This window comes from Festucalex cinctus, chromosome 1 (genome assembly GCF_051991245.1).
Source record: "Festucalex cinctus isolate MCC-2025b chromosome 1, RoL_Fcin_1.0, whole genome shotgun sequence".
NCBI lineage: Eukaryota > Metazoa > Chordata > Actinopteri > Syngnathiformes > Syngnathidae > Festucalex > Festucalex cinctus.
In genome coordinates this window covers 29,879,623-30,023,801 of record NC_135411.1, presented here as the reverse complement: position 1 = coordinate 30,023,801, position 144,179 = coordinate 29,879,623, and the positions used below count along the sequence as shown (strand labels likewise).

The 144,179-nt window shown below is 39.7% G+C and overlaps 5 protein-coding genes across 10 annotated transcripts; 2 read left to right on the top strand and 3 right to left on the bottom strand.

Moving 5' to 3' along the window:
* Positions 1-45,526: 45,526 nt before the first annotated feature.
* ccp110 (centriolar coiled-coil protein 110) lies at positions 45,527-57,279 on the bottom strand. 3 transcript variants are annotated; one of them, XM_077527217.1, is made up of 14 exons: positions 57,080-57,279; positions 56,495-56,646; positions 54,489-54,695; positions 51,721-52,813; positions 51,532-51,653; positions 51,154-51,298; positions 50,974-51,083; positions 50,772-50,888; positions 50,163-50,264; positions 49,949-50,065; positions 48,932-49,005; positions 48,738-48,806; positions 48,522-48,572; positions 45,527-47,518 (listed from the first exon to the last, which is right to left on the bottom strand). In XM_077527217.1, exons 2-14 carry the CDS (start codon positions 56,639-56,641, stop codon positions 47,434-47,436), a joined length of 2,439 nt encoding a protein of 812 aa, XP_077383343.1. In that variant the 5' UTR covers positions 56,642-56,646; positions 57,080-57,279; the 3' UTR covers positions 45,527-47,433. The 3 variants fall into 3 exon arrangements, 2 of the variants coding, with proteins under 2 accessions (XP_077383343.1, XP_077383229.1); XM_077527103.1 differs by having other exon boundaries at positions 48,522-48,574; positions 48,741-48,806; XR_013284325.1 differs by having other exon boundaries at positions 47,427-47,518; positions 48,522-48,574; positions 48,741-48,806; positions 49,949-50,055.
* A 3,923-nt stretch (positions 57,280-61,202) lies between these two features.
* LOC144022986 (uncharacterized) lies at positions 61,203-67,549 on the bottom strand. 2 transcript variants are annotated; one of them, XM_077528230.1, is made up of 8 exons: positions 67,346-67,549; positions 65,758-66,374; positions 65,558-65,686; positions 62,269-65,419; positions 62,161-62,196; positions 61,691-61,834; positions 61,498-61,616; positions 61,203-61,423 (listed from the first exon to the last, which is right to left on the bottom strand). In XM_077528230.1, the coding sequence occupies exons 2-4, from the start codon at positions 66,358-66,360 to the stop codon at positions 64,541-64,543; spliced, it is 1,611 nt and encodes a 536-aa protein (XP_077384356.1). In that variant the 5' UTR covers positions 66,361-66,374; positions 67,346-67,549; the 3' UTR covers positions 61,203-61,423; positions 61,498-61,616; positions 61,691-61,834; positions 62,161-62,196; positions 62,269-64,540. The 2 variants fall into 2 exon arrangements, with proteins under 2 accessions (XP_077384356.1, XP_077384346.1); XM_077528220.1 differs by lacking the exon at positions 67,346-67,549 and adding an exon at positions 67,085-67,307.
* On the top strand, positions 67,448-73,479 carry rnps1 (RNA binding protein S1, serine-rich domain). Of its 3 annotated transcripts, none has more exons than XM_077528265.1 (7): positions 67,448-67,573; positions 69,446-69,592; positions 70,356-70,514; positions 70,595-70,718; positions 71,700-71,853; positions 72,634-72,775; positions 73,148-73,479. In XM_077528265.1, coding segments are annotated over exons 1-7 (834 nt in total). In that variant the 5' UTR covers positions 67,448-67,571; the 3' UTR covers positions 73,254-73,479. The 3 variants fall into 3 exon arrangements, with proteins under 3 accessions (XP_077384391.1, XP_077384387.1, XP_077384382.1); XM_077528261.1 differs by having other exon boundaries at positions 70,353-70,514; XM_077528256.1 differs by having other exon boundaries at positions 70,329-70,514.
* A 785-nt stretch (positions 73,480-74,264) lies between these two features.
* On the top strand, positions 74,265-82,950 carry LOC144022998 (arf-GAP with dual PH domain-containing protein 1-like). Its single transcript, XM_077528243.1, has 11 exons — positions 74,265-74,517; positions 74,761-74,891; positions 75,061-75,152; positions 75,676-75,758; positions 77,425-77,537; positions 78,232-78,378; positions 78,829-78,912; positions 79,005-79,067; positions 79,135-79,206; positions 79,275-79,503; positions 80,859-82,950. The coding sequence occupies exons 1-11, from the start codon at positions 74,427-74,429 to the stop codon at positions 80,885-80,887; spliced, it is 1,134 nt and encodes a 377-aa protein (XP_077384369.1). The 5' UTR covers positions 74,265-74,426; the 3' UTR covers positions 80,888-82,950.
* Positions 82,485-119,348, bottom strand: LOC144023025 (ras-related protein Rab-26-like). The gene is made up of 9 exons (XM_077528278.1): positions 118,972-119,348; positions 117,250-117,360; positions 99,903-99,944; positions 96,151-96,217; positions 95,763-95,815; positions 85,165-85,230; positions 84,592-84,648; positions 83,401-83,477; positions 82,485-83,315 (listed from the first exon to the last, which is right to left on the bottom strand). The coding sequence occupies exons 1-9, from the start codon at positions 119,137-119,139 to the stop codon at positions 83,216-83,218; spliced, it is 741 nt and encodes a 246-aa protein (XP_077384404.1). The 5' UTR covers positions 119,140-119,348; the 3' UTR covers positions 82,485-83,215.
* Positions 119,349-144,179: the final 24,831 nt, after the last annotated feature.

The window sequence follows — 144,179 nt, the reverse complement described above, 5'->3', positions numbered from 1 at the left end:
AGGCGCTTCGTCCATTTTTGGCTTGCAAAGATGTTTTTTTCCTTTCTTTTTTTTTCCTACGAAGACGATGACATTCACATCTGTTGCAGTGATTGATCAACACAAAAGTTTGGTAGACATGCACAAGTTGGCGCCTTGTCCAATCAGCTCGAAATATTGCATGGAGTGTCTCGCCTTTCCCAAGCAAATCACAGTGGAGCAGTCCCAGACTGATATCGTGGAGAACTCCTTTGAGTGAATCACAATTATCAATCTGGCTATTGCCAGGTTAAAACACAACCAGTTAATGCATTGCGAGTATGATAAAAACAGCGCAAGTGAGAATCAAAATGCTGCGTGGCCTATGTAACATAATTAATTTGGTTTCAGGGTTTTTGCTGTGTACAAAATTCGGAGGTGGCCACCTCCACCTAATTTGCTCGCCACCTCCAGCCTGAGGAACTGATATTGCTCAATACAGCGCTCCAGCTGCATTGATTGAAATTGGAAGCAACATATTTTAACTGCACTTGCAGCGTTGCACCATTATGGAGGCGATATATCAACAGCAATGCACCGTAAAGACCCAAGGCAACAACCAAAGAAGAAACAGCCTTCTTTTTTATTTTATTTTTAACTTTATTGTACTGATCATCTGAAACACCTATGCTGGCTGACAGATACATGGAAAACAGGCTGGATAGGGGTACTGGAGGACCGCGATTGAGAACCACTGTGTTAGGCAATTCTATTGTGCGGGACTAGTGAATGAGTGTTAGTGGATAAGGCTGGACATTCAGACAATCTGAAGAGAGTAAAGGGCAGCCCGACAAGCTTTTTATTTTTATTTATTTTATTTTTATACCTTTCAGGAATTTTGTTTCTCTTTTTGTCATCTCGGTTCTAATATAACCAAGAATGTGAAATGCTAGTCCTATTGCCATTGTCCTCAAAACCAGGAAGTAACCTACGAGGAACTACCATGTAGCCTGCTAACAGACTATGATGTTAATGTTCTCTTTCTATTATTTGAGTCCTAGTTAAATTATTCTCCACACCCCAGAATCTAGAATAGTACAGCCCTGTGTCATTCTCCATACCCACAAAAAAGCCACCAAATACAGGACATTTCATTTTGATTTGGAACGGCTATTTTCATTCATCATTTTGGGCATTTCGAATTTTTGAGAAGTCTACAAAAACAAACTTGCTGCCGGAATTTCTTCCAGTTGCTACCAAATTTGAACCACATTTGTGTTCATCAAATTTTGATGACTTGCTATACAATACCAAACTCTACTCAGCTCGTAATTTGTTTCTCACATGAAGTCTACCATTTGTGTGTGAAGCAGACATTTTAGACTCTTTTGGTCATTTCCAGGGGTCCTTCAATGACAAAATTATTTGAGAGATTTTGTCCGATTGCTAACAAATTTGAACAGATGGGTGAGGCTAAATTTATGCTAATTTGTAGTTTTGTCTTTGTGCGTTGGCCTAACATGGCGTTGATACGGGAAGACTCACCACAGAAACTCGGAGCTTGATCAAACATGTTGTAAAATGTTCCGCTCATGATGCTCCATTTTCCTTCAAACTTTGCACACTCACATCACACCTCGCAACTTTTGATGAAGCACTACAAGGAAACCTTTGCCAGCCTTATCTCATTGCCTTATCAGTCCCCCTATTTGTACTCCCCCACACCCCCCATTTCCCCCTTCATACCTGACTGTGCTGTAATGATTATCTGTGGGTGCGTCTGAGCCCCGAGCCCGTCCCAGAGGCAGTAAAGGCCTGTTATTCTTTCCTCCCCGCTGTCTGGCATGTGTGGAGAATCGGGGAGAGATTTGGAGCCTGCGCCGCCTGTAATTTCAGCCCCGTTCCATCTGAGCCGGCTGGAGGGAGCGGGGAAGGTGAGTGTGCGATAAATGTTGGAATGGAGGGCTCGCGCAAACCTCCCCAAACACACACACACACTCCTCAAACTTTGTTCTGTGTTACACAGTGACTGACCACACCAAAGCCTAAATTCTGAACCCAGACTGAAAGCCCTCACAGTGTGGTTTGGATGAATAGTGATGAAATGGGTGCTGAACGGCTGCGGCTGCAGGTGTATTTATGACCCCTGTGTGTGTGCTTCTCATTAATGTAGCCGCAGTGCATGAACTAAGATAGCAATCACATGCCAGTCTTATACAATATTTCTGTCTCATTTCATTTCTTGTAAACACTTTGGCAAGCAGTCTGGGAGAAGTGGATCAGGCCTACGTTTTCATCATCGGTTAATATATTTTCAATAATCATTTTCTTTAATAATATAATATCCATCTCCCGACAAGGCTCACGGGCGTGCTAGAGTGTAACACTAAAATAACAAAATTACAATAATAAATGCCCTCCCTCCAAAAAAAGGGTGTAAATTGTGAAAAAGATGACCTTGACAAATACAGTATATTGGGAAAAATACAAACATATAAAAAATTTTAAAAAAAAACCATGAAAATATAATTTTAAAATCTTACCAAATGAATAAATAGCACGTGACTACTTTTATAACCTTGACAAATACAGTATATTGGAAAAATACAAACATGTAAAAAAAAAAAAAAATACATGAAACTATAATTTAAAAATCTTACTAAATGAATAAATATCACGTTACTACTTTTATTGCCGCTCTTCCATTGTTGATATGACCTACGCATTTCCTATTGGATTTAGGTCTGGGTTTCCTTTATCGCCAACTTGTCCCTTTCGCTGGGGTGTGTTCTGTCTCAAGGTACATTATGCACTGTACAGATATTGCTGTTGAATTTGTAGCACAGCGCATGGATGCCATTTGCACAAATTAGCCCCTCCAGCCATGTTGCCTCTTTGCGGTGTCAAAAAGATGACTATCAAAGCAAAAGTTCATGTAAAAACGCTTGGAGATGCCATCTGCGCTGGCAGCCAGCCCGCAAACGTGGATGCATGCACAAACCCAACATGTGGCCACTGGAGTTTAAACCATTAGTGCAGGTGTGAACGTGGAGAGAAATCTCAGATTCCGTCAGATCAAACAAGAAGGGCTGCTCCGAAAGAGGCCCGGCAAGGCACAGGTGTGTGCATGCATGTGCGTGCATGTGTGCGTGCATGTGTATGCAGGGCTCGGGGGTTGAGTTTAGCCTTTGGATGGCTTCCAGCGTCAGTCATCCACACTCAGCTAGCATGTGCATATACAGTAACGCATGCAGACTCATGCACGGCACTGGATTACAGCAAGGATAAGGATATTTGGATGAATATTACATCTTCTAGATGGGCGGCATGGTGGATGAGTGGTTAGCACGTCCGTCTCCCAGTTCTGAGGACTCAGGTTTGAGTCCAGGTGCCGGCCTTCCTGGGTGGAGTTTGCATGTTCTCCCCATGCCTGTGTGGATCTTCTCCGGGTACTCCGGTCTCCTCCCACATTCCAAAGACATGCATGGCAGGTTAATTGGGCACTCCGAATTGTCCCTAGGTGTGCCTTCGAAAAGACAAACAACTTCTAGCGGAAGGATCAGCTGGCTGCAGTGCGTTCTACAGGGCGCCGCGCAATGATACGAACGAACAGAAACGTAGTGGCTGGCGGTAATGGCGTCTGACTTTTTTCAGAAAAGGAGTATTGTGATCCAAATGTATCACTCTTTTGATCACAAATTGTTTTTAGAAGAAAAACGCTTTATTTCCGAGACCCCAGCCAGCTTGCTGGACTATTTTCCTCTCGTCCAACGCCGAACCAGAACGCGTGTCACAGAACGCTGTCGGGGGTAAGTCAGTGCTGATCGCACACACTGGAGGTGAGGATCAAATTGAGATTCATGTTAAAAAATCCGAACGATCCCTTTAAGACATGAGTTTCATTTGTTCCATCACCACACTCATAACTCAAAACACTCACATTACAAATCATTTCTCACCAGTGAAATGCCAGTTATTCATTCCCAATATTGTATAGTCAAATGAATGAGTTTCATAACTATTATTCGAAGTGACCCAGTAACTGAAGTGATATTTGTAATGTTTCACAGAGGATAAAGAATATATGCCTGTGACTACTGTTATATTGTCTGTCTGTCGGTTGTTTAAAGCATTAGCCTGCCTATTGTATATTTGCTGAGCATTTAAGGCCGCTTTATACTTGCGCTGAAGACGGCGGCGCGGATGTCACAGTGGAGTGACGTGCGTGTTTACCTTCATACTTGTGCGCAGGTCCCACGCTTTGTTTTGAAAATGTACTGCAGTTTCACTCCAAGTCGGGAGTGTCGCTACAAGCTGGTATTTGCTAGGACGCCACAGAGTGGAGATTCCTCTGCATATTATGGCCAATTCCGGAAGCCATTTTTTGTTTCCGGAATAAGGAAGGGGGGAAAAAAAGGGGGCTGGCTGCCATTTGTGTTTTTAGAATGCCGAATGCTTGTATCAACGTTTGAGAAATGATCAGACCAAGCGACGAGCTAGTAACAATTCTTTAATGCTAATTTGTAACGGTTACTGTCGGCCGCAACCACGCCAATTCCAAACAACACACTACTTGCTCAGCTTACAAACAAAAAGACTGTGTTGGCCTCGCGGAAACTAGCCGAGGAAAGCTGAGTGCATCATCACAGCAAGTGACTAAACAAACCAATCATGAGTGATGCTACGCCCAACCACCTACTGCGTACAAGAATTGGTGACGTATGCATGCGTAGCAGATGGTCTACATTGCTCATAGCAGCGCCAATCACATGAAACACGGCAACAGTTGACGCCCGAGCGAAGGCATGAGTATAAAGCAGGCTTTAGGCTTACAACTATAAAAAGTTGGCCATGATGCTGGTGCTTGAAGAGATACTTTTGGAGGTGTAAAAAAAGTTTGAGAATCACAGGCCTAGTGTGGATCAATAATGTACGTTTCAGAATTGCTGTAATGTATGCAAACTGAGCGACAACAAGCTCCAAGATGTTTGATATGCAGTCGAAACTGAAAGCAGTTGAGAAATGTCTTCTCGACACTTTGAAGTGAGTACGAGAAGTCTGCTCAAGCTGGAATGTGCTGTTGGCATGCTGCCTACAAACATCAAATACATTCGCTTTTTTTTTTTTTTTTTTTTTTTTTTAAAGATGATTAGCCTCTGCATCTTTGTCATCAACGCAACAAAAAAGCCCCAGCGGGTTCTCCGTAACACCTCGCTGATCCCTGCTCTGTTTAATTTTCCACTCTTAAGAAAAAAAAAAAAAGTTACATATGTACACACCGGGGGTATTGTATGGCAAAGCTGGATTTCACCCCATTTTATTTTTTATTTTTTTATTTTTTTATTTTTTTACAAATGCTGCCGTGGAATTAAAAAAAAAAAAAAAAAAGAGCAGCTGAAAGGTGCATTGTGAACGATATTCTTCTGGGAGTTTTGGTCTAATAACGTTCCTTGCTTGTGTGGTTTATTTCTTAACAAGGAAATCAAGGGAAATTAATCACAGGGCTGCGTAACCCTGTTGCACTGGAAAAACCTAACTTGTGGTCTCAATTTTTTTTTATTTTTTTTTTCCAGTTCAACACTCGTGTTTTGAAACCCCTCGTGGTCTCATGTGCACCGCTATGCAGACGCGTAAAAAACCCATCAGCCTCTACTTTTAGAGCGCTGCAAGATAGCAACAGGTATACTCACACAGGTCGATGTGTTCCCCAAAGAACTGAGGACTGGAGTTACCTAATCGCTGTGAATGGAGCTTTGTGAGGCTCCGCTTCAGGATTTTGTAGGGATTTTTTGGGGAGGCCGTTACAAACGTCATCATCGAATAGTTCACAAAATCCATGGTTCGGTTTTCATTTTTGTGCTCACGGTTTTCGGTTCAGTTCAGTATGCAGTTTGGCATATAGTGGCAGGCATAACAAAAAACTGCTCTTCAATTGGATGGCAAAAGGTAAAACCAACCTGTGTGTAGGCGTCTGGTGCCATTCATACAACAGACTAAGTAAGTCATGGTTTCCTGCAAATATATATCAACTTTGTGTTCAACTATACAAGCCTAGATTTCACACGCAAGCATGCATGAAAGGATGGAACGGAACGCAGACGGACCAAATTGAAACTAACTAACCGATCGGTTTTCAAAAACCATTCCATCTATACCCATCCATCCATCCATCCACTTTCTTGACCGCTTACTCCCCACAAGGGTCACGGGGGTGCTGTAGCCTATCCCAACTGGCTCGGGCAGTATGCAGGGTACACCCTGAACTGGTTGCCAGCCAATTGCAGGGCACACAGAGACAAACAAACAACCACACACACAAGCACACCTAGGGACAATTCAGAGCGGCCAATTAACCTGCCATGCATGTCTTTGGAATGTGGGAGGAGACCGGAGTACCCGGAGAAAACCCACGCGGGCATGGGGAGAACATGCAAACTCCACCCAGGAAGACCGGGATTCAATCATGTGTCCTCAGCACTGGGAGGCAGACGTGCTAACCAGTCATCCACTGTGCTGCCCGTATTTATATATATATATATATATATATTTATATATATATATATATATATATATATATATATATCGGTTAAGAACCACTGCTCTAGATGTTGAGGCATATATGGTAACCACTGGGTTACTGTGGTGAGGGCGCAGAGCTCCAATAGCTAAATTAACGAGTCGTGAAGGAACAAAGAAGCCGTATAATAAGTGATTTCCCTTTTGTGCGGCCGTGCTCTAAAACATGACGCCGCATCGGCCTCTCAACTTTTTGTTTATCATCGAGCCGTGACGTTTCCGGCCGGCCTGAGCCAGACGTGTCAGCCGTGGCCGCAGGCTCCACGGCCGGACAAGAGGCCTGCAATTATAGCTCACTTCAAAGACGGCCGTCAGTCAAAGACGGCATTCATGCATTTATTTTGGCAAACCCCCCTCCCCACTTGCCGCCTTCCCTTGCCTCATCACCTTTAGGCCCCCCTTTTTCCTCTTCTTCCTCCTTTCCCACCGGCTTGTTTAGATGAGCCATTAAAGAGAGAAACAAGTGCAAAGCGCGTTTAGCTTGGCTCCACTCTCTATTGACATAGCGCTCACCGAAATATCTGCCCCGCATAATTTTCCTCTCACCTAAATATGGATGCGGTGCGTGTCAGCGAAAGCGGGAGGGAACAGAAAGGCTTTTGAGACCCCCGGGCTGCTTGGGGTGCAGTATCATCAACATCATCATCGTGACCATCAAGGCACCAGAGGAAGGGGAAAAAAAAAGTTTCACCACAGGAGTGCAAGGTATTAGATGATCAATTAACATGGTCAAGCATTTAGTTTTGCCCCCATCCTCTCCTTCACAGCATCTCTCAGTTAACCACAAAGTTGGCCAACTTTAACTGTCAAAGACAAATTTAGGGTGTGTTTATTCGCTGTCCACTTCAATTTCTACCACTGAGTTAGGGGAGTGCAGTGTGTTTCATATTTCAATAATGCTAGGATACTTTCTAGTTTCTACTATTGTTTTGTGTGTCAAATTGTGGGAAAGTGAAGGGACGGATTGGCATTTATCTAAATGGACTGAAGCATCCATCCATCCATTTTCTCAACCGCTTTCTCCTCACAACTTGTCATTCAATTTGCATACGCAAAGAATGGGAATATCTGTCTATTCACACACATCACAAACATGCTTCAGTCCATCTGCAATTGGCTGGCAACCAGTTCAGGGTGTACCCCGCCTACTGCACGAGGCCGGCTGGGATAGGCTCCAGCACCCCCCGCGACCCTGGTGAGGAGAAAGTGGTTAAGAAAATGGCTGGATGGACTAAAACTAATAATAAGTAAATTGGGGAAAAACATTTAAGAACACAACTAATAAAAAGTAACAAACTGGCTCTGAAAACTAATTAAAATTGACTAAATAAAAAAACAAAAACAAAATAAAAACTAACTTTAATGAAAATTCCAAGACTACTTGTACTATTACTCTGGTGAACAAAACATTGCATATTTATCTGACTTGACAGAGAAGTATATTTACATCACGTGTAAGTGAGAGACCAGACAGGTTTCAGTTCATTATATCATTCACCAACTCCTGTTCTCGAGGGCACCTATCCCGCCTGTTTTGAATGTTTCCCTCCTCCAACACACTTGATTCAAATGATCAGGATCATTATCAGGCTTTTGCAGAGCTTGCTGATGAGCTGATAACATGAATCTGGTGTGTTGGAAGAGGGAAACATCCAAAACATGCTGGATAGGTGACCTCGAGGACCGGAGTTGGTGACCCCTGGTTTAACTGTATGTGAATGGACAGACAGGTGGTGGCTGTTACATTCTTGTACTTATACTTGGAATTCATAGAATATGACTTTGCATGTCTTCTTTTTCTTCCCATTTAAAATGTGCATCAGCGCCACCTGGTGGCCTGGTGTGGAACAATATCGACTATGACTCACTTAACAAATAAACTTTATGATCAGCTGACTCATTGGTTTCAGAAGGGAATGTTTATGTTCAATTCTTGTCCTACACAAGCTCCGCTTTGTGACAGTTATCGTTCCGCCGGTGTACAAGTGTCGCCAGGTGTGTATGACAAATGTGACAGAAGTGATTTAGCACTCTTTTAACGAGCCACAAGTTGGACCCAAGGGAGACATCGGGTGTCTGGACTGTTCCACTCGGAGCCCACAAACGGGGTAGCAACCGGGGGGAGCGTGGCCGGTTGTCGGGCCAGGTTTGCTCCGGTCTCCAGTATGACGAATGAGACATGTGAGCCAAATTGTAACACCAGCAGCGTGGTGGGTCCCCCAAATCATTCCGCCGCTGCAGCCCCCAGGATTAGGTTTCAGATTCTTTGGAGGGGTGATGAGGGGGTGTCGAATTTGCTTTAACAACTAAACTCATGAACATACCACTCAGGGATTGGCAACACACATACTCAAGCTAATAACAAACAGAGTTTATGAGCAAGTTTTTCAAAACATCAAAATGGTCGCGAGTGAGCCAAAATTTGAACCAAGAAGATCCAAACTGTGAAGCAGACAGGCTAAACATTTATTGTACATAATGTGCTGACTCATAACTTCAATCACAGGGCACAATAGACCGAGCCAAGATTCAAATCCTGAACGCCAGCACTGTGAGTCAGATATGCAAATCACTATTCTATTTTGTTTGTTTGTTTGTTTGTTTGTTTGTTTGTTTGCCCCGGCATCGGTGCTGGCTTCCTGGTTTTGTCACAGCTGCATATCACGCCCCAAACACAATGTCGCTCTGTAATCGGTCCGAACCACTGCGGTTCCGATCGTTGGAAATCAACAGGCTCGGTACAAGATGTATTCTCGGGAGTTTGTGAACTCACAAATACCGTGAGAATTCATCTTGCAAAGTTAGCTGATTCAATGATTGCAAGGAATCTTCCTTCCCAACAGACCAAAAACGATCGTTGGTCTCTTGCAGAAAATCAAACAGTAGGAGTGGCATAGCTCATTTGATAGTGTGGCAGTCTCCCAAGCTGAAGGTCGTGAGTTCGAACTTTAACCCTTAAGGTTTTCTTTCATTTTTTTTGTATTTTTTTTTTATTTTACTCTTTTCCTAGTGTAAATCTTAGTTTGCTCTAAAAGTGAGTCTATTTTCTATCTAAATAGAGTCCAAATTTACTCTGAGTCAATTTACTGTGTAAGCTAACGCCGCACATCAGTAAGTACAGTTACCTGAAAAATCATCTTAAGTACAGCATAATCTCGATTCAACAGTCCATTCATAACGCTACATCCGCCATTCACCAGTGCACCATAAAAAAACACAGAGACTGGTTATGCTGTCCAGATGGTGCTGCTCACTCATCATAGACAAACTGACGTTAGAGTCGACTAAAGGAGGCCCTAAGAGTCCGTTAATGTGGCAGCCATGTTGGGGCGACTTTCCTATCAAAACAATGTAAGATGTGTAATGTAAGATGTGGCGTTTTGATTTTCAAATTATTGACCAGCGTATTTAATGTGCTCTATGCCTTCAGGGGGTAATACAACCTACTCTAAAAACTAATTAAAGCTAACAAAATAAAAAAGACAGGAGTGAAAATGAAATAAAAACTAACTATAAGGAAAAATACAAAACTAATACAGTATATTTCTTTGCATCTCTTCCTGTTGCAGTTGTGCCTGGAGCCGTCATCGTCTTGCTATGTTCAAGGCTGGTATGCAGAGTGCGTGTATGACACACACACAAAATAGAAGTAGAAGAAACATGATGCGGCGCGGCAGACACCTAGGTGGTCCGCGGCTAGATGGAAGGGAGACGCGGGAGTGGACAGGGAGGACAGGAGTTATGTGGGAGGGAGACTGTCAGCTTGTCTGTGTCAACAATAAGGGAATAATTGGCCTCTCTGAGCCTAAGGAGAGGTGAGGGTTGGGGGGCTCGGATGCTCGGAGAGGGTGGGGCATGACACTGGTATTACATACAATTAGGCCAACAAGGGGGTCAAATGGGGAGGCAGGGAAGGGAGGTCCCAGCCTTGTCATTCAGGAAAGGAGGGATTGGCAGTGGAGGGGGTGTCCAGCGTGCCTCCGAGCAAGGCCCAAGCAGATCATAGGCTGCAGATTAAAGAGGATTAAAGAGTTGCTACTGGACATAAACTTAATGGAGGCGCTCATAACACAAGGCGCCATTGACTCGCTGAATAAATTTGCACCTGGACAGGTTGCTGCGCCTGTGGTCAGGTTCTGGATAGCATCACTGGTCAGACCCCCTCTCCTGAGACTACCCCCCACCCCCCTCTTTTGACCTCTCCCTAATGTGATAAACATTCCCAATCAATGGAGGAAACAAAGTGGAAGTGTGGCCTGGGATGTGAACGTGACCTGGCGGTGCACTTCAAACAACCCGCTGATTCTGTTTACACCCACACCGCACCTTGATCTTGTCATCTCAGGCACCCCCAATCCAAAAAAAGATACACTGGAAAAATGCAAGCACAATTATAAAAATGTACAGGTATAGTATTTTTGCACAAAGCTATACTGCATTACGAAGAAGCTTTCTAAAGAAAAAAAATCTTTATTGAAACTACATGCTTAGAAGTAAGGGTTCCAAATGGGTTCTTCATGACGGGCACAGGTTCTACCCACTGAGAAACCCTTTTTTGAAGAAAAAAAATCTTCAAGGGTTGTTTTGAGGCAAAGGGTTCCTCTAAGAACCATTTCGATACAGAGAACTCTTTTTGGAAGAAGGGGTTCTTCAAGGGCTGTTGAAAACATGGGTATTCGAAGATCCTTATAAAATATTCCAATGTTTAGCCGTGTTTCAGTATTCACTCAGAAATTTGAAAGAAATTTTACATGGAGAATATTGATTACATTTTACCAGTTTATTTAAATACAAAAAGTTACTCAAGTATTGAGGAACAAACTCATGACCTTCATCTTGAGAGACAAACACTGTACTACCTGAGCAATGCCACTCCGGTTTGCCACTAGGTTAAACTGCGTTGCTGGTGTGTCCAAGATGAGGTCAACGTACTTGTTGGTATGAGGATTAATGACACCAGCAATATACTAATACACAGCAGGAGCTGCATGGCTCAGATGGTACACTGGCTTTCCCTTTTTTTTTTTTTTTTTTTAATAAACTGGTACAATTTACTCAAAACTCTCTTTAAAAAAATTACTTGGAATTTCTGAGTTGAAAATAAGAAACTTTACTCAGTGCACTATATTGAGACTGAGTTAAGGGGCATTTGTCTGCAGAAGAACATTTTGGTGTCAAAATTTCCAAATTTGAAATTTGTGACGTACAGCACTTAACCTCATTAATCTGGAAACCTTGTGGGGTTGATGTGCTGACAAATAAATTAAATAAATACATACATACTCTGACTGCTCTCATTCGACCATGCATGGCTTTACTTTATTTTTTATTGACGGCTTCATCTGGTACAGTATGTATACCTTGTCGTCTTTTTTTTTTTTTTTTTGGTCCTCCCTTGCTATGCCACAATTGCTGGACATGATATGAATCCACCTGCTGAGGTCAGACTGGTGTACATGGCTTGCGCACGTCAAGCTGTCATGTTGCTGATTCCACCGGGACCTACAAAATAGCTTTTCCTTAGACAATTTGCCGTGCTTATCCATCATTGTTTGAAAATTTTTAAGTAATAAAAACAAGGATGAACATGAATAATTTTGATCTGTAGAATACAGAGTGGTTCTTAATAAAAACTCTTGTAAAAAAAACAAAACTCCTTGTGCAGGTTCTAGATAAAACTATCGAAACACAAAATGGTTCTCAGTATAACTTACTATGTTAGTTCTAGATGAAACCCTTGCAATATAAAAGGGTTCTTTGTGGAACTCGCTATGAAGGATCTCGATGAAACCCTTGCAATATAAAAGGGTTATCAGTGGAACTTTGTGTGAAGGGTCGAGATCAGTGGGGGCCATGTTCGGTCCTGGAGAGCTGCTATCCAGGCTGTTTTCCATGTCTCACTCCTTCAGCGCAGCCGCTCAGCTCATCCATCAGCAAGCTTTGCAGAAGCCTAATAACGATCCCGATCATGAATCAGGTGAGTTAGTGGAGAGAAAAATGGAAAACAGGCTGGACAGCGGCTCTCGAGGGTTGAACTTGTCCTCTCCTGGTGTAGATGAAACCCTTGAAATGCAAAAGGGTTCTCAGTGGAACTCCCTGTGTGATCTAGATAAAACCCTTAAAGGGTTTTTTGTTGAGCCTCTCATACGGGGTTCTGGGAGGAACCTATCACAGATGGTTCTGGGTATAACCCGTTATGTTCTCGGTAGGTGGAACCTTCATAAATGTTTCTAACAGGAAACAAACAAAAAAAAGAAAAAAAGAGTTATCCTATGAGGACAAGCTGGGGAACTTAAAAAGGTTCTAACAAGCACCTTTACTTCTAATAGTGTAATTTTGATGTTTTCAGGAGTCACGGAGAAAAAAATTAATAAAAAAAATTATACAGTACTATAAAACAGTTAAGAACTAAAAGAAAAAAACACATGGCACTATATAAAAATTTAAATGAATACAATAGAAATGATATATTTTATTAATTTGTAAATTTATGGACCAGATTTTTTTTTTTAATAATTAAATTGGAAGGGGGGGTTTGCTATAATATGTAATAGTATATACCATTTTAACATAATATTAATCACAGAATATTAAAATATTACAAAAGGTATAAATATTAGACAAAAAAAAAAAAAGATACAATTGACCTGCTTCATTTTTTGGACTGAAGATAAATAAACTTGAATGCCCTACTATATCTAGTTATTCTTTCTTTGGCTTTTCTTATTCCAAAAGAAGGCTTCAACTTTAGATGTTAAGGTGTTGTTGGCTGTTGTTTTTTAAAGTTTAAAAAATAATAATAATAATCCGATCTCCATTATTTCTTACAGGAGCAAAATCTCAAGACGTATGACGATGGACCTTGGAAGCTTCCACTGTACAAGAGTTCCAAAAGAAGATAGCCATGTAAGCCACCTTGTCGCCTCGGAGGAATTCACGACTGGATGTAACAAAATAGATGTCAAGGCCTTAAGCGTGCCCTTTCTCTTTGTTCCCCCAAAGCATGTATGGATCCAACAGCTCAGGGGCCACATACAGCCCATAATAACATTTGACGTGGCCCACCATGTAATCCTAAAAGCAAATACCCTTAGAGGAATTGATAAACGCCTCTCCAACCTGAAGAAACTGATGTGGCCCCTGATAGAAAAAGGCTGCCGTCAACATTTGGGTTTCTGGGGACGAGACGGAGTTGGGGCCCCTGAGGAGCGGGCAGGGCTGCCGCTGAGACGAAGAGGGGCTCGAGTTTTGTCAACGAGCATCAATCTCTCTTGTCTGTCAGCCCCTTTAAGTTCAAACCCCTGACCCTTGCCCCACCCTGCTGAACCTGCACCCCCACCACAACTAAATGAATCCGCAATTAACACATTTTGCCCCTTTCATCCTCTCTAATATGCTTTTTATTGCTTTTCTTGTAGCCTCGCCTGCATTCTCTCTTATCTCTGGCTCCTATCAGCCCCTCCCTCTCTTTCTTTCTATCTCTCTTGAAGGTACAAAGTGTCTTCATCCGTCTCTCTCATGGTGACTGATTGCTCTGTCAGCGAGCGACCTCTCTGAAATGAAGGATGGATTGGTCGTCGAACAAAGAGGCCCACTTGTTGCCCACCACATGCGTCGCACCAATCATGCTAAAAAGAGATCGGAGCCAGTCAGTCAGATGCACTCTATGGCTTACGTTTCGACATCCTGCATTCAAGCCAGGACAAATGAAGAATATCGGAGAATGTTGTCACATGTAGGACGCTCCCGCTTGGTGTCAATCTCTTTGCAGCCTCCCTCATTAGTTTGATTCTCATCTTTTTGGAGGGACGTCCTGTACAAGTTAATATTTTACCACACTGCCCAAAGCATAGACATACGATTGCTGTCATCTACATCTTGAAAGAAAACCTTACAGCTCTTTTAATTTTGCTCCGGAGCTGCCTGATAAGTTTTCTTCATGACAGACACACATCTTGCTAGCCTAAGCCATAACCTGCTTCTGGAGATTGTTGTCACATGTAGGACGTAACCACTGCTTGCCACCAAGTCCTGACACTCCTCTTTTGTTGCCTCTTTACATGACCAGTTTCCTCCTTGTATTTCCATCCATACAGGTTTTTAACAGTATTTTTACCATATAAACGTAACTTGTGTCATTTTTGTCAGGGAGGTCCAAACAGAAGGCAGGCAGGGGGGTAAATCGGGCACACTGGAGGGGGCATGCTGATGCACACCAGCTGGAGTGCTCTCCTTCAAGGTATTCCACTTTATCTTGTGTCCCCTCCCACTTCCTACCATCATCCTTCACTGTCCTTTGTCCGTCAGGACCGTCAGCATCCTGCGGCTTTCCGATTAAAAGGAATATCTCTTTTAGACCCCTCTCTCATCCCATCTCACTCCATCTTCATCTATCCTCTTTTTTTTTTTTTTTTTGTCTTCATAATCTGGTATGCATCACAACATCCTCAAATGTAGTCATAGTAGGCGGGACCTTTGGGATTTTACCACAGTGATGGGTCATGCATTTGGTACCTGGATTTACGCGACTTATTCCAACTATTTGTACAACTATTAGCATGTTGCAATAACAGAAAATCTCATTACTATACAGACAGGCAATGTAATAGTATGCAATTGTGCCACATTCATCATGTGGAGCAATTCAGAATCAATATTGATCTAATATTGACAAAAACATCAAATGTAGTTTTTCAAAAACCCATCATCTTCACCAGAGATGGTGATTTTTAAATGTAATGCATATGGATCACTTCATATGTGCTTTGCTAGTTTAAGTCAGGTGCAACAAGTGTTGCTCAATCCAACCAATCAAAAGATAGAAAAATGCGATGTCATCAAGGCCCAGAGCACCTGTGACAACTCGATTGCTTAAATAATTCAACTTACATTAGCAAGCACTACTGATTCTGGAGGTCTGGGCAGATTCGGCAACATATGGAGGCCGAAATCTGATTGGATGAATTAAGCAATGACGCCAAGAAGACAATAAAGACAATAGACTTTCCTCTTCTTTGCTCAGTTGACACCTGCGGAACCCAACTTTTTTGTGTCTTGATAATGTGCAGCTGACCTCAGCGTCACGGCGGCACTTAAGCAAAGACGCCAATCAGAAGCGGGGTTACGTCTCTGCAGAGATGCTTTGAAGTACCTACCCCCTACCCTCATGCAGGGCAAATCACTCAATCAACACCGGCGGCTTTGATGTGCCATCATTTAAAGGCCCATTGTGGCAATGGGGCCCATTCAACGGCACCTGGGCCATCGGGCACTGCTGGTTCATCAAAAACAAGAGCCAATGAATGTCAACAAGCGGCTGAAACGCACTTCTGTCAGAGCACAATGAAAACACTATGAGCCCTCGCTATAGCAAAAATTCCCGAACAATGGACAACCCGCTTCCTACACACAGCATGAACCCGAAGCGATGGGAAAAATGCTTGACTGCAACCGTGGGCAGGCAGTGGGCAAGACACGCTGGCACCGCAGCTTGGTTGTCGGCCATGTGAACGCGGCCTCAGACGCCAGCCGCCGTGTCCCCTGAGTGCCTCCTCACCTCTGTGTGGCTCCTGAAGGTGAGAGGAAAGGACACAACCTCCCTTCATCACCTCCGTGTGAGGATGGGATCAGTGCCCGCAGAGGCCGTGCCCGGCCAAGTCCGTCCTTTGCGGAGGAGCACCGCTAATCAGCCAGCTTCTGTATGTGATAAGAAACCGGGGACAGTTCAAGTGTAAAAAAAAAAATTACATTTTTGGAAAACAGAAGTAGTTTTCTAGGTTTAATGCGTACTAGCAAGAGTGGAAAACGTTTTTACAAGTAATGGCCTAGATACACCAATCGGACGTCGGCCAAATGTGATCGACGCCTACTCTGTGGCACATTGCGTAGAAAATGACGTAAATACACACCGCACTCACCCCGGCCATTATGTACCTTTAGCGCATGCGCAAGAAGTAATTCCCCTCCATACCATCGGCGGCAGCAGTCATTATTCCTAAAGGCAACCGGAAACCTCTTTATGGGGACGAGATATAAAAACATAAACAATGCATACCGGTTACGTTTTCTCTCACGATGTGTGAATGAAACTGTCTGGCTCTTTGCACAGTATCGTATAATTGTGCTGTCACCCCTCACTCTTGTGATTGTACGCAGATTAAATCAGCAAAGACGCAAGATAAGGAGAAACTGCACAAAATGGACAAAATCCTGAATACTCCAGCAACCAAGGCAAGGAGCTTACCCGAACCTTTGTCGAAAGCTGGAATTGCATGAAACAGCCGACTTCAACAATTTCGCCCGGCATTTCCCTGAGCAGTTGCACATGTTGAAGGTCCAGGCTTTCCATCAGTACTGTTTATCCGCGTTCGTCACTTCCTTTTCTTGCCCCGTGCACTGATTCACTAGCTAAAAGCCAATCACGGTGATCAAATGCCCCGACGCCAATTCAACATGTTGAATTTGCTGAAAAAGTCCCCCCATCGTATTCCAACTCGATCCGACTTTACAACAGTAATTTATACACTGCTCAGACGACGCATGCCGGTGCTGTCCAACTCCCGACGTCCGATTGGTGTATCTAGGTCTTAAGACATAGTTGTTCTACCGGGGGCCCGAGTTGTTCTACTAGTGCAGTGAATTGTAGGCCAAAGAGGATGTCAAAGTCTAGGATGTCAAGGATATTGAATACAAGCTCAAACCATAGTGAATGCTCATCTCTCAGCATTCAACACTATCTTGGAGGTTTTGCTGTTTGCCTTCACGGTCTAAAAATGGGGCAAGCACGAGAGGAGCTCTTCACTCCTACGTCTTTGATGCTCCGTTGTTCCGCCACTTTCCTCAATGGCCGCGGGTGACGGCTGCCCACGTAACCACCGCAGTCTTTAGCCCACGTCAATATTGGTTTTGGGATTATTTCTGGAAGGATAAAATCCCTTATGGGATTACCGAGAGGGTTGACATAAAATCATGAGGAAGAATGTGAGGAACTGTGGAGGAGACATTAATGAATATTTAGTATTTGCTGGGTAAATAAAGGTGATTTAACTCGGGCATGGTGCGGAACAGCTAAATTGGGAGCAAACCTCAGCCCGGAATAGCACAGTGCTCCCTTTTTTTTTCTTCCATCCGGGAGGAAGATCTTTTGGATTTGTCAGCCAAGAATGGACCAGGGGGTCCCGATGCTGGCTGGGTGGTCAAAATAAGACATGGGGTGGGGGCCAAACGCTGTAGCGGTAATTCCACGATCTCTCAATTATTATTCCCAGGTGGAAGGACCTGGCTCGGAGCGGGGAACTTTCTGATTGCTTTGAAGAACTCCCAGATTAGTCACGCTCTTTTTTTTTTTTTTTTTTTCTGGATAAATTACAACCATGGGGATCTCAAGCATATCTTCGTTTTCCGACCCTGGAATGACTCCCCCTCCACATCCCACCTCCTTTTTTTTTTCTTTTTTTTTTAACCTGTCCTATTCAGCTTCTTGATCATGCAGAATGGAGGATCTGTATGACTTGTTATACCCAAATAGTTTTTCCTTTGCAACAGGGGAGTGTGATATACTCCATGGATGTCCAAACTATGGCCTGGGAGCCATCTGCCTTAGTTTTTTTTTTTTTTTTAGTGACCACCACATGCACTTTACTAAATTTAGCATTTTGTCCTTACCCGCGTCATAGTCCAGCATTATGCTTAGCAAGGCAGGAGAAGGGGTGCTCTTCCTCACTTACTTCCTTGCTTGCTGCTAATGACAATTCATTAGTGTCTTGACCAGTCTTGACTACGACTTGCTAGTCCTTGTTAAGAGTAGTCAAGTCAAGTGTGATCACATTCGCAACTTCCTATCTTGCTCAGTGGTACATTATTTTCCATCCTGAGCCTTACGCTCGTGACAGCATGGTCTTTTGGTGACTTTGAGAGCTCAAAATAAGTCTTCAGGTTCTAGTGCAGGGTTCCCCAATCCTGGCCCTCGAGGGCCGGAGTATTGCAGGTTTTAGATGTTTTCGTCCTCCAACACACCTGATTCATAATCAGCTCATCATCAGGCTCTGCAGAAGCCTGATCACAATTCTGATCTTTAGAATGTCCTACCCACCTCAATAAAAAAAAATAAAAATACACCTTCATTTAAGACATATTTCTATACTCTCACACACCTTGCATGCTCGACATGTCTCTTGGCCTCCCTGCCTTCTCGGGCAACTAGATGGCATTGTGCAAAACGAGGCTGTTGCTGTAAGGATTGTAGGTTGATTGATCAGGATAAGATCTGAGGTCCGCTTCTCTGTCGACATTGCTGTGGCGGATTCTTCATTTCTGCATCAGCTGACCAGGGCAGGTCTTGAGAAGCACATCCCTGGAGGTGTCGAACTACAAGACTTCTTTTCATTAAATGGCCGCGCATGCTATACAAACTAGGAATGTACAGCATCATATTACGTGATAAATGTTACCCAGTGGGTATCCATTGTAGCCTGAGCATCCTGGAAGAAGGATCCCTCCTTCTGTGATACCTTCTCAAGGTTTTTTTCCGTTTATCACTCTATTTATTTATTTATTTATTAGTTTTCCTTGCTTGAATGGCGAGTTGAGACCAGGTGTCCATTTTTGTGAAACGTGGGCGGGCCTATGAAGCCCCTTGAGATTCTTCTTTTTAAAGGCTATGCAAATAAACTAGATTTGACCTGATCTGAACCAAAGCTCCAAGAAAGAAGTCAAGCTGAAGTCTTGAACATTGGAACTTCCTTTTGCAGAAGTATTGATGTGTCACTGTATTTTGTTCTGATCTTTGAACTGAGGAATACAATTGTACTTTTTCACAGTGATTTGCGTATGCACACGGTATCAGATGACTCCATGTGTAAATAAAGTGAAGCAATTATCTGAAAATTCTCAACTGCTGAGCTAGGCAACAATTAATCTATATAACCTGGACTGGGTCACAACGAGTACAAAATAGGAAAATTAGGTTGACGCACAGGTCAGTGGTAGCGAGCTAGGATGTACTACTGTTGTGTGATATAAGTGGCTATGCAGCGCCTAAACACTAGGTGAAACGTCAGGACAACTTGAGCGCAAAAGTATCGCCTGCAAGCCACTCAACTTGGTTTCCTCATTGCGGAGCATTAAATTAAATGAAGAAGAATGGACTAAAAGCGTCTGGGGATTTTCTCGGTGTTGACTCTGGCTATGTCTGAGTCTTTGATATGGGATTAGTGCTGTAATTAATGGACTTCTTCCTGTGTAAATCCATTAATAACACAGTTACTAAAGTGCGTCTTCCTTTAAAATCCTTCGGGAGGACGTGGTGATGACTCACCCTGTTTGCAAAAGCCAATGAATGAAAGGGTGGAAGAATGAAGGAAGGAGTGAGGCAACAAACTCAACTTTTCAGGTAAGGCGTTGCAGGGGAATGGAATGTATCATTCAAGTTCAAAAGTTCATGTGACATTTAATCCTGTCGATCAACACAGTGATATAGTGGTTAGCACATTTGCCTCACAGTTCTGAGGTTCTGGTTTGGAGTTTTAAGCCCACCATGGGTTTTTACTCGAGCTTCAAGCATAATCTAGAGCATTCCAATCCCACTATTCATTTTTACTATTTCTTTTTATGGTGAAAAAGTGATTAGCAAATCTGCCTTACAGTCAAGAGGTTTTGGGTTGAAATTTTGTTTGCTCTCCATGATCATGGGTTTTCTCTGAATTCCTGCCAGGTGCAAAAGGACATGCTAGGTTCATTAGCATTCCAGTAGATTATTATATGGCGCTGCAATGTTGTGTGCATCCATGTTTATTTAGTGGGGAGTTACACAACTATCTAAAAATGACCTGCGTTTAATTATTTTAAATGTAGAAGCAGCATTTTTAGTGCCTATTAGCATTCCAGTCTCTACAAAGTTGTGTGGTGTCTTTTTTTATTTTGCAGTGAGCTATGCATTAACATAACAATTACCTTAGTGGCTCATTTTCCAGGTGTGTCTGTTCCACAGTGTTGTGTGCAATCATGTTTACGTTTTGGGGTGCCAATATTACAATTTCTTCATTTCAATTATCTCATATGAGGTCATAAAATCTCTGATGTCAATTAGCATTCTAGTAGACTCTTACTGTGGTCACTCCGCAATGTTGTGGCATCCTTGTTTATATTGCGGAAAGCCTCACAACCACATAACGAGCACCTCTATTCAATTATCTCATATACAGGCAAGAGATGGCGTCTTTATACCAATGATCCTTCATGTAGACTCTGACATGGTGCTTGCTCCACAATGTTTATGTCTATTGTCTAGTTATCATCCTTTCGAATCAGAGAAAGGGAGAAGATATGACAATGGAACCTGGCCTCCTTTAGGACACTCCAGCATGTGTGTCTGCACTATTATTATAGCACCTCGGTGCCAACGCTTGTCCTTTTACACTGCGCGGTAGAGTGGAAAAGTCCAAATGGAGAAGTTGGAAAGTACAACCACAAGGATCCAATGCACAGGACACTTATTCATAGACTTTGTCTCTCATACACATGTGGAGGTGGTGGCGAGGGTGGGTGGGTGTTGGGTTTTGGGGGACAAGAGAGGCAGTAGTGGCAGTAGCAGTGAATTGGTACAGGCGTCCGTCAGAAGCCCCATGAGTCACCGGTTGGAAAACTCTCACAAGCCAAAGTCGATATCCATCAAATGTGATTGCGGCGGGGCGCGAGGCCCATTCCAAAACACGGAGAGATACACACACACACGCACACACCCCAACACGCACACACACACACACACACACACATTGTAATTACAGTTTGCATGTGCGCCAAGAGCGAAAACCAGTGTGCGTGTATGTGCGAGTGTGCATGTGGTGGGATAACGGTGTGCAATGTGGAGAGCCTCAACGAGCCGTGCATGACCATTCATGGGATTTTTTTTGGTCACCTGACAGGGTAAAACCCCCACTGCAAAATCTCTACTCTAATCTTTCAATAATCTTTGTCAATTCCAAACCGCATGGAGCTGACACCTGGATAGCAACAGTCGGCGCACATGGAGAAAAAAAAAATAGCCAAGCTGAGTTAAAACGGCTTCCTTGCAGCAAAGACACAGTCCGGACAAAGTGTGTAAAGTTTGCACGTTCTTCCCATGTATTTGTATAGGCTTACTCTCGTTTTATGCTGAAAATGTTTTGGGGGTTTTTTTTTGGATGGAGATGGGGTCAGTTTGGCTAGTTAGTCTGCGTGTGAGCCTCGAGGCATGAGTTAAGGTCGACAGCAGTTCCTTTTGTGTGTTTTCATTTTGCATTTGTGTGATTGACTATCCCAGTGTTTCTCAACTCTGGTTCTCAGGGCACACTATCCAGCCTGTTTCCCATGTCTCCCAAGTCCCAACACAGGTGATTCCAATGAAAGCTCATCAGCAAGCTCTAGAGCAGCTTGATAACGATCCTCACCTGCATTGGAATCAGGAGCCATGGAAAACAGGCTGGATAGTGTGCCCCAAGGACCAGGGTTGAGAAACACTGGACTATCCTGCTCAATCAAAGTGTGTCATTAACTGTAGCTCTCCTTTCCCACATGCGCGGGTATTACAGTACCGTAATTGTGCCGTTTAGTTTTTAAATTCACTTGAGCGGCGTCATATCGTTAGCTTGGCAACAGCTTGAACAGAAAGCAAAAATTTGACCAAGCGATGACTTGCAACTCGAAAAACTTTTAAATTATGCATATGCAAGTCAAGTACCGTATTTTCATGACTAAGAAGCACACTTAAGTCTTAAATTTTCTCAAAAATTGACGGTGCACCTAATAGTGAGGTGCGTCTTGAGTGCACCGAGTTCCAAAATCTGCAACTTCGGGAAACGCTCCGTTTGACTGACTGTGTGGTTGTGGGAGCATTTCCACCGACACATTGTTTATATATAGGAAACGCGGCCCTGATTGAGGACTGGCAGGCATGAGAACCCGAAAGACTCAACTGAAATATGTCTGACAGTCCTCAACCAGGGCCGGGTTTGCTGTATATAAGATACAGTAGGACGTCATCACTGATCTGAATATATGACGGGATAGCCCATACACGCCCGTGCAAGCCGTTGAAGCGACAGGGCGGCCATCTTGCTCCTCCCATCTCACGAGCAGACTACTGTATAAACTATGTGGTATATGTACAGTTTAGACATATACAGCTCGTAGGTCACTATTTTTTAACAAGTAAAAAAAAGAATTAACAAGTGTGCTGTGTATGTATGTGTATGTGCTGCTTTGACGACCCCCCTCTTCTATTATCGCTCAGTATGTCTATAATGTATTTAAGTCGAATTGTAAAATGTCTGAAGTCCTCTTGTTTCTAATAAACAAATTTAAAACGTCATAAATCATGCTGTTTCTACTAAGTACTATCTCAAATATTCTCCAATTTCAATACTGTAAATGTATAGGATCGTATATGTCAAGAAATGTTTCTTGGGAGGAGCAATAATAGCCTATTTTCTATTTTTGCCGGACGCCGCAGCGGTAGGCCTCCGGCAAATGGCAAGTTAGCACAAAACACATCGAGCGGGACAGGAAGACCGTCGCAGTTTCAAAATAAATTTCCGCTTACCTTTCAAGATAAAACACTCGCCAGCTCCTATTTCGCAAGCATGCTAGCAAAACGTGATGTGGGCGTAGACGGGCTTGGAGTAAACGTGCGAGGTGCTCATTCACGGTTTAGACACCAGCGAACATGGACGAGGAGAGGTTTATATTGGAGGTAGAAAACCACAAAATAATAAAAGTCCACCTCTCTTTCTGCTTCTCTGTTGAGCACAGACTTTCTGTGTGTTTGTCGTTGTTTTTAATGCCACATGATCGCGCGCGGTCACGCGAGACACGGCGGGAAGTGGTCAGCGACGGAGCTGCCGGACCGCAGCTGTGCGGAGCCGGTGTGGATTGGCCAAAAAATTGACGCGTCCGGAGCACGCAGTCAAGACGCACCGCACCGCAGCCGCACCACACACGCAACCGGTGTAAACCCGGGTAAGGCGGCCTCACGGCTTCTTGGCCTATCGGCTATCCAGTCATATATTCAGATCAGTGGACGTCATGGTGCTCACTGCTTTCGCTTTATGGAACTGCTCGACGAGAGCGAGTTACGCCACAATTTGTGAATAGATGGTGCATGCTTGGGCTAAACGTGTCTGCTCGCACTAATGTTCGAGCTTTTGCAAAAGCCGGCATCATTTGTGAGGAGCCGTCCGGTAACGAGACTGACTCTGACAATACTTCAATGACAAGAGGGAACCTGGCTTGTTTTGATGCCCAGCTGGTCGTTTCAGATACAGAAGATGAGGACTTTGAGGGATTTGTGGATGAGAATTGATCAAAACTAACGTGAGTACATTGTTAAATACTTCAGTAATGTACAACCAAACTCATTTTTGCTTCGCTGCTTTTTTTAAAACATATGCTAGCATGCATGTTAGCATGCTACCATACGTTTTGAGCTAGCGTATGGTTAACCGTGCCTGCGCCCAATAGTGTGGTGTGCGTTATGTGTGTGTTAAATACAGAAATAGCACTCTAGTAACTGAGAATGTGCCTTTTAATATGATGCGACTTATGGTCGTGAAAATACAGTAGCTTCTGTAATCAGTATAATGTTTGATGTATATTCCAATTTATATCAAGTGACAGTGAAATTTAAAGAGCCCATATGGAGAAAAGACAACTGGAAAACTAAATGTCACAAGACCATACACGTTAATTCACCTGGGAGACTGTTTGCTCGGTAGGTGCTGCTGTTTTGGTTAACAACATGTAGGCCTTTTAGAATGTAGTGACCAAAGGTATTATAGGTAATGACAACAAACAAAAAACTAAAATTGAAAAAACATTTTCATTAATCAAATCAAAAAGGAGTGTGTGTGTGTGTTTTTTTTTTTAAGAAACTATGAAAAAAGTTAAAACTAACTCTAAATGGCGAAAATGTCCTTTCTTTTCATCTTCGTCGGATTCATTCATTCATTTTCAATGTTAATTTTAAATATATTTTGGACATTTTTAGGACGTGTATGTTACGGCTGTATTGAAAAAGGAAGATTAAATACTACATAAATATCATAAAACTAAAACTAAAAAAAAAACTGATGAACTTGCTTTAAAAATGAATAAAAACTCACTAAAATGAAAAATCCCCAATATCGCAACCCAGGTTATTGGAGGAAAAGTCAGGTTCACTGAGGACTCGAAACAGGTCACAGGGGTGAACGGTTGCCAATCTAGGGTGTAGGCGAGAACTCCTAGACGTGATGAAAGTAAGTACTGGAATGTGACTTTCAATGTGTGTGATATGTTTTTGCATGCGTAGGGTGTGCTGCATTGAATTGTGTGCGTGTAAAGTGTGTGAAAAGAAAAGGAACGTAGAGTGAATGTGGTGATTCACTGCCGTCATCAAACCCCAAACCGCACTGTGTAATCTTCTTCTGTTGCTTCAATTAGAGTTGTTAGGGAGTCTTCCCCGACAACTTATTGCGTCTTTTTCGCAGCGCTAAAATTCTCTCAGTTTGCAGGCGTTGGCAGGTGGCTTCCCACTTATGAGGTTTTGCAGTCGTGAGTACAATTTGTCCCCAACGGCTGCCCTCCCAACACACCTGCAGCAGATCTGCAGAGAGCATCTGGAGAGGTGATAACACGGACAAAGAAGAAAGAAGGAGAGATGAAACGGAAAGCAGGAGGCTCGGCCTGCAGCCGTTGTTGTTTCATGCTTTTCCCATCATGTTGAGGAGGAGGGAACAATACGCTCGCAGGGAGAACGGCACCGTCAGCTCTTTTAGCGGGCCAAGAAGGGAAGGGAGGGGAGAGAAATATCAAAGAAGGAGGGACGGCAAGTGAACGATATTGCACGAGTATGATGCAAAACATGCGTCGACATGATTTGAGAATGAGGTCGCTTTTTCAACTTGCTCATTAGGGTTCCCCCCCCCTGCTTTGGAAGCCGCCTGGACGGTAGCGTGCAAACGTATTAAGGACACCTCTTGCTGCTTCAGTGTTCATTCAATTCAGGGTTTCCATTATTTCCAATAAGGAAAAAAGTAACTGCACGGTGGACAACCAGCTTAGCACATCCATCGCACAGTGCGGATGTCGAGGGTTTAAATCCCAGCTCCAGTTTTCCTCCCACATTCCTAAAACATGCATGGTAGGTTAATTGGACACTCTAAATGATTCATAGGTGTGATTGTGAGTTTGTATGGTTGTTTGTCTGTGTGCCTGGCGACCAATTCAGGGTGTACCCAACTCACCGCCCAAAGACAGATGGGATAGTTTCCAACACGCCCGCGACCCTAATGAGGGATAAGCAATTCGAATAATAGATGGAAAGGGGTCATCATATTTTTATTACATTATTACGTTTGCCTTATCTCATGCTTTCTGTATTTGTTTGTCTTTTTTTTACTTGTAACTTCCTTTTATGCATCTAATCTTTTTCCATGTATAATCTATGCAATAACATTATTACTACAATTATAATTGTTTTGTGTAGTTTTTCTATATTTGCCGTTTGTTTTTAGCATGAACCTTTTAAGACTAGTTGTGATGGAATACCCAAATCAAGCTATCATTTTCACACTCACTGATCCAGGCAGACACGTGAAGACTTGTGACACCTTGTTAGCGTTGTAAGTCTTCCTTAAATTGGCTAAGACACGATGTCAAAAACGTGTTATTATGACTTTAAAAATTAAACGCTGATGCAGTGTAGCAATGTCGACTCATGTAGTTAGTGAATCGGTTCAACCCCTACTGTTGCACCCCCTATCCACCAAACTTAAAGGGATACTTAAATTAATTAGCCCATTATAGCAATAAAAAGTTAATATTTTGTCTATAATTAATTTGATACCTCCATTATTTTTCACGTACAAATAGTACCTTTATAAACACATTTTGCAACTTGCTGTCGACTGAAAATGATATCACGAGGGCTCAGGTAATCAATCACAGTTCACCTGTTGTCTCGGTTTGGTCATGTGACATTCACAAGCTGAGCTGTGATTGGTTACCTGAGCCCTCGTGATATCATTTTCAGTCGACAGCAAGTTGCAACATATTTTTAAAGGTACTAATTGTACATGAAAAATAATGAAAATATAACAATTTTTATAGCCAAAATATTAATATTTGACTGCAAAAAATGGCTAAATAAGTAAAGTATCTCTTTAACTTACTCACTTTTTATGCTTGACCAATGAGCTAGCATTGTTTAGCATTTCTATTGGATCTAAATTAGTCCAATACATTTGTACTATACTTTCTTGGTACATATTTGTGTACCAGCCACAGTTGCACGTGCACATACTTTGTGCTCACGTGTGTGTGCATCATCGTGTGTGACTCCACAGCAAAGGAGACGCCAGGACACATGGCACCAAACTGATGTGACCCCCACACACACACACTTGACCCCGCGAGTGACAGTGGCATGAAAGATGATGCACAGAAAGGGATGTCAACTTGGGGGACACCAGACCAGTTTAGTACATTGCTGTGCTGGCAACAGAATATACGGTTAAAAAAAAAAAAAAGGGGGCGGGGTAGGGGGGTGATGTGATGTTAATTAAATGCAGTAGCAACAGATGAATGCAGGTAATAGTGCAACAGACAAGAAAGAACTTGATACATGTCTCGATCAAAATGTGTTGTGTTGGCACTGGGGATGATAATCAGCAAGAAGCCATTGGTTGGCTTGTGTTGCGTTTGAACGCCCCCTACAGGAGAAAAATGGATTGCAGTCAAACTTTTGAAGCCATGCACACAACACCATCAACTTCAGAACACAAGTGGTGAACCTCCACTTAGAGCACACTTCCATTTCCAAGACTTATGAGGATACACAACCCCTTCAGAGTAGGAAGAAAGTGGTGACTTTGAAAATCCTATTTTTATGAGAAAAAAAAAACAATTTACATTAATAATGCGTAAATTTTACAATAAAATGTATTAAGAAATTACTTTGTTTAGAAGTAAAACAAATGTAATTTTGCATGAATACAATTGCAATTTTCCAAAAGAAAGGGCATTATTTATTCATTATTTTTATAACTGCATTATGTGAAGACAAGCATTTTCATTTTAAACAACTAAAATTCAAATTTTATAGGAAATCATTACAATACAACAAAATAAACATTATTTTACCAGTCTTCACCTTTTTTTGTACACTAGTACCTGTACTAAAGGGGCAACAATTAATCGATTAATCAACAACTATTTTGAAAAGTGATTAATCATTTATAGAAAGGGGTCACCAACATGGTGCCCACGGGGACCAAGTGGCCCCCAAGCATGACACAAGCTGCCTGCAGGCCTATTCTAAAAATAGCTCAGCAGTCATCACTGATGGGACGTTGCAATTTTCTACATCATTTGAAAATCTAAACACTGGCAGAGATTTATAGAAATTGCGTGTTGCATGGTGAATGGATCTGTTTCCTAATTATTATGAGAATCATTCACATAATCAGTGTTGAATTACATCTTAATCCCAAAAAGATTTCACACAATTCAACTTAAAAGTGTCCAAATAATCAGAATGTCAGCCTCTCAAAAGTAAGTATTCTCCGATTTCTGTAGTCCTCCATGAAAGCAGTGTTTATCTTTGTATGTGTTTTTTTGTTTGTTTGTTTTTTTTTTAATAGAACATTAGTAAACAGTCGTTTTTACTTTGGAACGCAACAATTAACATTTTTTGCCCATTTACTGACATGTTCCAGCGACTGAATCAGTCAGTTTATGTTTGTGCATTTTCTGTATGAATGGATTTTTATTTATTTATTTTTTTTACTCAAAAAAGTAATTGACGGACCAATCGATTATTAAAATAATCATTAGTTACTCTTACTTAAGTACAGCAATAGAGTACTTTTCCCACTTGGGCTAATATGTGCATTGAGTTGTGGATCCTGTCTTAAAAAGTCTTATTAAACGATGCAGGAACTGAGGTGAGGTGGAGGGAGGCAGCTCAGCCACATGTTAATAAGTCGGATGGGCCGCACCGGTACAGCAAATATTGACGCTAACCTGCGGGCTCTCCTTTTTTTGGACTGGGGACCTTCTACGAGCACGCAGTAACGAGGCAGCGTCTCTTAGCGTTGACCGACGGTGCCATACCTGTTTAGTTTTCCGCGAGGTTCCCATGCAACCGCCCTGCCGGGGGAAAAAAAAAAGCAAAAACAAAATAGGAAGCGTGGAAAGTGGTTCGAGTCAGCTGCTCTTCCTCAAAGTCGTGTTTTGTTTGTGAGGAAACCTTGAAGGAGGATCCCAAACATTGCCGCTCTCAAAGAAGAGACCTCACAGCCCGATATAGCTTTATTATGTTTGCACTTGTCAGAAGAGTGAAAATTATTTAGCAGACATCCAAGCCTGGAAATAGAGAAGAGATTGTGTGAAGACTTGTGTGAAGTGTATACAGGCTGTAGGGGAAAAGGCATATTTTGCTCACTCATTCTGTTAAGTCAAATGATACATTTGTTTCTAAATACATGATAAAGGATGACTATTTCAGCTTTCCTTATTTTGGGGGTGTACATGCTAAAAAAAAAAATAAAAATTCTGGCCAGTGACACACTTGCAGGGCATGAGTAGTGGAAGGGTAAACAATTATAAGATTAAAATAAGAACAAAAAATGTAATTAATACAATGTAATTATACACAAACAAAACAACGTAAAGGCCGGGGGGGTGGAACTGTTAAGAAAAAAAAAATCATTTAAAATTTTACTAGAAAGAATTGTCATAATACTACGCCAGAAAGAATAGTTTGTAATTTTACATTTTAAAAAAAGGTTGCAATGAGAAATTAAGTTGTAATATTCCAAGAAAAAAATGTTACAATTTTACAAGAGCAAGTTAATATTTTGAGGGGAAAAAAAGAAAGGGCCCATCATTCCCACAATAAAAATTGTAATATTGCAACCAGAGAAAAGATATTTGAATTCATTATATTACAAGAAATTATATTGTATGTGTTAAAATAGTTTTCAATTCCCCAGATAAATGAGTCCAAACGTGAATGTTGAGAAATTCAGTGAACACACACAAAACTTTCAATGACTTGTAATCTTGCGCCCCCTGTAGGTCAGACAAGTTGCTATAGTACTCTATTCCCCTTTGAAGTCTTTAATAAGCACTTTATATACTTCATATCAGGGCAGCCGTTGAAAATAGCACTAAACGATGGTACATTGCAAATGTAGAGTGTATGTTTGTGTTTGGTGTGTCAGTGAGGAAAACGGTGGCTTCACGCTAAGATTTAATAGTTCCTGAACATACGCATGGAAAGTTGGAAATAAACATAAACACGGCCCATTAAACGAGGATTTCTAAGAAGTCTTTTGTGTGAGCGTTCCATATGCCATCCTTTTACAACCTCCCCCTACACACAAGTGTGAAGGAATTCAGTTTTGATTTCAGTGAAAATGACAAAGTAGAAATGGCAAATATTTGGCTAATTTGAAAACTTCTTCCACCGCCCTTTAAGAATGTTTGGACATCTGTGGATTGGCCCACTTTGAATCGCTTTCAACGATGCATCACATAACAGGAAAGGGGGGGGGGGGGGGACACACCTTCCATTCCACTTCATTAAGCCAAAAATACAACTTCATACTGACTGTATACTATCATCTGAAGTTAATACTTTATGCCAGAGGTGACCAAATCATTTGTAGCCTACGATCTATTTTTTCAGCGACCTGGATCTAGTCTAGGAGACAGGGCTGACGAGGCCACCCCAAAATATAGATAAATCCTAAACGATTTGCTTTATCATCTTTAACAAAAAGTTGTTAGCATTTTTAAACAATATCTAGAAAATAGAAACAATAAATAATTGCTCAAGTCAAACAATTTCCAATGGATCCGTTCATTTTTTTTCTGTCCAAATGAAAAGTTTTGGACACCCATGCTGTATAGTGTACCAACCCAGCGTCTTAATTCATTGAAAATCCATGGAATGTTTGCCGTGGTATCTGAGTTTTAAGGTTCTTGCTCCAACATCAACATGTTTAACATGCTATGGAAACACAGACTGATAGGGTCCCAAATGGTAAATGGTACTTCATTTATGTAACGCTTTTCCAACGTACAAGGCCCTCAATGCGCTTTATATTTTGACAACTCATTCGCCTACTGATGACACAGCATCAGGAACAACTGGGGGCTCAGTATCTTGTGCATGGATACTTCAACATGGTCACAGCTCACCTCAGGTTTGCAAGATGACTACCCTACCTTTGAACCACACCAACAACAACCACCGTCCATCAAGTATCATTTAAGAGAAAACAAATTAATATGTGGGGGGCAAATTCAAATTACAAGAATAAAGTTGTAATATTGCCTGAAAAAAAAAAAAAAGTTTAATTTGTGTAATTTTACATGAGTAAAAATTACATTTTACCATATAAATTGTAGGGCTGAGAAAAAAAGTTGTAGTGGTATGAGAAAAAAAAATATATAATTACAAGGATGTAGTTCTTTTACTAAAATGATGCATTCATTTTGCAAGAATAAAGATTGTGACAAGAAAATAAATGGTTAAATAATGACAAAAAAGAAAGAGCAAAAGAGAAATAATGTACAAGAGAAAATTATATTGTGAAAGAAAAGCTACAAAACTCATGTCATAAAAGTACTTATTAAAAAGAAAAAATATATACAATAGTGTCAGAGAATTATAATTATTTTAGTAGGAAAAAAACATGAATACATACAGTAATGTGAATAGGGGTGTGAATTGCCTAGTACCTGACGATTCGATTCGTATCACGATTCACAGGTCACGATTCGATTCGATACCGATTAATCCCGATACGAATTTATAAGTCGATTGTTGCGATTTTTTTTCATTCAAATTTAGAAAATACTAATCAGTAAGCTTGTAGAGTGAAAGATTTATATGAAAATGTATTATTTATTTATCTGAAATTTCAGTCTTATAGAGGTTGTAATCTGTTTCATGTTTGAACAGCATTAAAATAAAATATTAAGGCTTAATGTTCCGTTCATATAACATTCTTCCATGCTCAAGGTGTGAATCCTAAAAAAAAATAAAATAAAAAAATCGATTCTGCCGATTATTGAATCGATTCGAGAATCGCGCGATGTAGTATCGCGATATATCGCCGAATCAATTTTTTTTAACACCCCTAAATGTGAATATTAATTGTAATTTAATAGGCATTTTTAAGATGAAAAGACACGTAATACATTGCAATACGATACACAAGGAAAATAATTAATAAGAAAATAATTTTACATCAATAAAACAATATGAGAAAAAATATATAATTTAAAAGAAAAAATATTTTAATACAGATGAAATCAAAAGTTTGGAAGTATATTTTGTGAAAAAACTCAAAATGTTACAAGAATAAATGTGAGTACCGAATGTTTCAAAAACCTTACTGCCTGAAATACAATAAAAAGATACTGTAACACGCAATGTGCACCATCAAAAGCTACAGTCTTATGAATGGACACACATTTGATGGTTAAACAAATGTGTGACACTCGATTTTGTTTCCAAAACTTCCAGGAAGGAACTCAAACCGCTGCACCTGTTACTTTTCTTGTTTTTCCTTCACACTCTGCAGCTCAGAATTAAAATTCCTCCACACATGGATGGCTAATAAAAAAAGAAAAGAAAATCAAGAAGCCAGAAAAAAGATGGCAGGTATCATAACAACCCCCCGCCCCCCCTCCCACCGCCACCACCCTGAAATTCCATGCCACTAATCAGGTCTATTATGAGTTCCCAAGGAGATTTAAGTGAAGTTTGGAGGGGTGACCTAAAGTGACACCTACTCCAGCTATATCATCATTGTGCCGTAATGCGACGAAACGGATGAATGCTGACATCCTGCCAAACACTGGAAGTCTTGCAGAAATAATCCAACGCTAATCCATTCCACATTTCCTCCTCCATATGTATACAGACGTCATGTGGGAAAGCCGTGAGAATGATTCCACAAAAGTGATACAATTTGGACTTTAAGAGCAACATTTCCAACCTCAAAAGTCAAACAGGAAATGAAATAGACAAAGTGTCTGGGTGCTCAGTGCAACATGAGAAATATAATTACTGGTAGGTAATTAAATAACAATTACAGAAATCCCCATTCCGTCGCAAGGTACACATTCTAAGTTCCAACCACCACTCCTGTAATAAGTGAAATCCGGAATACAAAAATACACTCATGAAATACTTCCTAGGGATGCTTTCATACTTTTTATGGCACTTTTACACATTACATTACACATTTGTAATGTTCATTCATTCATTCATTCATTTTCCTGACCGCTTATTCCTCACAAGGGTCGCGGGGGGTGCTGGCGCCTATCTCAGCTGGCTCTGGGCAGTAGGCGGGGGACACCCTGGACTGGTTGCCAGCCAATCGCAGGGCACACAGAGACGACATTTGTAATGTAAACACATTTAAATCATATATGTATTAGATATAACACATTAAAGTGTTACAGTGCACCAATCTCTCCAGTGTTTACAGTAAAAAATAAAAATAAAAAATATTACAATTTTTCTTCCAAACTAACAAACTTAAGGTTTAGTCTCACAATATATATATATCAATAATCATGACCAAAGATGCATCATCAAATGAAAGCTGTCATTTTCTGTAGGCGTAAAAATTTAGCCTGGCAAGCCACACCCACTTTTTTGAAAGCCATAAACTGGGTCTGGAAAGTCTGCCATTGACCGCTGTTCGTTTTAAATGAACAGCGCAATCAAAGCCGTTTATTTGCTATGACATATTCTGCGTGAGCAACATCACGCATAGTGCTGGAAGGCCGAGGAGGCCAAGATGGCTGCGAGGTAGGAGGACGTGTTTTTTCCGATAGTTCGGAGGTTTGTGATTAACGACGACTTATGTAGGTACAACTCTTTACATTTATTTTATTTTTTATCTTTTTATACAACTTTTTTTTGAATGGGAAAGGGTGACAAGGATAGAAAAAGAAAGAAAATTAGAAACGTTTTATCCGAGAGCTTGTTAATGTCCGATAACAACGCGGCTACAATGGAAGTTGTTGACGAGAGTGAAGAATCTCCGAACGCCGTTCTTGAACCGAAGAATGAAACTCCAAAAAAAACGCCACTTAAAAGGACCAAAAAGAATGAAGATGAAGGTAACGTCCTAATGGCAATTCAAGCTCTGTCTGCTAAACATAAGACTTTTAAGAAAATAGCAAACATTGAAAGAACAACTGAGGCCACTTCACAAGAGGTAGCTAAGCTAACTGCGACAGTCCTGCAACTTAGATTGGATGTTACCCAGCAAAGAGAAAAGATGGAAGGCATGGATACAGAAATTAAGAAACTTCAAGCTGAAAATAAGCTTTTGAAAGCAAATGTTGCTGAGAGTCAACGCTACAGCCGTCGCTGGTCACTGAAGATTCATGGAATAAAGGAGGAAGATTGTGAGGACATCAGAACTAAAGTTATCACCATCCTGGAGAAGACAGCTCCTTCCATCCGTGATTGCTTGAAGGAGGGGATCGACATTGTTCATCGAGTTGGGCAGCGGCGTCCAGATGGTTCGACCAGATCAACCATTGTCCTGTTCGCTTTGCGACGACATCGTGATGCTGTATGGAAGGAGGCGAAAGGTTCGAAGTTTCTTCTCGACAACAAGCTACGGATCACCGAGGCTTTATCCCCAGAGGATAAAGCTGCGAGAGAAAGGCTTTGGCCTTTGGTTCAGAAAGCGAGAGACAGAGGAGATAAAGCTGTCTTCCGTGGTCCATTTGTTTTTTTCATAAATGGCAAGAAGATGAACATCCCAGAGGTAAATTAGAATTACTTTCAGTGTGAGGAAACGTGCTTATCCGGAACCAAAGATTTTGTTTATGTTATGGGACGGTAAAGATTTTCATTTAATATAATTTTCAAAATGGACATTCTCAGTGACTATGAACATGAGAGGACATTTTTTGAAGAACTTTTTTTTTGTTGTTGTTGTTTTTGTCTTTTAAATATCATTTTTTCTCTTTAAAGAATTTATGTTAAAATGATTTCCACCTGCCTTAGGTTGAACTGGAAATTTAAGATCCTATACAGTATTAGAATTTTATTTTTCTAATTTCAGTAATTATTATTTTATTTTTTGCCTTTTCTCAAAGGAGTAGTGATTGTATTTGTATATGTTTTAGGTTGGACTGCAAGCTAGAAAATGTCAGTGTCTATGCGGGTGTGATTTTGATTTAACAAAAAATATACATATATATTTAATTTAACATTCACGCAAAAATGGAGTAAATACTGACAAAAGGTGAAACAAAAAAAAACAAAAAGGAAATCTCTCCACACCTGTCACACAACTGTACAACCTTTTGAAGATGATAGTTTCAAAATTTTGTTGGTTTACAATACTTGTCTATGACCTACTTTAGTTCCTACATTATTTTCTATTTTTTTTTCTTTTTTTTTTCAATTTAAAGGTTTTTTTATTTACCTACTTTTATATATTTTTAAGTGTTTAACAGTTTAATGGTTGTTAATCACCACCTCTTTTAGGTGTTTTTTGTCAAGTGCATCTCTAGTTTGGTGCTCGGGATTTCAGGTAATCTGTTTTAGTTTTATGGATTTTTTGTTCAATTCTCTTAATGTTATGTCTTTAAATGTTAAAGGTCTTAGGGATATTACCAAGCGTAAAGCAATCTTTTTGTTTTGTAAAAAATCAGAAGCTGACTTAATATTGCTTCAGGAAACACATTCTGGTGAGTCAGATGTGAAATTTTGGAAAACACAATGGGGACATTCATCTTACTTTAGCCACGGTACTAATCACTCTGCTGGGGTCTTAATTTTCATTCATAAATTTAAAGGGGATGTTCTTGAAACAATGTCTTCAAATGATGGCAGATGGGTGATTGTAGTTATTAAACAAGACAATGGTACTTTTATTATCTGCAACATATACAGATTTAATTCTCATGCTCTTAATAAGTTACTATTTGATTTATTAATTTCAAAAGTGAAATATCTCAATAACAAATACCAGGATGCACTCCTTATTCTTGGTGGAGATTTTAATGAGTGTCTCGATGACATGAAGGATAGATATCCCCCTAAATTATCCCAAACGTCTATAAACAATAATCTTGTGTCATTGCTCTGTTCCAATCTCTCTGTGACTGATGCTTGGAGATTTCTTAATCCTAATGAGGTGGAATTTACATGGTGTAATAGAAGTATGACATTAAAATCTAGAATTGATTTATTTTTAATATCTTCATCCTCCCTTCAATTTGTTAAAGAAGTTTATCATCAATATGCACCATTAACAGACCACATGCAAATCATTTTGAAGTTGGGGATAATCCAAGACAAGCCTGGTCTAAGAGGATACTGGAAATTTAATAATTCTTTACTTGGTGATAAATTGTTTAATGAATCCATTAAAACCTTAATATATAGCACTCTAATTGAAAAGGCTGACAATAACGTTTGCCGGAAATGGGAATTTTTCAAATTTAGGGTCCGGTGCATTTCCATTAAAAGAAGCAAAGAACTAAAGAAAGAGAAAAATCTCCATGAAGCTGAATTGCTTGCCAAGCTTGACTATTTGCGCCTGGTCTGAAGAAGAAGCCAGGTAAAGGCATGGCAATTGTGGGCACAGGAGCGGTTGGTGACCATATTAAAACAGTGACGACAAAACTGGTGAGTGTCTTCGCTACTAAATTCTTGCCTGATCTGGACACAGAGACATTGTCTGACTACCTTCGGAAGCAGCTTGGACGCGAAGTGGCTTGCCAGAAAATAGTCACTGCTAATAATAGATTCTCCTCATTTAAAGTTACTGCTGAGTGTCAAGAGGTAGCTGAAATGTATAACCCTGAGATATGGCCGAACGGAGCCTATGTGAGACGCTTTTATGAGCAGCGCAGCAGGGCTGGTGTTACTGGCTCGAATGATGCTAGCTTGGGAGCGCAGATGAGTGGGGCTTAGGTGGGCTGCAGCATTCGCTAGATTCAACATGGGTTTGAAAGTCCTGTCGTACAACTGTCGCGGTCTGCGTTTGGGGCAGACTGTGGAGGATCGAGCTCGGCGAATGGTTGTTGATCGCCTGTTGGAACAGTGTGATTTGCTGTGTTTGCAAGAGACGTTTCTGACAAAACAGGATCTAGAGGGATTGAACTCAATGAATGATAACTTTCATGGAGCAGGAGAGTCCAGCGTCGACATTAGTGATGGAATAATACGTGGACGTATTCCTGGAGGAGTAGCAATTCTCTGGAATAAAAGACTTGATTCCTGTGTAAATATAATTAGGCTCGGAGTGGACTGGTGCATAGCAATTCAGTTGACATGTAACGGAAAGGAATGTGTAATACTGAATGTTTACACCCCATATGAGTGTACTTTTAATGAAACTGAGTATTTATATAGATTAGCTTTTATGAATTCTTTTATACAGGAAAATAAGTGTTCTAATGTATTTATTATTGGGGACATGAATGCAGACATTACTGATAGTAAGTCACTTTTTGCAAATCATTTGACACAGTTCTGTGATGACAGTGGCTTGATTTTGTCATCCAGAGACCTACTGCCTGTAAATAGTTTTACATATATTAGTGAGGCGTGGCATACGACCTCTTGGTTGGATCACTGTGTCGCAACAGCGGACGCACACGCTTCTCTGACAGATATGAGCATCCTTTATGATGTATCAACAGCTGACCATTTACCATTTGGGATGGAGATAAATGATCAATTGTTGCCTCTAACGGAAAACTGTTGTAATGAAAGTAGACTGTATTTGGATTGGAGTTCTCTCGCACAAGAAGACATTGTATTATATTGTGCAAGTACGGATATCTTATTAGAAAATATACATCTGCCTCGAGAAGCAGTAGTGTGTAGAGATAATAACTGTAAGAACTCTGATCATATATTAGCTATTTCTTCTATGTATGAGGATATAATGGATTCATTGATTAGGTCAAGTAAATGTTTTCAAAAGCCTAAATTTAAAAAGAAAGTAAAACCGGGATGGAATGCTCATGTGGCAGAATTCTATGCAAAGGCACGTGATGCTTCTAGAGAGTGGATGCTGGCTGGAAGGCCAAGATGTGGTCCAATTTATGAGTATAAGAGGGTCACTAATGCACAATATAAATATGCACTACGCTTCATTGTAAAAAATGAGCAGGCAATGAGAGCTGATTCTATGGCCAGGAAACTGCAGTGTAACAACACATATGAATTTTGGAAGCAGGTTAGGGCCATGAAAACAAAAAATTCTCTACCATGTGCTGTTGATGGTAAAACTGGAACAGATAATATCTTGGAGTTATGGCGGCAACATTATAGTAGGTTATTTAATTGTGTACAGAGTAACACTTACTGTGTGAATGAAGTTGACAGCTCAGATACAATCCTTGGTCATGAAGTACTGAAAGCTATCTCCAATTTGTCAAATAATAAAGCTATTGGTTTGGATGGCATCTCAGCTGAGCACTTAAAGTTTGCAAGTGCGAGGTTACTTCCCCTGATCTCCATTTGTTTCACAGCTTTTTTTATTCATGGGTTTTTGCCTGACTCCATGCTAACTGTGCTATTAGTTCCTGTTATTAAAGATAAAGCTGGGAAGATTGGTAGTTCAGATAACTATAGACCAATTGCTTTGGCCAGTACTGTGTCGAAAGTTCTTGAAGCAATATTGCTGGATAAAATCTTAAAAATTGTTACATCCTCAGACAGCCAGTTCGGTTATAAAGCAAATTTAGGTACAGATATGTGTATCTATGCTCTTAAAGAAATTATTAGTAAATATAAAGCTCAGAATTCATCCATTTTTATGTGCTTTTTGGATGCATCCAAGGCCTTCGACAGGGTAAATCACAGGAAGCTGTTTATGAAGTTGATACAGAGGGGTGTGCCAAATTATATTGTTCGAATTTTAACCTATTGGTATGCTCAGCAGACGATGAGAATTAAATGGGGGAACAGTGTCTCCTTACCATTTCGCGCTACAAATGGGGTTAGACAAGGGGGGGTATTATCCCCAGTTCTTTTTAACCTATATTTGGATGAGCTGTCAGTAAGGCTGAAGGCATGCAATACTGGCTGTTATAGTGGTGATTTGCTGCTAAATCATCTGATGTATGCAGATGATTTGGTGGTTTTCAGCCCGAGTACTGCTGGTTTACAACAATTGCTCAACACCTGTGCTAGTTATGGTTTGGAGCATGACATCAAGTATAATGCAGATAAAAGTATGATTATGATATGTAGAACGAGGGAAGACAAAGGTCTGACATTTCCTGCTTTTTATCTGTCCAATATTGTGCTTCATGTGAGGAATAAAATAAAGTATCTGGGACATATATTCACAGAAGATCTGTCTGATGATGATGACATGTATAGGCAATGTAGGACATTATACGCACAAGCAAACACTCTGGCTCGCAGGTTTGGTTTCTGTACGGACAAGGTGAAGATCGAATTGTTTAAATCATACTGTACACCGCTGTACACAGCTCACCTGTGGTCAAACTACAAGAAAGGAAGTTTGCAAAGGCTGCAGGTGGCCTACAATGACGCTTTGCGGGTGCTCCTTAGGAGACCAAGATGGACTAGAGCAAGTGAGCTGTTTGTTACAGCTAGAATAAACGGATTACAAGCTACTTTGCGAAAGCTTGTATACAGTTTTATTTGTCGCTTGAATAGGACTATGAATGAAGTTGTGCTGTCTTTGACTGATATTAAGTGTAGTGCTGTACGGTATCAGTCTAGGATGTGGAAACATTGGTATGACTGCCTGATGACTGTATAACAGTCCCCCTGTTTTTTATTGTTTTTTATTGGTTTTTAATGTTTTTTATTGTTTTTTATTGTTCTTTTATTGTTTTTTGATGGTGTATATTTTGTTATTCGTTTGTATTGGACTTAGAGTCTGGAATAAAGTTGAAGTTGAAGTTGAAGTTATTTATTAAAAAATAATAGTCTCACCTTAGACGAGGAACTTGAATTGAAGGATATTCAACTACAGTTGGATCAGATCTACTTGGACATGGCAAAGGGGGCATTTATTCGATCCAGGGCCCGATGGTTGGAGGAGGGAGAAAGAAATACTAGTTATTTTTTCGCGCTAGAGAAAAGAAATTTCAAAAGAAACTCTTTGACTGCTATCAATATTGATGGAAATCTCTCTAAAGACCATAAGTTAATATCTTCTTTTGTTAGTTCTTTTTATAAAAATCTATATGACACTAAATTTAATGTAATAGATTGTGAGAGTTTTTGGGAAAAAGTTAATTCTCGTATCCCCTTGATTAATGAAGATTTCCGATTATCTTGTGACTCTAAATTGTCTTGTGAAGAAGTTAAGGATGCCTTGATGTCTATGAAAAAGGGGAGGTCCCCTGGGATCGACGGCTTGTCTGTTGAATTCTATACCCATTTTTGGGATCTCCTACATATTCCTTTAATTGCCATGTACAACGAATGCATCAGTCAGGGAGAGATGACTACTACAATGAAGCAAGGGGTAATATCACTTATCCCCAAACCAAATAAAGATACTTTATTAATAGAAAATTGGCGCCCTATTACTCTTTTGACTATAGATTACAAGATACTGGCCTTGGTTTATGCGAATAGATTAAAAAAAGAGCTCCATTCTATTATTGCAGAAACACAGACAGGATTTATGAAAAATCGTCATATAAGTTGTAATATAAGACTGATTTTAGATCTGATAGATTATGCGGACAATGTTAAATCTAAAGCACTTATTTTATTTATGGACTTTTATAAGGCTTTTGACACTGTTGAGCATAATTTTCTTTTGGAATCTCTTAGAGCTTTTGGCTTTGGGAATACGTTTATTGATATTGTCCGTATGTTTTACAATGGTATTAATAGCTCTGTCATGATAAACCAGAGTACCTCCAGTAGATTCCCTATTAATAGCGGGGTCAGACAGGGCTGCCCAATTTTCCCCTTTTTGTTCATTATTGTTACAGAGCTATTATCCATTTATATACGTATGGATAGAGATTTTGAAGGGATCTCAATTTTTGGCAGAGAACTTAGGATTTCTCAATTGGCTGATGACACCACTTTGTTTTTGAAGGACAAGAACCAAGTTGCTCATTCAATAACTTTGATTGAAGGTTTCTCTAAGGCATCAGGTCTAAAACTGAATAAGACCAAATGTGAAATATTATCTTTACATGACTCTGAAGACTCCGTAATAGATAATATCTCTTTGAAGGCATCAGTTAAGTATTTAGGAATAGTCATATCTAAAAATATTACTGTTAGACAACATCTAAATTTTTCAGATAGAATTAAAAAGGTTCGAAATATATTTGGCTTATGGCTTCAAAGGGATTTGTCTGTAATAGGAAGGGTTCTCCTTTCTAAAGCGGAAGGCTTATCTCGTTTTGTTTACCCATCGCTATCTCTTTTTGTGAAGGAGTCAACAGTCACTGAAATAGGTAAGATATTTTTTGACTTCATTTGGAAGAATAAGTCTCACAAGCTCAAGAAGCGGGTGCTATCCAATAGCAAAGCAGAGGGGGGTTTTGAAATTTTGAATTTTTGTGACGTTGTTAATACATTTAAGATTACTTGGTTAAAAAAATGTCTCTTGAACCCAGACTCAATTTGGTTTTTTATTCCCAATTCGATTTTCAACAAAATTGGTGGACTACATTTTCTTCTTCAATGTAATTTTTTGCCAAACAAACTGCCCGCCAAGTTATCAAATTTTCATCAACAGGTCCTTCTTGCTTGGCTTATGGCCTTTGTTCATAACTTTTCACCCCACAAAACTTTCCTTTGGAACAACTCTACTATACTTGTCAGAAACAAGTCTATATTCCTTCATACTTGGTATGAAAGAGGAATTAAGCATGTTTGTAACTTATTTGATGAATCCGGTAGTATGATGTCTTTTGAACAATTCATGTCTGTGCATAATTTTCCAGTTCCTTTCAAGACCTTTAACTTAGTAGTACGTGCTATTCCAAATGGGCTGATTCAACTTATGGTGAATCATTTAAAATATGATAGAACTGTTTTAACACTTCCTATTTTGAAACTTGATGGAATTGAATTAACAGACACAAAATGTAATAATAAACATATACGCCAGATTTTACAAAAAAAGAACAAGAATTGTACCAAGAGGAAAGTTTTTCTGGGATTCTAAAATTATAGATATAAATTGGAAAAGAGTGTGGCTTTTACCTTACAAATAATGTATTACTAATAAAGCCAAGGTCATACATCTTAATATTCTACATAATATTTATCCTACTAATTATTTGATATCAAAATTTGCCGATATTAGCAACCTTTGTTCTTTTTGTGAAAATGAAGTTGAAACTATATCTCATTTATTTTATGACTGTGTGATTACGAAACAGTTTTGGTGTGATTTAGTGGCTTTTTTCTTTAAAGCCTCTAAAACCCCTTACAATCTTCATCTAAAAGATGTTGTTTGCTACTATAGTAACTCAGAAGACAAAAACTTTGAATATTTACTTAATTTTGTTATTCTTTACGCTAAGTTTTTTATTCACAAACAAAAACTTTCCAAGTCTAACCCCAGATTTGTGTGCTTCCTTCTGGAATTGAAATCCGTTTTCAAAACTGTGAAATTAGTCAACAATAAGAAAAGCAGTAAATTGTCGAATCTGTTAGACGTTTTTCTCGTATGATGCTTCATTTGTGTAATATCCAGGGATGGTTGAGCTGTTTTCATGTCAAAGCTTATTATTATTATTATTATTATTTTTTTTTTATGTGTGTGTATTTTACTATCTTGAAACTGTATATCGATTTCTGTATCTATGTATGCAAGTCGCATTATTAAGTGTAAAGCTGTGTTGAACTGTTAATAAAGCATTTAAAAAAAATAAAAATAAAATAAAAAGTGCTGGAAGGCCATTCAAAATGGTGCACCAGAAAGACGAGTTTGTCTCCTTCAGTATTAAACTCAGTTTTAAATGAGGAGAGACACATTGTCATTAAAAATTCCAGCAGCTGACGGCACTGGAAGCATTTATTTCAAAAGTAAATATGAACGGACTAACAATGACATTTACGGCTGTCGCGAGAAGTGAAGCCATCGGCGGCCCTCCTGTCTCATATGCGAGCAGCGGGCGCGAGCAGAAAAAAATTGGGGTATTTTAATTGTGAATGATCCAAAGTCCAATGCTTTTCAATGCATGGATCACAGAGAGCTTCCTTTCACCCTCAGTCTGACTATGTGGTGGTTATCACGTTATCTATTATTGAATTAGCATATAGCGTTTTAAACTAGCTAATTAGGTGGCCATTCGGCTAATTTATGCTCATTTGTTTGTGCTGTATGAGACATATGCTACTTCACAACAAAATGATTATTGGTAAGGAATAGAGGGCAAACAACCAATACAATTTCACTGGATTCATAATAAGTTACCTGGCTGGTGGAGGAGCAGGGGAAGGAGATGGTGCGTGCGTGTGTTTGTGTCTTGTTACTGCGACCAAGTGGCTAGCGGTCACGTGACAAACGGAGAGCGAGAGAGAGAGAGAGAGAGAGAGAGAGAGAGAGAGAGAGAGAGAGAGAGAGAGAGAGAGAGAGAGCTCGGACGGTGCTAACCCCACCAACCACACACACGCACACACGTTTAATCATGAAGCTTTTCTTCAGATTGTGTCAACACTGACCTGTCCTCAGTAAAGTGTTTATTATTAAATAAATAAATAAATAAATAAATAAACGAACTTTCCAAAGGGCACTTTAGGCAGAGGGCCAAGGGTGTCAGCACCACTAGGGGTCTACCTGTGCACGCCTATGGAAAAGTCCCTCAATTTATGGCTGGCATGAAAACAAGAGTTTTTGTATTCATGAGGCGGTGGGGTGTCACGTTGAAAGGCAAGAAGAGAGCAGAAGAAGGTTTGATGTGGGAACGGAGCGAGGGAGGGAGTTGATGGAAGAAGAGCTGCAAGAAAAGGCGACAGTGTTTTCTTTCCCAGAATCCCGCGGGATGCAGTCATGAGAGCACTTCGGCCGGCGCCGTCAACATTGGGGAGACGAGAGCTCGCCCTTTTCAATGTGGTTGGTACTTAGTTTCCTATTCAAAAAAATGAATGAAACACAAGCTAGCACGAGGCACACTGCACTCATACAGGAAACCTTAGCTCACAACTACAACAATGGGGATTTTCTTTAGTGTTTAGCGCATTTTCTGTTGCTTAAAACCGTATTTAAATAGTTGAGGATGTGAAATACGATCAAGTTACCACTGTCTGTCTATATCTTGAAATGTTAAGCTCAATAAATAAAACTAAGAAGTAATAGTAATACAAAGCAGCCTTATTTTATTTCGATAAATATAATAATAGCAACCCTGGTGAGGATAAGCAGTTCAGAAAGTGGAATGATAGATGTTAACAGATGGATATTGCAACTTTTCAGCATTAATACAAAAGAAAAAAAACTAGAAAATGTTTAAAAAAAAAAAAAAAAAAAAGCAACCTTATACAGAAAAATCTAAACTTTTATCAATTTTTTTAATGTCAAAATAAAAAAAAAATATCTACAAAACATATACAGTAATGACAACTTTTTCTCTGAAAATTACAATTTATCTTGAAAATTAGAAGACAAGACTAATGTTCCAACTTTTTACAAATAAAGTTTTTTTTTATCTAGAAAAATACAACTATATAAAAAGCCATCTAGATTTAAAGAGATAAACAAAATACAATATTGCTACATCTAATCTAACATAACTTTTTATCCAGAAAATAAGACTAAGTAAGATGACTTTTCTTTTCAAATACTGACATTTATCTTGAAAAATAATACTCTCAAAAAATAAGACTAATATTACAATTTATTTCTCATAAATTAGGACTTTTGATGAAAACTACTGTGCAACTTGATTTATTTATTTATTTATCCAGAATTTAAAAATAAATTAGAGTTACTAAATAGAATGTAATCTAGAAGGTATGCAACCTTTTAGCTAGTAAAATAAGATTACAATGACATGTTTCTGTAATTTTCTCATGTTTATCTTGAAAACTGAGAAAGTTGTGATTAATATTTCATTTTTTTCTCATAAATTATTACTTTTTGTCGAGAAAATATTACTTATTATTCTTCAAAAAATTAATCTTTATTCACAAAAATATGACTAACAACATTTTCAAATACATTTTATTAAAATACCCAATAGTTTCCAAAACATTCAAATGTTGTGTAGAAATATTTGTTTCCTATTAATTTAATTATGTAATTTCTTTTTTAGATTTAGTTAACTTGGATTTTTTAAAAAAGAAAACATTGAATGACGCCAAATCAAAGCCTGCATTTCCTGTACGCTGTTATATGGTAATAGAGCTGCTTTGAGTTTGCGAAAAATCATAATGTAAAACAAAATGTTTGTTGTAGGGCGTCGTGTTGCCTTTGGTCTTGTTGCTAGGGAGCAGTTTGTGTAAAAATACTGCAGCGTTACTAGGCCTGGAAGGAGAGGGGATAAGAGATGGAAGGTGGGTTGGTGGTCACATGTGAAATGCAGAAACTGCAGGGACGAGGTGGAGCGGCCCCTCGTGCCATCTATCACGTAGCATCAACTGCCTTTTATGGTCCCCGAGTGGAGGGCGAGACAAAAGAAGGGAAGAGTCGCGGGAGAACACAGAGAGGGTGTCAGGTTGGTTGTGTTTGGTTACTGGGTAACGAATGAAGATCACAATCTCCTGGCTAGTGAAGCATCACAAGCACCGCTCATTTATTCGGCAAGAGACAGTGTTGAAGAAAAAGGCGTACGTAAGCAAGAGGATGATAAAACATAAAATAAAATAAAAACGTCATAATGTCAGGTCTGGGTCACTGCGCATGAAGTTTAACTCAAAATGAAACAACACCGCAGAAGGGCCCATCACCCACACGTGGAGTTTTGGTCACGTTCCACTATGTGTTCATCAGTAAATTACATCTGAAACTGATTTTGCAGATGATTTCATCATTTATTCTCATCATACAAAACATAATGAAATCAATAGTTGAAATGAAAACATACACGTTGGAACTGCAATGTCAGTAGGCAGACAACATCAACACGGCACAAATATGTTAGCTATATGTGATATATTTATGTTTATGTAATTATTTGTTTGTATCCAAGAGTGGGGCCTGCAAACCTACATTCATATCAAGACCCTGTTCAATTTTGGTGCAGATCTGAATAAAGGTAAAGATCCCTTTACACACAGTTTTTCCTAATTTTTCAGTGAATTATGCTAAATCTCAGTCCCAAAAATGAAGCATATGCAGTAAGTGGGGATCTATGAGGCTACTTTAAGATTGTTTTATTTTTGTCTTTTACTCTATAAAGGGGCATTAAGGCCACATATGTTGCATTTCTGAAAAAAAACAAAAAAACAAAAAAGAAATTATGAGGAAAATAATGATAGTTTATGAGAACAAAGTGGTTGATCACTCTATTTAATGTTTACTTTTGTCTCCATATTTCTACTCAATAACTCAACAGCACAGTAATGATGAAGCTGTAATAAAGTGAAATTGTGCCAGTGTGTAAACAAATACATTCAGATTTCGCTTGGTGTTAATTTAAGACAAAAGTTACGCATCAATAAAAGGCAAATTCAATACCATTAAAATAGAAACAAAAAGACAATCAAAGCCCTTAAAGTCCATGACAATATCAGTTGATATAAATTTAATTACAAATTCTGTGCTGTCACTGTTAAACATCTCTACTTGGCAGCACTGGGTGATGGGAACACTCATTTCAGACTATGACAGATAATAAAGGCATTGTTCATTAGGCACAATTTCCAACAGGATTTACATAGTAAGTCACTATAACTGCTGCAAGTTTTGCTACTCAAGTCTTGTTCAATAGCACTCTCATTGAAATATTTGGAAATGTAGTTATAAACACAGAAAATTATTAAAAATGTAATATACATAACATACATTTTTTTCCATTGCATTTAACTACTAATTAGAGCCGTATCTTGACTTATGAGTGACCTGTCCTCAGGTTTTTTGCGATGCAAGCCGTCGCTCATCTGATTTTTTGGTTTTGTTTTCGGTGGCAACAAACTTCCCAACAAGCAGCATAGTGCTTGCTTCAAGATGTTTATTGCCACTGTAGGTAAACGTTTACCTTAAAACTAAACATAAAACCAAGAAAATGACACAATGAAACTTACAAAGGTACGCTAGCTTAATGATAGCACACAACACCACATACGGGCTAACAAAACTAGCATTGATGTTGCAAATCGATACTCACTTTAATACTACTCGGGATGTTCCATACCACCATGTTTTTTCAGACCAATACCAGTACGAGTACTCAACTCTTGAGTAGTCACCGATAGATACCACCAGTACATTTGATAAAATTTCCCTGGAAAAAATAATGACTGCTATACAGTATTTAAATCACCTATATATCCCTTGTTCCTTACAATGGGATGAAATGAACGGCAAATTTGTATTCTATGTCTAGTTCCTGATCGTGAAATAGCCACAAGAGAACAGCCAATACTTCTATCAGCTGCTATCATGAGTACCAATACTCATACCACTTGAAGCAACTGGTATTTGAAGAGAAACAGTGCACCACATGTACACAGACAATATATTAATACTAACAGGCATATTTTTTATCCTCTGGGGAAAACAAGTATAGTCATGGAACACATTAAAATTGTAAGTCAAGGTACCACTGAATTCATGGTTCTAATTCCTTATAGTTGCCATTTCAACTAAAGTTTTACTTACCAAATATGGTTCTCAAGGGCAACATCAGTGCGAAACAAAATTAGTGGTTTATGTTGTATTTCAGAATGATGTCGTCATGGGATGTGTTTGCCACCTGTTAGCCCAGAGAGTGTTGCTTCTTCAGATTCTTCTGGTTGTCTGTGCGCTTCACTCTGGCTTCGGGGGTCTTTTTGTACCAGCTCCTGACAGGAAACACCAGAGACCAAGAATCAGTGCATCGATATCCATCAATCTATCCATGAAGAAATGAAGTTGGAGATTGAGATACAGCAACAACGTCCCCAAAAATTACACTGAACTTTTTGATTCCTTTTTTGCATTTTCACCTAAAATGCCAGGAACCTTTAGTTCTTAGGTACTTGTTAGAAGTAAAAGGTTCAAATGACAGACACTACAAACCTTACGCCAGCTTGGACCCCTACCTAGCACTACCCTAGTTTTGCTGGGGTCCAAAAACACAATGGTCCTCTAAACGTCCCTAGTTCTGGTATAAAGTTCCTCCTACAATCAAAATGTGCTATTTGGAAAAAATGTTATACTGTCACTTGGCAACAAGTTCAGTGGATATAAAAATGGTTTGTGATGTCAAAAATGAGACCAATCTTTTAATGACAATTATATGTTTTTCTCCTAATTAAAAAAAAAAGTTGATTTTTAATTGTTTACATGTTGTCATTAATAACAATATTCCATGAGTCTTGAAAGATCCATCAAAATGCTCAAAGACACCTGGCATACAGCAAGATAGGAAGTTCTGGTGTGAAAACGTCCGACAGTGAATGAGTTTATTATTTTTCATTCATATTTTAAGTTGTATTGTATTATTATTACAATAGAACACAATTATTATTGCAAACAAATGTGTTCACTAATGTTATTCCGCACATATCAATAAATCCAAAACAAATAAAAGCCTAAATCTACGTGAAAATCGCGATGGTTATCTGAATGGGGGCTGTACACAAGGGATATCCCCACAATCGGACACATTTAGATCTTTTTTGCACACAAATCAAATTACAAGTGTAAACACTGTGAGATGATTAATGTGGGTCCCGTATTATTACATCACTGAAAGCTGCCTTTTATCATGGGATTTCCCCTAGCTCTACTGCAGTTTTTATACCCACTGTAGCATGGGAGCCAACAGTTAAGTACTGTACGGTGAATGAGACATGAACTCACCCCTGGCGGTTGAGCTGACTCGGGACACATTTTTGGACTTGGACTTTTGAACTCTAGGAAAGGAATAAATCAGTGCAGATTTCTAGGCATACGGAAATAATAATAATAAAGCCCAGAACTGGGAAAGACAAAAGACAACAGTAAGAAGGCAGCATATGTTCAAAGATTCTGGGCGCATGGACTGAAAAAGCTTTGAGTGTAACCGCACATTTCCACTACCTGATGGGAGTGGGACTTTTTGGCTTCTGCATCACCTTTCGAGCCTGGCTCGGTGATTCCCCCTCCCTGAAAGAGCCCACAGTGATGTCACTATGCTGGATCTCATTATTACTAACATAAACAATTGGGAAAAATGTCCCATTCAGAGTGGATTTTTTTTAGTTGCTTTTTATTTTCCCTTCATACATTACCTCTTTTTTCGGTCCAGAGATCTTTGTGTGGCAGCAGACAGTACCGCTCTCTCCTTTTCTTTCTTGGCTTTCTCCTTCACAATGGATACACTCAGTCACATAAATAAATCAAGTTTTAAACAAGATATACTGGTATTTATGGTGAAAGGAAAAATGTATAAATGTCTTTTTGTGTACAGTTTTAAATGTCAAAAAGTTATTTATTTTCTCATATGTAATTTCCTTTTTAAGATTTGTGTAAAAAAAAACAACAACTATAAAGTCAAAAGGAACATTCACATTTTATAAGTTTAAGACTTGAGAACAGTAGACCTTGTAGAAAAGGTTCAGTTGAATTTTTTTCAAGCACATTAAGCTGTTTTGATGTGACATTATTCAAGTCAAAATCAACACATAGTATTAGCTGAAACCTGATTAACTCCTGTATTTAGTATTTTTTAAAATGCACCACCATGTTGAAAACATCTGTGGTCCAACAGCCTAATTTCTGGAGTACATTAAACTTGACTTCTGTGACAAATTTCAAGTTGAACACACACGAAGAAGGTTTTTCAAAACTTTAGAATTTGACAAATATACCTCCATAAGGAAAACATATACCACATAAACCTACACTTGTGTGAAAATGTTCAAATCCGAAGAAACAAACTGCCTTGGCTGATGATGCGTTATTTAATATTTGTGCCTGAAAAAAGGTGCCACAAATGAACACTAGATTGACTTTTTTTTTGTCAAACAGCTTAAGATAGAAACATCAAAATACACAAATGCAGTGAGGGCAACTTTAAGCTTAATAACAGCGCCACCATGTGGCAAACTTGTTTGGTTTAAGTTTTTTTTTTTTTTTTTTAAATAGAAAAGTCAGCTAGACTTGGCCTGACAAACTATTTTAACTTCAGGAATAGCGAAGTGAAATGTACAGTAAATGTACAGTAAATGTTAACAATCCTATTAACTACTAGGTTAACAGCTTGCCGGCCAGAAACTTGCATAGACCCATGAGATGGTGCTGGTTACCATGTCTCTTTGCTTCTTCTCAGCGCAGAGCTCCCTGTCCTGCTGCTGCAGTAACAATCGATCCCCAAGTGGTATTTCAAAAAAGATTTCATGGATGTCATAGAGGGCTGCACGTAACTGAGAAAAACGTAAACAGCAACATGTAGAATGAAAGAGAACATTAAGCAGTAGTGACTACTGTCAATGCCAGCTTCTGGTTACGGCACATTCGTACCTGGGCTCGAACTCTGTCCTGCAAGGAGATGTCCTGTGCTGAGAAATTGCTTCTCTTCTGTGGACCCTCAGTCTGGAAGGAACTAATGAACTCCTGTGTGTCCTGTAAGGACACAAAAAAACATTTAGAAACAAATTTTGCCCCACTTTAATCCAAGTTAATTATATATTAGAGTAACAATAAACTAACAAATTCCTGCACACTGAATAAAAATACGAAGAAACTAGTCCACAATACTTTGGGCCAAAAGTGGGCCAAAGATGGGCCAAAATAAAAGAACAGGGATCTTGGATTTTCTCTTTTATAGTGGTAGAGCAAATTTTCTTGTCTTGTAAACACTTTAACCAGAGTAACAAAATTCTGGTGTTTGTGCATAAAAGTGGTTTCCTACAAAAAAACAAAAAACAAAACAAAAACATGTCTCTTTCTTAAATCTAGGTTGAAGAAAGAGTATGAGAAATTTAAAGTTAAATGAACACATGACTACTCAACTCATGGACGTGGCCGAAATCTGAACTCAACTCTTAAAAAAAAAAAGAAAAAAGAAAAAAGAAATCTGAACTCAACGATGTGCCATTCCAGTTCATGTTGCGAGCGTTTAGGCCTCACCATGACGGTCTGACGCAGATGTTGGACCTTGTGTGTTTTGAGAAGTCGACGCACGAGGAAGCCGCGGGCCATGGCGCCGATTCGACACAATGCTCTCTGCTGTTCTGCTTTCAGAGCCTGCGAATGAAACATGTTACTGCACAGATCGGAACATTGATGGAGTTTGAGAAAATAAAGTCCCAGTAATCATACGCATGGTCACCTGACTTAGCCTTGCTTGAGGTTTGTGGGCTGGCCAAGTAGGCCCTTGTAGGTAGACGGGGGACTGCGCAGAGGGAGAGGTCACATTTGAACTAATGGGACTAGGAAAATCTGGAAAAAGAGAAAGAGAAGCTGTGAGTCATCAAATGTAATGTTCAAACTGAGCATGCTGATGTGGTACCTTTACGGTGACCTGGTGTTATGACAGATGGACTAACAGCTGGAAGTCCGTCATTCCCAGACACACGCTTCCACTGACAAGAGTCTGAAGTCTGGAGCTTCACATTCTGCTGCTCCTTCAGTCTTCTTTTAGTCTCTTCAAACTCCTTTCACAGTACACACAAAGTAGTGAGTTGTGCAGTTGGCAATATTCTATTGCAAGTCAAGGTCCTTGTGGATTTCATACGACATACATTTTAATGTTAGGAATGAAGCACAATGAACTAGTTTATCCATTCTGATTTGCAAACAAATTCGGGTTACCTCAATGTTGTAGGAACGGTTCTCCGCCGTAAACTAACAGTTTATTCACAAAAATAGTTGCGAAACATATGCTCACCATACGGAGGCGCTCTTGTTCTTTCTCCTGCTGGGCCAGGAGCAGTGACATCTGGAACGCATGTTCTTCCTCCAGACGCCTTTGCATGTCTTCCAGAACCTGCGCTCGCCTCTGGGTCTCTTCTGTGTGCCAAAATGTGGTCGTAAATTTTTTACACAACTTTTGAAACTATCATCCTTGATAACATACCTGTGTTACTGGCATGTGTGTCTCCTACAGGTCTGAGGGAAGTTGGAGAGGTTTTGTCACAAAGCTCTTGAGGATCATCAGGCTCCTTCCTGAACGTAGCTTCAGGGGAAATGTGAGGTCTCCGCAGATACGGTGACGGATTCTCTACCTTGAATGAGTTGTTCAAGGGGGCAGCTGTGTTGCGCCAGCTTGAGGGCCGCATCGTGACTCCCGCTATGAAGCGAGGTGCCCTTTCTTGACTGCGGTCAATGTGATCGGATCCAGTGTGGTCAATGTGCAGCTGACCGTCCATGGTTTGGCAACGCCGGCGGAACGTTGACGACAGACGATCGTGTTGCCCAATTGGGCTAGGCAATGAGGGGCTCACGGGACTATGGGTTTCCCGCATTGGACTGATGGCGCAATGGCTCAACTGATGGCTACCGCGCCTGTTTAGACCAGCCCCGCCATTGCTCATTACCGGGGACCATGTGGCTCCAGGGAGCACCTCTTGTCTGTCCGACAGAATAACACCTTCCCCTGGCATTCCTGGGAACACGATGTGGATGTTCCCTGTAGAGAATGGCCGTGGTTTACGTCCCTGAACCTGAGGCCTAAAGCTGGACTCTGGACTCGGCTGCCAATTGAACTGATTGGGAAGAGTTGGTGATACAGGCTTTTGAGACTTGGGATCATACATATTTTCATGAAAGGGAATCTTAGGAGGGCCAACGGGACTGCGATGCAAACTAAAGCCAAACTCAACACCACTTTTTGGACTAAACATTTCTTTTTCTGAGACAGCCTCAGGTGAAGGTGTTGAGATGACAACTTTTGACGAGTCCTTACTCGGCTCCCTCTTCACATCCTCTTTTGTTTGCTTGAGAAGGCTGTCCATACTCATATCTTCTTCATCACTCTTATATTCAGTCTCCAGCTTCGCCTCATCACCAGTGATAAGACCATTGAGGATGGGGGTAGTTGGATGACTGCTAGGATGAAATCCAACTCTAGGGTCTGTGGGAAGTCCGGGCGAGTCAGTGATCAGTGTGTAACCATTGAGTGTTGTTGCTTTGGGACTTGGTGACATTTCAGCCTCGCCACTTGGTACTTTCTGTTTCGGGATTAAAATTTGCAATGAACAATCTTTGAAACGACCTGCAATTAGTCGAGTATTTACACAGGACAAGCGGTAGAAAATAGCTGGATGTAGTGATGGCCAAATGAAGCTTCATGAAGCACTAAAGCTTCCCAGACAGTGGTTTTACACATGGTTCAAAGCTTCATTTGCTTTACATCGCCAACAAGTGGTCAAAATACCAAGCGGTAAAATATGCAGAATGAAATAAGATCATAGGCTAAACAGTGACAAGACTTCCAAGAGTAGCAATATTGAAGTTTTAGCAGTAGGTGTTTAATGCAAATATAGCACACCGGGAAGAAAAAAAAAAATAATAATAAGTACAATGTTTATGAATATAAATAAAGAGTTTAAAACTGTCAAAATCTAGGAAGGACAAGAACATAGTGCATAAAAGGGTCAACTGTGCCAACTGAACATGATACATGACAACTTGCAACATGTAAAGATAATTTCATACAATGACTAGACCAGTCGCATTTGAAAATAAAGGTGCTAACTCACAAGTACTTCTACACATTAAGCATTATTTTCTCACACACAGAGTGACTGCCTAACTCGCCAACTAATTTGAAGCTCACAACAAAAGCTAACACCCGCAAAGCAGCACGAGGCCTCCAGTTTTATGAAGTAATGACACACTATGAACCAATAATGTCATTGCACAAGCCGAGGCCTCGTTTGTCATCAATTTTCTTGGAAACGACACACGCTCCAAATTGGGGCTTCATTTGCCTCGCCCACTCTTGCTCGATACCCGCTCCAAAGCCTCTGAACATTTCGTCACATCACTAGATGGATGGATTCTTTGAAACATAGGTACACAAACCCTGTGGAAGATCGTTTAAAACCATCCATCCATCCATTTTCTTGACCGCTTATTCCTCACAAGGGTCGCGGGGGCTGCTGGCGCCTATCTCAGCTGGCTCTGGGCAGTAGGCGGGGGACACCCTGGACTGGTTGCCAACCAATCGCAGCGTTTAAAACCATGTTCAGAGAAACCACTATCAGCAGCCAGAAACCACACCAGCATGTACTTCACAAAAACATTACTCACATCACATATAACTTGAAGTTGAATGTTAACCAAGACCTTAATTCCAACTTGTGTTTTCCAGCCCTATGCATCATGCCTGTGTCAAACAATCGATGGCAGCACTGTCTGATCAGAGAGAGGCTTAATGTTTTCTACTTACGGCCCAATTGAAGTAACTACACAGGTCTAGCAAGCAAATTAAGTTTTCAAAGAGTGGACAAAAGTGCAACATCATTGGGTTAAGAATAGGAGAGTCTGTTGGGGAAAGTCTGGTGTCAGACAATCTGTAGTCAAGTATGTAAATGTTATCAGGGAAACTGGGATATACTGTGCTTGTGCTGCATTCTGTAGAAGAGTCTTCAAGGAGAAAACTTTACTTTGAATTAAGATGTTTGAAATTCATCATCATCATCATTTGTTTCTTCCTAATATTACAAATACAATTTCTTCTTCTTATTATTATTATTATTATTATTATTATTATTATTATTATTATTATTATTATTATTATTATATACATCCAGCTACTTATAAACTACTTGTCCTGCTTAGCTGCAGCATATCCCGGGTTATTTTGCACAGTGTTGAAGGTAAGGACTGTATTGAATATACCTTGCAAACTGGTTTGTTGCTATTTGTTTCATTTTCTTCTGGAACCAGACCAGAGCCCGGGCATCCCTGCGACTGCGCTGTACAACTCACAGGTTTATTTTGAACTTGGGCCGAGGGTTTGCTGTTTTGCTGATTCTGCCGCTCTGTTTCCAGCTGGACCGCCCTCAGTCTGAGGTCACACATCTGTTGACGCTGCTCTGCATTCAACTGTAAAAAGAAAACACACAAGTCCAAAATTTGATGAATTGATAGTTGAGAATTAAGTGCATTGTGAGGACTTGATTGTTGACTATAATTACATCTTGAAGTAATTGAGGCAAAATAGAATGTAGTACTGCTAACTTATTATTTCAACAAGAACTAGTATGCTGTATGTTCTTTATATTGTATGGGTGTTGTGTGTATTTAATGTTTGATTTATGGAATGTTTTAAGGTATAGTTGGGAGTTAGCCATGACAATGCTAACAATTTAGCATTAAAACAGATGGATCAAAGGCTGAGAATGATAGCTTCTTTGTGGGGTTAAGCCGGTTACGGTTTTGGGTTATGGTTTGCATTTATGGTTTGATGAATGTTGGGGGTTAGGGTTAGTGTTGGGGATTCAGGTTTTGATTTAGGATTTGTGTAAAGTGACAGTGTGTCATCTATAGAGCTATATAGTATTAATTCATTTAAAAAAAAAACAACAGTATTGATTTCAATAATATGCAAAAAAATATGTTCTATCCCATCAACATACTTTTAATATCTAATCGGTAACTATATTACACAGCTGGAATCTCACCTTACAAGAGGCTGACATGCTTCACCACCATCTTCCAGCTACGGATATCCGAAGGGCTATTTCGCAAATGTAATTAGCCCTGCAAGTGTTTGTAGCTCCTGTAGGACCCAATGGGTTGACCTTTCACAGCTGGGGCCTGCAGGTAGTCATCACCGAGACCCGTGATTCGGGCTCCCACCACTTGACACATTCTGCTGTGCCCTCACAAGTGTTTACTAGCTTTTTCTTTACTAGCTTCTCCCACAAGCCACTCTTGCTAGCCACTCCAGCTGATGGCTCTGACTAACACATGCTGTCTGCTCTTGTTAGCTGCTCGGGCTAAATCCGGCTCACTGTGTTTCGGCGTCGCTCGCTGGGGTTCACACCAATTGCCAAGTTGCCGTCGCTCGCAAGATGCTCATTTGGTCACACAAAATAAGAATTAGTGGTAGGCTTGCGAAGTCTAACTGCATGAGCTTCGGCTGCATTCTATGCGATTGCGACATCTAGTGGTCACTTATCACACACTGTCACTTTAAGGTTTCTGGTGTTGTTTTAGTTCAGGGTTCTGAGTGAAAGATAAAGTGTTTTTGGATTCACGTTCTGGGTTGCAGTATTGATTTTGGTGAAGGTTAGGGCCTATGCTTTGAGGTTAGGGTTATGCGGATTTTTGGGTTGGGCTTCTGGAATCTGGGGTTTAGGGTTAGGTGTTGGATCAGTGTTTTGGTGATGGTTAAAGGTTTTGGGTTTGGGTTTAAGTTATGGGTTGCAATAGGGTAAGATTTATTGTTAGAGTTCCGCGTGTTATGGGTTGGAGCTTGTTTTAGGGATATGGGCTGGGAATTCGGTCAGTTTGGTGGGTTAGGGGTCCTGATTAGGGTTTTAGCTTAAGAATCAGGTTTGGGATTTTAGGTTCAAGCTAACTGCTCGTTTTTTTATTTTTTTATTTTTTTTAATGAGGTTTTTGTACAATTTCCAGTTTTTTCTTTCCCAAGAATCCATATCTAAACATGGCATAAAGTGACACTTTTCCCATGTGATATAGAACACAATCTTGATGATCCTCATCAACAGTTGTGCTTTCTTTCCCTGCCAACAACTGATCTGATAAAGACTTCAGAAGTCACATGTCCCACAACATTTAGAAGTGTTACTGTTTTTATATGTTAAATTAATTTTGCTGCACGATACACACTGCCTTAATAGCTTTTGAGGCCTCACAAGTGTACATTTGCTCCTTACCAGAGGGGACAGGGCAGCTTTCCCACAGTAGACGATGACAGATGAGTACGTCACGATCGGCTCACATGTCGTTCTCTTGAATTTACCCTCCTCCTGCAGCGTGGCCACACTTCTAAGGCAGAATTCCTCATAGCTTTCCATCCACATTGCCGCTGTTGGATTGTACGGACAGTTTAATGCACACTTGTGTCAATATGTGATTGCAGGGACAGGGTATATAACAAATAGAGGCTCTGGTTGTAATCGTTTTCATCACATTCATCAAATTCTTGCCATTCCTAGCCTGACTCATCTCACATACAGAAACAGTCTGCCAAAGACTGATCTGATCCGCCCCACCCCCATTAAAAAAAATACATAAATAAATAATAAGCATTACAGTGACCAAGGTCAATGACACTTTCAGTCAGTCAAGCAATAATGCAAGATGAAGTCCCACTGACCCACATTTATATATATATGATCATATAAATTGGTTTAATTATGAAATATATTTCTTAGTGTAGCTATTTCGGGATGCTGTACTACAGATGTTCACAATTCACATGACACAGCTGATCCACCCAATGCCATCTCATTGCCTACCCACGCCACGAGGAAACCGCGACGTTTCTCCTCCTTTCCTCTCCTTTCTTGCTTTCGGTGATACCTTCGGGTCGTGTTCGTGGGGGGTTGGGGAAACGATAAAGCAACAGCAGTCATCAAAAACCTCGCGTCTGTCCTCGCAGTGCCGGCTTGCCCATCACCGCCGTCGAAGTCCCCTCTTCCGGGCTACAACAGCGCCTCCAAGCAACAGAGCGAGGGCTGCGTTCCATTACGTTTCACATACTAACTGTTCGCCCCACGGCACACAAAATTGCTCGCTCCTTGCGATATAAATCCTATAAGAACAAAATATATGACAAAATAAGGCAAGTACATTTTTTTTTTTTTTGTCCAAAATCACGAATTAAACAAACACCGGAAAACTAGGAAAACAATAGGAGGTATAATAGATAGAAATGTAACGAGGTCTTTCTGTTACCTTATCTACATCATACATGCCATTGAACACCAGCGCGGAACATCGGCTGAATTCTCGACATCAGACACATTTTATGCTAGTTTAACAATAGCGTCTTAACAATGGTTATAACCTTAATTAGAAAAATGATGATGATGTTGATGATGACATCATCATTATTGTAGCAATCTGTTTATCATATGTGGATTGTCAATGAATATCCTGGGCATATTACATTATTAGCATATTATTAATATGAATAATCTTAATATGGGTGCGAAACTGCCACGAATATCTTGGGCATATTACATTATTAGATTATTATTAATATGAATAATCTTAATATGGGTGCGAAACTGACATTCTTCCAGCATCATATATTATTATTATTATTATTATTATTATTATTATTATTATTATTATTATTATTATTATTAGTGTTCTTATTATTATTATTATTATTATTAGTATTAGTATTATTATTATTATTATTATATTCTTGTTCTTATATAGATTAAGGCAGTTCTGAGTTCTAGTAGTGTATTGCAATAGCTGTTTCCACTTTGATGTTCCAATCATGCCTTGTTGCTCAGGATGGTCTTGATCACAATGACCAGGCAAGGCTATTATGTTCACTGGAGACCCACAGAGAAGGAAATTGTGGCAAGCGAATGTCAAATGGGAGGACTGGAAAGCAAATCACACTTCTTTGTAGTGCAAAGTCAAGTAAAATAACACGATTTGAAGTCGGTGGGACTGCACAATGCAGCCTTCAACCTTTTATTAAGAGTTATTATTAAAAATAAAAATATAATTGATTTTAATTCTAAGTGTGCAAAGTGAATGGACTTAAAATTATTATCGATTTTAACTGTTGATAATACAGGGCCCATAATAATAACGGAAATTAGTGGATTTTGTGTTGTAATTAAAAGTTGTCATTTTCACTGAAATCACATTTAAATTTAGGACCATATATTCATAATGACAAATTACAGAGGAACCTGTAATAATTCATTCATTGGTACTATGAAAAATTGGCTTTATTATCAAGTATTTTGCAGGAGCCAAACACAGGAGATAAAGCAAATGCATGTAATCAGATCTCTTATTTCACAGGTCTCAAACTGCAGTCCTCGAGGGCCGCAAACCTGCATGTTTTAGAGGTTTCACTCCTCAAACACAGCTGTATCATATAATGAGGATCATTATCAAGTTCCTGCAGAGCTTGCTGCATAATCAGGTGTGTTTGAGGAGGGAAACCTCTAAAACATGCAAGACTGTGGCCCTCGAGGACTGGAGTTTGAGACCTGTGTCTTATTTGAATATATTATGTGTTATGTATGAACACACTTCCAGCATTCAAAACATTGAAAATTAAAATCCTGGACAGTAAAAATATACCATATTCTTGTAATAGCCTGTATCATACATACAGTGTATTCCTGATATTATCAGCTTGTCAAATACATCAGAAGTTAAAAAAAAAATAAAACAAGGGGAAAATATAAAGTCAACTGTAGTGTACACCGAGTTTCTCTCCTGTGTCTTGTGTTTTCAGTTGGTCTCTCTCTCTCTCTCTCTCTCTCTCTCTCTCTCTCTCTCTCTCTCTCTCTCTCTCTCTCTCTCTCTCTCTCTCTACGGCTCTGGTTCAAAAGTGTAACAATGATGCCCTCTAATGGACCAATAAGAGACTACATCAGCGACACATTCACCGCAGTGTAATTCATTGCGGCCACACGCAATTGTCTCATTTAGTAAATGTGAAGCCACTTATAAAATTTAAAACATTAAATTGATTACTTACATCTAACCGAATTTTTCTGGCGTCTACAAAGACACGCCAAACAATACTGTACCTGCTATGTCTGTTCTCTGGTGTGCTTTAATTGTCTCCCCCTAATGCAGAGTACTAGTTAGTGGTGGGAGGTGCCTAGGATCACACCTGTCACCCATCACCAATCAGCAGGTATTTAAGGCTGGCGGCAGCAGTCTGCTGGTGCTAAAGGATTGTTTGCTTTCTCCCATGTGCCTGTCAGCTGCCTGTGTTTAGTGCTTGTGAATTTTATGTACTTATGGGTTTTGTCCTTCGCGTTTATCCCTGCTTACGTAAGTACGTAGGTTTTGTATGTTGTAGAAAAGTTATTTTGTGTTGTACTTTGAGGCCGACCTATTGTCGAGCAGTTGTGGTGTTTTTCCCTCCCTCGCATTGTGCGAGCCGCTTTTCCTTTGTTCCACGTGTTGCGTGCGCCTTTTGTTGAATAAACCTTTTTGTAAACCTCTTGTGTGTCTGCTTTGGGATCTAGTCTACTCGGCATCGCCAAACTCCTAACCGGACATTGTGTCCCCAAAAAGAGTCAGGCTAAAAACGATGAAAAACAACGGTTAACATGCTGTTGTGAATCGATTCTTTTATTTTTTACATCGATGCATATTTTAAGCAGTTTGCATCGGTAATCAATTTTTGATGCATCATTTCATCCCTACTGGCCCAATCACCTAATACGAATCTAGTCGAGGGAGGCGAGGGCACGAACCTCGCTCAACCCAATTCGTTTGCGGAGCAAAAAATGCGCTTAAAACATTCTGTCATAATCGTTTTTGTCAAGTAATTTATGTTTCTAACAATACAGAGGAGGCATGCATTAAAATAGTTTGAATGTATACCATCTTGGACTAAACAATATCATTTTTAAATATATTAGTTAGGTCTAAGTGTCCTTTTTGTTTTGTTTTTTTCTTTTCTTTCCCCGATTAAAATAGGGTCACCCTATGTCGTATATAACATATCCTAGGGCCTAGGATATGTTGTACACTCGCCTGCTGACACACATTTGTAATTGGTGTGTATGTTTTCAATTTACGACTGCCTGCCTAACCAAGCCTAGAGCTCACTGCACGTCACTGCCTTCAGGTTACTGCACACGATTGACGAGGCTGTTTCAAAATTACAAACAGTATCGGCGGAACCACCGTTGAATGAACTGCTCTTGACGCTCGCAAATATCTTGCTTTTAATAACGCCAATAATATGCAGAGAAGTAATGAAGCACGTCGGAATTTCACGTTTTCTTATATTTCCGGGTTTTGTTATGTGTTCAACATCAGACCCTCGTAATTTTTATCCAATGGGAGCACAGATCGTCACACAGGTTTATGTGATTACGCAATAAGCACAGTGTGAATATGAACTATTGTTAAACTAGCATAAAATGTATCTGATGTCGATAATTCATCCGATGCTCCGCGCTGGTGTTCAATGGCATGTATGATGTAGATAAGGTAACAGAAAGACCTTGTTACATTTCTATCTAGTATACCTCCTATTGTTTTAGTTTCCTGGTGTTTGTTTAATTCATGATTTGGACTAAAAAACATTTGCCTTATTTTTTAATATATTTTGTTCTTACAGGATTTACATCACAAGGAGCAAGCAATTTTGTGTGCCGTGGGGCGAACAGTTAGTACGTGAAACGTACTGACCTAGGCACAGATAAGAACAACCGACCATTTTGGATAGATTAGACCTTCTTCCTCATCTGGCAGAAAAGGCTCCATGGTCCTGTCTCTACCGCATCCAATAATTAGTTAAAATGACGATATTCAGTCTTCTGGTACAGTTATTGTTGGTATAAGTGACCATGAAAGTTTAAGACCATTAAAGATTCAAACGTTTCAATGAGCAGATAAAGGAGTCTTACCATGTATTTTCTGTGAACACACTTTTATTGCCACCACCAAAATCTTTAAAAGATATACATCATATCCTGGAGAGTGGCGATGAATTGTTGCCATGACGACAGAAGTTGTAGTTTTCACAACTCATCTTTTGAGCTGGAATGTATAGGTCGAGTAATGCGTACGTTTTCTTTGTGGTCTTGGAGAAGAGTCTCAATGTGGTCGTCTGTGAACGGGATTTTCGACTCCTGTGATAGGAATACAGTCTCATGGAAAGTGACAGGAAAAATTAACCTTGAAAGTCAAAACAAATGTTAACCACCTCAAAAGAGTGTCGTTTTACCCCGACACACACTGTCGACTTCTCGTAGCAAAGCACAATGTCCAGTCGATTCGGTTCGTGACTCAGCAGAGCTGCATGGAACTGGTCGTAGTGAGAATCTGAACACGGTATCAATTGTACACGCATTAATGGTCAATATTTAAATGAATGACTGTCCAAATGGTGATCATACCAAAGAGTTTTATGCAGGCAGTGGTCAGCTTGTCTTTGGTAAACTGCTTGTAGGAGTTTAGTCTGTTGCACACGTCACCGATAAGGTCGTCCACAAGTGCCTGTCGGCTTTGAACAGGAGCTTCTTGCATTTCTTTCTCAAACTCTAGAGAACAAAATATCAACATCGTGAAGAAATGGATAGGGGAAGAAAAAATCTGATACAATGGTACCTCTACAAATGCACCAAGTCATGAGTTTCCCGTGCTACAAGACGTTGGTGGATTTTTTATTTATTTTTTTTGCAAGCAAGCTTGATACGGTGCAGCTACATGGAAGCAGTAAACCTCAAAACATCTGCCTAATATGACATGCCTTACTTTCAATATTACAGGTTAGAACCTATCCATTATTTGTTAAAAACTTTTTCTTAGAGCGTATATTATTGAGAAACCTGATAGCATATACTGTATAAACCAGGCCATGCAGTACCTTTGGCTGCTATTATGCAACTTTCGCAGTAGGCATCTGTGGAGGCACAAACAAATTACAGTAAACAGGAAGGAATTAAAAATGTACTACAGTAACGCCTGTACTTACAGCGGTCAATGTCTTCAGTCCGGACATGCAGAAAGAAGCAGATACACAGCGCAAAAAGGAGGATCTTCATGGTGTGTGGCTGCACAATAAGCATGTTGTCCGGCAAGTGATCACATAAAGGTATCATCAGTCACATGATCTCTCAAGACAATAGGGTCGCTTCACTGTTACATTACGCCACACGACAGATTTCAGGTTTGTCTGGTTTTCTCCTAAAGAAATTACATGTAAACAGATTATTGACATTATTTATATGCAATTGTTTTGGTCTAGTTCAGGGGTGTGGAAAGCATGACTTGCACATACATGACTCAACTTTGATTTTTTTAAATTAGATTTGTATTTATTTGTTATGAATGACCTGGCCTATCTGTAAAACAAACAAACAAAAAACAAATGTGGACCTTAAACACGTTTGCAACAAACTGATGCTTTAATGTGGACAACTTTATATACAAATACAAACTCATCAAAAACATTTGTTTTGTTTAAAAAAAAAAAAAACTGGCTGTGCTACATACTGTACATGGTTTCATCCAACCATGACTCAATTGCCATTTTCATTACAGTGGGACCTCTGCCTTAAGGTTTTGCTTTTTCTTTGGAACTAGGGCACCAACAAATGCGAAGAGAGCAGGAATGCGATGGCGACCATGCAAATGCAAACTTTCCACTGCACAGAAATATGAAGGGGCAATTTGTGGAAAAATGTGTCGCAGTGAACATATCAGTTGGAATGTCAACAAGACACAAGACTTCCCTGTATTTACACTCACCTTAAATGATCATGACAGTAATGAGAGCTGCTCCGTTAAAGTGGAGACTGCGGAGTGGAGCACTGCAGCTTCCAATAAGGCACAGCAGCAGGGTGCGCTTACATTAACATGCTTGCTTAGCTTCGTCATTTCCTGCCATATTGGCTAAATCGTGATACACACATACATTTTAGGCTGGATTTGAACATTTTACTTTTTTCGTTCTTTTTTTTTTTTTTTTTTTTTTACCAAGCCAGCCGTTTCTAAAATATTATCCTGAGCGATTAGCTTGTGATGTTCAGGTATTGTTAGAAAAAAATTATTTGCACTTATAAAATCCATCCATCGCGGGGGGTGCTGGAGCCTATCCCAGCCAGCTTTGGGCAGTAGGCGGGGACACCCTGAACTGGTTGCCAGCCAGTTGCAGGGCACACAGAGGCGAACAACCATCCACACTCACAAGAAACCTAGGGACAATTCAGAGGAACCAATTAACCTGCCATGCATGTCTTTGGAATGTGGGAGGAGACCGGAGTACCCGGAGAAGACCCACGCAGGCACGGGGAGAACATGCAAACTCCACCCAGGAAGGCCGGAGCCTGGACTCGATCTTGCGTCCTTAGTAATGGGAGGCGGAGGTGCTAACCACTCGATCACCGTGCCACCCACTTATAAAATCTATTCTGTTAATTATAACATATTTTTTTGTAATTATTACGTTGTTCAGCTTTCTCTCTGATTTAGTATTATCAAGTTGCCATGAGATTTGTCATCAAGAGAAGTAAGCCACCAGGGACCATCTTACGTTGCCACTCACCAAGACTGTCTAACTTGACCTCATTGCAATCTCTGCGGTGTTTTCCTGTTATTTTTCAGCCTTGGCAGCAAAAAAGTCTGGGAGAAGCGCTACATGTACATTTCATTGCTAAGAAAGAGACTTTTAATTTTCTCTTATAAAAAACTATATCTACTGGTGCTACTCAAGATTTGTCTGTGTCATATTGTTAGAGCCATCGTCAACAATCAAGTGAAAGTAACGCCCATCGGAAAAAAAAAAATGCTGCAAAATGTAAACCTAATCCATCACTCGTACTTAATTATCTCATTAGCTAACAGTTAGCCTAGCTTATTCAATATCTTCTTTTTTTTGTATTTTCTGGCAAACTTGATGCCCTTTGGAGCCACACTGCCTTTCACAGGTTAGTACTAGTACTATAGCGGACATCTGGTTTGAGGAATGGACTGGTATTTATCCGTGGAAGTAAGAATTAGGTGTGCGGTGGCACACTACGTTGGCATGAAAAATACATTGCACACTACAAGAGCAGGAAGCAATTAATGTTGTTTTTTTCCTTGTCTTGTAGGGTGTCTCGCCTTTCAAAAATTGGTAAAGAAAAAAATCAGAATGTGTATACCCCGCTTTAGTCGACATTTGTGGTCAAGGTTCAACTTTACTTAAGAAATAAATATGTTCTTTAAAAAAAATAGAATAAAAGCTGCAATACGCTACAATCAATCTAAGGTCCTTCTACTTTGATAATATTGAGGTGTTGATCCTGCGTGGAGACACTGCAGTCCTGAAGATTCCTCTCAGAGCAGCTCCTCTGGAAATCTGACGTCTTGCTTCCTGCCTCTCTGAACGCCTGAGGATGCGAGCGGTCGTACGCTGGCACGTATGACTGGGCGAAGGGCGCCAAGAGGGTCTGGCAGTTTTGCTGGGGGTATGCACCCGCGTAAGGTTGTTGCGTCTGCGGTGGTGTGTGAGTGAGCGGGAGGTTCTCGGCGCTGCTACATGATGGGAAGCCGTTCATGCCATCAGGGCTCAGGACGGGTAGTTTAAAGGCCTCGACGGGTTCCAGACTCTCGAGTGAGTCGTAGGCTGCTTGGGTTTGGCTGCACTGGTCGAAGGTGACTTGATTAAAGTCGAAGGTGTCTTGGCTGAACGAGGAAGAGGACGCGGGCAAACAGGAAGGGGACGGCGTTTTGTTTTGCGCTTGCTGCGCGTTGCCGCAAGGTCCCGCTTTGGACGCGAGGCTCTGCAGGGTGCTGAGGATCTGTTTTTGGATGTGAGTCTGCTGCACCTGCTCCCTCTCCAAGCGACTCTGCTGCTCCACTAGCATCTTCACAGCCAGGCCCAGGCTGTGCACCTCGCAGCCCAGCGTCTGGATCTGATCCTGAAGGCCGCGTCTTGCCCCGGCATCTTGGCTTGGCTCTCCTCCGGAAGTCTGCATGAGGAGAACAGCGCCCCCGGGAGCCGAGGATGCCAAAGGAGCCGCTGGACGGTTAGGAAGCCGGATTCCAACTCGAGGCAGTGTGTGAAGGGAGCGCACGGACAGACCTGGTCGTTGTGGGACAAACCGCCTGGTTGTGTTTGTGACACCGTCTTCCAGTCGGGTCTGAGAAATCAGCAATTTAAAGAACGCTGTTTATCAAAGTCATACCACATCATGACTAATCTAGCTATAGAATTGCTACATGTCTATGTATGGAAAGGACCATTTGATGCATTATGCATGCATCATCCATTTTCTCACCTTTTCTGTGGTCAGATCATAATGTGTTGGTACTGCTGTTGCTGCTGATGGTGGTGGTGGTTGTTGTGACATCACAGCTAAATCGGATCTTTGGATGTTCGCATGCTCTCTCCTCAACAATGAAGTCACCTGGTGGAACAAAACCACAGTCTGTCAACTCATTTAACGACTATGACAGGCAAGAATGCCAATAATCAGACCTTCATCCTGTGCGTGAGCGCTTTGTCCAAAATCCGTTTACGGGCCGCCAGCATAGAGCTGGTGGCGGGGGAGGGTGTGACTCTCCTCCTGGTGAAGGCCACAGATGCTGTTCCAGTAGATGAAGTCGCACTTGTCTCTGCTCTTTGCTGACTCTGCGCTAAAGAAGTGACGCTCACAATCTGGATGTCGTTATCCTCCAAACACTGTTGCTGCTGGTTGGCTTGACTCTCTGCGTTGCTTTCCCCAGAGCCGGACGCTTTCGCACTGCTGTCTGCTTCCGTGGACACCTGCTTCGCGAACTTGGTCATGTTGGCGCGCTGGGACGCATCTCGCAGCAGGTGTTGCAGACGTATGTTGCTCCAGCTTTCCTGCAGCCCCCCGACGAGATTCTGCACAGGCACCGGCCCCGCATTGCTCCCAGCCTCCACGGGCCTGACCCTGCCTGGTCGCCTGCCTTGGAACTCCCTTAGGAACAGGTAGATGGCCTGCGCCGACACCTTGATGTTCTCTAGCTCCAGGACGGCCTTTATCTTGCGGAAACTCAGGCCGGCCTTCCTCAACTCGACCACTTTGCGCTTGGCGGCGTCGTCCAGGCGACCCATGGCGTGGTTTGTATCTATGAAAAGGAACACATCATAATCCAAATAATATAGCAAAAATGCACAGAAGCTTTCACACAGGCAAAATATAAATTTCCGGAGTTATAAGCAAGTGCAGGGACACAACCACCCACTGCAAGGCGTTATAAATACAAATACAGTGTAAAAACTCAACGTGTCCTGTACAAAAAACATTTATTTAATTTCATATATGTACCAACGAATAAAATAGTAAAGCTTGTGGTAAAAATATATGCGAGCGGAGTATGTACCGTACATGTTCTATTGCAACGAATGGGAGCTAGCCCCCCTTTTCAATATATCCCATTTTTTTCATATCACATCTAGCACGAGTTCTCAAACTGTTTACGTCAAATACTATCTCAAAACATAATTAAAATACAGTTGCAACTTGCAAGGCCAGATGTTCCTCTGAAATGAGGCGGGGAGGAGGGGTTTAATCCTCGAAAAAAAAAAAAAAAGTATATTTAATAAATCATTTATTAAATATGTAGATTTATAATTGTCTGAAAACAAGCAGGTCTTACATTCAATGCAAATTGATTGTACAACTGAACTGAATGACTGTAATGCACTGGATTAAAAACAAGTTTAAATTTATGCAACAATGCATAGTTTTAACACTTAATTCGTGGTCCCAAGTCATCTGTCAATTAATCTGATAAGAAACAGTTCATGAGCCAAAGTATACCACATACAAAATCACCTGTATAGTGCAGTAAATCCATATATGGCAATGAACAACTTGAACATCAGACCCAACCAAAATATACCATGTATTCATATCATAATAGAACATATACTGCACGTTATAAAGAACACACATTTACTCCAACAACCACGAATCATAAAAGCAGTTGTGTCTACTAAGTGTTGGTTTATCCTCAAACCTGGCTTTGATACACAATCATAGCTACAAAATGGTAGCTTTGCATCGACAAATGCAAACAAAAAGTCGACTGCTCACCTGGTGAAAGAAAAACAGACACTCGGTGACATTCGAGACGCGCCTCGTTCAAAATCACTCCGTCGACAAGCTAACGTATGATTTTTATCGAGGAGCGCATAAATAAACAAATGAGTCGTAAGTGGCGCTCAGGTAGTGACGTCATTTCCGACTACCGTCGTCATCAGCCTGCGACTCTACTCGAGGCCTGTCGTCGCTCGGGACTTTATCACCTGGAACAAAAAACATGTAAGTTTACTATTTTATTAAATAGTTACAATTGAGAGAATAATGTTATTTGGTAGTTTTTGGTGCTTGCACCAATTTACCATGCAGTGTAAGGTTATATATGTTTCAGATTTCGAGCATTTCACAATTTGACAAAAGCCCCGTGGTTTCAGTCTGCCTGAATGAAATTCAATGGCGGCGCGGTTTTTTTTTTGTGGTTTTTTTTTAAATGAATGAATTGTTTTTATATTTATTGCTAATTATGTTGTTTTTTCGTAATCTCTCACTCGTATCGCCTTTATAAATTCAGATCACTCAGATGTACAATTTTTTTTTTTTTCACAATTTATACAGAAACCAAATTCTGAAAAGATTTGCGGGCATTTTGTGGAGCTAACCAGCTAGCATTTACACCACTCTGCTACATTACCGGTAACTAATATAACCGCCACTACGAAATTAATTTTATGCAACCACTGTACGTAAAATGGAACAATCATTTGCTTGAGACTGATGGTAATTATTTATGCAAGAACATGTTAACATCTGTGTGTATTATTGTGCAAATGTGTATCATTGTATCACTGTGAGGTGTTCCTAATATTTAGTTTTTCTCTCTTTCAATAGAGGGGTATTTTATCCAATAACGCAAAAAAAAAAAAAAAAAAAAACCGATACGGTTCCTGTACAGTACAATGAAAACAACAGAATTAGGGTTGCTGAATTGATAATCATTTTTACAGAGCTAGAAATAAATATAAAATGTTCATTTAAAAAATATTGAATGCTAAAGATATTTATTTCCATATTAATCATCTACACACGTTCCGGTGCAGTCTGAAATTCCGAAGTGACGTGCTTGATGAGCACTGTGCAATATGGTGATGGTACAACACAGTTATGCAGTTATGGAAGTATCAAGAGTGTTCTATAAGCATCGGGCAGGGGTGTCCAAACTTTTTCATCTAAGGGCCACACAGAAAATCCGAAGCAAGGGCCACATGATGTTATGAAGAGAAATTGTGTTTAGTCCTAAAAATGGTACAAATAATTTATTTGTGCTTTTGCATATTTAGAAAAATGCTACAGTATATAAACCAATGTATTTGTAATATGGCAGTAGGGTTATTATAATTTTGGAATTTTTCATTTTAGTTAGTTTATATTAATTTTCAAGGTGGTTCTGTTCTTTAAAAAATGCTTAGTTTTAGTTTAGTTTGTTAGTTTCAGTATTAGTTTTTTTTTTTATGTGTATTGTTGTTGTTTAAAAAACACCGTGGGAGCAATGTCATCTGAAGGTGCTTTTCTATTGGTTTCTGCGAGATGACTTCATACTTTCAAACATGATTATTCCGGTTTATATCCAAATAAATCTACTAAAAATCACATTTAAAATCATCCCCAAAGGCTCATATATTAAATTAATTACCAAAGACTAAAACGAAGGACATGTTTACTGTAGTTATAGTTAGTTTTGTAAACATAAAATGTAGTTTCAGTTAGTTTTTGTTTTTTAAAAAGCTTTTTCGTTTTTATGTTATTTCAGTAACAATATTGTTTTTTTTTAATTTTAGCTTTAGTTTTTTCATTAGTTTTAGTGAACTAAAATAACCTTTAATGGCACCTGTTTTTCGATACCCTGCCTATTTACTTTGACCGTCTCCAAACATTTATGTTTTGTTTATTTTATTTGAACTGAGTCAAATGCCATTATTAGCATATGTCGCGGACCACTGAAAAATGGATGTCGGGCCGCAAATGGCCCCCGAGCTGTAGTTTGGACACCACTGGCATAGGGGGAAATGTAAAAAACATTGAAATTATATTTCAAGACCTTACTGCACTCCACTAATACTTTTTTTTTTTTTTTTTTTTTATAATATAAACTGTTAGGGCTCCATCTCCTACTAAGCGGAAGGAGGAGGAGAAAACTAAAGACCGAGCCAAGGAAAAATCTGCCGCCAAGGACGGCGAAAAGGACAGAGGGCGGGAGAAAGCCAGGAAACGCCGTAGTGCGTCCACCGGAAGCAGCAGCAGCAGGTCTGAAGTCCACAATTACAAATTATTGAAGAACTAAGCAAACAACAGTATAAAAAAATGACATTGTCATACAGCAAGTGCAAACATGCTTGCTTGTCTGCCTTTGCCATGGCTTTCAGCAAGGCACTTTGACAGTACGCCACAGTAAGGACTCTTTAGTCGAGAACGAAATTCGTCCATCTTCACCAAAATTAACACACAACAAGCACATTCATAAACGAGCTGTAGCTGTTGTCCCCATACTCCACAGTCTGACAGTCACAACTTAAGATCACAACATTCAACTGTATGCTGGCAAACGCTGGGACCATGTGATGTCCTTGGTCTCTATTTAAATCCATACACACTCAGCGTGGAATGTTAGGATGGCGACCCCAAGTGGACAACAGTAGTACCTCCACCTTACATGCACATTTTGATGTTGATAATTGGTAGAATAATTTATTCTAAAATATGCTATAGCTGGGGCCCTACTTGTTGTACAGAGCAGCCTGCAGCAGATGTTGCAATTCCTACTACACATTTCCACTTTGCCATCCCTAGCACTTTTCTATGGTGACATCTCAAAACAAAACTAATACAAAGAAAAACACACTTGCGGAGCAAATGTAAGAGATTTGAAAATGTCTCTTGCGGGTTGAGAAAATTCTGCTTCAAGTCCAAATTGGAGCACTTGCGGAGCATTCGACACCGCTCTTAAATGAGCCTAAAGCTGACCAGTCACGTTTACAATCAGGTCCCGATCGAGCTCCTCTTCCAGCAGCAGCTCCGGTTCCAGTTCGGGTTCGTCCAGCGGCTCCAGCTCCTCCGGAAGCAGCCACTCGGGTTCCTCGAGCTCGCGATCCTCCTCCTCTTCCAGCTCCTCGGGCTCGCCCAGCCCGAGCCGCCGGCGCCATGACAACCGCCGCCGCTCCCGCTCGGCGTAAGTCTCTCTTGAGATTCAGACATAAATCAGACTTGTTTGTTATGATGATCACTGTTGTTGTTGTTGTTGCTGTGCAGGTCCAAAACACAGAAGAGGGGAGAAGAAAAGGAAAAGGAGAAAGAGAAGGAGAGGAGGAAAAGAACCCCCAGCCCTAAATCAACTAAGGTTCACTTGGGGCGGCTGACCAGGAATGTCACCAAGGTCTGCCCTTTTGACACTAACAGTTCCTCTGAGTTTTTATGTTGGTGCCTGACTTGCAAGTGCCCCGAATTACAATTTATTTATTTGTTTTAGTTGCAAGCTTTGTGCATTAAGAATCTTAATGACCATATTTTCAGAACAGTCTCAACATCTTGATCCATCTCACCGCGCTGAATTTCACATCAATTTGTTCTACAATATTATCGGCCCTTTTGGTGGGTACTCAACTACCAAATCGAACAAAAATGACCATTAAAGGGAAAATCAAGTCAAAAAATCCACCCAAATTTTGTCACTTAGTGCCACTTTGTATCGACTGAAAGTGACATCACAATGCCTGATGGATCAGCCCAGAAAATATGTGACAGTCATTACCTGAGCCCTCTGGCACTGTGATGTCACTTTAATTCGACAGTAAATGGCAATACAAGGCAAAATTGCAGCCCGCTTAGATGGATAAAAATGGGCGGATTTTTCCTTCTTAATTCCTACACAAAAGCAATATTAATCACAATCAATCGGTTACGACTAGTGGTGGCGCATAATAGATACTATTGTAAAGATTTTGTTTCACATGATTTCTCTTTTAATTCCCCTGTGTCCAAATACAAGAAGACTAACATACACATCTGGTTGAGGACGTAGAGTAACTAACATACTTTGTCTTCTTCTAGTGCCTGATGTATCTGTAGTGTTTTTTTTTTTTTTTTTTTTTTTTTTTTTTAATCTTTTTAAAGGACTGTGTGTTGATCAGGTGGCTCTCTTGATAAGGGACTTCTTTCATTGAGATGACTTGGTGGCTGAACTAATTAAACTCAGAATCATCTTTATTGGCCCAGTATGTTGAAGACACACGAGGAATTTATCTTTAGTTGTCCGAGCCACTCCGATATCACAGCAACAAGCCACTTTTACAAGATAGGACCGGATTTTTGGTTTCGAATATTGGCAAGTTTCTCCCATTTTTCTTCTTGCAAACAGGACCACATCCAGGAGATCTTTGCCACGTACGGGAAAATCAAATCGGTTGAGATGCCGATGGAGAGGCAGGTCCCGCACATGTCCAAGGGCTTTGCTTACGTGGAATATGAAAGCCCCGAGGAGGCCCAGAAGGCCCTAAAGTACATGGATGGAGGTAGGATATTGTTTAGTTCAGTGTGCAAAATTATAAACGCATATACAAGAGCTCTTCAGTATAGGGTGGTCCTCAAATGTATAGTTTTATTTATTTATTTATTTATTTATTTTGAGTGAGGTTAAGCACAAGAAAGTACGCCTATTTTTTTATTTTATTTTTTTCAAGATTGTATTACAATTTGTCTTTATAAATATAACTAAATCCTTGTAGGATTTTGACTATTTGTAAAATTGGGATTTTATATTTCGCATTATCCATCCATTTTCTTGACGGCTTATTCCTCACAAGGGTCGCGGGGGTGCTGGCGCCAATCTCAGCTGGCTCTGGGCAGTAGGCAGGGGAAACCCTGGACTCGTTGCCAGCCAATCGCAGGGCACACAGAGACGAACAACTCACACTCACACTCACAAGCACACCTAGGGACAATTCGGAACGGCCAATTAACCTGCCATGCATGTCTTTGGAATGTGGGAGGAGACCGGAGAAGACCCACGCAGGCACGGGGAGAACATGCAAACTCCACCCAGGAAGGCCGGAGCCTGGACTCGAACCGGAGTCCTCAGAACTGGGAGGCGGATGTGCTCACCACCCTATATTTCACATTAGATTAAGATTATTTTTCTCAAATACATTTTAAATGCAATCTAAGATTAGGATTTCTGATTTCCATTAAAAAAAATAAAGATTCAAATGCTTTTTTAAATTTTCTTTTTTCTTTTTTTTTCTTTCTTTTTTTCCCTTGTAAGAATTGGTGACTGTTTCAACATGTGTTCATAGGTCAGATTGATGGACAAGAGATCACAGCAGCTGCTGTTCTGCCCCAAAGGGTCCGTCCTCCACCTCGTCGACTGTCTCCACCTCGCAGAATGCCCCCACCGCCGCCCATGTGGCGACGCAGCCCACCCCGCATGAGGAGAAGGTCCATATTCCATACTTTATCTTCCTTACCTATTCCTTCCTACTTAAGGACCATTTTGTTAAGTCCTCCGAGAGCCACACCGCTGTTCAAATGCTCTATTTTTGTGATGTAAAATAAATCAAACTGATACTTACAAAAATCATTTCCAACCTTTTTAACCATCTTTTAGAGAAGGGAAGTACAAATAAACATCTGGGATAATGTGGTTGCAGAAGCGTGCACACCCTCTTATAGCTGGCTGCGTTCAGAATTAAGCACGTTAAATTGCAGTTAGGACACAACTGTGACCATTTAATGCTTTTGATTTACCTTCAAGTCCAACTGTTCTAGGAGGCTTTCCTTAACATTTTCGTTTTTCCAACATCCTTTCAGGTCCCGCTCCCCAAGGAGGCGTTCACCAGTACGGCGCCGCTCTCGTTCCAGATCTCCCGGCCGCAGGCGCCACCGCTCTCGTTCCAGCTCTAACTCGTCCAGATAAACAAGTTTTCTGCTTCGAGCACAATTTAAAATTACTTCTTATTATTACACATTTACAAAAAGACAGAAGTTCAACAAACATGTTGCCCTCATGTAAGATTTTTTTTTTGTCAATGTAATTTTGTTGTCATGTTTATGTTGGTTCTGGCGAGTCTAAGCTGAAATTGAGACCATTTTTATTCTGATTTGACTTTTAGAGTTTGAAAAATAAAACTTGTGAAACATTACCACTGTTAAGTTTGTTTAGTTGAATATATTATATATACAGAAGGTTGTTTGTAGTTTTCTCCAAGCACCATCATACAGTAGTTGGGAGGCAAAATACTAAATTCCTCTATTTTTTTTTTTTTTAAAGGGCTTATCTTGACCAGAGACAAGATTTGAACCTTGAACCTCAGGACTGTGAGACAGATGTGCTAGCCAATTCTGACGGTGCTACTTAAACCTAAATTTTGTTTTGACTATCCATCCATTTTCTTGACCGCTTATTCCTCACAAGGGTCGCGGCTTGTTTTGACTAAAATGAGAAAATTGTTTCATTCCGACTAGTATTTAGTGTACATGTCGTGTTTGTTAAGTTTCTTTTTTTATGGTCAATGTGAATTTATCAAACTGCTTTTCATACATGCCAATGTAACTCAAAATACTTCACACTTCATTAAAATCACCCCACCATCCACAAGGACTTGAACACACAATGCAACCAAAAAGTTAAGGGAAAAGTAGATCAGAGGATTTTACTCCACTATTTGATTTTTTTAAAAATCGTTTTTCTTATAAAAACAACCCAGATGGCTAATAAGGTAACTCACACTTAGTTACAACTATACTTAACGTTTTTCCATTTGTCCATTAGTGTGCTTTATTCAAGTGTTTTTCAGACAAATCTTTACAAGATCATATATATATTCCGAATTTGAAATTCACGTTACGACGCCGTCGTAGAAACTCGTAAATTGGGGGTGACTGACGAGAAGCGTCAATGCAATACACGACAATGACGCTAGGGGTCTCCATTCACTCACTCGCCATTCTCCCCAAGCTGTCAGTAAAACCTTTCAGAGCTGTCGCTGCGTGTGGTCGCTCTTTTCTCTCTCTCCATGCAGCGTGTGCGGCTATGTCTTCTCGTCGTTCGGGAGTTTGACATAACCCGGCGAGCAGAGTCGTCTTGAGGATGTTTTCAGAGCGAGAAAACAGCAGAAAGAGGCTGATGGAACTTTTGTACAAACCCGGAAATAGAAACTGCGCCGACTGCGGAGCGGCAGGTACACTCGAGTAGGGAATTATCAAATTGATGTTATCCTAACTATTCTGCTACTCTTTCTACTGATTCTACCGCCTCTACCCCTCCTCTTTTTAACTATACAGTTACAATTGTGGTTATAGAGAGCTAAGAGAGAGGAAATATAATGAGAATGGATATTGCGAAGCATATCCATCTGGCTATTACCAGGTTAATGAAATCAGAATCATCTGGAGTTGATGACACAATGTTGTGTGTGTTGTAGATCCAGAGTGGGCATCGTATACTCTGGGTGTGTTTGTGTGCCACAGCTGCTCAGGGCTTCACAGAAACATTGCACAGATCAGCAAAGTCAAGTCTCTCCTGCTGGACCCATGGACCACAGCACAGTTGGAGGTGAATGTTTTTTATTTATTTATTTATTTATTTAAATTTATTGTGTATGTAGGTTATGTTTAAAACAAGCAGTAGCTCCTCTGCAAGTGTGTCACCACAAAGTGGCTTGCATACACAATGATAGCATATCACTGACAAACATCACATTTCGCTTCCTTCCCTCATACAGTTGATGGACTGTGTGGGGAACCACGTGGCCAAGGCTAAATACGAGCAGACGGTACCCGTCTTCTACTACCAGCCCACTCACAAAGACTGTGCGTAAGTGACGGCTCACACTTTTTGTCAATGGCAGGTAGACTTTGCGAACAGACGCACTCTGTTGCTACAGACAAATACACATAAGACAAATTCAAGGTGCATATACTGCAAGATACTGTAAAATTGAGCATTATAAATAATTTTTTACTGAGATATATTTATTTGTAATAAAGCAGCACACTGGTGCTTTATTTTTTGCTTGGACCACACTCATGTGTGCGCCGCTTGGCCAAATAAAATACAGACATAGAAGACCAAGAAGAGTTTTACAACGAACTCAGTAATATTAGTAGGCTTTTTTTTTTGCAAAGGATAAAGAGTATTTACCTGTGAGTATTGAAATTGTCCGTCTACATGTGCTACTTCAAAACTCAAACGATTCATTTCTTGGAAAAACTCACAAGTTGGGTCACTCGTATCTTAAGGCACCACTACAAGTATGTAATTACGTAATAACGTAAAAGCTTTGAATGTATTACAATCATTTTCTGTTGTAGGAAACAAAACATTTGTTGTACGGCAGGCTCTTGCGGGAGCAGTGGATTCGCGCCAAGTACGAGAGGAAGGAGTTCATGCCTGAGGGGACGCAGGAGTCCTACTCAGCAGGTAAGAACTGATCATGCCACTCACAATGTACACACGCAACCTCACACTCTTCAATTGCCCTTTTATTTAAAGATGTGCACTTTTTTTTTTTTTTTTTGCTTACATGGACCAGAAATGGTCAGAGAAATGCAAATCATTCTGTTGAAGCGAAACCAAAGTACTTCTCTTTTGCTTTTACTTAGTGATGATAATCAAATCATAATGACACATGTAGATTGAGGTTTCAGGAATTAATTTAAAGTGAATTAATTTGTTCTTGAGTCAAAGTCATTCATTGCTTTTAATCCCCCCCCCCCCCCCCCCCCCCCCAAAAAAAAAAGACCCCTTTTTGGGGATTGTGTTGCACCCTATCACAGTGTTTCTCAACCCTGGTCCTCAAGCCCAGTTCCCAACACAGGTGATTCCAATGACAGCTCACCAGCAAGTTCTGGAGAAACTTGATAACGAGCCTCACCTGCGTTGGAATCGGGAGTCATGGAAAACAGTCTGGATAGTGGGCCTCGAGGACCAGGGTTGAGAAACGCTGCTCTATAATATTGCGTTTCATAAAAACATAAAAATGACATAATGAAATAGAATGTAAAGAATTCAACCATTTTTGCCACATTTCTGTTTCAATTCAAATGGATATTGTGCTTTTTCATCATGGTGCATGCGCCTTGGCCACCTGGGAGCAGCATAATACAGACATGCGAATATACACGGATGCTAGGTCACAAAAACAAGCTCTTAAGGGTCATGCATATCTCTAGCTTTCTTCCACTATGTGTCATGGCCAGGTGTCCCAATACTTTTGTACCTTGCAGCATTTTGAACCAGTCTGTGCATTACGATCAGTACTCTTCCTCAGAGTGGGTGTGCCCCTGTCAACAGTGCTTTGTATTGTTGTGCTGTTCAGCAATGCAGCCTTTGTATTCGTGTTCATTGTTCAATAATTCGACATCCCACTACTAGTGTAGAGCACTATTTGTATGCTGTATATCAGTGCTTCAAATGCTAAATCCTGCACTGTTTGCTGCATGTTACCTTAAAAGACTCTCTTTGGAAATGCTTCCCTTATATGTCCTCTCAGGGGAAGTGCATTATCATTTATGACTGCTATTGTGATCACTTGCAACATTGCATTGCAGTCTAAAGAAAGAACATGACAGCGTTGTTTTTGTCTTTTCATTCCGTTGTGTGTGTTTGTGGTATAAGCGTGTGTGTTTGGCAATGATAAACCACATCTTCCTGCAGTGCAATATCTAGTTTGCTCACACTGTTGGAAACAAGTTGATATTAGTCTCTCTTACTTTATTTTATTTAATTAAATCTCCGGTGTAATAACCTTATTTATTGATTGATTGAATTTTTATTTATTATTATTATTATTATTATTATTATTATTATTATTATTATTATGAATTCAATCTCTGGTGTAATAACCTTATTTATTGATTTATTGAATTTTAATTTTTTATTTTATTATTATTATTATTATTATTATTATTATTATTATTAATTCAATCTCTGGCGTAATAACCTTATTTATTGATTGATTGAATTATTTTTTGTAATTTTATTATCTGTTCTCATTGCTGCTGGACATGTAAATTTCCCAGAGGGAGCCATCCCAAAGGGATCAGTAAAGTCAAGTCTAAGTCTAAGTCTTGTCATCATGTGGCAGGCTACCGGGAGGGGTTTCTATGGAAACGAGGCCGTGACAACGGGCAGTACCTCAGCCGAAAATTCATCCTATCCGAACAAGAGGGTGTGCTCAAGTATTTCAACAGGCAGGATGTGAGTGGTTAAGATACACAATATGGGTTTCTTGTATTAGATTATTTGGGACAAATATTGGAAATGCATCTCTGCATTTTACCCAAACCACAATAATAAGCATGCTTTTAATGATTAAATCTTACCTTTGACACCATGGTGATGTAATTTTTTAAATGAAATATTAGGTGTTTTCTGGTTAGTTTTGTAATGCGGTAGTAAAATAAATGTCCGGTTCAGGGTTATGTTTTATGTTGCTGTCCCTTTAAGACACAGTGCAAATGATTAGTTGTGTACCGATCGATTGGCCACTGATTGTGATTGGCTGATTTGCGTGGAAAAGTACATGATTGGCATATGATTTGAAAATATGTTGTGCTGATCACCTGCAGTTCGGATTTTGTAACCTGCAGCCAACTAGAGACTAGACTGGAATGAAATGAAATGTGGAATCTTTTTTTTTTTTTTATGGAATGGTTTTTAAACCAGACTCCTCAATTAATAATAAAAATAATAGTAATAAAAAACACTTAACAGATTAATCGATTGTTAGAATTCTAGTGGTGAGCAGCTCTAAAACTGAAAACTGTGTAGCTATGATCGATATTGAAATTGGTCATTATCAATCTCACTCATGGATGATTGTATCGGAATTGGCAGCATAAAACCAGAACAGTTAACAAATGCAAAAATGTTTTATTATTTCTTTATACAGGGGAGAGAGCCGAAAGCAATAATGAGCATCGGTACGGTGAACGCTACCTTCCAGCCAGCTAAAATTGGCACAGCACATGGTCTTCAGATAACCTACTTGAAGGACAACAGCACTCGCAACATCTTTGTTTACCATGAGGATGGCAAGGTGTGTGACGATGTAGCACTTATTGAGAGATTATGGTCATTGCATACATTTTTGCCAGGACTGGCACATATTTACTTAGATCAAGTTTTGCATTTTATAGTAAGTCACCAAACTCTAGAATATGTCATTCAAATTTGGTAACAATCGAACAAAATGACTTGAACTAGTTTGAATGACCCCTACAAATTGCCAAAATGGATGCTTCATATCAAAATGGCAGGCTTACAGTGTGTACTTTTTTAAGAGAAGCTCAACTTTAGAGAGCACCTCGAAAATGCTGACTTGCTGCGTCTTTTCGGGAATCAGTTTGTAAGACTTGTATGTCCACTCACGATGTACACGCTTAACCGAAAATCATTTTGCTAAGTGAATCTGGCTTTGGGCCTTACTCCAGCAGGTAGGATTTAATTGCTTTATGTCACTTAGCAACCATCGTGTCCTTTTCTGAAGGAAATGGTGGACTGGTTCAATGCCATCCGAGCAGCCAGATTACACTACCTGCAGGTGGCCTTCCCTGGAGCTCCCATAGCTGACGTAAGTGTTATTAAAAACATCAATCCCATACAGTCAAATGCTCCAGTACAGTTTGGCCATCTGAAGGATTAACTTACTTGCTGTTTTTGCAGTTGTTGCCCAACGTAACCAGGAACTATGTGAAAGAGGGCTTCATGGAGAAGACGGGTCCCAAGGTGATGCCACTGTAGTCCACAGTATGGAATTTACAATGACAAATCATCATGCCTATCTCATGTACAGCACACAGAGGGTTTTAAGAAGAGATGGTTCTCCATGGATGATAGGAGGCTCATGTACTTCAAAGATCCACTGGTGGGTAGCCGAGAATGTGGGCTTCTTGCCAGTTGCATGTCCAGTAATGCGGCTCCCTGTTTCGCAAGGATGCCTACGCACGAGGCGAAGTGTTCATCGGCAGTAAGGAAAATGGCTACAGCGTCCTACCGGGCCTTCCGTTGGGCGTTCAGAGCTCACACTGGCAGTTTGGGATCACCATAGCAACGCCAGACAGGGATTTCCTTTTTGTGTGTGAGAGCGAGCAGGATCAAATGGACTGGATGGCGTCATTTCAGACGGCCGTCAACCGACCGATGCTACCTCAAGAGTATGCAGGTACCTCAATCTCCTCGCCTCATTGTTAACTTTTCTTTTGAATAGATTCACTTTATTTTTTAGATTGATTTACTTTTATTAGGGCGGTGGATGACTGGTTAGCACGTCCGCCTCCCAGTTCTGAGGACTCGGGTTCGAGTCCAGGCTCCGGCCTTCCTGGGTGGAGTTTGCATGTTCTCCCCGTGCCTGCGTGGGTCTTCTCCGGGTACTCCAGTCTCCTCCCACATTCCAAAGACTTGCATGGCAAGTTAATTGGACGCTCCGAATTGTCCCTAGGTGTGCTTGTGAGCGTGGATGGTTGTTCAGCTCTGTGTGCTCTGCGATTGGCTGGCAACCAGTCCAGGGTGTACCCCGCCTACTGCCCAAAGCCATCTGAGATAGGCTCCAGCACTCCTCGCGACCCTTGTGTGGAAGAAGCGGTCAAGAAAATTGATGGATGGATGGATGGATAGTTTTATTCGGCAATGGTTAATTTCTCTTGCGGAGTTATAAGAGTTTTATGACAAACTTCACTGCTATGCTCTGCTCACATGCAATTACTGTAAGAAAATGACATAGATGGGATCTTGAAATTGTTTTATTGGTCTACTCATGATAAACATGTAGTACTTGCCAAATTTCATGTGGCTAAGTAAAACTGGGAGCTAAATTTTCTAAATATTCTGAGCCAAACTAAACTTGTGAAGTTGATTTAATAGTTATCATCATCATCATCCTTTTTCATTTATTTCAGGCAATAGCGTACAGTTGGACACAGGAGCAACAATTCATACTGTAGTTTCGCAATATGAACAGAAAAAAATAAGAGAAAAGTCTTTTGTGATTGTGTCATTTCGGGAATACCTTCTTGAGACAATTTTTTTTTTTTTTGTAGATCTACTCATGATTCTCAAGCCTAACAAATGTCATAGTCCCGTTGTTGTGTCAGACGTCACATCCAATAGGAAAGCGGTCGGCAGAGTGATTTCAGTGTGCTAAATGCTATAGACCAACAGCCGGAAAAAGCGTCAATACTACTTCCTGGTAGTCATAACAATCCAAATATATATGCAAGCTTGCACCGGAGCGCCGTTGTCCATGCACCCTGCCTCGTGGTGAACACCAAAACTAAGTGCAGTGTGAAAAGGCCTTTTGTCTTATGTTTACAGCAAGGAGAACTGCTGCCATGCTCCATTCGTGTGCATAATTTAAAGCCACCCTTCTGTCTCCTGTATTATAAACTTCAACTTGGGTAGCAGTCAGTCTCTCACAGCAGTTGAAGTGTGCCCATTGTTTTGTCAACATTACATTGAAGAATGTCATTCCTCTTTGTTTGACACCCCGCCCCCCCCTTTTTTTTTTCCCCCTTTCTGCAGTGGAGGCCTATTTTAAGCACAAACATTGACTATTTGGCTGTTTGAAGAAGGACCTGTGCAGCAGGATGAACTGGAGAATGCGTCGAATGAGCAATTTTTCTTGACTGTCATACTTGACTGTCACACTACAGTACTTGTATGAGCAAGAGGAGTAATGCACAAGAGAACAAGCTGTTTCCCATCCGGCAAGTTCAATACAGCGCGTCATGCACAACGTCATTTCTGTTTACTTACTTGCTACTTGGATTCTACTATTTAATGCCAGAATAATTACTAAAAAAATATGTATAAATCTGGTAACCAGTGTGACAGTTTTTGTACTGCATGTCATGTATTACTTTTTGCCAGTAGGGGGAGACAAAGGACAGGTTTTAAATGTAAAACTTTGGCAAGTTAAGGTTGCGGTGGTAAATGATTTACTCTTATTTGTGTAAATCTATTAACGCTAACGTCGTTATCATGCACGCATTAACGAATGCCTTTGAACTAAACTGAGCTATATTACAGTTGCTAGCAGTATATTTTTTTTCCCGGTGGGAAAAAGGAAAGCATGTATTTTGTGAGGGGCGTTTATTTGTTGCGGTGGGCCGGGCGGGGGAACTTCTTTCAAGAGATAGGGTCATTTAATAATTTGGGTCCTATTTTATATGAATGAGTTAACCTCAGGGCGGCAAGGTGAGTGATTAGCACGTCCGCCTCCCAGTTGTGAGGACTTGGGTTCGAGTCCAGGCTCCGGCCATCCTGGGTGGAGTTTGCATGTTCTCCCCGTGCCTGCATGGGTCTTCTCCGGGTACTCCAGGCTCCTCCCACATTCCAAAGACATGCATGGCAGGTTAATTGGGCACTCCGAATTGTCCCTAGGTGTGCTTGTCAGTGTGGATGGTTATTCGTCTCTGTGTGCCCTGCGATTGGCTGGCAACCAGTCCAGGGTGTGCCCCGCCTACTGCCCAGAGCCAGCTGAAATGGCCGCTAGCGACCCTTGTGAGGAATAAGTGGTCAAGAAAATGGATGGATGGATGGATGGAGTTAACCTCAGGAGCGCATCACAAATGCCCCAAACCTTATGAAAACTACTGTACACAATGTTTCAGAGTTCTCCAATAAGAATGATACATAATACAATATAGTATTGTCTTCTGATTTTTATTGTACAACCTTAGTTACACACTGAAAAAAAACAATAACCCCAAAACAGAGTAAACAGTAAACACTAATAGAAACTGAAAATGACTATTATTCAGTGCTGTCAAAGTTAAAGCGTTAACTTGTTAATAACAACAAAAAATAATCGCATTAATCATGTATTAACACAGATTAATCACACTATTAATTTTGAACGCAGATGATCATTAAGATTGACAGTGTATGCTTACATTAAAGGTAGCGCAGGTTGTGTTTGAGCAATAACCATAACTGTGTGCATTAAAGTGAAACATTTAATAAATATTTGCGTATTGTCAAAATTTTGGGGTGATTTTTCCCCATTTTAAATTATTCAAGTAATTAACAGATTAGAAAAAGAGAAGGATGAGGGTGGATCAAAAAATGTTGAAGACATCCTCATAACATTAAATGTAAAGAATTAACACATAGCAGGTGCTCTTCAAATATGGCTGGCAAAATATGTTTTGTTTTTTTGTTTTTTCGAAGTTGAATCGGTAAGGCTGGCAAAATATGTTGATTAAAAAGCTTTTTAATGAAGTGATTAACCTCCTGCCCTCGTGTAGATTTGCGCGAGACGGTTCTGAGAGAATGAGTTCCGGCAGTGACTATCTTTTATGTATGTGGATTACGTCAACCGGAACCATGGACAAGTATTTTCATGTATTCTTTTTCGGTGATGCTTGCACGTGGGGTTAATCATGATTAATACGAACTCTAAAATGTGATTAATCTGATTAAAAAATGTATTTGTTTGACAGCTCTATTATTATTATATTCAGATTTTCTATGATGCAGGCAAACATACAGAAGTCTTAACACTGTCAAATAATTCAACAGAATATTATTGCAAATGTGCTTGACACTACTACTCAATTTCCATTATGAAAAACATGACCAATTACATCCATAAATGAACAAAACCCACCAACTTTATATGAAACACAACAAATTATACACAGAAATATACACAATTTTGTTGTTTTAATACTTAACATTGTAAACATTCTGTAGTCTGTTTTCATTATCGGAATACTGTATTTTTACATGCAGTATTTACACCCATAGTCAAATCTATTTATAAAGATGTCATATATTATAATCATATCTGTCTTAAGTCTACTTTTCTCTGTGAGCAGACAACTGGTTCCCCTGTAACCACACGTAAAATACATATTTGTAGGGCTTAGACGCTTTTAGGTTCTGCAGCAGCTAGCGCTCTTCACCTCATTGTTCACAAATTCCTGTAACTTGAAGTTCTCGCAGGGATCCTTCCCAGAACGATGCTTCAGCTCCCTGGGACAGAAGAATAATATTATCAACATTACGAATATTCTGTAACTCACATTTAATAAGGATGAATGTATGACATATATATTACTTGGCCACAGCAGTGAAGGCCAACTCAACATTGAGACCAGACCTGGCACTGGTCTCCATGAAGGGAACCCCAAACTCCTGCGTCAAAAAACAAACACACAAGAAAATAAATAAATAAAAACAAAGTTTTAATTGGTTGTTTAACTACGCCATGCAGGTAGAACATAGGAGATTAAAGAAGGGAGTTTATTTGCAGTAAGTTAAGGTGTCTATTGGGGTGGGAGGCTCTTAAAGGTATATTTTACAAGATGTAAACATATTCCAGTATATTTTTAAATGTTTATCCCAAAGAAATAAAAGAAAAAAAGCAATTGTTTTTGGCTGGCAACCAGTCAGGGTGTACTCTGTCCACTGCCCGAAGACAGCTGGGATAGGCTCCAGCAACCCTACGACCCTCCGTGAGGATCAGCGGTTCAGTTAATAGAATAGTTTTAAGGTGTCTAATGTCTATTCGAGGGGAGAACTTTAGTTATATATATGAAATTGTATATTTTTTTTAAAAAATGTTAAAAATATTATTAACTATCAGGGATGTTCGATTCCACTTTTTTTTTTCCACACCAATACCAGTGCGAGTACTTAACGCTTGAGTAGTCACCGATACTTCGCATTTCACCCAAAAAACATTACAGGTATTTTTAAAGAAAGACCTACATATCCTAATATAGCATTTTTCCTTAAAACTGCATGAAATGTATTGCATTTGAAAACAAATTCTTCTAATCTCTAGTTCCTGATCATTAAATAGCCACAAGAGGCCAGCTGGTACTGGTATCGAGCGCTGTCGCAAGTACTGTACAGATACCAGATATGGTACCTGGTTTGGTAATTCGCACGTACCTAATAAACCCGACGCACACGAGGCGCTATCAGCTCCCAGTCGCCATCCGTGCTTGGCATTTCGCCACAGTCTTAAAACACTGACCCCAAAGGTATACTGTAAGCAATCATTGAAACCCCAACTTGCTGATAATTGAAGGTCGGTGTCTTTTATAAAAAAAACAACAACAACAAAAAAACCTCTACCTTGAAAACTTAACTCCAAATTGAAACATTAACCTTTTAATTGGAGCCCTAATTTGAAACCCTAACCCTTGAACCTTTAACCGTTATTTGGAACTCAAACCCTAACTTTAACCCGTGCTTAATTGAGTCCTAAATTTCTATGGAAGCTGGCTAGCAAATTCCTCACCTTTGCAAGCCTCTCGCCGTCCTCCCTCTTCACCACCCGCTCATGAGTGGCGTCCGCCTGGCGAAGACAACACGGACGTTACTAACGAGTCCACACACAGCATATGCGCACCCGCCAGCTGCGCTGACCCGCTTGCTCTTTTGTCCACAGTTTACATCTCGCGGCTGCTGTTGGCATCCAGGTAATAGTGAGTTTAAGTGGCCGGCGGGATGCTAATTTAAGGGCCGACAGGGAGTTTGGTCAACCATCTGTTCTTCTCTGCTGTGAGGGAGGCATGCAAAATAACAACGTGATGTATAATCAGTGATATTTGCAAATGAGCTGGTGGGAGGTGTGTGTATGTGCTAGAAATGGATAAAATCCCACTTTTGGGAATACAGTAATCCTCCTGCAAATAGCAGGGGATATGCCTGAACAGAAACTCTAAACATATATGAACAATTGCCAATTTTAAACTGTATTCGCTGATCCTAAAACAGTTCAATCTCATTTCGTAGAGTCATTGAGTTCACTCATTAGGAGTTTAACTGCATCAATTAAAAGTTATTGAAACATGTATATTTAGATTCTTGCCTTGTTCCCAAGTAGCATGAGCACCACATCCTGTTGGGCGTACTCGTGGATCTCAGTCAGCCAAGCCTGGAGAGGAAACAAAAGGTAGTTGGGACGAGATTCAGAAGAACATACGATACACGTATGTCACCGTCTTTATGTGCCTTTTTGAAAGTGTCATATAAAAACATTGAAAACAGGTGATTGTTTACACAGTCCTGCAATATTGGAATCGCTCAAACATGTCAGGCCAGTAGCTAGTTGGTGAGGTTACTTTGTGATGTCAACCCCTAGCCCCAACCCTGGCTTAAAACCACATCCATAACTTAAAACCCTACCTCGAATCAAACCATTAATTAAATGCCTCTCAAAACAGCACCATGCTAACTGTGTCCATTTCAAATTGGCCGGCCAGCGATCAATTGGGCTTGTGTTTGGCAGTGCTGGCAGAGCTGTTTGTGTAATTTAACACAAACTGTAAGCTTAATTAAACCTGGCGATGCCGTGCTGTCTGTCTATCAGAAGGATTCTGCACAGGTCACCTCCAGCCAAAGGGCACGTTAAATGGACAGAGGTGTGATGACACTGCTGCCAGTGCAGGGCAAAGGTTTACAATGTATGGTTGATAAGGGCAGTAAAAACAACAACCTGATTGGAAATCTTTGTGAGTCCAAAAAAATTGCTAAATCAAAAGCAGTGTTGGAAATAGAGGCAGTGGGAGGAGCTAACAGACAGCTGGGGGCTGATTGGCTGGGATATTTTCTCATCCCCAACCTTCCATAGAGATTTGGACGCTGACGTCACGCGTCCCAAAATGGGTGTTAGCGCAGCCATATTGGCAGCACAGAAAACGCGTCTGCTACTTTGAGTAAACTGCAAACGCCACACTTGAACAATGACTGACAGCCGTTGTGTACCAGCTGCCACAATGAGAAGAGACAAACAAAAAAGATCAGCATGCTCCAGGCTACCAAAAGAAGACACTCCTGACACTTCATCGGCAATGGTAAAAGTCATCCAACTCGTCCACCTCGCAAATGTGTATCATGTCCTTTTCATCAAAGTGACTGTCAATGCTCTTGGGCAGAAAGTTGACGGATAAATGTTAGTTTCATCCTTCCTTGTCCTTGTAGTCCATTAACGCGGCGCTGTGGCTTTCCTGCCACAGGGGGCGTGTTCAGAGAAACGCGTGACGTCTGGATCTCTATTTAGTACCACGACATCTCCTCAGCAGGAACATAATCTGTTTGAATTGACAGCTTTTCTCATTATTTGCTGATGTCACATGCCTTGTAATGAGATCATTGAGCTGTTTATAGCACACTCTCGCTTCTTCCTCGGCTCACTTCATATATATGCTGCCATTGATTCCAAGAAAACTATTATCTAGCTCTTGTGGGTGAGTGACGATGTTTGTTTTAATGCAAGTTAAATGACAACAAATAAAACTCTGAAGTATTATCATCATATGAGTGCATGGTGTCAGCAGAACAGAATGACTTTTTTGCAAGAGAAATTTAATGAATATAAAATGCCACAAAAATACACGATACGACTAAGAGCTAAAATGGTAATTTTTTTGCGGGGTGTTATTGTGGTTTCAACAAGATTAATATGACGGTTCCAAGTAATTAGAATATCTATCAGTGGCTTGGCTCAAGTGAATGGCCTGAGCTCATGTTTTATTCAAGACAAACACTGTTGACAAATGTTCAGTTAAACAAAGCAAATAATACAAATATCCAAAAGTAAGTGGGGTGAAATTTGATTCTGCTAAAGTATGAGGGCCACACAGAAATTCTTGTATCGTTAGCCTACTATACCCAGGTCATTTTGAACTTATTGTCACAAGTTCAATAAATAATACCAACATATTTGCTAAAAATTGTGTTTAGTCTTAATGTTTGAGCAGATTTTCAATTATCCAGGTCATGGAAGTTCGCAAATGTTGAATCGAGACAACTGGACTCATTGTTGGATTTATGTTTTTAATTTTATCCAAACTTCTCTAAAGCATCAAGCATCTTATTTTGTGATTTATTTATTTGTTTTTGTTGTAAAACTAACTAAAAAAATAAATAAATAAAATCAAGACTTTAGCGGAATATCGTGTCACGTCACCTGTGTTCCATATCTATCTGGGGCATTGGCTGAGAATGGCGGAAAGCTTTGATCAGAGTATTAGAGGGAGGAAGACAGGAGACGTTTGCTTCTGGGGAAGAAAAAGGCTGATGTTACCCACAGGAGCTGGAAGAAAAAGTAGGACTTCTCCCCAGAGAGGAGTTTGAAGCGCAGCAACACAGTGATGTTATTTGATAGACAAAACATTCACGCTCTGGCCTGGCTGGAACAAAATGTGCAGTACCAGCTATAACATTCTACTTAAGAGTGGTACGACACACATACTGATTGATTTGAGAACGTTTCTTTCCTTCCAATCAAAGCCAGAAAAGGCCAGAATATTGGATCTCCTTAAAAGATAATTCCGAGTGATTATCCCGTGGTGTGAAGAATACTGATAGTGACTTCTCATCTCAGATCTGCTCGTAAAGGTCTCACAATTGTAAATGGTAAACCTGTTCAAGATTTACAATAGCAAATTGTTAGCAGACAACCCCTAACCCTTGTCACATATAACGTGTCTCTCTTGTCATTTACTGCAGGAAAAATGAGATGAAGAGTTTGAAACTACCATCTGTAATAATAATGAGCTTAGCTACTTGTATATGTGATTCTCCTCTTCTTCTCTATTTTCTGGTAGTCTGGAATCCTTGTGGCATCATAGTGCCTCTCATGGGTCAGCCTTGGTACTACAACTGACACGTGGCTGAAGGATATAGCGTTCACGCGTGGTGTTGCATTGCTCATTGCGTGTAAACCACACACTGTAAGAGCACAAGGAATTTTTTTTTGTATTTGTCACATTTTAAAAATCAGTTAAGATTAGTATGTGTGCACCCATCTTGAGGAGACAGTAATACTGTAGCTCCTAAGACATTGATGTACAAGAGGGGGGGGCACTCTTCAATGTTAAAGGGGATCAGGAAAATGTGACTGGCGGATTTCTGTGGAATTTGTTGTCTTCTTTTGTGGTGCTAGGCAGCATTTTTTTTTGTTTGGTTTTAAAGGTTCATTAAAGTCTTCTTGTGCAAGGCATCATAAAAAAGAACAACAAAAATAGCATGATGGCTTTGTAAGCAGATTTGCAGGCGCTGGTAAAGTCTGTGACATGATGTGTGTGTTTGGAAGACTGATGGACTTTAAAAATCTGCGCTCGTCGTGTAACTATAATAAGAGTTCACTCGGAGTCTTCCTTCATTTTGCTACAGAATCCAATTTATTTCGGGCTGGAAAAGGTAAATAAACTTTTAGAAGGTTATTTAAAAAAGGCTCTTTGGATGAGTTTTTTTTCCTACTACTTCAGCATTGTACATTACAGTATCTCTGAATAAGACTGAAAAATACTCTTCAAACCACACTGGCAGTCCTGTGTCTTTTCAAACATGGCTTCTTGAGATGTTTATGTGGGTCTGCTCACAATAGACGTGCCTACCAAATTTCACGTTGCTAAGTGAAACTGGACTCAGGGGCTGAACTTTTATAAAAAAATAAAAATAAAAAAAAAATAAAAAAAAAATGTTTTGAGTGGATGATTTCTCTCAAACTGGCCTAAGAATAACAACAAAACAAAGTCTACACAGGAAAATCGATGCCTTCTGTCACAAAAGAATAATAAGAAAATACTGAATATTGTCATTCATACATGCATCATCCATGGACTGAATGTGTGTATACAAACTGCCTGATAAATTAGGAAAACGATACAAAGAGGGAAGAAGATGACTGGAGTGGTAGTCGACAGTCGCTGCTTGTTCGGCAGGCTCTCCTCGCTGTAATACAGTGAATGTGTGTCCAAAAGAACGATGAATAGCCAATCCGTGCCTCCCACAGTCTCTTTTGTATTTTGAGGGACAGAACTATATATAGCGCCTAGTCGAATATTTTAGCTCACCGCAGCCTATTCGTCCCAGAGACCATCCAGGATTATGAATTGCTCTAATGTTGACGCTGATTTCGATTTGGGCATTGTTTGAACATTTTGAACAGCAAGCAGGAATTTTTAAACTGAATTCACCTTTTACAACCAACTTAGAAATGCCTACTGGTCAAAAGATCAGGCATAACATTCAAACACGAAAATGATTTTTATGGTTCAGGAATGTTAATCTGTCATTTGGACACCTTAAATGTGCTTTATTGCTTTTTTGGTATGATTTTCATCATTACTGTATTTTAATTCGAGTTGTCATTGTTTCTCTTTGTCTTGCTCATTTAGGGGAATATTCTCCCATTTGCACGTAAGTCAATATCGTAAGCGCCTTTTCTCCCGACTAGGCTTCTGACACACCCACCATGCGTAACTAATGAAAACTGGCACAGCCACAAAGAAGGTGTAACCCATTTACTCATGACCCCTCAAATATATGTCACACTTTAAATGTGAACTTAACTTTTGCATATGGATCTATAAGTTATATACTAATTGTCGTCATTTAACGTGCTACAGTACTTTGAAGTAGTGATGGCAAAATGAAGCCCCGTAAAGCAGTGAAGCCCTGCAGTGAAAAGCGTCACACACACGTAGGGGCTTCAAGATGATTCATTTCCTCGACTACGCCATCATGTGGACAGAAAAATGTATAACATGCTTGGTGCACGCAATAAAATGGTGGGGTGTAATTTTGTAAATCATGCTCTAAATACAAAAGAATATATATTTGAAGAGTGTTTTAGCATGAATTGTTGTGTTACTTTGTCTATGTTTGTGCTTATGCAACAAGTGAAAATGTGAAATGAGGTAAAATAAAGTGCTTATTCATATTTATTTAAAAACAATATTTTTTCCAAAGTTTTTGGACTCAGGCGGTTTGTTTGTTTTTGCAGAGAATTTCACCTCCTTTGGGAAAAAAAGTCTTTCACATGGTACTAATGAAGCAGGGGTGCATCGATATGAGATAGCAAGTTTGTATAGAATTGGACGCGTATATTTCTGTGATTCCAGGACTGAAGGGGACTTTCAACTGTGAACAGAAAAATGTGAATTTTATGTGTTGTCACATTTTATTTTATTTTATTATTGGAATCTGTTAAAATAGTACTGTAATTGCAGTGCATTATTTTCTGAGGTGAGATCTGCTCAAAGTGCTCCAGTCCCAAACAAGGGAAAATCTCTTTCTTGCTGGTTCCATCGCAAAAAGAAGCTCGGCAAATCGAATGCCAAAAGCAAAAAAAAGTAGCGCAATAAGGGACCCGAAAACAGAAAAAGTGAAGGGGAATCCATAGCGTTTCTTTGCCGCTTTTATTTCGAACTACACTCAAACCTAGCGAATCATTTCCTGAATCAGTCACGTGGTACACCCGCTTCGCGGGGCTTCAAACGTCATCACGTACGTCATCGACACACGCATTGAATCGCGGTTCATGAACCACTCATCTCCATTACTCGGCACACGCTTCAGGGATTCGACCCGAGAAGCACATCACTACTTTGCAGGAGTGTACGTATTTGCGTTCAAATACAGTAACAGTAGTTTAATCAGAGGACTGTGATAAGTCAGAAATAAATAGAAGGTTAAAAAAGGAAAAAAATCAGAATAAAGGATCAAATAAAGGAACTTGAGCTTGAAGAACTACGACTTGAGTTGACTCAACCACTTGGGTCAAAAGAGTTTGCTCGTAATAGCAGACCGGTATCGTCAATAAATAAATAAATAAATAAAAAGACAAACTCAAGCAGAGTTTGCGCAAGAGCAACAGAGCATTAATGGAAAGGATTTAAATGACTTGAAGAATCAGAGCTATAACGTATGTATGAGAGAGCTGTTACGTACCTCAATGAAAATGGAGAATAATCAGGCAAGAAGTGTCTCTGAACACACTCCACACCACGAGATAATCACTCAAGATAATCAATTAAAAAGATTCAATATTCTCGCCTTTGCTGACTTTGATTGAAAGGAAGAGACATGGTGATTCTCTTGAATGAGTTTAAGATTATTTTAGATGTTCTGTCCCAGATAAATGGTCGAGGACAGGGGTGGTCAAGTTTGGTCCTCGAGAGCCCCAATCCAGCCTGTTTTCCATGTCTTCGTCCTTCAGCGCAGCTGAATCTAATGATCAGCTAATCAGCAAGCTTTGCAGAAGCCTGATAACGATCGTGATCATGAATCAGGTGTGTTAGTGGAGAGAAACATGGAAAACAGGCTGGATAGGGGCATTCCACACTTGGCCACACCTGTTATAAGACATATTGATTGGGGATGCAAAGCCATCGAAACAACATGCATACAGGGTCAACCCTGAGAAACGTCGTTTTATAAGAAAAATGGACAGGAAGATTTAAAAAAAAATAAAAATGGCATCACTCCATGCTCATCTAGTTCTCCTTCCATTTTGGTACCCAAGGTCGAGCCTAACAAATCCAAGGAGTTCTGTTCCGAGGTCTGCAAAATAAGCAGTGTCACCAAACCAGATTCCCACTCTTTGCCGAGGGTGGATGTTAAGTAACCACTTGACATCATCATCATCATAATAATTAAAAATAAAATACAATAACACTTGGGTCAGATATGTATATGTTAAATTGTTGTAATGTCTCTTTAGTGTGAACTATTCTTTACTGTAGAAAGATTTAATTTTATCTGTTTTGCCATGATTATAATAACTTACTTCTCTGGTATGTACTATTTTTTATTCTACTCTCCCTCTCTTTTTTTTTTTTTTTTTTTAATATGTAGAAAATTTGTATTATAAGCTTCAATATTGTTGTTGTTTTTGTAGTTGTTGCAGGAATTACCCCTGACAATCCAGTGAGAGAGCAATATAGTCACTGTATTTATTTTTTTGTCTATAGTTTTTGTGCTTGAAAAAAACCTTTAAGGAAAAAATGCACTCAAAGTAAAAAACAAACAAACAAACAAACAAATCTAAATATTTTTGTTCTTTGATTTTCGCTATTTTAATTGATAGATTGCAGCATTGACCTGTTTTGTCAAATGGGAGTTCAGTTGGTAATTGACACCACTGCTGTTAGAGTTATTGTCTTTTTCTTCAGATTTGAAGTCATGTAATTTGTAGCAGCACGGTGTTTGAGTGGTTCGCACGTCCGCCTCCCAGTACTGAGGACGCAAGATCGAGTCCAGGCTCCGGCTGTGTACTCCAGTCTCCTCCCACATTCCAAAGACATGCATGGCAGGTTAATTGAGCGCTCCAAATGGGGGATATGCCACGGAAGAGGCAGGACGTAATTTGGGCACAGCAGTTTATTTCCGGTCCGGGTTGCGAGCGCGCAACCGAGGGCACAAAGTCGGAAACACAATTATTTTTGACGCCTGTCTGTCTGGAGTCTGGAGTGGCGCTGTAGCACTGCCATAGGGAGTTAACGGGAAGCTTAGAAGAAGAATCAGCGAAGAAGAGGAACCACTGATCAAAATAGCCGATAGGCCAAGAAACGTTTCTTGGTATATGATCCTATACATTTACAGTATTGAAATTAGAGAACCTTTGAGACATTACTTAGTAGAAACAGCCTGATTTATGATGTTTTAAATTTGTTAAACATAAACAAGAGGACTATTGACATTTTACAACTTGCCTTAAATACATGTATGAATTAATTGCTTAATGATGTTTACAGGAGGAATCTTGTGTATTTTTTCTTAAATAATTATAACTGTAATTCAACAAACAATAGAGGCCCCTGCCAAATCTAACATTGGGGTCTAGGAACTGAGCGATAAAAGAAAAGGGGGTCTTCAAAGTAGTTTAAACAGTAATCTGCTCGTGAGATGGGAGGAGTAAGATGGCTGCCCTGTGGCTTCAACGGCTTGTACGGGTGCGTATGGGCTATTGGCTAGCCAGTAATATAATCAGAGCAGCGAGACGCACACAACACAGGAGAAGTGACAATGCCGGGTGATTCAAGTACAACACCACGCAAAACATTTTGTTGTAAAAGCGATAAACGAGCTAAGGAGGGTTGCGCAAAACAAAGACGATGACGCGGCTATACGCCATTGTTGTTGACAGACTGGCGGTTTGTGCGCAGTGACGGGAGAATTACGTCATCACCGGAGGAGTAGCTATCCTGCATATGGTGTCCACATTGGAACGTATGGGGCGCGTTTTGAAATCTTTCCACTCTGGAGTCCGGTTTCAAAGGTGATCGGTTTCAAGCTCCGAAAACAAGCCGCCGTGTAGACGAAGTGTCCAAACGGTAAGAAACTTGTGCGGATACATTGAAACGGGCATTTGTGTGAACAGGCAGCAGATTTTCTCAGTTCAAGGTGGTTTGTTTTGGCAGTGATAGCACATCTGTGGGAGTGGGTTGTGACGGTGGAAATTCATGTTCATGTGGGAATTCATTCATTCATTCAAATTCATGTCAGTCTTTTGTTAGTTTCCTCGTTTTGACTCAAGATACCTTTATTTTGATGATAATGTAACAGCACACACCTGCAGGTGCCACTACTTCAAGTGTCTCAGATTAACTCCAGTGAAGTTGTTCCAGTTGGTTTCTCCTGACTTTTTTTTTTGTTTGTTTTTTTTTTTTTTTGCTTTCTCACAGAAGCCTGAAGGTTTTGTTTGAACACTGACTGTTATTGTTGTGGTGGTGGTGGTGGTGGTGATGTGTTCACACGAAGAAAACCTTTTGGAATTATGAGCAAACCATTCAAACTTGGTTTCACAACCATAACAAAAATCTCCCAAACAAACATGCGGGGAAATGTACGCTACATTGATAGCGGTGAAATCAGGGCTTGGGAGAATGCTGTTGATGATGTTGGAATCTGCGGTCGAATAGAAATGACCCTAAAAAGCTTTTTTTTTTCAGGCTACATTTCTCCTCCTCAGATTGTCCTTGACTTTCCCATTATTATTGAGTAAATGTCATTGCCTAGAGAGATGTACCCAAAACTTTAACAATTCATTAACTCCTTAATCGATTTTATATGCTCATTCCCTAATAGAGACTAATAACTAGAGTCTGTACTAATATAGACTGTGTCAATGCTGATGTGACATAAGGTTTAACAGCTTTTAGTGCACATTATATGATAGATATAAATGTAATGACAAAAATCCAAAGGCCAAAACAGCCCAAAAAGTCCAAAGGATCGATACAGTCATTCCTTTTGTATATGCACCCAATCTGTCTTGTTATGAAGGAAATCAAATACGCGGCCGTAATGAATTCTTTTGGCTCTTATTACTTCATCGTTCATCATGGAATGTGTTTGTAACCCGCTTCACAAGCGGAATGAACTCATGCTAAATTTCAGTGGTAACAGGATGCGTAATTTTGTTCAAAGTATTTTCAATATGTTTTTTTATTCTTGTAATATTTTTTCACTATTTTATTTTGTTGAATATTTTCACATTTTCCATTTGTTTTTAGATTAAAAAAAAATCTAAGTGTGAGCCAAACAAATATTTTATTTTCAGTCCCAATAAACAGAGCAAAGTGTTCTTTTGAAGTATTTGACAAAACTGTAATTGAAAGTAGTATTGAATAAAGAATTTAATATATATTTATATTCTGTATTTTAAAGTTAACCAAGAAATATTGTGAGATATACAGTGGAGGCCATATCGCTCACTTCATCACTTCAAGTCGTCATATATTTAGATCTGGATTTATGTATGGCATTTTTGAGGAAGAGGATTCAGTGACATGACTTAAAGATAAAATAGATCTGAATTTCAATGGAAAATCCAATTTATGGGTTTATGGATTCACAGACACTGTTCAAAGGTAAGTGTGGGATTCAAACCTTTTCTATGAGAACACTGTGTAACGGTTCCGTAAAAGATTGTCGAAGGCGACGATTACCTCTTAAGAAGCGTCGACGCATTATTCATGCAAGCGCTTGACGCTGACTGACTTAAAATATTCCATCAAGATGGAGAACAGCCCAGCGGGGTCACCTTCACTCTCATTTTATCGTCTGACTGGCTGAGGCAGAGCGCAGATAGGCGAGCTGACATTTTGATGAACACATTGATGATGATGATGATGACAATAATAAAAGAACATGAAGATTCCTCACACTCAATTTGTTCTGAAGCTCACAGATAAATAGAATGCCACTCAGTCAGCAAAAAGGAAGACGCACAAGTGACAGGCAGGCCAGGTCACACCGTTAGTTTTTTGTTTTTCGTTTTTGTATAATATTTGTATATTTTCTCATCCACTATTTTTGTATTTTTTTTTGTATTATGTATTCATGATTTTTTTTCCCCTTTTGATATTTTTATATATGTTTCGTATTGTATTCAATATTTGTTTTATCTTTCAGTTTTTTTTTTTTTTTTTTTTTAAACATTTGAGTTAGATTTTTTTGTCTATTACAGATTTTTTTCCAATATTTTCCCCAAGATTGTGTAATTTGTATCAACCACTGCAGTCCAAATATTTTTGTTACACAAAGATTAAAAATGTAGAAATATATTGTATCTTTTCTGCCACTCACACGAGCCATTCCTGGACATATTTCTTCGAGCAATATCGCAAGTCTTCAGACCAGCGTGACTGTCAAGGTGATAGAAAATTAACTCACCTGAATGTTGTCAAAGGACGTTTTGTTGGTGACGTCATAGAGCAGAAGCAAAGCTAAAACACAGATGCCACAACAAAATAGAGATGATTGATATTAAACCTTGATATCTAATTACAAAATAGTGAAACAGAATAATGAAGCCCCACCTTTACATATATATGTGCTATTATTGGAAAACATGAACCTTATATTCACTATAAAATGCTTGGAAATGTAAAACAGCAATTGAAGACATTATTAATATTAATATCCTAGTGAAGATAAGCAGATGAGAGAATGGACTTTTCACGTAACTTTTCTACTTCTATTTGATCACCCGGATGAAAGCGAAGAATTTGTTAAAGAATGTATCAAAGTCTATCAAAACCAAAGGACAAATTGGTTTCACCGTGGGCATCGCGGTAGTAAGCGTGGGTGACGCTTCGGAACCGCTCCTGGCCAGCCGTGTCCCAAATCTGCAGAGAGAGTGAGGAGAGTGAGAAGGAACCTTTCTGTCTACCTTTAATTGACTTTTCTGTCGGTGCAGTCTGCATTGAGATTCAATTGATGATAAGAATGTGGTGAGTGCAGCCAGTGAAATTGGTGAAAATGTTCATATCTATAGTCACGTCATTTACTTGCTAGATCATGTAGCAACAATTCTTTTCCTTTTTTTTTTCCATTATGTTAGCTGTACCAAAGGTGAATGAAATGTCCAGTGTCACAGAACTCAATTATATTTTTGTATTATGTTGTGTCAGAATTAGACTAATGTTCCTTCCCTCTGCTGTAATCATACATACAATACAGTAGGGGTGTTAAAAAAAAAAAAATCGATTCAATAATCGGCAGAATCGTTTTTTTGTTTTTTTTTAGGATTCACACCTTGAGCGTGGAAGAATGTTATATGAACGGAACAATAAGCCTTAATATTTTATTTTAATGCTGTTTAAACATGAAACAGACTACAACCTCTATAAGACTGAAATTTCAGATTAATAAATAATACATTTTCATACAAATCTTACACTCTACAAGCTTACTGATTAGTATTTTCTAAATTTGAATGAAAAAAATCGCAACAATCGACTTATAAATTCGTATCGGGATTAATCGGTATCGAATCGAATCGTGACCTGTGAATCGTGATACGAATCGAATCGTCAGGTACTAGGCAATTCACACCCCTACAATACAGTATTTATATTTGTTCGCTCTCTCTATTCTATTCAAGGTTGTCCACACCCACGGGACGTGCTGTTAACACGACGGAAAATTAAAACGAGGGGGGTGAAAAAACAACAACTCTCCTTCTGAAGTGATGGAGAGCCAATTAAAGTGCATAACAGAGCTCGCCCACACACACACACACACACAGTGTACAGTCCTCTTTCAGCCACCAAACAATATAATTCAGTTAATGACTTGCTGGTGAAAATATTGAGCATGTACAACAATGGCGTGAGTCATCCGAAAGAAAGGCAGTGTGCTAAAAAGAGGGGGAAAGAACCCCGCTAATTATCTTCGGGGACCTTTTTGTGTAAAGAGCAATGACTGAGATACGCTAGCCTAATGCGAACACTTACAGTAACGGATTGGCTAACGAATAGTGAGCTCTTGGCTTGGATAGGCATAAATTGAGACACACACACACCGATTACAAATTTGTGTGTTGGCAGGTGAGTGTACAACGTATCGAGGGTGACCATATTTTCATTTCCAAAAAGAGGACACTCGGCCTGACTAATATACTTAAATGAGTATCATTTAAGTATATTAGTTTACTCCAAGATCCCATACATTAAAACTATTTTAACCTATGCCTCCTCTGTATGGTCAGAAGAAAAAAAATACTCTTGAAGTCTTACTTGACTAAAATCATTATGACAAATGTTGTAAGTGCATTTTTTGCTCCACAAACGAGTTATTGGGACGAGCAGGGTTCGTACCCATCGCCTCCCGTGCGGCAGCTCGACACTCTGCGAATCAGCTAAAGTTCTCGGCCACCATCACAGCCCAGGACAGTACTCAAACGCTAAGTGAGGTACGTGAACCTGTGGGTCTGCCCGTCGCGGTAAACACAATGCAGTGCACTCCACCTCCCATTTGCCGCACAACCAAAACCGGACAATTTCATGAATTAATAAAAACCCGTCCGGATGCCCGGAAAGGATGTAACAAAGTGGACATCTCCCTGTAAAACAGCCTAATTCCTCTTAAATCAAGCTAGCAAACAAGCTAGCATGACAAACATAATGTAAATTGAAACAGCCAGTTAATCAAAGCACTTCCACAAAGCAAATCTTTCATTTTGGACCATTCTTTGTGAAAAATACGAATAATTTTGTCCCTAACACCCAATTCGCACTGCCTGCAGAACAGACGCGGTGCGTTTTTTGTACGGCATCCGCACGGACTGCAATTCACACCACATGCGCTGCGTGAGCTGTCCGTGTCTGGAAATCTGCATCCGCCAGAGCACAAGATCACAGGGGTTCACACTTGAGAGTTGAGTTCACGCGATAACAACCGTGTATATAGAGTCCTATTTTGTAAACAATAGCCACGTTTGCCTGTTGTCACATCGATATGCTTTTTGGACATTATTTCTGGGACTTCTACAATGGCTCTTCTACCATGGGTAAGTACGTTTTGTGTTTAATTAGTGTTTAATATATTCTGAGCTCGTTTTTTGTCTTTTAAATTTCCGACTCGTCATGTTATGTTCGCTAGCTAACCCCCATCCCCCTTTAAAAGAAAAAAAAAGAATTTGCAAACGGTTTGTGGTTCTATTTTTGCGGCGTCCGTACGGAACACGCAACGTGTCCGTTCTGCAGTCGGTGTGAATTGGGTGCTACTTTGTTGAAAATCCGGTAGCTAAAGTGGTCTTCCATCCTTCAAAAGAGGACGTTTTTCCTCAAAAGAAGGGCAGTGAAAATAGTTTGAGATTTTCCAGAGTGGCGACATCTTACCGGCATACTGTGCTCTAAGTATTTGCGTAAAGGACTTTTATATAAGTAAACTGACTACGCATGTGCGAACACACATCGCTACTCAGAAAGGGCTTTTGAAATGTGCCAGAGCCGTGTGCCTTCAGCAGAAGAATTTTGCAGCATCTTTGCCTGCAGAAGTCATGAGCAGAGGTGGGTAGTTACGAGTTACATTTACTCCGTTACATGTACTTGAGTAACTTTTTAAAAAAAAAATGTAGTTTTACGACAATACTTTTTACTCTTACTTGAGTAGATGTGTGACAAAGGATCGCTACTCTTACTCCGCTATATTTGGCTACACTAAAGTCGTTACCGGAATCTCCCTTTGCCCCTCCCCCCTCCTTTATCTCTGCATGACTGTATTATGCCTTTTTGTATTCAAAAGTGTAAGTTTTTTTTTTTTCTTAAGGGAGAGGCTGGAATGGATGAATGGCATTCCATTCATTTCCATTAGGGGTGTGAATTGCCTAGTACCTGACGATTCGATTCGTATCACGATTCACAGGTCACGATTCGATTCGATACCGATTAATCCCGATACGAATTTATAAGTCGATTGTTGCGATTTTTTTTCATTCAAATTTAGAAAATACTAATCAGTAAGCTTGTAGAGTGTAAGATTTATATGAAAATGTATTTATTTATCTGAAATTTCAGTCTTATAGAGGTTGTAATCTGTTTCATGTTTGAACAGCATTAAAATAAAATATTAAGGCTTAATGTTCCGTTCATATAACATTCTTCCATGCTCAAGGTGTGAATCCTAACCCGAAGTCAGACGTTTTGTTGAATATTTTTCCATTAAAAATGGAAGTTTAAAAATCGATTCACACACACAAAAAAAAAAGAAAAAAAAAAAGGCAATGATGATAAGACGTTGAATCGGTAAGACTACCGAATGAACAATTCTGAGCTCTTTAAAAAAAATCAAAAAAAAAAAAAAAAAAAATCGATTCAGCCGCCAATTGAATCGATTCGAGAATCACGCGATGTAGTATCGCGATATATTGCCGAATCGATTTTTTTTTAACACCCCTAATTTCCATGATAGATTTCAAGATACAGCTGTATAAAACCTTGCACAGTGAGCTGCATGCTGCGTCACCAATTTACGTTTGATATTTGACTGACAGCATTCAGATGATTTGTCCAAATGAAAAGGTCTTACCTGCAGCTTCACCTTGAGTCCGTCAATACTGAGGACTTTATTCTGGAAATGAGAGCAAAAGAAATCATCAATATGAGCCGGAGCGCTCCTGCCCGTAATGAATAATGCATGACTTCATCTCACGTTGGCCCAGCTTGATGAGGCCTTCCCCCAGTCGACCCACCCTGGAGGATTGACCCACTCTCAGAAGTAAGGAAGAGACAATCCTCTAATGTGAGCGAGATCTTATGTGAGCTGCAGCTTCCAAAAATATGGGTCAGAGGTGAGTTTGGTCCCGAGAGGAGACTCCGCAAAGGTTAAACCACCTGACATCAAATTGACTTGCTACACAACACGCGAGCTGGATCAAAGACCTGCATGGTGTTACCTGACTTTGTGCTTTCCTGGGCAAATTCACTTGTTAGAGTCTGTCAACGTAGGAGCCCTAGAAATCTCTCCTAAATAGCTGCTTCAAACCAAAATGGTTGACTTTCTTTTAGGGCTGTCAAAGTTAAAGCGTTAATAGATTAATTAATCACAGAAAATTGTCACATTAATCACATATTAACGCAAATTAATCGCACAATTTTCTTGGGCCGCGCTTGAGCCTTGAACGTAACCGCGGATGGTTACATTGAAGGCTGCGCAGTTCAGTGATTAGGTCAATGCACGGCATTTCCTACGCCTGTTGTTCTAAGATGAGCGGGTGACTCCAGTTGGTTTGCTCGGTGGTAAACTTCGCTTTCAAAAAAACACACCCCGACTTTAGAATAGACAAAATAAAAGTCATTTGCATTTAATTAATTAATAATTGCTGAATTGCACCAAGTTGATATGATGCTGTTACCAAATTTTCGTCAGTATTTAGCACGTTCTTTGCAATATAATTGCTGAATTGCACCAAGTTGATATGATGCTGTTACCAAATTTTCGTCAGTATTTAGCACGTTCTTTGCAATATAATTGCTGAATTGCACCCAATTGATATGATGCTGTTCGAGCAATACATACATGCACGCATTGCGTACATGCATTTAATAAGTGTTTGCAAATGACATTCAGATAATAAAATGCATTGTCAAAATGTGATATTTTGTATTCATATTACGCAAGTAATTTAGCTGATTAATCGTGATTAATCAAAAGTAAAAAGTGTGATTAATCAGATTAAAAATTGTAATCGTTTGACAGCACTACTTTCTTTACAGTTCCAGTTTCAGATGGAACTACCAGCTCACTGTTCATAACTTGTTTATTTTCCATTTTTTGTTTTTCTTTTTTATTTTAATGATACTTTATTGGATAAGAATAATTTATTAGTACATTAACATGATATAAATTAATAGGGAGTAGGACTAAGTTATTGTGCTTCTTCCTTCTCCGTTTGAATATGTAAATTATGACATTATTAGTGAATTATTTTCTTTTTTTAATTTTTCATTTTAACTTCAACTTATATTTTGTAAAGTGTTCAATAAACCAACCAACCAACCAACAACAACAACTCTCTGGTTTGTGGTCTCCTCTTCGGCCAACATCATCCGCCGAGCTCTGCTTCGTCAATATTTTGAGGCAGATGTAATGTTTTTACTGTTTAATTTTTTTTACAGGCCAGCCAGGATGACATTTCTCTTAATGCCGCTGCTCAAATGAATAATGACTTTTTATGTTTTTTGTTTTTTTTAATACAATAAAATGACGGCATAGGAATATATATATATATATATATATATATATATATATATATATATATATATATATATATATATATATATATATATATATATATATATATATATATATATATATATATATACACACACACAGGTAAATGCAAAGTCAGAAGGCTGTAAAGATGAAAGTTTAAGCTTCAAAATACAGTACAGCTCTGGTTCTACTGTGAACAAATGACGCCCATGTGTGGTCAACGGATGGATAACATCAGCAAGAAGAAAATGCTGAGAACACACTTTGGTGCTGTGTCGAACCCTGCAAATGTTAACAAGCAACTCTTCTCCACTGGTAAGCACAAAAGAAAAAACAAGACAGAGTTAAATCCGTCTTATCTGGGCACACAGCAGTGATTGCTCGATGTACCGGCACTGTCGTCTTTCCTCTTCTTCGATGCCTTGACAAATGCACGCAACCACGCTCATAAACAACAATGACGAAAAAAATACTCCAAAACGCTGACAACTCGTCAAGGTTCTCTGAAGGAAAACAAATGGTGATAGCCATTACCGGAAAAGGCGGTGTAATATGAGATTTTCCCGGAAACACGTCGCAGCTATTTGTGCATTATGAGTCCATTATGATAGGCAAGTCCACCCAGTTTTGATAGTCAACAAACTTCAAACATTTCTAAAAGTGCATGAAAATGTTGTGCCCATATTAGACAACACGAACAATTAAGAATGCTTGGCAATTTAGCATCCATCTAGTATGCCGTCATCCAACTGAGGCTCATTTGGTCAAATTCCCTAGTAGTACTTTGTCAAAGTAGAAGCCGAAATGGCTGCCTCAAGCCAAAATGTCTGACTTCCAGCATCAGTCTTTGAGACTTTTTTTTGCGTGTCCTGTCATGATCGACATGTATACCCAATTTTACTTGCTTGATGAAACTGGTTTCAACTGATAATTTTTCAAACTTCCAGGCAGTGCTCCAGAATGAGTTTTGGGGAGTTCTGAACCCCTGAAGTACATCCCAGGATACACACGCTTGCAAAAATTGGCCAGCATTCAGCCATGTTGCAGCCCCCCAAAATGCGATTCATCTATCAAAAGAATAATAAAAGCCCAACGACTAAACTAAAAGCACTGTAGTGAATTAATTTGTCCCAAGTAATCAAACTTTGTAAACTGTAGTCGGAATGTTTAAAATAAATAAATAAATGGTGCTGGTGTGCTGTGGGGCTCCACTGTAGCACCCAAACTTGAGAAGATTGATTTGTAAATCAATTCAGAAGAGAATAATTGAGTTCCCCCCCTAGACACTACATTGATATATTTTTTAATAAATCTCCAAAAGAGGCTGCCTTATGCCTGTTAAACAGTCTAGTGTAACAAAAAAATGAGGAATGACTACACCAAAGGCCACTTTATTTTATTCATACAGCCAGCCAGCCATCTATTCATCCATTTTCTGAATCCTCAAGTCGGCTGCAGGTGAGCTGGGCTGACTTCGGGCGACAGGCGATTGGTCGCCAGCCAATAGTAGGGCACATATAGACAAACAACCATTCACACTAATGGGCAATTTAGTCTTCAATAAAGCTAATATGCATTTTTTTTGCTATGTGGGAGGAAGCTTGCGTGCTCACAGAAAACCCACACAAGCATTTGGTGAACTTGCACATTCAATATCTGTCTGTCTATCCATCCATCCATCCGTCGGTCGGTCCGTCCGTCCGTGCGTAGTTCAGCTGGCGATGTAGCTCCTGCCTGTCTGTCTAATCTATCCCTAACTAGCTCAGCTGGAGTATGTAGCTATCGAGGGTTACATTTTTCTTATTGATAATTCTGAACAATTCTGTGCATTCCTGCCATTTCCACAATGCAACGCTTAATTTCTACCACGTATTGTATTGCTTTTGCCTGTGACTAGCATACAAATCGGGCATGTTGTTATAGTAGTCAAACATTTTATCACATTTTCAAATAATCTTCACAAATCAAATTACAATTGATTTAAAGTCCAATGCTTTTCAATGAGCAGAACCAAGGAAAAATGTTGCATTTGAGGAAAGTGGGAAATCAAATTTATACCACTTGGATTGTGTCAGTTCCGCCCTCAAAGCATTTGAGGCAAATGTAAATACAAGACATATGTTCAGGTGACACAAAGTGATTTGAAATGACTGTGTTAACCAGAACAACAAACATTTTATCGGAATCAGCCATCTTTATCCGTTTATATTTGCCTCGATACTTTGGGGGCAGAACTGAGAAACTCCGAGTGGGATTAAATCTGACTCTTCAAACGCAGCATAAGATCCCATTTTAACTTGTGACGTCATTTCGGAATTTTCAATTAGGAAAAGGAATTCTAAATTTCAACAAATAAAACGTTGACCGGCCTCCTGGAACATTAAGATGGTAAACAAGGACTAATGGTCTGGCAGTAACTACCACAGCACAGGTCAACGTAGACCTTTTGACGTGGCTTACATCACCTGCTGCCACGGCAACAAGCTTGCTCCAAGGGCCTCATCATCCTTCGTGATGCTCAACCTTGATAAGAGGCAGCTCAAAAGTGAAAAAGCCTCGTGCTTGCACTTGTTCATGTGGCGCATGCGATTACAGTAAGGCCGCAAGCTAGTTGAGCTCTCATAGGAAGTCTCCAAAAACTGCTGCTTTGTCAGGAAGATAAAACTCACACTGTGAACACAGGTGCCTGATGAGCATAGACAAGCACAGCCTGGAGAGGCTCCCTCGCAATGTTGCTGAAGCGCTAACACTAAAGCACATTTCAGAGATTATTTACTAAACATATGTCTACTTAAAGCGGGTGGTATAAAGAGAATGGGTGGGCACTGGGCTGTAGCATTTTGTCATTCTGGGGTTCTGCAGTGATGCAAACATAGAGCATAGGGAATGATTGAACGATTCAGAATAGAGTCGCTGCATTCGTAATCATTCACTTATTCATTCTCAGTCAGACTTTAATGTAACATTACACCTTTTAAAAAATTTTAAAAAATCTCAGAAAATGGGCTAGTTTTCTTGTAGTTATTTTGCCATTTTCCATTTGATAATACTGATTTTTTTTTTTTTTAAATCCAACTTTAATTTTACAATACTAAAAAAAAAAAATTGGAGAATAATTTCCCCCATAACATTTATTCCATTTGTCTCAAAATAAAGCCACTAGGATCTTTCAAGTGTTCCAGTGTGCGTTAAAAACAAAGTATGTTGTCATTAGTGTGTTTTAAAGGTGCTGTGATCATTTGTATTATTAAAAATGAGTTCTCTCAAAAAATTACAATAATGCATGGCTTCTCTCTCATTAGAACATGCAGCTATACTATATACACGTGATGCTGGGTCACATGTGCATGAGAAAGCTTGGAGGAGTGCCCTCATAGACGTGTTGGCACAACGTTGCCAGTGTGGCGCTACTTTGTGACCATGTGTGGCGCTGACTCACGCCGCAGAATGCACTACAAGCTGTTGGAAGGAACTCTAACATTTCATCTCGCTGCTGTTATTTTTTGTTTTTTGTTTTTTAACAGTTTGCATGCACCGTGTGTGTCCCATTAAGACCTTTTACCACAAGTACAGTATGTGCAAATTAAATATTATTTAATGCTTACTGAAATATCTGGATGTTTAAAAATGTGACTTTAATCGAGTAGATTCCTCCATATTTTCTTCTCTCTGAAAAAGTATGAACATCCAAGATAAAAATAAAAACATTTTTATTAGGGGGGAAAAAAAAGGAAGATTTTATTTATAATTTACATTTTCTTGGATTTTTTTTTTTAAATCTCATTATTTAATTGTTTTCATCCAGCCTATCTATCTATCTATCTATATTATTATTTTTTAAATCTAATGCAAAACAAATTTTGGCAGAGCCTGACTTGTGATGACGTGCAACGAAAAGTAGTTCACTGCACATTTGTAACCTCGAAACCTCGCAAGTCAACACCGTCGTGAATTAAAATAACCAGAAAATCTGTACTGGTAAAGCTGTGACAAGAGCGTCATTAGCGTTAGAATGACGATTTTTTTATTTTGTCTGTCTTTTTTTTTTTTTTTTTTTTGTAGCGGTACAAATTAGTTTCTGCATTTTTAGCTTCCTTTTTTTGTTTCTCCGTTTGTGTGCTTTACAAGGATTCACTTAGCCACCCTTTCCACACCTCGCTAAAATATTAATGCTCGGTGACATTAGGCTAGCAGGGCGCCAAGCTGCTTTCCATTAATTACACACAAATGAGCACCTGTTGGACATTGGTAAAAAATAAATGCAAGCATTTTTTTCACATTGACAGCAACTAAATAAGTCAATATGCTTATAATTAATATTCATCATTATTAATTTAGTAATCTATAGCTCAGGCTTGCATGACATGATTTATCATAATACAATTTTATTTTACTTCCACTTGTGGCATGCTTATAATTGAATGCTTGTGTAAAAGTTTGGCAGGCTCACAAGTGGAACAGAGAAATAGGAAAGGATCAGTTTAATGGGACTATCTTTTAAGGCCTTTATACATCAATCAGTCATCTCTAGTCAGGAAGTGGCTGGGCATCGGTATGCACCGTTGGAGGGGTGTAGGACGCACGGTCGGACTGTCAAAGCCACTGTTGGAGCGATTCAGCATCTGCTGGTTGTGAGTCTGTGACATTTGATCACTCTGATTGGCTGTTTAAAGTCTATTCAATGATCTTGAAAAGCAGAAGCCAAACATGCTCGACCCACGCTTCCGCTCTGCATACATGAGTGAACGTGAGAGCAAAGCAGTCCAAGCCAGAGCATTATCTGAAGTGGAATCCCTCATGTCAAAGCAAAGTCAAAGCGCTGCATCTGACCCTCATCTTGAAATAGCAGAAGAAACCCAACTGCCCCACTCTGCCTTCAACTCCAAGAAACCAAAGAAGACATTTGGAAGCTTTTTCAAGAGCTCAGCAACAGAAAAGACGGGCATGTCTGATACTCGAGAGAACATTGCAGCTGAGTTATACAGCTTCCTGAACTGTCCACCAGCAGACAGCGAGAGTGACCCTCTTGCATGGTGGAAAATGCACAAGGTGAACGTCCCTCGAGTTAGCAGTTTAGCCAAGAAGGATCTCTGCATCCCTGCTACCAGCACTGCCTCTGAGAGACTGTTCAGCACTGGTGGTAATGTAACATGCCAAAGATCAGCTCTTAAACCCACATCTGTGAATATGCTGGTATTCCTGGCAAAGAATTTGAGGTTGTGATTTGACTGTTGGCTGGTTGAATAGTGTAGTAGTAATAGTTTTGAATAGTTTCATAGTATACCGAATTTAAGGATTGTGTAAGAGTTCCAAGACTGTTATCCTACCTCATTTAATTGTCATGCTGCTTGCCAACTGTTTGTCAACACTTTTTTTTTTTTATAAGCACATTTCTTCATTTATAAATTAGGTTTGAAGATTTTATATTACGTTTAGATCTCAGGAGAAATACCTGAACAATTTTTGTTTCATTTCAATCTGTCATTTATACAATTGCACTAAATTTACACTATTATGTTTACATTTTATTTGAAAAGTAAAGTATTGTGTGCAATAAAAACGATGTTTTTTTCCGAAGCAGCACAAATATATTGTTCAGTATTTTTTCCCCCACTATATCGTCAGAAATATTGTTATCACAAATTTTCTCAAAATATCGTGATATTATTTTGAGGCTTTATCACCTACCCCTATTGACAAACCTGGATAACGGTTCAGCGATGGAAAGCCTTCACAATTTTGCTCATTTTGCACATATAACCTTTTTCCTTCTGGATGAACAATGTCTGTCTGGACATTACACAATATTCTGGGTTGTGGAGGGTGTGCATGATGTGGTAGTGCATCATGAATGAAAAAGATAGAAGTATGCTTTGTTTGCGTTTTGTTATCCTGCCCCTGTTGTAAAGCTTTGTGGTCTCATTTTTCTAAGTTCAAGGAATAGTGACTATTGCCGCCGATGGTATGGAGGGGTATTACGTCGCACGCATTTACAGAAGGTACGCAGTAGTCTGCATCGTGATTGGTTTGTTGCGGTGTGTATTTTCATCATTTCTCCGATGTGACGTGTTGACGCGACAGTGGGGCAGGCGTCGGTCATGGTGGCCGACATGGACTGGTGTATATAGACCTTTAAACCTTGAATGCTTTGCTCACAGTATTCGGAAAGTGTTGGTTTGCAAGGTGCCGATTGCTTTAATGATGATGATTAATTTAAAAAAAAAGTAATAATAAATCCAACAATTTCGTACTTACAACATGAATAAAAAAAAAAAAAGTTTTTTGTTTTAAATATGACTTGAAAATTACGGACTATGACTTCTTTTCATCCAAACAAATACGATTTTTCAGAAACAAAACTTAATACAGTATTGTTTTCCTGATTTTCTATACACAGTATAAATTCTATATTATGTACAGTATATGTGGAAAATTTTGAACTGGAGAAGCCATTTGGATTCAAGGTGAAACATCTTCAACAAAACAAAAACCGTCCTCCATTCAACCTTTTGTAGCTCTGATTCAGTGTACTTTTCTGGATGTTAACACATCCAAGTAGTTCATCAGTCATCGATGAATAACATGCACTTGATTCAGAACATCAAATATCAGCCACCATCGTTTACGTATACTGTACAGACAAGAGGGCAGCAGAGGAGATCTAACAGTGAGCGATGGTGGGCGTAAAGCTCAACAAGCGCATGTCAAGAGGTGATTCATCGCCAAGGACGGACTGGCTCATGACTAATGCGAAGGGAAACGGACTCATTTGGTTTGCATGTGTTTTAACAGGGAGATCGTACTTATTTCCAGTTCATTCGGTACAACGAGCTTCCATCAATGCAGACTAACCGACCACAACGAGAAGTTGTCGTCGGGATCCAATCACGAAACACTCAGACCACATGGGACACGGGGGTCATTGATGGATTGTACGTCTCTCCGGGAGCTCTGATTGACTCTTCATTATAGGGGTTAGAGGTTGCAAAAGAGATCAATATTTACAGCCAAGACAAAGATAATCCGCTTTCATGGGGCATCACTGAGATGCTACATCATATTAGAAATCTGTCTGTTCATCTACCATAAACCCAGAACCAGTCGCAATAGGTGAACATATCACCATATGTTTACAGTAGTGCTTCAAGATATAAATTTAATTCGCTATTCATTAGACAAAGGGACTGCACCCAACCACGGATAGCAAAAATCCGCTAAGAGCAAAAATCTGCGAATAATTAATGGTGCATTATAATTGCCATGAATAAAAAATATGGACAAATCTTGGAAACGTAAAAAAAGAAAAAAAAGAAAGAAAAAAAAAGAGTCATATTTAGCATTTATTATTCAAAAGCGCAAATTAGCAGTAGTTTCTGTGGATAATGGGGACGGGGGGGATCCATGAATAGCTGGATATTTTTCATGTCAAATATAGGCAATTCTAAACATTTTGAGGGTTGTCAGTTTATTGTAATATCCTATTCACATAGCAAATGATGCTTGAAAATAAATAGTTTAACCATACTGTCATGGTAAACATTTTGTGCTATTTACGGAGCTAAAATTTGTAATCTTTTTAGATTTTGTTTCATAACATCCATCCAATCAGCATTACTTAGCTTGGAGACATATTAATCAGGATTAGCAAATCCATCAGTGCCTAAATCATTTCCATTTTCTTCCTAATATAATGATTACACAATTGTGTCAAAGAGTCCCAGGATGGACTTAAATATTCATTCCACACTCACATCATGACCTCTCATTTCTACAGAGACGTTTTTCCATCAACTGTTTCGAAAGGGTGGCCTCTGCATGGATATTGGTTACTATCATATCAAGGTAGCGTATTGACCAAACTCATGACGGAGATGCTCAGCATGAATCTGAAACATAAGCCTTTGCCTGACTCAACCCGGTATACATAATAAGTACGTACACCCAAAAATAACTTCAAAAGAGAAGAACATTATCATAAAAGGGGCTGACTGTTATTCATGAAACTCTCATGCACATAAGTAGGAAACGCGTTCATACTTATTTATGCGTACTTGTCACTCCATTGCTGGTGTTTATGTCAGTGCAGCTGTTTTTTTGTTTTTTTTAAATTATTTATTTATGATGTATGTTTTTTCTTTTCCTTTTTTTGACATACATTGATGTTGACTATTCTTGCTGCTGCTCACTGACTGTAACACAGCATTTAAAAAAAAAAAAAAAAAAAAAAATTCATGTACCATTGTCCAATTCCAACTGCATATTTAGTATTTATTATTCATGTACTGGAGCCATACCGACATGCTGGTGTCGTCCTAGTGCCTTCCACTCTGCGACTATAAAACCACAAGTTGCCCATTGCGGTATTAATACAGCTGATTCTATTCGATTCTGTAATCAAGTGAATGCTAATATGCGTGTAGCTATTTCACATTTTGCTCACACGTTTCAAAGTAGAGGTGGGAGAGGAGGCGGTCCCCCGGGTCAAGGCTGCTTGTGCATTTCAATGTGAGAGGCTGACGCTTCCATTCACTCACACTGTCAAGTATGGCAAGTGAAAGAAGCTTATTACCATTAGAAATTAGGAGCTTTTATGCAAAAAACAAGCTTTACCTTGATGTCATATTACTTTTATAATACTATGAAAATGTATGTTTGTTAACCATTGAAGGGCTTGTCTTTGCTTGTTTCGCATTGTCGACTGTGAAAACAAATCAAGAACGAGGACTTATTTCAGTCAAATGTTGACTTGGAATGCTAATGCTACCAACAATGCTAAAAACAAAGCAATGTGCTTTGGTATACTTTTTGTTATTTGATAGCGACGATGATCCTATACATTGAATGGCTTCCTAAACAAGATTTTCAACTGTTCAACTCGTTGTGGAAACAGAACGCTAATGCTAACAACAGAGTTAAAAACACAGCAGTGTTCTTCACTTACTTTTGGTGCTTTGATCTTCGGTGAGAATGCTGTGCATATTTAATGAGATTTTTAACTGATTTCATCATAGTGGAGTCAGAATGCTAACGCTAACAGCAGTGCAACCCTTTCACTGCTGTGATCTGAGAAACAGAATCCTACAGAATCGTGTTACTAAGACTTTCAACACATTTCTTCATTCTACAACAGCAATTTAGGGCCACGTTCAATATATATATATATATATATTTTTTGGGGGGGGGGGGGATGGGGGGGTGTTAATATTCTGAGAAAAAAACTCGCAAATTTGCCACTCAATAAACCCTCAAATTTCTGACTTTATAAAGTGGCAAAGTTTTGACTTTATAAAGTTGTAAATTTGTGGGAAAAAAACAAAAAAAACAAAAACAGAAACTTGCGACAAACAAGTAGCGTAGCGAGTAGCAATGTGAGGATTCCATCCATCCATCAATTTTCTTGACCGCTTATTCCTCAGAAGGGTCGCAGGGGTGCTGGAGCCTATCTCAGCTGGCTCTGGGCAGTAGGCAGGGTACACCCTGGACTGGTTGCCAGCCAATCACAGGGCACACAGAGATGAACAACCATCCACACTCACAAGCACATGTGAGGATTCATTGGTGGTTAATGTTTAGAAAATGAAAATGAAAAGGTAGGATGGAGACGGATTCATTCTTAGTTTAAAATTGACCACTGCAGCTTGAGCAACAACACTTCCAGATCCCTTATCAGCTCACTAACACTAACTAATCAGATGCTACCATAATTTAGGTCAATGCAAGTGAATGACGGAGAGCAGCAGATTCAACACAACAACTTAGCTACTTGTACAAAAAAAAAAAAGTGTAAATAATAATTCTGGAAACATAAGTAACACAAGTAAATATACATTATAATAAATGAACTTAAATGCTTGATCCTCAGGATGTGGACCTTTGCAAAGCGAGGTGTCTTTGTCGCTGGCCGTACCCAACGATTCAAAGAGCGAATGCTTAAAAGACCACACCACTAATAACTCATTTTCCAGTATTGGATTAGGCATTGTGCATAAAGAATAAAAGTGCAAATGAATTTTCTTTTAAACTGATTAAGTATCAAAATAAAAACATACCGTGATCCTGGTCACGTGACCGTGATGATGTATCCTGTGCGTAAACAGTCACTTGAATGGGAGTTTGCTGGCGTAATGGGCAGGAAAAAGACCGTCTTCGGTCTCAATTATTGCACCAATTCTGATCAGAGTAAAATCCTCCTCAGCATGTCAGGTTTCATGTCATTTTGCGCGGCCTCTCCTAATGTGGGCTTTTCCTCTGGTTTAAAGCATCTTGGATAGTCTCCACACCAGCAATCATAAGTCAAGGATAATCACGAAAGAGAAAACGGTGGCAGAATAAGGGCCAGGAACTGCCCACAGTCTCTGAACGACCATCACAGTGACCATGAATTCAAAGTAGAACATAAAATTTGTGGCACTTCTATTTTGTATCATTATACATCACTGTCAATAACATTATACATCGTAATGATCTCCTGTATATATTTGACAGTCCTGACGAGCAGCAGCAACAAAATGCAACAAGTCTTCCAATAATACGACCATATTGGTCATTTTACCATGCACCAAAATACGACCAAGTGTTGTATTGTAGTTTAGCGACCCCTATTGGCCACATATATAGCGAAAAAACAGCAACATGAAATAAACCTGGATTATCTGGTCAGAAGTCAAGTCGTCTTAATTTATATAGCGCACATAACATAACAGCCTTTATGTCAATTCGTCATCACCGGGACTAATGGCTGGGGTTAGTATTAGGCTTTCAGTGAGGTTGTACACGTTACGTCTTTGCATGGGACACTAATGGTTGGGGTTAAGAAGAGGCTGTGTGAGGTTGTACTATGGCTGACATTACAAAACACATACTCAACACGTAAATAATTACTGGCCTATGAGCTCAGTTATGATAGACACTCATCTTCCGGCCACACTACCTGCTCTTGAGAATGGGTGGATCCATTTTCTAGATTGTTTCTTCAAGGCTAGTGGAGCAACAGACCGACCAATGACTTGGCTTTCACATTGCTGGGTAAAAACAGGACGTCAATATCTATCACCAAGCATATTTGGGGATGGTTGTGCTTGAATGTTTTCTTGCGACGGCAGGAAGGGAAATGTGTGGTTACATAAGAGTCTCCGAGGTCGGCTGTCTGTCACTGGAGGTGAGAAGTGCAGCTCTTCACGATAACAGAGGAATGATAATCAATGCATCGGGGGAATCGGGATTGAAGTATTTTTCAAGGAGCCCTCATTCTGTTTTCATTTACTTCCTTAATCTTTTATTCCTGAGGACATCTATTTTGAAACCCTGGTGATAACGCTAAACAAATCCCCACTTGAGCTGAAAGCAACATTATGTTTGTTCTGTTTTTTTTTGTTTTTTTTTAACTAACATTTGGGACCCGTTAAGTTTATACAACCTTGCTCGTACTTTTAACTGCAGCGTTTTGTTGAAAGTTAGAGGCGAATCTTTGCCCCCGAGCAAATGACATTCAAAAGGATAAACAACACAATTTGAGTTTGGGAAAGGATAGCATGGTGGCGTGTGCGCAGGGAGGGTGAAGCGTGGGGTTGCTGGGGGGGACAGACAGAAGCATGACACACAAAAAGCAACTATGATGGATGGGAACTCTTCTAGCGTTGAAAATGAAAACATCTCCTTACTTTTCTTGTGTAGCACACTGAAATGGTGTTGGTATGGTTTTTTCTTTATTATTGGGAGCCTAACTTAGCGTGTTTCCCTGGCGCTTATCCCCACAAAATGACTGAAAATCCAAAGAAAACGATGTTGCACATTAGGTGACAAGATGATTTCCACCAGTAATTAATTAATCCTGCAGGGAAAGCTACCCAAGATCATTCAGATGATCTGAGATTACAATGGAGCATCTAAAACACAAAGCAAACAATAGTAAGACTATGAGACGAAATGTTGTGAAGTTACATTAATAAAGCTGTGAATTCAGAAATATAAGGTTGTAAAGTTATGAAGAAAATGTAAACTTATGAGAACACAGTTAAGTAACAAAAACAATATCAGAATTTTACAAGAATAAAGATCATGGAAAGTTATTCAAAAGAGTTCATATGAGTTGAGTTGAGATATGACAATTGTGTCAAAGTTATGAGAACAAATTCATTTTATAAGTAACAGTAAAACTATAAGGAAAGCCGTAAAGTCGTGAGAATAAAGATGTAAACTTGCAAGAACACATTTATATTGGTAAACAAAGCTAAATCATGTTACTACGACAGTCAAAAAGTTACATTTACAAACAAAGTTTCAAATAAAGTCAATGTATGAGAATAAAGTCATAAAGGTTATCAGAAAAAAAGTTGAAAAATGGAACGTTACATGAATGACCTCAAAATTCTGAGAATAACGTTGTAAAGTTGCAAGAATTAAGATGGTAATTTTTTTTAATAACCTGCGATTGGCTGGCAACCAGTTCAGGGTGTACCCTGCCTAATGACCGAAGCCAGCTGGGATAGGCTCCAGCACCCCCTGCGACCCTATAAAGCGGTTAAGAAAATGGATGGATGGATTTTTTAATTATAAAATCTGAAAGATACAATTTAAAAAATGATTGTAAATTACAAGGATAAAGTTGTCAAGTTATGAGAAGGATTGAATTCGTGCCTTTTCTGCCACAATTTGATCCAAGAAATACACTGATGCGCTAATGGATTATTAGCGCACACTTTTGAAGAAACATCCTCTGGGTGCATTTTAGCTTGAAATGCCAGAATCGACTCTCCTCCACATTGGCTACATGATCCTTGCCTGCTATGACTCGTAAACATCTCCACTAAGTGAAATACTCTGATTGAATATGTCAGAGTGCACGGATGAGAGGGAATAAATAAAATGGAGCATAAAGAATCCGTCCGTCAGCTTTTTTGCCCCGTGTGCAACCACTCGCTACATAAAGCCTCTTGTACGTGTCGTGACCTCGTGATTGAAGCATAATCGAAGGCACGGGTGCGCTTCACAATTGGCTGCTGCCTTGCGGTCAGCCTAGAGCACCTGCCTACCTGCGTCGTCGTGGCAACCGGACACCTGGTCGCCCTATTTGCCGACCTCTTCTGGTTTACACGCGCGTCAAGTCCAAAGTGACGTCCTGCATGTGGAACAGCTTGGATTTCCGTTGCAGGGCTTTTGCTCCTCCAAAATAACTTTTTTTTTATTTACAGTAAATAAAATATTAGACTGGTAAACATTTCGTATAAATGTACTTTTGAAAATATTACTAAAGCAAAGAAAGCAGTGTCAGGGCATGATCCGAAGATCAGAGGACCTACTAGGGGTTGAAGGACTATGGATTTTTTTTTTTTTTATAGTCAATGCTATTATTATGAAAATCACATTGAAATTGATTAATCGATGTCATTGCCCTTTTTGTGCCATGTACCGATTTCACGTACAATATGTCATATTGCTGTCACTGTTGAACTTTTTTAGAATCGATTGTCCTATTAGTTATTCTGCAGACAAAATATTGTGTTGATTAATTAACTTTTTTTCCTAACCTTGGACAGAAAGGTATCAAAATTATTAATAAAAATAAGGGATGGGCAAGTACCAATACCAGTGGGCCAATACCAGGCCTTATTTCAAGGTAGCCGTTTTAAGATGAGGAACTAGAAATTTGAAATTAGAAGACTATAACATTGCCATTAATGTCATGTGATTTTTAAGGAAAAATTATATATTGTTTTGAGAAATGTTTTTGTATCACGAGTACTAGTGGTATCAGTACTTGGTATCGGTGACTACTCAAGTACTCATGCTAGTATCGGTCTGAAAAAAAAAGTGGTATCAAACATCCTTAATAAAAGTACCATTTACCATTACGCTGCATGTAATTAGTGGGTTGTTTCTTTTCAGCGAACCAGACGGTCTTATCTGTTCATGCTATTTAGTTTATGCTCCAATCCAGATTCACGGTTTGTCGAGCATTAAATATCGACGTAGACTTGAGTAACTCTGACTTGACGAATAGTTGACTAATGAGTTGTAGACTCCAGTCCGAGCACCTACGAAGAGTCCCACGAGAGCCTGTAGGTGGCTTATTGATTTGCATTGTCTGCGGTCCCACTGTGCCATGCTTCCATGTATGACGCTCGCTTCCTCAGTTCATTTCTTTGGCATTTCGACAGCTGCAGCTAAACTAATACAGTAGCAGTTTCTGTTTGCCGTAATGCAGCGCATGTGCTGAGGTTTTAACAAGACCAGATGACAACAAACGAGCTCGCTGCGGCTTTGAAGTGGCAAGCAAGACAAATCCCGAGAAGACGTTCGCCTGCACGGAAAAAAAAGCTTGTTATCCCTTTCTGAAAATAACCTCATCCGGCTGTCTCACTCCAGTAAAAAGACTCATCCAGACTCGAGCAGAGATGTGTGCTCTACAACAACAAAAAAAGTGTATGTCCACAGCAATTTAATTATCCTAATTTGCACAACAGCAGTATTTACAAGACAGCTAATTACTGCCACACACACACACACACAAAGAGTGTGTGACTCACTCAGAGTTGTTTTTCGTTCCAAAAAATGGAAGGCTGGCAGAAGTAAACGGGAGCCCAGAGGAAGGATGAAAATATTCATGTCACATCATGTTGAGTAATTGAATCATGGAGCAATCTTCCATAAAAGCAGCACAAAGTGGATGCCTTTTGAGATTGTTCTTGTCATTTAGTAAAAAAAATAAAATAAAAAATAAAAAAAGAGGATGACAAAAGTCTGAAGTGTTGAAGGTACATGGACACTGAACGCTGAACCTCAACAGTCACATTCCAGAGTTGAAAACAGACAAACCTGCTGACTACTTTTACCAGTGCAAAACATACGATTACTGATTACTAGTTTGGATGCCATTACAATGACTTCTAAATGAATAATTACCTTTACACAGGTACCTTGACTTACACGTGTAACTTGTTTTGTAACCAAGTTCATAACTGGTTACAACATATTGACTTGATATCCAAGTATATCAAGTCAATATTATATGGAATTAATTGAAATGCCATTCATTCTTTCCCACCAACAAAATGTTAGCATCTTTCAACACTGAAATGAATGGATTTATTTTGCCACCATTTGCATTCAAAACTTCAATTGTTGTATAGCACTCATATCTCAAATTGTTGCTCTTAGATCAAAGCAAAAAAATAATAATAAATGTATGCATGTCCAAAAACTTTTAAGCTGGAAGGCACCAGTGCATAAGGTTAGGGTGAGTAATGGTGAGGGTTGTCATCATCAGTACTATAAATCATTGTTTTTCAAAGAGTGATGCTTAGCAGTATGATGAAAATAAAGTGTTACTTTTGTTTGTTTGTTTGTTATTTAGAACTAGCTACCGTAACCTTTCCAATTTTGGTAGACTATATTGTGGTCAATGTATTTCTCGTTACTGCATTGATATTCTGACAGGTAGACTGGGCCAAAGCTGTAACGCCACGTGGGAGCATTAAACTGTAAAATGTAAAGCATGTCGAACTCATTTAAGCAATCAATACGGATTGCTAATAACGCTGGACAGGGACATTGCATCCCACTGGTGCATCTGGCCTTGTTTTATCAACACTGAAGGCAGGCAGGTGTGCAGGTACATGTGCAGAAAGTGTGTGTGTGTGTGTGGGGGAGGGTTGAGACGTACCCGGAAGTCGATGCCCACTGTGGAGATGAAGCTGCCGGCCAAGAAAGCGCTGTCCTTGAAGCGCACCAGCAAGCAGGTTTTGCCCACACCGGAGTCTCCAACCAGCATCACCTGCACACCACACAGGAAATCAAGAAGATGGAGTTGGAATAAAAGGTCAAAGTTCACTGCTGTGTTTTGCAGATTGATCCCTTCAAGGGAATTCAGTTTTAGATTTCTAACTTCTTGAGGTAATGAATGAAGTCGACTGAAGGGATGTAACACTGTTTCCAAATTCTCTTTTTCTGCACCTATAAATAGCTGACTTTGATGTGTGCAGATGAAGATCGCTTGTGCCTTTAAGTCTCTGCTGGCATCTCTCTCATAGAGATGGGCCTGAAAATAAAATGAAGAACTCGACAGGCATCCATCCATCCATCCCTTATTTGAACCGCTTATCCTCAGGCAATGTTGTGGAAAAAATTGCAGACCAAGTTTTCACCACTGCTGGAAAAAGTTGGAATGTTTTCCAACATAGAAGATGGTGACACCTTTATCTGTGTGTGTTACTCGGACGATTGCACACGTCAGGGTCAAGGCACAGTGTGCGCTCACAAGCAGCCGTGGTGTGTTGGTTGTGTGTTTATCAGGCGGTGTGCCCCTCTCCACGTTATCGATCGTCTATTGACACAGCTGGCCACAGGAGCGTGCTGCTGTGTAATGAATAAAAGGTGCTTGGTTTAAAAAAAAAAAAAAAAAAAAAAAAAAGAGGGAACGCTTACGAAACAAGAGCGATGTAAAAACACAAAAGAAGTCATCGGATAATAACATGAATGATCCATAAATGTGTAGGATGAACAGATAAACAACTGAATCGATAAACACATTAATACATACATACATATAATAATAATAATAATAATAATAATAATAATAATAATAATACAATTTGATTTTTATTTTTATTTTTTTAATAAAACCATGATGCAGAGATGATGATTGTAAGGACTGTACAAAATAATAATGATGATGATACGAATAATTGTTATTATCATTATTATTATAATGGGAAAAAATAAAATATAATACTAAAAATATGATGATGAAGATGATTGTAAGACCTGTAAAAATATTAATAATGATGATAATAATGATGATGATGATTACAGTAGTAATAATGGTAATATTAATAATGATGATGATAATAACAATAATAATAATAATAATAATAATAATAGAAGAAGAATAGTGGAAAAATAAGAAAAAATTTGATTTTTTTTTTTCAAAAATAAAAACGATGGTGAAGATGACTGTAAGGCCTGTACAAAATAATAAAAATTATTATTATTATTATTGTTATTATTATTATAAATATAATGATAATGATCATAATAATAACAAAAATAAGAAATATAATAGCAATATAAAAATTATGTATTTTTTTTATTTACTTACAGTTGTCTAAAAAAAAAACAACAACATACAAATATATATTTGAATTGATGACCAGCAAGTAATATAGAAGTGCACTGCACAGTATTGAGAAGTGTTTCTAAAATTCTGTCCCTCTAATGTAAACTGAGTTTGTGTAACTACAACGTTAGAAACAGCTTTCAGAATGGTTGTTGTTGTACACGTCCATTACAATAGTAATGCTTCTTGTCATCTTAGTGACACCAAATGCAACACATCATCATCCAGTCTTCATGAAGGTGTCGTACTGTATTGTGAAATAAAGTGTACCTTAAAAGCGATGTCGTAAAACTCGCTGCTGTTGCTGATGGGGGGTCCGCTGGGATGGACCACCCCGTTCAAGTGCACCATGGCCGGGCTGCTCCTCGCACCTTTGCCGCTGCCTTTCCCCGAGGAGCTGCCCGTGCCTTTGCCCCTGGCAGCCTTCTTGCGAGACATGGGCTCCAAATCAAACAAGCAAAAACTTCAACAATCTTGAAAGGGATGCAACAGTTGAATGGAGCACCAGAAAAGAAGAAACTTTCTGGCTGTAGTGGCTTCAAAATATCCAGACGCCTGTACAAAATGTGTCGAGTTGTTCCTCGACGCGGTAGCGTTTGCTCCTCTGTGAGCTGCACACACCAACACAAACACTCGCACACACTGCTGATGCTCGTGAACGCACTTTCCGCACTGACAGCAATATTACGATAGAGGGCGCTGTTTCTTCACAATAGGGAGACGTCATCAGCTCACATGGCCGTGCTAACCAACGTGTGATTTCAATGCAACTTCACTAGAGGGCGACATAGGAACATTTTGAGAACTTTATGAGTTCTATTTTTGTTAGTTTACCAATGTAACCAATGTAAACGTTTTCCACAATTCAAAAGGTTGGGGAACCCAGGAGCAGAACTTTAGCTACAGGTGCATCTACTCGACTGACAGGTAAATGAGCTCGTCTCCACCTGTTGCGTAGAAGCGTCTGATTCAGGGTTTGTACTTTCTAGAACTGGATTCCCCAACCCTGTTAAATCAGCATGCCCCCCATTTTGAAAATCATTAACACTTTACTATATAGGGAATGGGTTAGGGAAAGGCATTATGTCAATGAGAAGTCCCCACGATGACGACAAAGACAAACGTGTGTGGGTGCGTGTGCGGGCGTACACGTGCGTGTGTATTTTAACCATACACCAGTAACCATGTTTCATCTTTTAAAAATCTATTTACCATGTCGTTAATGTGTCTGTTTGTTTGTTTGTTTGACCATGTAACCATTTCAAATAAGTTAACAATGTTTTTTTTTTTTTTTTACTCGTTTATCATATTTCTTTCTTTTCTTTATTACCAGAACATTCTCCCACTTTAGAATTACATTTCACCAGTAGTGTTTTTTGTTTTGTTTTTTTTAAACCATCTTAACAATTTAAAAATTTTAATAATCTGTCATGTGTTTTGGCAAGTTAAGTTTTTCTTTAACCATTATTTTATCCACTTACCATTTTTAACCAATTTGCCATTATTTTAAAATTAATAAGCCATGTGTTATTTCTTAGAGTTTATCTTTATTCAGTTTACCTTTCTTTTTTTTATTGGTTCACCATGCCGTTTAAAAAAAAAAAAAAGTGTTTAAATAACGTTCATCTTAATTGTATTCAGTGTCACTGATGATATAGTGGTCCACTTGCTTGCCTTTGCTGCAGTTAGTGTGTTCCCACCCAGTGATGCTTGTGCGAGTGAATAGTTCTCTGTCTGACTAGGGACCAATCCTGGGTGTAGTTGGCCTTTAACCTGAAGTCATCTGGGCTAGGCTCCATATTACTGCAATCCTCAACAGGATAAGCAGTGTAGAAAATTGATGGATGTATTCATTGTATTGCTAGATGTGTTTGTATATGGCTGTCTCACTCTCCACATCTTGTGGATGTTAAAAGAGCAACCAGCATTGTGATGCAATATTCAATGTGAATCCAATTCAATTGTTTGCGCTAAAAATGGCCGCCTGTCAGGCCTCATTACTGGCCTGCCTTGAGCCGATATCCCACAGGGAGCTTCTCTAAAATGTCAACATTATTTGCTTAAATGACAAGCCATCTTGCTTTAAAGACGCTTCCAAGTCATGTAAGAAGACTCTGCAGCGCTGGCAAGGCCTCCGACATTTCGCGCCAACTGCCGCCCTAACTGAAGCCTTTGAGTTCTGCTTGCTTGATGAAGCCCAAAAGTTGGAGGTTTGCAAGAGAGAAGCTGACTGGCTTTATCTGCGCGGCAACTATATCCCGCCTTCCGCCGTCTCTCCAAATCATCCAGTAACCTCTGCAGCGCATTCCGGCTGACAGCTGAGATTGGTTCTGCTCGGCCAGGCAGCTGTCACCACGGCAACAGCTGGACGTTTAGGAGGGAATATGGCAAGAACAGTCCGCTGATATGCTTACAGCTCATTTAAGATTAACTACATTATTTAGTCCTTTTTTGTTTGTTTGTTTGTTTGTTTGTTTGTTTGTTTTTTCCAAATGAAGTGCAACATTGGAAAGAAAAAAGTAAAGCAAAAGTTTTAAAGTGTTGGAATTTTTTTATTTATTTTTTCTCTTTGGACTTTGCAGCTTGACAGGTTGATTACAATCGTTGGCCAGTTCAGTTTTTCTTTTAACTGGTTTAACATTTTTTTTGCACTGATATTTTAAAAGAAAAGCTACGTTGGAAGGGGGAAAAACAGCAACAGTGAATTCTGCCTAAAAAAAAAAAAAAAAGAGAAAAAAAAAGCACAACTTAAAAAAAGAAATTAAATTGTATTTATGCAAAAATTAAGTAATTTTATTTTTAGTTCTTTCTTGGACTTTTTTTGGAATACATATTTCAAAAGAGCCATGCGGGAAAGAAAAAAAATAACATTAAGAGGGTAAAAATTAATTGAAGAAGAAATAAAACTATTCCTATATGTTGATTTATTTCTTTTTCTTTGTCTTTTGTGTAATGCATTTCAAAAGAAGGACACAAAGAAAAGAAAAAAATAGTAAACTTTCAAGGAAAGCATTAGAAGAAGGAAAAAAAAGTCAGTCTATTATGAGAATAAAATCTTTTTTGTGTGTGTGTTTTTTTTCTTTGCCATTATGCAACATTTCTTTCAAAAGAAGGGTCACACAGAAAGGAAGAAGTAAAAAGTCAAATTATGAGGGAAGAAAAACAAGTCCTCATATCATTTTAAAAAATAAAACCAGGAAAGGGAACCAGGCATAAAGTGCAAAGTCCAAGTTTTTTCAATGTATATATTTTTTTGTATTTATTAATATTCAAACAAAAGCTCCTATCTTCTTAGCAGCTAAAGCTGAAAATAAACTAAAAAGTTAAATACAACAGAACTGTAATTAGTGATTATTTTGCATACCACTAGAGGGTGCCTGCGTCCCACACTTTGAGAACCACTGACTCCGGCAATTATGTTGTGCTTTTGATTGTATGAAGCACATTGAGTTGCCTTGTGTATGACGTGCTATATAAATAAAGTTGCCTTACCTCATGCTGTTGGGCTAAGCTATATAAAATAGTGCATCAATTCTTTACTAAAATCATGTTTGACGGTGTTGTTTTGGGCTGTCGTTTGTTGAAGAGCGTGTCCATGCCTTAATGTGTGTGTGGCCATCAGTGTGCAGGCCTTCACTCGTCGGCATTTGTCAGTTTATGCGGGGTCAGGTGCCCAAAAATGTTGGACGTGGTGGCGTGCAGCCGTCTGACCAATCGCTCAAACCAACCCAGTCCCGCCAACTGTTGATCTATTGGCCGCCTTCATTCGCCCGTTCATCTGCGTGTGTGCGTGCATGTGTGCTTGCCTCTGTGTGTGTAAAGGAAGGGGGGGGGGGGGGGGGGGCATTCTGTTAGCCAGCCAGTTTGCAAGGCCCCTGTTTGCTGGGCCTTGGCAAGAGCAGCTGGACTGGTACTGCCTGGCACTTATTCGCTCCCAGAGGCATCATAAAATGTGCGTGTTTGCGTGTGTGCGCGTGTGAGTGAGAGAGAGAGAGAGAGTCTGCAGGATGGATGATAATAAAACTTGAAGTTATGGTTTAGGACATTGATTCTCAAAGTGTGGTTGGTAGTCTAGTGCAGTCCAATTATATCACAGTCCAATTGTATTGAACTTTAAAGGCCAGTATATTTGCAGTTCATATTTGCATTTACATACAATTTTTATTTCACTTCTTTCTGCAATATATTTTAATTGAATCATTATTTCAGTTATTTGGTCTTTTTTTTTTTTTTTCCTTTCTTGTATTTAATTGCAGTGCTGTGCTCTATGGAGCCCCTAAGGTGACATGGTAGGGGAAAAAAAAAAGTTTGCATTCCCTCGCAATAAATGTGAGATAATGCAACGGTTTTTGCAAGTGGATGCCTTTTCACTTATTTATTTTCACACGTTTATGTACTTCAGGGTCAGTCTGGATACTGGAGCCTCGAATGTACGGGTGAGAGGTCTACAGCAGTACCCTTTTGAAATAAAATTCAATTAAGCTTTCCCACTGCTGTAGACGCTCCATCCTCGACGATTTTGGTCACACCGAAGTTGACCCGGAAGACGGAAGTACATCAAATTGTTTAAAAATAATAATTGCGTTATCTCACAATCATTGTGAGGGAGCACAATCTTTGCAAGAGAACGCAAATTTTTTTTTTTTTCCCCTACCATGTCACCTAGGGGCTCCGTAGTATTCAAACTGTACTAGTTTTTTATTTATTTATGTATTTATTTATTTATTTATTTATTTATTTATTTACTTATTTATTCATTCATTTATCTATTTATTTATCTATGTATTTATTTATTTATCTATTTTTTTTAAAGCGACGGTATTGGTGTTTGAGTTCTTCGAAGAAAAAACACATTTTTAATAGAATTAAGCTGGGTGTTTTTAGTTGACTTGTCTTTGCAACACTTTCAAGGGAAAAGTCAAACGACAAAGAAAAAAATAGAAAAAAATTATTAATAAAGTTTAGATTAAAAAAAAAAGATGTATCTTGTATAAATGAAGTTTTAACATGTCCTTGTTTGTCTGCATTTCTGTATCACATGGCCACCAGGTAGCCAATGGGCACACACCAGAAGGAGGAGCACATTGAAACAAAAAAGTCAATCTATCCATCCATTTTCTTGACCGCTTATTCCTCACAAGGGTCGCAGGGGTGCTGGAGCCTATCTCAGCTGACTTTGGGCAGAAGGCAGGGTATACCCTGGACTGGTTACCAGCCATCGCAGGGCACACAGAGACGAACAACCATCCACACTCACAAGCACACCTAGGGACAATTCGGAACACTCAATTAACCTGCCATGCATTTCTTTGGAATGTGGGAGGAGACCGGAGTACCCGGAGAAGACCCACGCGGGCACGGGGAGAACATGCAAACTCCACCTTGAAGGCCCGAGCCTGGACTCGAGTCTGGACTCGAACCCGAGTCCTCAGAACTGGGAGGCGGTAAAACATAACTTTTAAAAACTCTTTTTGGGGAGAGGCTGTGATGTATTAATATTTCCATACATCTTCAATAGAATAAATTAAAGTGGTATTACAATCAGCTATTGATTTGCATTATGTCCCACCCACACACACACACACACACACACACACGCACACACATGCTGATGCCAACTGAAGTAGAGGCCTGCCAGAACAGCTTCATTTGACTCTGTTGGGGCCACAAACTTGCTCCTTGCACCGCCCAATTTCATCTGTTGAAAATCTTGAACGAACATGAGATGAGCTGGAACTGGATGTCTCAGCATCCGTGGTAAACCAAATACTGAGAACATCATACGAGGATATGGTGACAGATTCCGACAAACCTTTGCAAGACTTGAATATGTAAATAAAATGAACAAAACCCCACGGAGCACTACGGGCAAGCGTGGCTGCCGTGGGCGCCGGGAAAATTGTGTAAATGGAGCCTTACTGGCAAATTGCTTTGGCATGCTCCATTTAGCCACATTTTAATGTGCTCCACCGCCAAATCCAAGGCCTCAACATTTGTCATCATGTTGAATTTTCTTTGCGCCGTGTTGTAAAAAGGTGACAGGCTTTATTATGACCGACTTTCCACACACGTCATGGCAGCATCGCAGCATTTCACCTCTCTCTGTTTCTCAACACGTTTAATGTCGCTGTTCACCAGCTGGGGGTCCGTCTGCAGTATTCTGAAGTATTGCAAATAATAATACGTGCCCAAGTCTCCCTGGAGCCTTAAAACTATCCAGACGTATGCGTGTGTGCCAGGGCTTGACTACGGAAACAAGTCAACCCACTGCCATAATCACCACCAAGAGCCCAATTAAATGACCAAACACCACCTCCCAATATCTGCCCCATATTCCAGTCGCCGACTTTATGTCCGTGTACGGCATGTTGCTTCAATTTCAACTGTACAAATGAATTTGGATCAAAAGCTTTCCCCTATCTTGACAGTTTGGGATGGTCAAGAAAAATCCTCCCAATATTTGAATGTGGATGTTGATGCCGGAAGTGATTTTAATCAACAATCAAAAGTTTGCTAACCTGCGGAAAGCCAGCTAGCCATTTTTGTTTCTCGTACGTGCTGGCTTGAAAGTGACGGACAAAATTCTTCCCCGTTTTCGTGTTAACTATTTCAGGAGTAGGACGACCACTTGAAATTATAATCTCTTTCTCAAAAGTTCTCCGGGAAAACGACACTCATTGACGATGAACTGAACCATTGACTGTTTACTGCAGAACAATTCAAATAAGCCAATTATGTGCATGCGCATTGGCAGATACAACCTGATATCTCACTGTGCATGCACGAAAAGGCTTTCCAGCTCTCCACAAGGAAAACAGGGCAAATTACACAAGGAATTTAAGACCAAAGCAGTACAACTAAGGTATTGTATAATAGAGAACACTCACAGATAAATATTTTCAATGATTTTAATGTAGGGCTTGGGCATGCACTGCATTTATAGCTTATTATGACCGCTCGCCACTGATTTGCTGTGTTTTGGATTTCTTCTTCACTTCTCCTTTGTTGGCTTCTAGAGTACTGGAGTGGAACTGCATTTGATGGGAAGAAATGATTTTGAGGAAAAATTAAGGATTTATTTTTTATCTTTTGTTCGATGCAATTATATACAATATATAATATGAAACAAAAAAAATCAAAATACAATGTGGCACATTTACATTGGATATAAATAATTCATAAAATAAATCTACATACCTAAGTATCTAAAAATACAAAATATTGCATAAAGTATAAAAGTGTTGTGTAATTGTCTGAATAATCTCTCCTCTTTTCTCTTTCAAATCACACTCTCATCTACAGCCTGCCTTAAATTATCTCTCTAATCTGAAACTCTTCCCAAATGCATTGGTGACTTTTTTTTAAATTATTTAAATAAATATATTTAAAAAAATAATAATGCTATAATTCTTACCAAATTTAAACTAAAATGATGCTGTTTATTAAAATAATCAATTAGACATCAAATATATAGATTTGAATAATCATACATTTTAAAAGTAATTTGGGACATACATTATCTCTCTAACATGGTATGGTACAATTTAGTGTTGTTCCGATACCGATACTGGTATCGGCAGAGGTGCCGATACTGCATTAAAACAGGGGTATCGGTATCGGTGAGTACTCACAAGTAACTTGCCGATACCATTAATTCCAACGCTAATATAGGATTTTGGATGCAGCATCTTGTGTCTTCCTGGTGCACGACACTCACTGGTATGTGACATGTTCACTGCATGCCGATCTAAGATATCCTATTGGTCCTTGAATGCTCTGAACCAATAGCAGGACAGCTTCTTCATGTTGAGGAAAAAAAATCTTAAGAATTGGTATGGTATCGGTATCGGCCGATACTGCAAAGCTGGGTATCGTATTGGTATCGGGGGCCAAAAAACGGTATTGGAACAACAAGTCTAAGTCTAGTACAATTAGGCCCAAAAGTATTTGGACAGTGACACAATTTTCATGATTTGGTCTCTGCATGCCACCACATTGGATTTAAATGGAATCAACTACAATGGAATTGACGTGCAGACTTTAAGCTTTAATTCAAGAGGTTAAACAAAAATATATGATTAAGCATGTAAGAATTGTAGCTATTTTTTATACAAATGCTCCTTCTTCCAGGGGCTCAAAAGTAATTGGACACATAAACATAACGTAAAGTAAAATGGTACTTTTCAGTATTTTGTGGAGAATCCTTTGCAGGTAGTGACTGCCTGAAGTCTGGAACCCATCGACCCATGGACCCATGGACTGTCAACCAGTTCAGGGTGTACCCCACCTACTGCTCCAATTTGGATTTTAATACTCTCAAATTAAAGCAGAGAGTATGCATTTAAATTCTATATTTATTATATGATTGTATCTTGGATATGTTTTTTTCAACAGCTAAAATAACAAAACTTGTGTCACTGTCCAAATACTTTTGGGCCTAAATGTATGTATCAGTTATAAGGAAAAAAAGAAAAAGAAAAACATTGAATAAATATACTGTCGAGCGCAATTCGTGACATGACCGCAAATAATCTGTCTAATCTGTGATGCTTCCTGTGGGCATCAGTGTCACCGGATTGTGTTGCCGTGGCGATCAGATTTATGACCTCACACATGGTGTTTGCGGGATGGAAAAAAAGACATTTGCCACTGCCGCCCATGTTCGCTCGCTCGCTCACTCACTCACTCACTCACTCACTCACTCACTCACTCACTCACTCACTCACTCACTCACTCACTCACTCACTCACTCACGCACACACACGCCTTTTAGGGTATATATTAGTCACAGATCTCAGGAAAATAACTGACTGTCCACGTGTCATTTGGCTGCAAGAAGTGGATCCCGCATGTCAGATCAACGACAAACACACATACTGTACGTATACACACGCAAACATGCATACACACAAACGTGTAGTCGCGAGTATGCACCAACTGGAGCCGGCCGTTGAGAGAGGGAAAAGGTGTGAGCGGGAAAAGGGCTGTGCACGCGTGTATGTGTGCGTGCGTGTTCGTGTGTGCGTGGGTGAGCGCGTGTGAAAGTGTATGCGTTGTGTATTTGTGGCGTTGTTGCAGTTGTGACAGCTGGGATGAAGGAGTGGAGGCGGCGTGTGTGATGGGAGGAGGTGCCAACAAGAGCAAGTGTCTCTTTATTTTCACATAGCACGTGTATGCGTGTTTATGGGTGTGTGTGGCTCTACTGTACGTTCATTTCCATGATGTACATCTGTGTTTATCATCTCTTTAGGGTCTGATCTTGTTCAATATGGATCTTTGTTATATAAAGTACACAGTATGCAAATGATTGGGCTGTTTATATGACACATGCAGTTAATTGCTACTGTATGTTCACCCAAACAGCCAGTGATTAATCATTCAGTTTGAATTTAACGTACATAAATAGGCCTCTCACAACACTTTTTTTCATGGCAAATTCTCCAAATAATCATTTTGACGCTAAGCTTTGCCCAAAAGCGATCCAAAAAGCGCACACACATCAGGAACATTTAGGAATGCTCTTGAATTTGGGCAAATCTACAAGAAAGAGTGTGTCAATTTCTGAACCGCACAATTTGCCCGGAATGGCTGCTTTCATACCAAAATGGCTGACTTCCTGTTCCTGTTGAGAATGTCATGCATCTAACCCTAACCCTGGATATCAAATTTCGTGTGGAACTGTGAAATTGGTGGGAATTAAGGGCTTATTTTCTCTTTCTTTCTTTCTTTCTTTCTTTCACAGTTAAAAAACCCCCAAAACGTTAGCATCAAACATATGACACCATGTTCCATCCACATTTGATCCACAGTGGACAGTATATATATATATATATATATATATATATATATATATATATATATATATATATATATATATATATATATATATATATATATATATATATATATATATATTAGGGGTGCACCGATCACAATTTTCCGGCCGATCACCGATCCCCGATCTTTTAAAAAGTCTGACCTGCCGATCCCGATTATTGCCGTTTTTTTCATTACAAGCAGCATATACCTTCAGTGTTCCAATCTTGTTTTATAGGAAAACATTGAACAATATCAGCAAAATAAAACAAACTGGTTGTTTTAACTGCACATGAAGTCGTTCTCTCAGATAAAAATGAAAATCCTATTAATCATTTCAGCAGAAGAGGACAGTGGCTGACTTTTTCAGACGTCTGAGGATGGAGATGAGATCGTCTGATATTAGTGTGCACCCCTAATATATATATATATATATATATATATATATATATATATATATATATATATATATATATATATATATATATATATATATATATATATATATATATATATATATAGCATTTTAATGTAGCAGGATTTCAGACAAAAAGTATGATGGAGCAGTAAATGGAAAAGTAATCAGAATGAATTACAAAGTATTAATAATTCATTTCTTGGCAAAAGCATCATTTTCTTAAATCAACGATTGTGGAGAAATCAATGAATGTGAATGTAAAAAAAAAATGTAAAATTAAAAAAACACACTGGCAAAAGGATCCTCATGTGTCGAAAAAAATAAATAATCAAAATTGACGGATTCCTATATTCAAATTCTACACCTAACTCCCTTTAAAATGATATGTAGTACATGGACATACCTCAAAAATTGACAAAGTTACAGCAAGTATAATGTTGCCAGGTTGAAATCCCTATACAAAAAACGCATTTCAAGTTTTGGTCCTAGCATCTGTCAAATGTCCACCAACCAGTAGCTGAGCAAAAAGATACAAACCTCAAATTTCAAGGAATTGTTAAAATATCAGTGGAAAATCAATTATAATCGCAGGTAAGGACATCATCTGAGATTTGAACTCTTTAAAAGTTTAGGACGTTTGATCTCTCAATAGCTGTGATTGGCTGGCAACCAGTTCAGGGTGTACCCTGCCTACTGCCCGAAAAGCCGGGATAGGCTCCAGCATCCCCCGCGGGTCAAGAAAATGGATTGATGGATGGATGGACCCCTCAATAGATGAAATTAACCTCAACTTTGAAGATCACATAACGTAATAGTAGTTACTAGTTAGTAAAATGTGGTTATTCATGCCATTCATTGGAAAGCAACAACCCATCAATTTAGTAGCAATTTCTATGAAAATAACTTTAATTTTGTGTGTTTTGCGTTTTGAGACTTTCAGCCGAATTTTATTCAAAAAAATATATATATATACATTTTGTCATGTTTTGAGAAACACAAAAAGAGAAAGGAAAAAAAATAAAGGGATATGTCCTGAACCCAAGTACATTTGTAATAGTATTTTGTTTGTTGGCCTATGGGACAGTTACAATTGAGGCCAATGAACCCTGCCTCGCAACAAGAAAAATAACCAAGAGAAATATATAATTTTGGCTTTCAGCTGAAACTTCAAGCAAATGTATGTCAAACTGTTACCTGTTCTTGTACTTTTTGCACAACTGTTCTCGAACAAAGAGCCAAATGTCAAAATTCCCACACTTGACATGAGATCAAGAGTACACCAAACAATTTTATTTCCTACACTAGTCACCCAATTTGCTGATGTTATGGCCACTTGCCTGGGCATGTTTGTGTCCGCTACTTCAGTAGGTGAGGTCACCCCAGCCATCGAGGCGGGCTGGCTGTGATGAGGTCATTGCGCCAGCCGGATTAAGGCGGTGACAACTGGCGCTGAGGCCGCTGCCAAGGCCGACCGGGTCGCTTGTACCCAGGCCACTCCTCCATCTCCTCCTCGTCTTCCTCCTGGCCGCCTTGGCCCGCACTGTTGTCTTTTCATTAGCCGCCCACTGGCTGCGTCCCAGCGTGAGGCTTGCCAGAACCACAGCGGGAAGCCGCAGTTGTTGTCGGGCTTTTTTCACGGGGGCCCTTTCACTCTTCGCCTCTCGGTTGGGAACGCAGAAGAAGAAGAAGATGGGGAAAAAAGAAGATCGGGTTACCGCACAAACGCACTCATTAACTCAATTATGTAACACTTTGATGATAAATTGAGATAAGTTTGGGATTATTTTGCAGACAGATGCCATATGACCACTGCGGTTTTGCCACATGAGCAGATGGACTATAGGGAGGCGGGAGACATCATTGCAATTTGTGGGTTCATAAGTGTACTCAAACTTTGGGGTCTACAGAGATGACACTTTCAAAGGTGGCCTTGAGATTTCCGGGAAAGCGGTGACGGATTGCGCATGATTAAGTTTGAACACACCCACATCGCTGTTTGTAACCAAGTTACTGTAACTGTTAAACTGTTAAAGTGCAACTGTGACAGTCACTGTAACAAATTTCTTTACAATCTGAAGAAATTACGACATTACCTTGTTTTTTTTTATTTTTTATTTTACAGCATTTAACTGTATACCGCAATGTATTGTGGGTAAAACAAAGTGCATTATGGGTAAATCAAAGTACAGTAATTTGCTGTGCAGTATAATTAGCGGTCAAATACTGTAAATTTTACAGCAACTATGTTTTGGCATGTATATATGTGTATTACATGAAAATACTGTAAAGATTGTTGGATTTTGGCTGGTATCTCTAGAGGAGAAGAAGCAAATAGCGGACCCAGTATTGTCACCGGAGCAAGTACAAGAATTCAGTGACGTGAGTAATATTTTAGCACGAGGGCAGTCACATCGCATTTCTTCGATTAACCAGGCAACATTACAACTAACATTCATTTTAAGACTCAAGTTTTTATGAGGGTGACACGGTGGATGAGTGGTTAGCACGTCTGCCTCCCAGTGATGATGTAACAATATCCAAACATCATGAAACAATATTATCATGATATGAAGGTCACGATAAAATAATTACCATTGTGGGCAATACAAAAAAGGCCACAATATTGTTAAAAAAAGAAAAAAGAAAAGAAAAAAAGAACTCATACTAAAAAAACAAAACAATATAGTGCTTTTGTACATTACAGCAATGCATACAAACAACCTACAATCTCTAATAACACTTGATACTTGCTAATGCAGGCACACATCGAGTTCCTCCACATAGTGACTTGGTTCACAAGCATATTATATTCCCTTTCATCTGAGGACTATTGTGGATTGTAAACATAGAAGGGAAATGAAAAACAAATGGACTTTTTTAAAAAGATGCGCTGCTTTTAACATTGCAATTTGTGATATGACGACGACGATATATTGCGGCAGTTTCAATATCGTGATGTCAATTAAGATGTCCAGTTTATGGGTTACATTCATGGAAAAGGTTTTGAAATTAGCTCTTATATTTTTAGCTCAAAAACCAGAGGTGGGAATTCCTTCAGTACTGACAGAGGGCCCGTCAGTCCGTCACAAATGGATGGCCGTTTGCTGGTGAATGAAGGGAAACTTTTGAAAAAAAAAACTGACTTACTATATATCAATGGAAGTGGGTTTTTGTCAGTCACCAGAATCATCACTGACCATCCGGGTCAGTACCGACGGACCTATCAGTCGTCCCTGACACACTCCCATTTTGCTGACGACACTATGCGGGCATGAGTTTAGTGCTCAGTTCATGTATTTTATGTCAGGCATGTTGTTAGACAGCTAAGCAGGCCTCAGGGCTGAATAATGAGCAGTGTTTGCGAAAGTTAAGATGGTGTGCTCCTCCTACACGGCGACATTAGTGACGAAGGAATAGAATAGAAATATAACAGACTGTATCAGGTGGACTAAGTGAGTTATTGAAGCTTGTAAATATGAACTGAGTAACCATTATATCAAAAGGGCGGTTTTGTACTGTAGCTGTAACCACACTGCTTGTTGGCTACAACACCAAAGTGGATAAAAGCTTTTTGGGATGTGTGCAAAGCCTAAAATACGGCGAAACAAATGACTTCATTAAAGCCAACATCTGTTGAAGGCGTAACGCAGTGAGACGAAGCTCAGCTTTGAGGTGATTTCACTCTCCTTTCAAAAATTTTCACCACTTTACACTCTCCTCCTCTACTTTTTCGCATTAGCATGGTGATGTAAATGCATACACACACGCACAAAGTGAGTCCTCCATTAAGTTTCCACTCATTCCTCTGCGACACTCGGGCATAAACCTTAAAACCATCAGCTGCACCGCTAAGACCAAGTAGCAAAAAACACCAGTAGACAAACTTTCCTTTTCTTTTACAGCATTTTTTTTTTTTTGTAACTTTCTCTTGCTTCGTTTGAGACGTGGAGTCAAGTGTCTCTGCACTCGTCTGTCCCACAGATGAATGGATGCAGTGTGTTTGTGACGTGATTTAACTGTAGTAATGTTGTACTAACAGTCAAGTGAAAAAGTTTGGGCACCCCAGACAATTTTCAAGATTTTACCTTATAAATAATTAGATAAATCATTTGTTCTTTGGGTCAGCAATTTCAACTATCGGTAAATATATCATATAGCAGATGTGATGTTTGAAAAGCGAAATGAAGTCTATTGGATTTACAGTCAGAAAGTGTGCAATGAGTTTGACTATTGTTGCCATACATCCATTCTGCTTATCTGAGGTTTTTTCTTTGCCTGCCTTAACTAGAACTGTGCCTGTGGTCTTCTATTTCCTCACTATGTTCCTCACAATGAGGAAAAAAAATGTCTGATCTAGCTATTTGTGTCCTTACCTAAAACCATGATGTTGACCAGTCTTTGTTTTCAGGTCATTTGAGAGTTGTTTTGAGGTTTCCATGTTGCCACTCTTCAGAGAAGATGCAAAAAGGAGAAAAACGTGCAAATCCTTTCTTATTATTAGCTTCACTTGTGTATGTTGATCTCGGGTCAATGAGTTTACCAAACAATTTAAGTGGTCCAATTTAATGCCAGAGCTATTCAAATCAAGAAAGCAACAGGGTGCCCAAATGTATGCACCTGCCTACTTTTGTTTACATAATTATTGAACACTTTCGGTAAAGCCAATAAACTTTATTTCACTTCTCAAACATCACTGTGTTCATCTGCTATGTGATATATTTAACTGAAATTGCAGACCCAAACAATAAATGATTTATAAAGGAAACTCTTGAAAATTGACAAGGGTGCCCAAGCTTTTTCATACGACTGTATATAATGATGTCTCTGACGAAATTATGCCACCTCAGCTCACTTTTGTCAATTTGGTGGCAGTACCATTGCAAAGGGATGCGAGGTAATCTCACAACATGTCTCTCACCACTGATTTCCTAAGTGCTCAGGTTTCGTTTTGGGTTTGGGGAACTGGTAGGAAGCAACAAAGGATACATCCAAATTTTATTTTGAAAAGTTGGGAATTTGTTAAATACTGTAATTCCTATGATGTCCTAAATGAGTTAGTTGAATATTTCAAAGTTGGATCTCAGCCTATCTGTAGTTTAAAAAAAATGTATAAAAGCAAAATTACTTAAAAAAAAAAAATACATACATAGCACAAAATCATGCTGCTGAATTAATTTGTAAAATTGTTACCTTGAAAACGTCTTGACTGCTTGCTGTCATTCATTTTGTGTTGATCAGGGGCAGATATCACAAGTTTGACTTCTTTTTGTCCCCTTTCACTTTTTTATTTTATTTTATTTTTTTTAAGAGTGAAACAAAAATGTCAACTGAATTGGAATGGTTTTAATCGATCAAGAAATATGGAAGATGCAGGGAATAAAGTAAATAATATTTCAAAGTATTTATTTATCTATTTATTTATTTATTTATTTATTTTTTTGTGGATTTTGGAGAATAGGAATTGTTCCAAGGTATCATGGATGAGTTGAATGTTTTAAAGTTGGATTTGAATTAGTCAAGAAATGTGGACGTTAAGGATAAATCCATTTAATTAATTCATTTTACCTTAAAATTGAGGAGTTTGGTTGGAATAGTTTGAGTTGTCAATAAATGTGGAAGGTGCAGGGAAAAATACCTCAGAATTGTATTGCAACAATTTGGGAAATTTTGGAATAGAGAAAATATTTTAAAGGTTTTTGAATTGGTCGAAAACAAAACGTTTAAATATTTCTTTAAATATGCGGGATTTATTGGGAAATTTTACTGTGGAAAGTGTGGATTGTTGTGAATGGAGGAATTCTTAGAATGTGGGAAGTAATAAAAAAGTAGGAACAGGTTAATACTATTATCATTCATTTCAGTGGGGAAGGATGATTTGAGGGACAAATGTTCTGAATCGCTGTACGTCGTATCTCAAGGTGCCACAGTTGTGTTAAAAGTGTGCATGGACACACAAAATGTGCACCACAATGGCTGCTCACATGTCCACAAGGCCGTAGTGACCACCACCAGTGAATCACCTGCTCTGCTGTCCTCATTACATAAAAGAAAAGGATTTGTTTTCCATCACGCAGACAGAAACATGGACATATTCACAGGAAGTTTACATCTTCTTCTACACTGCTGCCATCCCTGCTCAACATCTTAAGTGCGCATATGACATCCTCACCTTCTCCTTCATTCACATTCTTTCCCTTAAACTGCAGCCAAGCGCACAACAAAAAGCTGTCTCTTACTAACCAGCCCCAAATGGTCGTCCTGTGAAATTCATTCAGTTTCATGCAGACTAAACCCAGAAGCCTGATGTTGACTTTCCTCCAGCAAAATGAAATCAGAGACGTATTTAAACGACGGACTGTATGTAAAAGTATCAACAGTCAAAGAAATGAAAGTTATTTGGACGGTCCTGAAACAAATGGAGATAAAAGGGGGGACAAAAGGTGAGCCTGGAATCAATAATCACATTTTTCTGTTTGGGCGTAACAAGCGAGAGAGGGGGGAAAACATCTTTCCTTCCTGGAAGGTATCATGAGGGCAGGATGGGCCATTGGGAAGTGGGAGGGGGTGTTGAGGAGCCAGGTCACTTGGCAACTTCCTGTCAGGGTCACCAAGGATCATGGGATAAGTACATCCAGGTCAAAGGAGCCACCTGCCTCTGCTTTGGATGACTTTGTTAACCTCAATGGCAGCCAGGTGGGATAGAAGGGGGTGACGCCTCGGGGGCTAGGACGGTGTCATTGTGTCAAGCAGCCAGGCATTCGCAAAACAACAATAATGAGATGCAATGATTGGGAATGATGCAATGAAGGCTCAGGAATAAGCTCGACCTATTCCAGAATACACCCTGATGCCTGAACCCAAGATAGATTGGAATACTCGGGTGCAGTATACCCAAAAAAGTTTGTGCAAATTTATTTGAAACAATATTTGATTTAATTTGAATAAATTAACAAAAAATTTTTTTTAGATTGCAATAAGTAGTGGCTGTGTGTACATTTTTAAGGAAATACATTAATTTGTCCCACAACATATGTGAATGCTTTTTAGAATATTATGAATTTAATATATCGCGGGTTGAATACTGGACAGGATATACACTATTCCCAAAATGGTGTAGCCCACAATAATGGTAGATCATAAATAGGCCTCGTTCAGAATTTACACTAATCATGGGTACATTCTTGACTATCACAGATTATATTCTAAACCAGGGATAGCCTATAAACAGAATGCACCATAACCCCTGGGAATAAAATAGACTACTGGGATATCCCAGATTGTAAATACTGTATTTTGCTTATTTTAAATGTATGTCTGAATTCTGAGGTAAATATCAGACAGACCACATCTAGGTCTGCAGTTTGCCCTATATAAACTAATAAATTGGATTATTGCAGAATGTACACCAACCCTGAGAAATAAATTTGGACAAACCCATCATCTATCCTAATCCCGAGATACAAACCAGACTAGTCCAAAATAAAATCAAACTGTAATGTTGGTCAGAAACAGTGCTCGGATACTACTACTACTACTGGACCCTAACCCTGGGGACTAATTTAGACTACTGTGCTGTCCAGAATATACCGTAACCCAGGGAGTGAGCTTTCAGGAATTTGCCTAGAATTTATCCTATTCCAGGTGTATATCCAAACCATGAAGCATATAGGACAATCACAGACAGTCCCCAACTATAAACCTGGGTCTTCTAAACCGGATTATTCCGGAATTGACCCTAATACTAAGAATGATATTGGACAAATCCAGAATGTCATAATCCTGATTTACAAAGCATCCATGCATTTTCTTAACAGCTTACTCCTCACAAGGGTTGCGGGGGTGCCGGAGCCTATCCTGGCCGGCTTTGGGCAGTAAACGGGGTACACCCTGAAATGGTTGCCAGCCAATCCAGGGCAAACAACCAATTACACGCACGCAGACACGTATAGAACATGCAAACTCCACCCTGGAACGCCGAAGCCCGGACTCGATCTTAAGCCCTCAGCACTGGGAAGTGGATGTGCTAACCAGTCAGCCACCACGCTGCCCGATTTACAAACCAGACTAATTCAAAATATACCGTATTTTCACGACTGTAAGGCGCACCGCATTAGAAGGCGCACCTTCAATGAATGACATATTTTAAAGCTTTTTCCATATATAAGGCGCTACAGTAGAGGCTGCGGTTACGTTATGCATCCATTAGATGGTGCTGCGCTAGAGGGAATGTCAACAAAACAGTCAAGTCAGTCAAACTTTATTATTATTATTATTATTATTATTATTATTTTTATCACTATTTTTTTTTTTAAAGAGCTCAGAATTGTCCATTCGGTAGTCTTACCAATTCAACGTCTTATCATCATTGCTCTTTTTTTTTTTTTTTTTTGTGTGTGTGTGCGTGTGTGCGTTTGCGTGTGTGCGTTTGCGTGCGTGCGTGCGCATGCGTGTGCATGCAAATACGTATAAATTTATACTCATTAATTCACCTAAAACCTTGTAAATATCCCATTACCCTTCGCCTTAACCAGGTACTTCAGAATCTTGCCAGAGTCGTGAGGTTCAAATGGTCAGGAGACCAGAGAAAAGGTCAGAAAAAATAAAGAGAAAAGAAAGATAAATCAAAGTGAAATCCAGCACCGACCAAACACTTCCTGTCAAACTTTATTATTAATAGATTACAAACCAGCTTTCTGACAACTCCATTCACTCCCAAAATGAATAAACAGCTGTTTTGTTATAATCTCTGAGGTGAAGTATTAGTATTAGCCAGCGATCCAAGATGGTGGGATGTTCTGCGCATGCGCGTCACCGATCGTGCAGGGTCACCGATGGCGTCTTGACAGCGAGACCTTTTGCGGCTCAATATTGATCCATTTATAAGGAGCACTGGATTATAAGGCACATGGTCAGCTTTTCAAAAAATTTAAGGCTTTTAGGTGCGCCTTATAGTCGTGAAAATACGGTACTTTAAGTCTAACTTTGGGGAATGCACATGACAAAATATCCCCAAACCCAGAGGAAGAAAAATGCACCAACTGTGACAGGAAGAAGTGATCCGGGTTCATGTATTCATCGTGAATGGATGTAGTGCATTTACATAAGCGTACGTTTGAGAGCGTGCCAGTCCTTGTGAGTTTCTTTGAGATGCAGAGCCTCACCACAATCCCGACAGGGGGACGGACCAAATAAACCTCAGATGTGCTTCAGAATGTGTGACCCCACCTCCTTCGAACGCACAAGGGGGTTTTGGGGTGGGCGGGAAGACCAGGGCTGAGGGGAAAGGAAAAGTTGTCATTGCAGGCAACTCGGGGGAGGTTAGCAGATGTTTGTCTTGTTCCGAAAAAGGACATCGGAAATTGTTCCATGATGCATCCCAGGTCAAAAGTTCAAAGTGCATGAATGACTCTGCTGTGAAATGAACCCCAAAAAGTTCTTTTTTTGGTCTGCTTTGCATACAGTCATCATTGCATCAATTTCCATTGTTTTCCGATTAAACAAACAGGTGGTTAGAATGTGTCAGCTAGCTTTTACATGATCAGGATTTTTGGGGCCGATCGCGATCACCAATCAGCAAGTTCTTAAAAAACGATTTCTGATAAAATAAGACAATATGTCTTGTTTATTTACTGCGTGTATCATACTTGGAGTATCAACAAAAACATTCTCAAACCTTTTTGCCACGGTTGAACAATCTTTGCCATGCCCAACTGACAGAGATGAACAGGTCAAAACATCAATGGCCTCTAGAAGGCATTCAAGAACTGGACAGGCATAAAGTGAATGTTCAGTCAGGTAACAGTCAGAACACAGGTGTCTATTTAAATTTGTCATGTTGAAGGCTTTTGCAGTGTTGCACAGCTTGCAAACAGCTCGACTCTTGTCCGTGTCCGACAGCACGAAGAATTCCCACGGGGCCGACATGTTTTTCACTGAGCTCGCTAAGCTAATTGACCATTGCATACACCCTGCGTCATAGGATATGCGCCAGGAAGTGAATACATAAAATAAATAATACATACATAGCATTTGGATTCAAACATGTAAGATGTCAGCACAAAACGTCCACAGGGTTTATAAACACTTAACACTGACCGCTTATTCCTCACAAGGGTGCTGAAGCCTATCCCGGCTGGCTCCGGGCAGTAGGCAGGGGACACTCTGAACTGGTTGCCAGACAATTGCAGGGCACACAGAGATGAGCAACCATCCACACTCACAAGCACACCTCGGGACAATTCAGAGCGCCCAATTAACCTGCCATGCATGTCCTTGGAATGTGGGAGGAGACCGGAGTGCCCGGAGTGGCAAGTCAATGTGCACGCGTTTGAAATTTGACCAGTAGCTTTAGTGGCGCGACACTTGAGCAATAACAACAGCAGACATGGCCACGAGTGCAGCACAGGAGAGCGAGGCAAACTTACTTGGACCGAGAGAAGTATTAGATGTCGATTGGAAAGCTGTGTTTAAAGATGAATTTCTGTTCATCTTGAAACAAACAAATAAAGTTCTATGCTATTTTAATTCTAATATTTGCAGTATGGTCACCAGAAGAGACACTTGTCTCAAGGAATGTACCATACTATTATTCCCAAATATAGCCAGAGTCAGACACAGGACTAGCAAAAAATAGACGGTATGTACTGGACTATTCAAGACATCCATCCATCCATTTTCTTGACCGCTTATTCCTCACAAGGGTCGCGGGGGGTGCTGGAGCCTATCTCAGCTGGCTCTGGGCAGTAGGCGGGGGACACCCTGGACTGGTTGCCAGCCAATCGCAGTATTCAAGACCACTCTACGTATATCCTAGTCCCAAAAAGGACTAGGCTAGATTATAACCAATCTCGAACAATGAGCCAAGCCTAATTTCTTTAACTTTTTGTAAGTGGTGTGCACTGGACTAACCTATTGAGTAGGAATGGATCAATTGAAAAATCGCTATGTGAAACATTGCTCTTCAAATACTTATACCCTGACTTTAATCAGGGGCTGTACACTGGACTATCCTAGAATGTACCCACAAGACATCCTGGATCATTAGTCCCATTGGCATGAAGTTGAGCGGTCAACGATGACAGTCCATAGAATGCGCAGAAGGCATATGGTTCATCACCTGTTCGTGTCGACGCTATATAACCATGGGGAGTCTGTCCTGTGCGCTGGCACACATTCACGGAATGCAGAGACGTTTCCTCCTTAAATCTAATACAGCAGTGTCGTGTCAGATAATCAGATTGAATTGTCAATTTGCGGACCAAAAAAAAAAAAGTAGCGTGAAGCAGCATTCTGGATGAGCATTTGGACTTTGTCTTTGCTTCATCCTCTGAGCATAACAATATAAAAACTGCATTTTTGTTGGCGCTCCAGAAGACGCCTGCAGACTAATGTACAAAATCGCAACAACACCTAACTTCATTATTTCCCAGCTTGTTCTGTTTTTGCAATCATCATTTAAAGGGTCAGGAAGAATATCCCTGACCAACTTACACACCAAGGCTCGCTGTGCGAATTATCTGTGTCTCCTGCAAAACATCCCAAAAAGCTGGTGTGTTGCCATTATGCTTGTCACACTAGAAGTCACATTTGGAGGATAGACTGAGTGACAGCGTTGAGTGGTTTTCCACGGCGTGAGCAGGTACGGCGGGTGAGAGGCGGACGCACAAAGTGTTCTATTGAGCGCGAGTGAGTGCGGTCGGGCGTGTTGCCAGACACCTTTCCGCACCTCACACTTGAGGAGGCTTTAGCAAGCGTACGAGCCTTGCCTGTCATTGCCTGCTGTGCTGATGCCGCCATGTGCGTTTAGAGGTGCGTCTGTTTTTGCTTCTGTCTAAATCACTTTACACTGATACAAAATCACTTGCTCTCGGATTCTCTGTGGAACAGCAGCAAGGTCAACCAAAGCAGAGAACGCGCATGCCGACAAGCATACGGAATCTGAGTATTTTACTTCGCTCGTGGGCAAAGGGCCGATTATCAGATGTCTTTAAAAGATGATCCTGCACGCTTAGCCTGTTTTGTGGAGTGAGTTAAGAATAAATGTTCCTCCTAGGACTGCTCAGTGAAAAAATTACATTTGAAAATCATACGTTTTAAAGCTGTTTAATATTCATGATCACAAATCTTACCCGACCGGTAAACACATACTGCCAATCAAGCCAAATTTGAGCATTTTCCCTCCTTTGCGTTCAAAGTTAGCAAATGCCCAACTATCAGATGTATATGCATGTTGATAATCAGCCCAAATTTGGTATTTTCCTTTCCTTGCAGTCAAAGTCAATAAAGGTCCAATTGTCAGAAGTTCCTGAGCAATTATCCTTTGGTGTGGGGTGTGTTAACAGTGATTTATTCCCTTCCAAATTCATTCAGAAAACAGTGGGGCTGACAATAGTAAATGTTGAACCTGTTTAATAAATAACTTAAAAAAAAAAAATCAAAGTGGCCCTTGCAGCTTTATATTTTTCTGTCTGTGGCCCTCAGAGGAGAAAGTTTGGACACCCCTGCTGTACATTATATCAACAATTTATAATTGCTTCATTGATTTTTACCACGTTTAACTCATTCACTGCCATTGACGGAAAAATACGTCAAATGATGTATTTTTTTTGCTGGTCTGGCAATGAATGTGTTAATATTGCCGATCACAAATTTTTAACATGATACACACATACCAACAATCAAGCCAAATTTGAGCATTTTTCTTCCTTTGCGATCAAAGTCAACACAGGCTCGATTATCAACTGTCCTGACTGGTGATTCTGCATGATTATCCTGTCGTGTGGGTCTGTTAAGAATAATTTTATCTCCCGAGTCTGCTAGGAAATTTTTTACGGTAAATGTAATGATAACCAACATATCGACTAGCTTCTATTTCTTCTTCTTGTACTGCGCTTCTTTGTATTTTTCCATTGATGTGAATGCCCTTTGGAGGTCAGTCTTGCGACTACAACAGACATTGTGTTGGTGACTTGGAGAACACCACATTATGAGAGCAGTGAGCAGACACAGAAATTTTTCTCCTGTTCTCTGTTTGTGGTCTCTGACATTCTAAGATGTTAAAAATCCATACTTGTGAAATCCACTTAAGATGGTGACAAGTTCCGGTGCCCATGTGGCGGTGTCCGGCTGTGCCACATCACACACTAGCAAAAAGAGCAGTTGCCGTGGTGATACGGCCGCAGTGCAGACAATCGCCAACACTCGCGGACAAACGAACACCTGCGAGTATTCACAGGGAAAGCAGACTTGGCGGCAAGCGCAGTCCGACTGGTGGTGGTGATACTTCCCCGGCCGGGTGAGACAATAACAATCGGGTCCATTCTGCGCTGTCCCCTCCCTTCCACACTTGTGACTAATGGCCTCGGGACAGGGGTGATTTAGGGGTGAGCGTTGCTGGCGATACTGTCACTGAAAAGGATGTTCACAAGACACCGTTGTTGACTAAAATTGCATAAAAATCATCCGTTCTTTTAAAAGACTCGGAAAGAGGCCATATCACTGAGGGTTGAGGTTGGGCCCATCTTGTGTTATCTACAGGCAATTATAGTACAATATAATCATTAAACTAGATTTTTTGTTTTAAATTCCTGCGTCACTTAGGCGTACACATGATAGTTATGTTTAATTGTCCGTAAGATTATCAAGTGTTTCTTGGAAAAACGCCTCCCCTGGATCCAAAAAGTTTGAGAATCCCTAACCCATGATCGTCATCGTCTAATTCTTATGTTGACCACAGTTAATAACTCATCAAGAGCCATCATATCAAAGCAACCGTATCACGTTTCCTTTAGGAATAGACCAAAATAGGCCTGAGGCAAGAGTGTAATATAGCTGTGTTGGGTTAGCGCATGTACAGCTGAGGGTTGGCACCATGCCAAACAAGCTCAGTGGAGATATGTGTGTGTGTGCGCGTATGTGTGCAGTGCACAGATGTGGAGGCACTGACGGATGTATTATGGACAGATGTACACGGTGTTTAAGCATGTGCAGCTGTGTAGACGCGCACATGTGTGTCCATTGCGTGTTGGGTGTCCGTTGTCAGCTGTATTATGTGAGTATGCGCGTGTGTATTAGTTTTCCACTCGCCTTCGCATAAGAGGCAACGTGAGTTGTCTCATTTTATGGTCCTTCAGCATGTTTTTGCTACTTCACAGACATTAAACACAAACAGATGACAAAATAATCTGTTCAAAAACGAGTGATAAAAATTTAATAGGAAAGCTAACAAAAATGTCCGTTTATTTTAGTTAGATGTATATTAGCTTATCTAGTTATGACATCATAGTGTGTGCCATCAAAAAATGGCATATTTATTTCCCATTTGTATATTGAATGGCAAATTTAAAAAAAAAAGTTTCCAAATGAGTGCAATTGTAGAGTATGCGCCAGTAACAGTCATCTCTCCATGCCTCCTTGTAAGTAGCGGGCTTGCCAGCCCCATGACAAGCTTCACTGCTAACAATCACAATTGGCACCGTAGCCTAATTAAGACCGCACCTCCCCCACTAACAGTTTTATGAGTGTCACTGAGGAATGGCTCGGCCTCTAATGATGCTTAACAGTCTACGTTTTACAGCTGCATATACAGATTTCAAAAATGTAATATGAATCACCATTTTTTATTTTTTCTTTATTTTATATTAGGAAGAGGAGGAGCTTTACCGAGACAGGAAGTGATTTTACAGGCCAGGGGCACCCACAAGTAATTACCTGGAACACGGCTGGAGCTGTGCAAGAAACAATTACTGGGATTACACCAGCGTAGAGCCTCATAAACACTCTTAGAGGAGACTACACCTGAAGTCTGGCTGCAGCCACTACCTCAGTAGATAACAATGTTGGGCAGATTTTGCCGCTGTGGGCGTAACCGAGTACGAATACTTTGTTACTGCATTGACGTACGTTCTTTATATACCTATACTTTACATGATTAATTATATGATGAAGCTTTTCTTTTAAGGTATACCTGTATGTCAGAGTGGTGAAGCAGTATCTGTGTTAGAGTATCGGAGCAGTTTTACGATAACCAGTAATATACAGACATAAAGTATCGGCACCAATACTGGATGAAAACACATGCAAGTAATGATAACAGTTTGACCCTGTAATAGGTTGAATCCGTTTTTTTCTTGACATAAATTTTTTAAAACAAACCACATGTTATCTATGCACCCACAAACCACCACCAGCAGTATCTTCGCCATCAGTCACTGCCCCGGGGGCTAATCGCTTCAAATAAATCCAA

What these genes read in the sequence shown, in the direction of transcription:
- ccp110 (XM_077527217.1), bottom strand. Translation starts at nt 56,641, where the DNA reads ATGTGGATGGAAAGCTATGAGGAATTCTGCCTTAGAAGTGTGGCCACG. An exon ending in AAGCTGCCCTGTCCCCTCTG is followed by an intron (nt 54,696 to 56,494) that starts GTAAGGAGCAAA and finishes TTCTTTTTACAG; the next exon opens with TTGAATGCAGAGCAGCGTCA. An exon ending in AGTCAGCTCAACCGCCAGGG is followed by an intron (nt 47,519 to 48,521) that starts GTGAGTTCATGT and finishes GTTTCCTGTCAG; the next exon opens with GAGCTGGTACAAAAAGACCC.
- LOC144022986 (XM_077528220.1), bottom strand. Translation starts at nt 67,106, where the DNA reads ATGGATTTACTGCACTATACAG. An exon ending in GGATTTACTGCACTATACAG is followed by an intron (nt 66,375 to 67,084) that starts GTGATTTTGTAT and finishes TCCTTTTCATAG; the next exon opens with ATACAAACCACGCCATGGGT. An exon ending in CGCTCACGCACAGGATGAAG is followed by an intron (nt 65,687 to 65,757) that starts GTCTGATTATTG and finishes TTGTTCCACCAG; the next exon opens with GTGACTTCATTGTTGAGGAG.
- rnps1 (XM_077528256.1), top strand. An exon ending in CGCCGCCGCTCCCGCTCGGC is followed by an intron (nt 70,515 to 70,594) that starts GTAAGTCTCTCT and finishes GTTGCTGTGCAG; the next exon opens with GTCCAAAACACAGAAGAGGG. An exon ending in CCACCCCGCATGAGGAGAAG is followed by an intron (nt 72,776 to 73,147) that starts GTCCATATTCCA and finishes ACATCCTTTCAG; the next exon opens with GTCCCGCTCCCCAAGGAGGC.
- LOC144022998 (XM_077528243.1), top strand. Translation starts at nt 74,427, where the DNA reads ATGTTTTCAGAGCGAGAAAACAGCAGAAAGAGGCTGATGGAACTTTTG. An exon ending in TTTACCATGAGGATGGCAAG is followed by an intron (nt 78,379 to 78,828) that starts GTGTGTGACGAT and finishes CCTTTTCTGAAG; the next exon opens with GAAATGGTGGACTGGTTCAA. An exon ending in TGTACTTCAAAGATCCACTG is followed by an intron (nt 79,207 to 79,274) that starts GTGGGTAGCCGA and finishes CTGTTTCGCAAG; the next exon opens with GATGCCTACGCACGAGGCGA.
- LOC144023025 (XM_077528278.1), bottom strand. Translation starts at nt 119,139, where the DNA reads ATGTCTCGCAAGAAGGCTGCCAGGGGCAAAGGCACGGGCAGCTCCTCG. An exon ending in CAGTGGGCATCGACTTCCGG is followed by an intron (nt 99,945 to 117,249) that starts GTACGTCTCAAC and finishes TCTCATTTCCAG; the next exon opens with AATAAAGTCCTCAGTATTGA. An exon ending in ACGGCGAGAGGCTTGCAAAG is followed by an intron (nt 83,478 to 84,591) that starts GTGAGGAATTTG and finishes TTTTTGACGCAG; the next exon opens with GAGTTTGGGGTTCCCTTCAT.